This window comes from Eschrichtius robustus, chromosome 7, assembly GCF_028021215.1.
Source record: "Eschrichtius robustus isolate mEscRob2 chromosome 7, mEscRob2.pri, whole genome shotgun sequence".
NCBI lineage: Eukaryota > Metazoa > Chordata > Mammalia > Artiodactyla > Eschrichtiidae > Eschrichtius > Eschrichtius robustus.
Genome location: NC_090830.1, coordinates 9,349,060 through 9,475,838, shown reverse-complemented (window position 1 = coordinate 9,475,838; position 126,779 = coordinate 9,349,060). Strand labels below are relative to the sequence as shown.

General features: G+C 40.5%; 2 protein-coding genes across 6 annotated transcripts; one reads left to right on the top strand and one right to left on the bottom strand.

The window, feature by feature from the left end:
• The first annotated feature begins 13,059 nt into the window (after positions 1 to 13,059).
• LGALS8 (galectin 8) lies at positions 13,060 to 41,443 on the top strand. Of its 4 annotated transcripts, XM_068547553.1 has the most exons (11): positions 13,060 to 13,173; positions 15,714 to 15,860; positions 31,914 to 32,002; positions 32,919 to 33,129; positions 34,078 to 34,203; positions 34,798 to 34,854; positions 35,628 to 35,654; positions 35,776 to 35,898; positions 36,386 to 36,474; positions 37,213 to 37,378; positions 40,149 to 41,443. In XM_068547553.1, the coding sequence occupies exons 2-11, from the start codon at positions 15,819 to 15,821 to the stop codon at positions 40,296 to 40,298; spliced, it is 1,080 nt and encodes a 359-aa protein (XP_068403654.1). In that variant the 5' UTR covers positions 13,060 to 13,173; positions 15,714 to 15,818; the 3' UTR covers positions 40,299 to 41,443. The 4 variants fall into 4 exon arrangements, with proteins under 4 accessions (XP_068403654.1, XP_068403655.1, XP_068403656.1 ...); XM_068547554.1 differs by lacking the exon at positions 34,798 to 34,854; XM_068547555.1 differs by lacking the exon at positions 35,776 to 35,898.
• On the bottom strand, positions 34,917 to 90,734 carry HEATR1 (HEAT repeat containing 1). 2 transcript variants are annotated; one of them, XM_068547552.1, is made up of 46 exons: positions 90,652 to 90,734; positions 90,176 to 90,349; positions 89,389 to 89,605; positions 87,400 to 87,541; positions 85,775 to 85,876; positions 85,187 to 85,327; positions 84,197 to 84,408; positions 83,909 to 84,042; positions 82,633 to 82,735; positions 81,612 to 81,722; positions 81,080 to 81,197; positions 79,878 to 79,985; positions 77,094 to 77,189; positions 76,564 to 76,652; positions 75,270 to 75,481; positions 74,807 to 74,928; positions 74,032 to 74,223; positions 72,197 to 72,380; positions 71,910 to 72,046; positions 70,964 to 71,156; positions 65,983 to 66,152; positions 65,437 to 65,595; positions 63,863 to 64,105; positions 63,477 to 63,608; positions 62,170 to 62,273; positions 61,856 to 61,999; positions 60,870 to 60,988; positions 60,652 to 60,773; positions 58,988 to 59,116; positions 57,300 to 57,530; positions 56,400 to 56,526; positions 54,515 to 54,675; positions 51,926 to 51,972; positions 51,695 to 51,818; positions 50,953 to 51,093; positions 50,154 to 50,443; positions 49,302 to 49,452; positions 48,177 to 48,335; positions 47,881 to 48,015; positions 47,652 to 47,756; positions 47,397 to 47,565; positions 46,758 to 46,912; positions 46,056 to 46,214; positions 44,267 to 44,375; positions 43,181 to 43,306; positions 34,917 to 39,290 (listed from the first exon to the last, which is right to left on the bottom strand). In XM_068547552.1, exons 2-45 carry the CDS (start codon positions 90,315 to 90,317, stop codon positions 43,218 to 43,220), a joined length of 6,429 nt encoding a protein of 2,142 aa, XP_068403653.1. In that variant the 5' UTR covers positions 90,318 to 90,349; positions 90,652 to 90,734; the 3' UTR covers positions 34,917 to 39,290; positions 43,181 to 43,217. The 2 variants fall into 2 exon arrangements, with proteins under 2 accessions (XP_068403653.1, XP_068403652.1); XM_068547551.1 differs by lacking the exon at positions 34,917 to 39,290 and adding an exon at positions 40,138 to 40,771.
• Positions 90,735 to 126,779: the final 36,045 nt, after the last annotated feature.

The window sequence follows — 126,779 nt, the reverse complement described above, 5'->3', positions numbered from 1 at the left end:
GTTCTTTGTATATTTTGGTGTCTATTGAGGTCATTGACCCATTTTTAAATTGGGTAGTTTTTTGTTGTTGTTAAGCTTTAAGAGTTCTTTATATATTAATATTTTGGATAACAGTCTTTTATCAGAGGTATCTTTGCCAGCATTTTCTCCCAGTCTAGGGCTTATCCTCTCATTCTCTTGACATTGTCTTTTGCTAGCAGAAGTCTTTAATTTTATTGAGGTCCAGATTATCAATTATTTATTTCATGAATCGTGTCTTTGGTGTTGTGTCTAAAAAGGCATCACCATACCCAAGGTCATCTAGGTTTTCTCCAATATTATCTTCTAGGAGTTTTATATAAGTTTTGCATTTAACATTTAGGTCTAAGATCCATTTTGAGCTATTTTTTGTGAAGGGCCTAAGGTTTGTATTTAGATTCATTTTTTTACATGTGGATGTCCAATTGTTCCAGCACCATTTGCTGAAAACACTATCTTTACTCCACTTTTTTCCCTTTGCTCCTTTGTCAAAGACCAGTTGACTATATTTATATGGCTCTATTTCTGGGCTCTCTGTTCTGTTCCATTGATCTATTTGTCTATTCTTTCACCAATACCATGGTGTTCTTGATAACTGTAGCTTGAAGTCTTGAATTTGGGTAGTGTCAGTACTTCAATTTTGTTCTCTCCTTCAGTATTGTGTTGGCTATTCTGGGTCTTTGATCTCTCCATATAAACTTTAGAATCAGTTTGTCAATATCCATAAAATAGCTTGCTGGAATTTTGATTGGGATTGCATTGAATCTATAGATCAAATAGGGAAAAACTGACATCTTGATAATATTGTCTTCCTTTCCATAAACATGGAATATCTCTCCATTTATTTAGTTCTTTGATTTCGTTCACCAGAGTTTTGTAGTTTTCCTCACATATATTTTGTTAGATTTATACCTACGTATTTCATTTTCAGGAGTGCTAATATAAATGATATTGTGGTTTTAATTTCAAATTCCACGTGTTCATTGTTGGTATATTAGAAAGCAATAACTTTTGTACATTAACATTGTATCTTCAGCCTTGAAATAATCACTTATTAGTTCCAGGAAATTTTTTTGCCAGTTCTTTCAGATTTTCCACATAGATGATCATGTCATCTGTGAACAAAGACAGTTTTATGTCTTCCTTCCAAATCTGCATACCTTTTATTTATTTCCCTTTCTTTCCTCATTGCATAAGCAAGGACTTCCAGAACAATGTTAAAGGGAAGGTTACATAGTTTTTCAAAATTCCATTAGAGGTTATGTGAGCAGAAGTGTTTAAAGACCACTTACCTGAACTAGCGTATCGTCGAGCTAGGATTAAATTCCTTGTCTCTCTAAACGCCAAAGCTCAAGATCTTACACATAAAGATCTATATCATCTCCAGGTATCTCATGGTTTGCTGTTTCTCCTGCTTCTCCTACCTCCAAATAAACAAAAGTACTAACATGCCTCACCTCACACAACCCTAAGGTTTAACCAGTTGGCTGTTTAACCTGGAAACCATTTTTTTTTAATTTATTTATTTATTTATTTATTTTTGGCTGTGTTGGGTCTTCGTTTCTGTGCAAGGGCTTTCTCCAGTTGCGGCAAGCGGGGGCCACTCTTCATTGCGGTGCGCGGGCCTCTCACTATCATGGCCTCTCTTGTTGCCGAGCACAGGCTCTAGACGCGCAGGCTCAGTAGTTGTGGCTCACGGGCCCAGTTGCTCCGCGGCATGTGGGATCTTCCCAGACCAGGGCTCGAACCCGTGTCCCCTGCATTGGCAGGCGGATTCTCAACCACTGCACCACCAGGGAAGCCCAACCTGGAAACCATTTTTATTAAAACAAACCATTTTATTAAAATAAACAACTCTACCTATGGCTCAAATGCAAAAGACCGTAAAATTTACCCTCACTTTCCTAAAGTTCCTTGCACTTTAAAAGTGCAATATTATAGCTAAATTATAGAAGAAAAATGAATATAACTACTAAGGTGGGAGGAGATTTTGAGTGATTGTTGCCCATTCTGCATGGCCCGTAAGCCCAGCTAACTTGGGCAAGGCCATGGCTGGACAATGTGTCACCTTTGTACAAATTAGGAAAAGGTGGTCTACACCCTACCACTATTCCTTTGCACCTGAAGATGGAGCACTTCATCGGTTTAGTGAGTAAAGTAGAAACTGGGTTTCAGCTACCATGTCTTCCTTCAGCTAATTGCCCTTGTGCATTTTATAAACATATGCAATGACTCTGTGACTTTGCATTATGCTCCAGCCAGCCAAGAAAAGAATGTAGAAAAGCAGCTGCTGTTCTGGGTAATTACCTTGACTACTTCCCAGTTTGCTCCCAACCTTTGTGCATTCATTATTCCCACACTTCTGTTCCTGGATTGAAGCTTCCATATCTCCTCCTGGTCCCTATTTGAAATCCCCTAGATTTCCTTCCTGGCTTCTTGACTTTGACTTTCCATGTGTTTCCTGGTCCTGTTTACTCCTTTGGTTATTTTTTGTTCCTCTCTCATCTCAGATGAGAGGTTTCTCAGTACAGCTTCTCAGGCCTCACCTCCAACACCCCTTTCCCATCAGAGTAGCCTGGATCTTCTTCTATAGTAGAGTAGGGACAGAGAATTTGAATGAATTCTCAAAAAGTGCTTGGACTCATATCTAGCAAAATTACATAGCATTTAACCTTTGACATAAAAATGCCATTTCTAGGAATCCCACAGAGGCGGTGTGGCAAATATACAAGGACATGTACACAAAGTTATGTGCTGAAGCATTACTTACGATAGATAAACAATCCAAATGTCCACAGGTTAAGTAAACTATGGTATGTTGACACCATGGAGTAATATGAAGCTATAAAAAGAAATGAGGAATGTCTCTGTAGTATACTAGTGCAGAGAGATCTTCAAGCTATATGTGAAGTAAAAAGAGCCAAATGCAAAACTGTTGATGGAGTGCCACCTCTTGTCTAAGGTGAGAATATGAATAGAGAGAGAGGTAACCATCGACCTATGTTACCTGTAGAAAGAGGGAGGGAACAGGATGGAGAGGACAGGGGTGGAAGTTAGATTTCCTTGAATGTATCTTGTCTGTAAATTTGGCTTTGAAACCGTGTAATATATTTCACAAAATTATAAACCAAAATTAAACCAAAATGAAATAAATGAAAAGCAAGGCCCAAGAACTGAAAGCAAGATGAAACCAATGAGTCTAATGGTGTATTGAGATGGTGGCTTCCTCACAGAGATATATTGTTTCAAATTACTTTTTTAAAAAAATTGTGTTTAACACACAACATAAAATTTACCATCTTAACCACTGTTAAGTGTAAATTTCAGTAGTATTAAGTACATTCATACTGTTGTGCACCAAATCTCCAGAACTTTCAAAACTGAAACTCTCTACCCATTAAACAACTTCCCATTTCCTTTTCCCCCAGCCAATGGCAACTACCATTCTACTGTCTGTTTCTATGAATTTGATTACTTTAGATGCCTCATATAAGTAGAATCACACAGTATTTGTCTTTTTGTGGCTGGGTTATTTCACTTAGCATAATATCCTCAAGATTCATCCATGTTGTAGCATGTGACAGAATATCCTCCCTTTTTTAAGGCTGAATATATGACATTTGGTTTACCATTCATCTGTCAATGGGCATTTGGCTTGCTTCCACCTCTTGGCTATTGCGGATAATGCTGCTATGAACATGGGTATGAAAATATCTCTTTGAGATCCTGCTTTTAGTTCTTCTGGACATATACCCAGAAGTGGGATTGCTGGATCATAGGGTAATTCTATTTTTAAGTTTTTGAGGAACCTTCATACTGGTTTTCATAGCGGGTGCACAACTTTGTATTCCCAACAGTGCAAAAGAATTCCGATTTTCCACATCCTTGCCAACACTTATTATTTTTTGATAACAGCCATCCTAATGGGTGTGAGGCATATCTCGTGGTTTTGGTTTGCATTTCTCTAATTACTAGTGATGTTGAGCACCTTTTCTTATGCTTGTTGGTCACTTGTATATCATCTTTGGAGAAATGTCTATTAAAGTCCTATGCACATTTTTGAATTGGGTTATTTGTCTTTTTGCCGTTGAGTTGTAGGAGTTCTTTATATATTCTGGATATTAACCCCTTATCAGATATATAATTTACAAATATTTTCTCACGTTCCACAGGTTGCCTTTTCACTCTGTTGGTTGTGTCCTTTATGCACAGAATTTTTAGGTTTGATGTAGCCCTATTTGTCTATTTTTAAATTTATTATCGATGCCTTTGGTGTCATATTTAAGAAATCATTGCCAAAATCCAATGTTATGAGGTTTTCTGCCTATTTTCTTCCAGGAATTTTATAGTTTTAGGTTTTTGTTTAGTTCTTCAATCCATTTTGAGTTAATTTTTGTATATGGTATGTTAAGGATCCAAATTCATTCTTTTGCATGTGGACATCCAGTTTTCCCAGTATCATTTGTTGAAGAGACTGTTTTTCCCCCGTTGAGTGGTCTTGGCACCCTCGTTGAAGATCATTTGACCATATACACGAGGGTTCATTTCAAGGTTCTCTATTCCGTTATGTTGGTCTGTGTGTCTGTCTTTATGCCAGTACTACCCTGTTTTGCTTACTAACTTTGTAATATGTTTTGAAATTGGGAAGCGTGAGGCCTCCAACTTTTATGTTCTTCTTCAAGGCTGTTTTGGTTTTTCAGGTTCCCTTGAGATTTCATATAAATTTTTGGATTTTTTTTTTCTATTTCTGCAAAAATGCTGTTGGGATTTTGATAATGATTGCAGTGAATCTATAGATCACTTTGGGTAGTATTGTCAAATTACTTTAAAACACAAAAATTTGATTATATATATCTTATGAGATATAGCCTCAGGACAGAAAAAGATGGCAAATAAACCTTAGTTTGGTTATGTAATCATATTGTTATGATAATATTTATCTTTTTATCCTGAAACTATTATATATGACAGGATAAAACAAATAAGTAATTTTGTTAGAAACTAAGATTTTCATAAGAAAAATGAGGTATAAATATAAAATGAAAAAGGTAAATGAAAACATTGTAATCCTAAATTGAATGAAATAAGTATAAACTCAGATATTAAAAACAAAAAACAAAAATCAAAAAACTTTTTTCCTAGCTCTATCCACTGAGGAAGTCTAGTAACCAACCCAGTTGCCATGAACACCCCTTTCCAAAACTGTAGTCTCTGTATACCATTGCCCACTAAAACTTTCCTTGGAGAAACTGCTAAGTCCAAGTTTGGCAGGAAATGAAAATGATATCTTGGGATATTTTGTCATACCAGGGAGCAAGGAAACTAACTAAGATTACTATGTTGTGTCAAAAGAAGACAGATGCCAGCTCATAGGGGTCCCCTTTGGTTATAGATGGGATAATTTAAGTATCAGGAAAAAAAGAAACACATCAAATATATTAATATTCATGAATTCATAATGACATTTTAAAAAACCAACTCATTGGTTACCTTTTGTGGAGGCTAGGAAAGCAGCTTATTATTAAGAAAACTCCTAAGTAAAGGGAAGGAATCAAGCATTTGGCCTGCCTTTCTGGCATAAACTTCACCTTGGGGTCACCAAATAGGAAACAATATTTCCTTATAGAAGAACTCTAACTCATAAATGCAGGAGGAATGTTGGAATTGATGTATCACCACTTTCCAATTTCTAATGAAATAATGGCTCTAGGCAGTGAACATCAATAGCCAGCTGCTAAAACCATTTGATCAAAAACTGATGGGAATTTTGTAATAGATGGATGGATCAGGCTGAGAACAGCTGAAACCACTGACCAGTCTTGATATCATACAAAGAAAAACAACCAGTATTGGCGTAGTTGCAATGTCATCACCAGTGAGGTTTATGAGAGGAGTGATTATTGCTAATAGAAAAACAACCAGACTTTCAGTTTCTCCTGCTGACTTGCAGTTGGAAACACATACCACCTATGAAGCCTTCTGGCCAAAAAAACTGAACCTGGGTCTTATTAACCTTAAAGTCTAACAACCAGTTTTGAAGTTTTATAGATTAAATGAAGTCTGAGATTTGCTTCAAAGTGGGCCGGGGGAGGGGGACAGTCGGTGAGGAGTAGATGAACCAAGATAGGACATGTTGATAAGATATGTCCATGTTGGAGCTGGACCGTGAGTGGATGGGAATTCATCACACTATCTCTTATGTGTATGCTTTGAAATTTCCAAAATAAAAAAAATTTTAAGTATTTGGACTTAATAACATTTTTCTGTTTGGAAAAACCACCTGGATTTCTTACTTGCTTCAACCTGTCACGGAAATTCTTCCCTTGAGGTTTCGCTTGTCACTTTATTTTATAATGAGCTGTGTAAATACAAGCTGGAAGGAGATTAGCTATGTGCAAGACGGGTGGGTTAAATATTGAGAGAGCGAGGCTGAGGGAGGCCTTTTAATGGTTTTATGAGTTGCAGCAACTTTGCAGGAACAAAGATCACAATGAACATTGACAGTTACTGACAGCACTCTTTTGCACTTTTAAAATTCCATATATGTGATTACTGAATGTCTAACTCCCACTGGATTTAAGCTCCAGGAAAGCTATATTTTTTACCTACCGTGTCTCTAGAGCCTAACATGTTGCCCAATTTATATATATATATATATATATAAACTTTTAAAGGATTCTCTTTTGTTTTGACTTTTAGATAATTTCAGATATATTTTCATGTCAAATAACAATACAACATTTTCTAGTTAACATACCATAGTGTGCCAAGCCATCCAAGAAAAGTATTTTAAAAATCGGACAGCATCTCATTCTTTGAGCCACTGGGATAAATTAATCCACACTACTCTGAAGATTTCTCCCATCTCCAAGATTCTTTTATTTTATGACAGAGCCATAGTTCTAGAAGCTTGTTTCTCACACCTGAAAAGACTAGATTTGGGACATGATCCTGTAGAACATAAGAGGTAAGGCTGATCAGTCTGAACACAGGGTGTCTGGAGGTGAGAAAAGAGTTTGAGTCCTTATAGGTGGTACTAGTATTGGTGTGTGGGAGACATGAGTTCAAAGCATGACGATTCAAAGAGGAAATGAGTCCATTGAGAATGGGGAAGATAGAGGAGGAAGATGACGCCAACCATGAAAACTTCCCTGGGAAGCAGACATACGCATGAGAAATATGAGTGCTGTGATTTTGTAAAGAATGCACTCCTAAAGACTGCATAATTTAAAACCTGCATAGTTCAAGACTAATTTTTCCATGGGAATAAATGGAAAGCAGAGTATGTGTTCTCAGAGTTCATAAGTCTATAACTTTTGTGGCAAATTTTTACTTTAATATCGCTTTTATTTATCATTATTATTGCTAAAGGTTCTAGAGTTCTGGCTCCGAAGTTCTAGTGAAAAAAAATCAAAGTAATTATTTAAAGTTCTTTACAATGTTTTATCACATCTAACTTGTATTTCAAACTTATTGATTTGGGAGCATATTTTCCCATCAATGGCACCACCATTTAATGAATGTTTGGAAGGCCAACATTTAAAAAAATTACTATTATTATAATAACAAAAATAACACAGCAACACAATAATAAGCAAAATCACTACCAGAGGTGTTTCCTAGCTTGAAACAACATAGTTCACCTTGTTGACAAAATATGGCAGGTATTTGTTTAGTCAACTAATCCTGCCAAGTAGCAAGAGTATATACAGTTTCAATTCATAAGTCTAAAATCATGTGATTTTTTTTTTACTAGTTTTTTGAAAATTGGGGCAATATATATTACTTCACATTTTAATTTTTTTTAATTGAAGTATAGTTGATTTACAATGTTGTGTTAGTTTCAGATTTACATCAAAGTGATTTGTTGTTATATATATATATTCTTTTTCATATTCTTTTCCATTGTAGGTTATTACAGAATATTGAATATAGTTCCCTGTGCTATACAGTAGCTCCTTGTTGTATATCTATTTTATATAAAGTAGTGTGTGTATATTTAATATTTTTGTATCACACTATTTCTAAATTTGTACTTTGTGAATGTGGCTTCTTGGGTAAGGAAAGAGGACAATAAAGATAGATGGAAAAGAAGTTGATCCAACCAGAAATGATCCCTTCATCTCTGGAAGTCTAAGGCAGTTGTCTACAAATAATTTGTAACATCTAGTCTTGCACACATTTTAGTGAGTTATAAGCAATATTTTTTTAAATGAAAAATTAGAATGCTTCATGCATAACAAGAGTATCGTTTTGTGAAATTTTTTTTCCATGATTTTAAGTACATATGTAACAAGTCACAATGTAAATGTATTTATTTTTATTTTTATTTTTTCGGCTGCACCGCATGGCTTGTGGGATATTAGTTCCCTGACCAGGGATCAAACCTGGGCCCTCGCAGTGAAAGCACAGAGTCCTAACCACTGGGCTAAATTTAGGACTAAACCACTGGACTAAATACATTTAGGTTCCCTAAATGTATTTATTTCTTATTGTGGTTTACTTGATAAAAGTCTAAAAGGCACCACTGTAGTACCTTCTCTTTTAAAAAACAAACAAAAACAAAAACAAGACAATCAAAATATTCCCTTTACCCCACTGCTTCCTTAGCCTCTGCACTTCTTTGTTCACAGCGACACTTCTTGAGATACTTATAGTCATTAGTCCCACCACTTCTTTACCTCAGGTCTCAACCCACTTCAGAGTCAGTCCCCAGTGACCTCCATGTTGCTAAATCTATTGGTCACTTCTGTGTTCCTTGACCTCTTAACACCACAACTGGTTGTTCTACTCTCTTGAAACACTTCCTTTCTTTGGTTGCTAAGACACGTTTTCAGCAGGTCTCCATGGTCGCCTCTTCCCAGCCTCTTTTATTGTTTTTTTTTTTTAATCTCCCTAGGGCTCTGTCCTAGGTCAGCTTCTCCGTCTATCTACTCGCCCAGGTGACCTCATCAAATTCCATGACTTCATCTCATATAATTTCCCCCTCTTTTACTATGCTTAGCCGTGCTGGTGGCCTCTCTGTGCCTGAACACACTAAATGTCTTCTCAGGAGCCTTAGAGACTTTGCATTAGCTGTTCCTTCAGCTGAGAATGCTCTCCCCCAAGATCTTCATGTAGCTGCCTCCTTTCTTTTCTTTTCTTTTCTTTTTTTTAATTGAAGTATAGTTGATTTACATGTTGTGTTAGTTTCAGGTGTACAGCAAAGTGATTCATATATATATATACTTTTTCAGATTCTTTTCCATTATAGGTTATTATAAGATGTTGAATATAGTTCCCTGTGGTATACAGTAGGACCTTGTTGTTTATCTATTTTATATATAGTACTGTGTATCTGTTAATCCCAAACTCCTAATTTATCCCTCCCCCCTTTTCCCCTTTGGTAACCATAAATTTGTTTTCTATGTCTGTGAGTCTGTTTCTGTTTTGTAAATAAGTTCATTTGTATTATTTTTGTTAGATTCCACATAGAAGTGATATAGATATTTGTCTTTCTCTGACTTCACTTAGTATGATAATCTCTAGGTCCATCCATATTGCTGCAAATGGCATTTTTCATTCTTTTTTATGGCTGAGTAATCCATTGTATATATGTGCCACATCTTCTTTATCCATTCATCTGTCAGTGGACATTTAGGTTGTCTCCATGTCTTGGCTATTGTAAATAGTGCTGCTATGAACATTGGGGTGCATGTATCTTTTCAAATCAGTTTTTGTCTTTTCCGGATACATGCCCAGGAGTGGGATTGCTCGATCATATGGTAACTCTATTTTTAGTTTTTAAGAAACCTCCATACTGTTTTCCATAGTGGCTGCACCAATTCACATTGCCATCAACAGTGAAGGAGGGTTCCCTTTTCTCCACACCCTCTGCAGCATTTGTTACTTGTGGACTTTTTGATGATGGCCATTCTGACTGGTGTGAGGTGGTGCCTCGCTGTAGTTTTGATTTGCATTTCTCTAACAACTAGCGATGTTGAGCATCTTTTCATGTGCCTTTTGGCCATCTGTATGTCTTATTTAGAGAAATGTCTATTTTGGTCTTCTGCCCATTTTTTGATTGGGTTGTTGGGTTTTTTGTTTTTTTGTTTTTTTTGATATTGAGCTGTTTATATATTTCCGAAATTAAGCCCTTGTCGGTTGCATTGTTTGCAAATATTTCTCCCGCGCCATAAGCTGTCTTTTCCTTTTGGTTAGCTGCCTCCTTTCTTTCATTCACTAGCAACTTAAACTTTACCTTTTTGGAGAAGCTTTCCCAGGCATGCAACTAAAGTAGCCACCCAAGTGCTCCCAATTATACATCATCCTATCTTAATCTTCTCCGGAATGTATCACTGTCTGTGTCCCCCACTGGATTAAGCACCATTGAAACAAGAACAGTCAAAACTCCCTGTCCTCATGGAGTTTGTAGTCTGGTGGATGAAGTAATATAAAATAAAAAGGTAAATAATGTAGCATATTAGAATGTGGTAAGTGCTAGAGAAAAAACAAGAAAGAGTGATAGGGATTGTGTGTGTGTGTGTGTGTGTGTTTTGGGAGGGTGTTTGCAATTTTAAATACGGTGGTCAGGAAGGGCCTCACTAAGAATCGACATTACTCACTGTCATTACTCAACTTTAAGGAGGTAAAGGAAACATCACATGCAAAAGTTCTGAGCTGAGAGTGTGACAGGCAGGCGGTAAGAACACCACAAAGGCCAGTACGGTTGGTACAGAATAAGGGAGGAGGAACTTAGTAGGAAATGAAGTCAGAGCGTGTGGAGGTGGAGGCAGGTCATGAAGTGTAAGGACTTGGATCTTTACTCAAAGAAGGAGCAAAAGCTAGTGGAAGGTTTGAGCAAAGTAACATTGTTTAGGTTGTGTTTCCCCATGATCTCTCTGACTGTTGTGTTGAGAATAGACTGCAGGGGGAAGGGCAAAAGCAGGGAGATCAATGAAGAGGATACTGTAACAATCCAAGGAAGAGAAGTGGGACTTCCGTATATTTATATCACTTCTCTGCGTCTAGAGGGCCCTGTACGGCAAATACTACAAAGCCCTTTTTATACTTGTCACTGTGCCTTGTCATGGTGGACATCGAGTACATATTTGTTGATTCTAAAAGATAGAAAAAACATACGGAGCTCATTGAACAAAACCGGACCAACGAAGGGGGTTTTCTAAGATAAATTCTCTGGATTTGTGGATCTTTTAATGCAGAATTACTGCACCAATACAGGATTTCTGGCCCTTTTGCACAGTCCCATTTATACCTAAATTCTACTTACCAAAGAAGTGGAGCATTGATGTGTATTTATTTCAACTTACTTTGTAGGGGGGAGGTAACCAACCCAGGCAAAGTTGTGAAGACATTCAATTGCTCCTCACTTTATCAATAACCTATCATTTCAACCTAATATTTACAGAATGTCTACTTCATGCAAAGCATTACACTAGGCATTGGGGAATATTCAAGACAGTTTCCTCTCCTCAATTTAAATTCGAGTTGGATAGGTAAAACACAACACACAGAAAGATAAGTACAAATCCCAGGCAGTGTATGTTAAGGGTTAAATACAGCTGTCGAAGTTGTATCCTAAAGAGTGACGCAAACTTGGAAAATGAATAGGAGAGAAAAGTCATAGGGAATCAGAATGTGAGTTCGATGGTATTGGGTGTGTAATGAATTTCTCAATTTAAATAAAAAATAATAAAACCCAAAGCTACAGAGGAGAAAGCCCAGAGCAGGGACACCAAAACATGCCTTTCAAAGGAAACGTGGTTAAAAATCAAGTAGAGACAAGTAGGAAGATAAGAACTTTGTGATCCCTAACAGAAAACAAACTATACCAGCTGTTCAAGGTAGCTTACATAACTTTATTTGTATTTCTCGCTAACGTTTTTTTACAGCCAACAGGTCAAACTGGCAGTCATTATGGGCACTTGCCTGAAAAGTTGGTTATTTCTGAACATCTACCGTGCTCAGAATTGTGCTCTCTACTGCTGACATTTTCCCCGGGGTAATATGTAACTTAGAAAACAACAACACACAAAATTGGCAGATAAGCCGCAGTGTCTTAAGTCCAAGTTAGACTCACTGGACGGGGGCTCCGGGCTGGACTCAGTCCAGCTATACTGAACCCATTTCCCCCGTCATTTTTTTTAACTTTATTTATTTATTTATTTATTTTTGGCTGTGTTGGCTCCTCGTTTCTGTGCGAGGGCTTTCCCCAGTTGCAGAGAGCGGGGGCCACTCTTCATCGCAGTGCGCGGGCCTCTCACTGTCGCGGCCTCTCCCGTTGCGGAGCACAGGCTCCAGACGCGCAGGCTCAGTGGTTGTGGCTCACGGGCTTAGTTGCTCCGCGGCATGTGGGATCCTCCCACACCAGGGCTCGAACCCGGTTCCCCTGCATTGGCAGGCAGATTCTCAACCACTGCGCCACCAGGGAAGCCTCCCCCGTCATTTTATTTACACCCAAAGGTGTGGCAAAAAAACCCCACCGGGATGCCTCCAAGTCAGCTTCTCCTTTATTGCACTGTATGTACTGTTTGGACTCCGACCCAAGGCAGACAAGGAAGTAGACCTTGAGAAATACCTGGCACCGACCCCGTTGACCCGGGCGACCAGGGAAGGTCACAGACGGCCCCTCTGGCCGCGTGGGCCCCTCTGGCCGCGTGAGCCCCTCTCGGCCATCGCCGGGTCGAGGCGGGGCCTGTGCGACGTCCACACCGGCCCTGGAGGCCGGGCACACGCGGGCCGAGGGAGCAGAAGGTCTCTCCTCTCTTCCCCGTTTCCCGGCCCCCCAACCCCGGCGGCGGGGCAGAGGCGGCCAGATCCACCCGAGAATTTTGGAAGCACACACTCTGCCCCCTCCCTCTCTGCTCGTCTCGCAGCAAGCCGCTGGCGGTCCGAGTCCCCGAGGCCGTGCAGGGGGCCCAGCCGGGGAGGCGGCCAGCAGCTGACCCGCCACCAGCCCAGCGGAGCCGCGAGCGCGCCCCGCACGCCGACGCAAGGCCGACGGCGACGCCAGGGGCGCGCGAACCAGGAAATGGCGGCGGACTGACTCCTCTCGCTTCCCGTCGCCGCCCGCGCACGCCCGGCCGGGAATCCGCACAACGCGCCGCGGCCAGAGAACAGCCTCCTGCGCAGAGCGTCCGCGACGCCAGTCCCGGGGTGAGTCGGGGGGCGGTGACGGCGGTGGGCTCGCCGGCCGGGGAGGGGATGCGGTGTTTCTGGCCCCGTGTCAGAGTCAGACGGGCGGGACCGGCTCCGGTAGCCCCGTCGCGCGGGTTCTCACCGCGGAGGGTCGGGCCGGGCGGCGGGCAGTGACCCGCGCGCTGCGCCCCGGGGACGAGCGATGGTCGGGAGTCGCGGCCCTCGGGCAGCCGGCGCTGTCCCTGTGGGGAGCCCCGCTGTCGACCACCGCCTCGCCCGGGGCTGTCTTCGCACCTGCGACCTCCCCGCCCGGGACCGAGCGCCGCCTTCGCGCAGTGGAATCCGGGGACGTTTCTTTCCCGGGGTTTTAAATGACGGGTTCTTTAAATTTAATGACAGACCTCCGTGGCCCTCCCGGGCTCTGAACATACTCTTTTGAGATGCAGAGTCATTTCCTGCAGTGTGAAACGTTAGGAAACGTTTGTCCTCTGAATTGCAACAGCATCGTGATGGCTTCTTGGGAAGCGAAGAGTTAGTAACAGCGGGACCCGTGCCTGTGGATGTTTCTGGGAATGATTGGTTTCACGCGGGCCCGTGGCTTAAATTGGGTCACTGTCTACTAACGATGTAAATTATGAATGTGGCTATGGCATCTCTGTATCCTTTGTTTTTGCTCTTGTTGATGCTTCCTGAGTTTGATGGAGCAAGACAGTTCTGAGGTGTTGACTAACGTGTAAGTTAATAGATGGGGTTACATTTATAAACCAAGAGGGATGCAGGGTTTTTGTTTTTCCAGCTTTATTGGGGTATATGTGACAAATAGAAATTGTATACATTTAGCGCATAAAACTTGATGTTTTGATTACACCCACTTATTTTCTTAACAGATCTTAGATCAAAAATTAGGGGGACCAAAAAAAATTAGGGGGACCAGGCTGAGTACTCTGATTAGGGTGTCACAAGCTGAAGTTCAGGTGTTATCCAGTTTGGGCTCTATTCTCTGGGAAAGAATCAACTTACGGGATACTTTAGTTTGTTTTCTAGGTTTGTTTCCTTCTTGCAGTTTCCGTGTGTGCCCACCCGCACTCCATCGAAATGCCACCAAGAATGTGTTGAATCCTTCTCAGGCTTCAAATCTCTGATTTCTTCTGCTACCGCATCTCTCTGGCTTCTTTGTTTATTAAGGGCTCATGTAATTACACTGGGCCCACCAGTTAATCCAGGACAATCGCCCTATCTTGACATCAGCTGGTGTCAATTACACCTGCAAAATCCCTCTTGTGAGCCCATCTGACATTGTTCAAAATAGAGTAATGCCTGTCAAAGGCCACTATCAAGTCTCTTTCAGACACCCAAGGACTGAAAAATTACTGAAGACAAAAAGTTACAGATTCTCAGAAAAACCACATCCTATAGAAACACAGCAAGCCCCAACACAACTGTGGGCCAAAATAGATGTGAACCCACCCGCTCTTTCCTGCACTTTGCCCTTTGAAACCCGTTAAAAGACTCAGACCGCCACCCTTCAGGGCCGATGCCACTCTATGCGTCTGGCCCCTTTCCTCCCTTGGAAAGTGAATAAAAGCTTTCTTTTCTTCCCTTGTTAATACTTCTGTGAATTCTTTCACAACCTGCATCTGCTCACCTAACACCTCTTGCCGTAACTTAACCACTCAGTTTATGTTGCATCCAGGGTTGGAGATGCAGTTTTTTCTTAATAGAGAAAAAGTAATAGATGTGATCAGTGCGTATTGCCCTTTGGTATAATGACAGAATTGGAGGAAGTAAAATGGTAGGAAGCTTGAGTTTCGTTTCTCTTTTGGTTCTGCTTAGTCTTCAGGTCTTCCCTGGAGCTGTTATATGTAGTACTGATGGGTACTTTTACCTTTAAAGCTTTTATCTTTTATCTTTTTTTTAGCCACATGGAAATTAATATTTGAGGCATTGGATTTTTTTTTCCTTTTGACTTGTTTAATTTGGAAGAGGAAGAGCAATCCCTTCTACTAATAACAATAGATAAAACTTATAAAGCACATACTATTCCATTGCTTTATTAATTCATTTAATCCGCAGAACAAACCTGTGAGGTGAATACTATTATTCTCATTATACAGATGAGAAAAGTTAAATGAATATCTCAGATAGCTGTACAGGAGTATTTGCTATTATTTGGTTTAGTATTTTAATAGCAAGTTTTTGTTTTTGTTTTTTTTTTGGCTGCACTGCCTGGCTTGCGGGATCCCAGTACCCCGACCAGGGATTGAACACGGGCCACAGCAGTGAAAGCCACTAGGCCACCAGGGAACTCCCAGTAATAAGTATTTTTAATAAATTTTCCAAATTAGAAGTTTTCTACTGATGTAGTTTTAAAATCAATATTTCCTGTACTCATAATCCAAACTTATTTCGTAAAGTACATTAGATAAGAATTGGAGTCAGATCTTCGTAATAGCATCCTGTTATTTGGTAAATATCAGTAAAATAATTTATGTACTTAAAAATAGTTATGAAGAAAAATGGTGCTTATTTTTCTTTCCCTCTATTTTGATTTTACACAGGTCAAGTGCCTCAGTTTCAATCTGGGAATTCTTTAAATGAAACTTGTTTAAAATCTTAGATCATACCCAAAAGAGAGACCCCAGTCAACAATAAGGTGGAAAAGAATGATGTCCTTAAACAGTCTACAGAATGTCGTCTATAACCCGGTAAGTAATTTCTGTAAAATCACTTTTTGCCTGTGGCAGGGTTGAGAGCAAGTCCAACTGGATAGTAATTACCCACTGCTGTGGGGTAGGGGCAGAAGTAAAATTCAGTAAACATAAAGCACCTGCTATGTGGTGGGACTGCAGTGGGCCCTGACTGAAAACCAGATCCAGCCCTTGGAGCTCCACGGATGCTTAAGTTCCCTAGTCAGCCCTCCTCGGTACCCGAGGTTCTGCATCTGAGGATTCAGCCAACCACCCATCAGGTGGTGTGTGTTTATTGAAAACAATCCGAGTGTAAGTGGATTCAAACCTGCGCAGTTCAAACCTGTGTTGTTCAAGGGTCAACTGTATAAGGCGATGAGACGTGTTATGAACGGAGAACGTGGGAGGACAGTGGAGGGAAGGCTCAGACCATCGTAAGACATAATTTTCAGGGGAAAATGGATTTCTTTGTCTACACATTTTAATTTTCTTTTTTAATTAGACCTGTTCACGAGAAGTTAATTTCTCAGCTTTTCCCTCTGCCTTTCAAATCCTGCTTGGTAGTTGAGCAGGGGAATGTCAAAAGCCAGTGGTGAGATGGAGAATGAGAAAAACTAATGGTCATGTCCCAGCCTCAGGCTGGTCCAGGAACCCCTGAATGTAATTGCTGGAAATTTCAGTGTACGTCCTGGGAAGTAACGAACTTGTTCCAGTTTCATGTGGTGTGCGAATCTTTAGAAGTCTCTAGTTTCCATGTGTCTGAAGCTGAATCCTGAATTTACGTCTGAGATAGAGTTGCTGCCTTTTTTTGTTTTTGTTTTTGTTTTTTGTAAACACTTTATAGGAGATTCTTGGTAAGGCTTCAAGTAAGGCTTTAAACCAGTCCTATTAGTGTAAGTGGATTCAGTTTTTTGTTATTTACTTTGTAGCTGTAGCTCTTTTTTTTCCCCTGAGGTTTATTGTCATTGTGCAGGAATGAGGCTTAGAAGAAATAGCCTTCAATTGTAGTATGTTTAAAAAGGAAGACTTGCTGAATTTGAAGTCAGCTAGACATTTAAAATAATTTCGTGCATCTTAAGAGTTAAAAACATCTCAAAGTTGTAGACTGACTTTCTGCAGAGATTTAAAAAAAAAAAAAAAAAAAGGCTGCCTGCCAAGGGGGACTGAAGTAATGTTGGTGCAAGCCAGGAGGGATGGATGGTCGGGTTAATGCTCTTCGGCTCTGCCCTTCATCACAGAGATGTCTTATTTGAATGTTATTTAGAAAATAATTTTATAGCTTAAAATTCCTGCATGTCTTGGTATTAGAGTGTAATGATGATTCCTGTAATTTCTGGGGTTAGCACCCTCGACTACAGAGTTGAAACAAAAATCAGCTGACGTATCATTTCCTGAGGACGGGGGCCTGCAGAAGTAGTGCTGCTTTCCAGCAGAAGCTGCATTCAGGGCTCCTGGTGGCCTTGTGCTGTTCTGAGGATACCGTCATGATAACTTTCCAAAGTAAATATTTTGTTGCATTCTGGTTATTTTGTTAGTGATCAGTTCAACAACAGGGGAGTGTTGATTGAGTTTCTGCTATACTCTTTATTAAGCCTTGTGAAGACCCGGAACTGCCATCTTTCTGTTTTTATTTCTTAATGTTTCCAAAAGTTTGGTCCACATTTATTGCCTCCTATACCGTAAAATGTTAAATTTTAGTTCGTATAACCCTGAATGCTATTCATTAATATCAGTAAAAAACTTAGCTTTAGGGCACTTTTTTGAGAGCATGAAGTACTGAATGTGTCAATGATAAAGCTGAAGCCTCTTGCAAAATGATTTTTTAAATGAAATGCATAAAGTCTTTTTGAATAATATAGTATGCTCTATTTACTTGATTATGTGATGTCAGAAGTGTAACTATTAAAAAAAAAGTGTAACTATTGAAACAATATATTCCAAATACAAAAACAAACTGGATTACTTTGAGGATGTTGAATAGCATTCACAATGGCTTTGTTTTAGTTTGGTTTGGGGCAGTTGCCAACCAGGTGAAACAGTGTTATTAAAATTAATTCAATAAAAATGACTTAAAAATATATTTTAAAAATTGTGGTAGACAAATTCTGTCCACATTAACTGTTGGAAAAGATAAATTGTATAACTGGCCTGTGTAATTTTTTCCTACGTAGTATATTTCATTGACTAGTTCAGTTGATAGAATTCCAAGACTTAAAAAAGTCCGGCTCACTTTTCTATTCCTTTTTTTTTTTCTTTTAAATTAATTTATTTTATTTTTGGCTGCATTGGGTCTTTATTGCTGCACGCGGGCCTTCTCCGGTTGCAGCAAGCGGGGGCTACCCTTCGTTGCAGAGCATGGGCTTCTCATTGCGGTGGCTTCTCTTGTTGCGGAGCACGGGCTCTAGGTGCATGGGCTTCAGTAGCTGTGACGCGTGGGCTCAGTAGTTGTGGCGCACGGGCTTAGTTGCTCTGCGGCATGTGGGATCTTCCTGGACCAGGGCTCGAACCCGTGTCCCCTGCATTGGCAGGCAGATTCCTAACCACTGCGCCACCAGAGAAGCCCGGCTCACTTTTCTTTCCACTCAAATTGAGTGAATAATTTGGAAGACGGTATCTTCATACCAGAAATGCCCTCAGTGAAATCTCTTGTTTGGCAACTCAGTATCTGCTTAAATATTTTATTATTGTTGTTTATAGAGTTAAGACGTGATTAAGTGTTAGTTGAGAAGTTATTTAGAAATTAAACTGATTGGTTGTCACTCCTAGTTAACAAACCACTTATTAACATTAATCCCACCTGGCCCTGAAAAGCTCATCGGTTCCAATTTCCTTCAGATCCTTACTTCCACACTGATCCTTTTTTCCTTAGTATTCTAAGTACCTCCGTTTCTACCTTGCAATTTAATACAACACAAAACAATAAAATCTTTTCTTTTTAACCTCTGAAGGTCCTTCCCCCATCTTTGTTCCCTTGTTCTTCTTTTGCTGACTTCCCTTTTTTGTTTTTTTAATATTTATTTTATTTATTTATTTTTATTTTTGGCTGTGTCAGGTCTTAGTTGCAGCACACGGGATCTTTTGTTGCGGTACGCGGGCTTCTCTCTAGTTGTGACGTGTGGGTTTTCTCTCTCTAGTTGTGGGGCGCAGGCTCCAGAGCGCATGGGCCTTGTAGTTTGTGGCACTCGGGCTTAGTTGCCCCACGGCACGTGGGATCTTAGCTCCCCTACCAGGGATCAAACCCGCGTGCCCTGCCTCAGAAGCCGGATTCTTTACCACTGGACCACCAGGGAAGTCCCTGACCTCCATCTTGAGAGAGTCGATTTCTGCTGCCTTAATTTCCTCACCATGGCTCTGCCATCTGATTTTTTTTTTTTCTGAATCCTAATTCTTTTTTTTTTATTCTAATTTTATATTGGAGTATGGTTGATTTACAATGTTCTGTTAGTTTCAGGTATACAGCACAGTGAGTCAGTTATACATATACATATATCTATTCTTTTTCAGATTCTTTTCCCACATAGGTTATTACAGAAATTGAGTAGAGTTCCCTGTGCTCTATAGTAGGTCCTTGTTGATTATCTATTTTATATACAATAGTGTGTATCTATTAATCCCAAGCTCCTAATTTATCCCTCCCTGCCCTCTGATTTTTTTACTCTCTTAATTTCTTTATCAATCTTGTCTTCAGTGTCTGTCTTTATTTCTCTGATGTCTTTACTGACCACCTTTTGAATATGTATACAGTTTGCATACAGTCTGCGTACAGTTCTGCCCTTTCACCCAGGGTGAATCTCCAGCCCTTTTAGATGCCCTGCCAGCCCTTGAGGACTGTGAGTTCAAAATGAAACTCCCATCTTCTTTCCCAAACCAGCTTCCATTTTGTGGTTTTCCATTTCTCTCAGTGTCCTTCCACGCTGTCAAGCCCCTAACAGTTTGAAGATAATCTGTCTTTAAAATTTTAAATTCATTGATGTCATCAAACTCAGTGGCTTTTCCTTTTTTATTATTATTTTAAAAGTATAAAGAAAATACGTGTAAATCATTTTTAAAAATTCAAGCAGTATTTAAGGGTTTCATTAAAACATGAATTTTCCTTCTACCTGGTGCTCAGTTGCCCTCCCTAAAGGCAATCATTTCCTCCCAGATTTTTGTATATCCTTCCTGAGAATATGTGTGTTGTGTGCATGTGTTGTGTGTGTCACCTTTTGTACACCCTGTTTCTTTACATGCATATATCATACTGTATAAACTGCTATACCCTGCTTTTTTTCATTTAACACATTTTGCAGGTACCAGCATATTTAGAGTTTACTCACTTTTTTTTTTCATACACACACACTGTATTTTATTTTTACAAGAGATAAATAGACTGGCACCAAGCATTGTAAATGGATGACCACAACAAAAGCAACAATGATTGCAATTACCAAACACGAAACACACTCATACTATGTCATAATATTGACATTCAGTCCAGTAATCCTCCACTGTAACAGCTCCTTTACTTTGCAGTGAAAATTGATTTGTATATTTTTTGCCTCTGAGTCCTTGTGGGATTTTTTTTTTATTCGAACAGAAAGTCACAAAAATTATAATCATCCTCATCAGTTCACTCAGTCCCATGTAATTTTTTTTTTTCATCTTGATAGTTTGTTAGCACTTTTATGAGTTCATCAGTTTTCCATTAGAGTTCTGAAAATGCTTATTCATTCACTTCAGCAGTATAGTCAGTTACCAGAAACCTGTACTTGTCAGAGTCTTTTCCATGAATTCCTTGAAGATGAAACCCTTTCACAGGAACATATTTGCAAAAGCATCACAGTACACCCAGAACTGTCTGTAAATGACAAAAGACTTAAAAATGACCATGGTTAAAGATATGATGAAAGTTCATAATAATGCAATTGACAAGGAAATTTAGCTATTTCTGACATATACATTTTAAAGTAATAACTAGAATTATGACTTACAACATTATACCAGAACATATAAGATTTTTAGAAATTTCATGTAATGTCTGAAACATTTATATTAACATATTTCCATACAAATAACCCAAAGAAAGTTTAGTATTAGTTGTTTTGCTTGTTTGTTTTTTTATACTGCAGGTTCTTATTAGTCATCAATTTTATGCACATCAGTGTATACATGTCAATGCCAATCGCCCAATTCAGCACACCACCATCCCCACCCCACCGTGGTTTTCCTCCCTTGGTGTCCATACATTTGTTCTCTACATCTGTGTCTCAACTTCTGCCCTGCAAACCGGCTCATCCTTACCATTTTTCTAGGTTCCACATACATGCGTTAATATACGATATTTGTTTTTCTCCTTCTGACTTAACTTCACTCTGTATGACAGTCTCTAGATCCGTCCACGTCTCAACAAATGACTCAATTTCGTTCCTTCTTATGGCTGAGTAATATTCCATTGTATATATGTACCACAACTTCTTTATCCATTCGTCTGTCAATAGACACTTAGGTTGCTTCCATGTCCTGGCTATTGTAAATAGTGCTGCATTGAACATTGGGGTGCATGTGTCTTTTTGAATTATGGTTTTCTCTGGGTATATGCCCAGTAGTGGGATTGCTGGATCATATGGTAATTCTATTTTTAGTTTTTTAAGGAACCTCCATACTGTTCTCCATAGTGGCTGTATCAATTTACATTCCCACCAACAGTGCAAGAGGGTTCGCTTTTCTCCACACCCTCTCCAGCATTTGTTGTTTGTAGATTTTCTGATGATGCCCATTCTAACTGGTGTGAGGTGATACCTCATTATAGTTTTGATTTGCATTTCATAATAATTAGTGATGTTGAGCAGCTTTTCATGTGCTTCTTGACCATCTGTATGTCTTCTTTGGAGAAATGTCTATTTAGGTCTTCTGCCCATTTTTGGATTGGGTTGTTTGTTTTTTTAATATTGAGCTACATGAGCTGTTTATATATTTTGGAGATTAATCCTTTGTCCGTTGATTCGTTTGCAAATATTTTCTCCCATTCTGAGGGTTGTCTTTTCGTCTTGTTTATGGTTTCCTTTGCTGTGCAAAAGCTTTGAAGTTTCATTAGGTCCCATTTGTTTATTTTTGTTTTTATTTCCATTACTCTAGGAGGTGGATCAAAAAAGATCTTGCTATGATTTATGTCAAAGAGTGTTCTTCCTATATTTTCCTCTAAGAGTTTTATAGTGTCTGGTCTTACATTTAGGTCTCAAATCCATTTTGAGTTTATTTTTGTGTATGGTGTTAGGGAGTGTTCTAATTTCATTCTTTTACATGTAGCTGTCCAGTTTTCCCAGCACTACTTATTGAAGAGACTGTCTTTTCTCCATTGTATATCTTTGCCTCCTTTGTCATAGATTAGTTGACCATAGGTGCGTGGGTTTATCTCTGGGCTTTCTATCTTGTTCCATTGATCTATGTTTCTGTTTTTGTGCCAGTACCATATTGTCTTGATTACTGTGGCTTTGTAGTATAGTCTGAAGTCAGGGAGTCTGATTCCTCCAGTTCCATTTTTTTCCCTCAAGACTGCTTTTGCTATTCGGGGTCTTTTGTGTCTCCATAGAAATTTTAAGATGATTTGTTCTAGTTCTGTAAAAAATGCCATTGGTAATTTGATAGGGATTGCATTGAATCTGTAGATTGCTTTGGGAAGTAGAGTCTTTTTCACAATGTTGATTCTTCCAATCCAACATCATGGTATATCTCTCCATCTATTTGTGTCATCTTTAATTTCTTTCATCAGTGTCTTATAATTTTCTGCATACAGGTCTTTTGTCTCCTTAGGTAGGTTTATTCCTAGATATTTTATTCTTTTTGTTGCAATGGTAAATGGGAGTGTTTTCTTAATTTCACTTTCAGATTTTTCATCATTAGTGTATAGGAATGCCAGAAATTTCTGTGCATTAATTTTGTATCCTGCTACTTTACCAAATTCATTGATTAGCTCTAGTAGTTTTCTGGTAGCATCTTTAGGATTCTCGATGTATAGTATCATGTCGTCTGCAAACAGTGACAGCTTTACTTCTTCTTTTCCAATTTGGATTCCTTTTATTTCTTTTTCTTCTCTAATTGCTGTGGCTAAAACTTCCAAAACTATGTTGAATAATAGTGGTGAGAGTGGGCAACCTGATCTTAGTGGGAATGGTTTCAGTTTTTCATCATTGAGGACAATGTTGGCTGTGGGTTTGTCATATATGGCCTTTATTATGCTGAGGAAAGTTCCCTCTATGCCTACTTTCTGCAGGGTTTTTATCATAAATGGGTGTTGAATTTTGTCAAAAGCTTTCTCTGCATCTATTGAGATGATCATATGGTTTTTCTCCTTCAATTTGTTACTATGGTGTATCACATTGTTTGATTTGCGTATGTTGAAGAATCCTTGCATTCCTGGGATAAACCCCGCTTGATCATGGTGTATAATCCTTTTAATGTGCTGTTGGATTCTGTTTGCTAGTATTTTGTTGAGGATTTTTGCATCTATGTTCATCAGTGATATTGGTCTGTGGTTTTCTTTCTTTGTGACATCTTTGTCTGGTTTTGGTATCAGGGTGATGGTGGCCTTGTAGAATGAGTTTGGGAGTGTTCCTCCCTCTGCTATATTTTGGAAGAATTTGAGAAGGATAGGTGTTAGCTCTTCTCTAAATGTTTGATAGAATTCGACTGTGAAGCCATCTGGTCCTGGGCTTTTGTTTGTTGGAAGATATTTAATCACAGTTTCAATTTCAGTGCTTGTGATTGGTCTGTTCATATTTTCTGTTTCTTCCTGGTTCAGTCTTAGGAGGTTGTGCATTTCTAAGAATTTGTCCATTTCTTCCAGGTTGTCCATTTTATTGGCATAGAGTTGCTTGTAGTAATCTCTCATGATCCTTTGTATTTCTGCAGTGTCAGTTGTTATTTCTCCTTTTTCATTTCTAATTCTATTGATTTGAGTCTTCTCCCTTTTTTTCTTGACGAGTCTGGCTAATGGTTTATCAATTTTGTTTATCTTCTCAAAGAACCAGCTTTTAGTTTTATTGATCTTTGCTATCGTTTCCTTCATTTCTTTTTCATTTATTTCTGATCTGATCTTTATGATTTCTTTCCTTCTGCTAACTTTGGGGGTTTTTTGTTCTTCTTTCTCTAATTGCTTTAGGTGCAAGGTTAGGTTTTTTATTTGAGATGTTTCCTGTTTCTTAAGGTAGGATTGTATTGCTGTAAACTTCCCTCTTAGAACTGCTTTTGCGGCATCCCATAGGTTTTGGGTTGTCGTGTCTCCATTGTCATTTGTTTCCAGGTATTTTTTGATTTCCTGTTTGATTTCTTCAGTGATCACTTGTATTAAGTAGTGTATTGTTTAGCCTCCATGTGTTTGTATTTTTTACAGATCTTTTCCTGTAATTGATATTTAGTCTCATAGCGTTGTGGTCGGAAAAGATACTTGATACGATTTCAATTTTAATAAATTTACCAATGCTTGATTTGTGACCCAAGATATGATCTATCCTGGAGAATGTTCCATGAGCACTTGAGAAGAAAGTGTATTCTGTTGTTTTTGGATGGAATGTCCTATAAATATCAATTAAGTCCATCTTGTTTAATGTATCATTTAAAGCTTGTGTTTCCATATTTATTTTCATTTTGGATGATCTGTCCATTGGTGAAAGTGGGGTGTTAAAGTCCCCCACTATGATTGTGTTACTGTCGATTTCCCCTTTTATGGCCGTTAGTATTTGCCTTATGTATTGAGGTGCTCCTATGTTGGGTTCATAAATATTTACAATTGTTATATCTTCTTGGATCGATCCCTTGATCATTATGTAGTGTCCTTCTTTGTCTCTTGTAATAGTCTTTATTTTAAAGTCTGTTTTGTCTGATATGATAATTGCTACTCCAGCTTTTTGATTTCCATTTGCATGGAATATCTTTTTCCATCCCCTCACTTTCAGTCTGTATGTGTCCCTAGGTCTGAAGTGGGTCTCTTGCAGACAGCATATATACGGGTCTTGATTTTTTTATCCATTCAGTGAGTCTGTGTCTTTTCGTGGGAGTATTTAATCCATTTACATTTAAGGTAATTATCAATATGTATGTTCCTATGACCATTTTCTTAATTGTTTTGGGTTTGTTATCGTAGGTCTTTTCCTTCTCTTGTGTTTCCTGCCTAGAGAAGTTCCTTTAGCATTTGCTGTAGAGCTGGTTTGGTGGTGCTGAATTCTCTTAGCTTTTGCTTGTCTTAAAGCTTTTGATTTCTCCATTGAATCTGAATGAGATCCTTGCCGGGTAGAGTAATCTTGGTTGTAGGTTCTTCCCTTTCATCACTTTAAGTGTATCATGCTACTCCCTTCTGGCTTGTAGAGTTTCTGCTGAGAAATCGGCTGTTAACCTTAATGGGAATTCCCTTGTATGTTATTTGTCGTTTTTCCCGTGCTGCTTTCAGTAATTTTTCTTTGTCTTTAATTTTTGCCAATTTGATTACTGTGTGTCTCGGCGTGTTTCTCCTTGGGTTTTTCCTGTATGGGACTCGCTGCGCTTCCTGAACCTGGGTGGCTATTTCCTTTCCCATGTTAGGGAAGTTTTCGACTATAGTCTCTTCAAATATTTTCTCGGGTCCTTTCTCTCTCTCTCCTCCTTCTGGGACCCCTATAATGCGAATGTTGTTGCGTTTAATGTTGTCCCAGAGGTCTCTTAGGCTGTCTTCATTTCTTTTCATTCTTTTTTCTTTAGTCTGTTCCGCAGCAGTGAATTCCACTATTCTGTCTTCCAGGTCGCTTATCCATTCTTCTGCCTCAGTTATTCTGCTATTGATTCCTTCTAGTGTAGTTTTCATTTCAGTTATTGTATTGGTCATCTCTGTTTGTTTGTTCTTTAATTCTTCTAGGTCTTTGTTAATCATTTCTTGCATCTTCTCGATCTTTGCCTCCATTCTCTTTCCAAGGTCCTGGATCATCTTCACTATCATTATTCTGAATTCTTTTTCTGGAAGGTTGCCTATCTCCACTTCATTTAGTTGTTTTTCTGGGGTTTTATCTTGTTCCTTCATCTGGTATGTAGCCCTCTGTCTTTTCATCTTGTCTATCTTTCTGTGAATGTGGTTTTTGTTCCACAGGCTGCAGGATTGTAGTTCTTCTTGCTTCTGCTCTCTGCCCTGTGGTGGATGAGGCTATCTAAGAGGCTTGTGCAAGTTTCCTGATGGGAGGGACTGGTGGTGGGTAGAGCTGGCTGTTGCTCTGGTGGGCAGAGCTCAGTAAAACTTTAATCCACCCGACTGTTGATGGGTGGGGCTGGGTTCCTTCCTTGTTGGTTGTTTGGCCTGAGGCAACCCAACACTGGAGCCTACCTGGGCTCTTTGGTGGGGCTAATGAGAGACTCTGGGAGGGCTCACGCCAAGGAGTACTTCCCTGAACTTCTGCTGCCAGTGTCCTTGTCCTCACGGTGAGGCACAGCCACCGCCCGCCTCTGCAGGAGACCCTCCAACACTAGCAGGTAGGTCTGGTTCAGTCTCTCCTGGGGTCACTGCTCCTTCCCCTGGGTCCCGATGTGCACACTACTTTGTGTGTGCCCTCCAAGAGTGGAGTCTCTGTTTCCCCCAGTCCTGTCGAAGTCCTGCAATCAATTCCCACTAGGCTTCGAAGTCTGATTCTCTAGGGATTCCTCCTCCAGTTGCCGGACCCCCAGGTTGGGAAGCCTGACGTGGGGCTCAGAACCTTCACTCCAGTGGGTGGACTTCTGTGGTATAAGTGTTTGCCAGTCTGTGAGTCACCCACCCAGCAGTTATGGGATTTGATTTTACTGTGATTGCGCCCCTCCTACCATCTCATTGTGACTTCTCCTTTGTCTTTGGATGTGGGGTATCTTTTTTGGGGAGTTCCAATGTCTTCCTGTCGATGATTGTCCAGCAGCTAGTTGTGATTCTGGTATTTTCACAAGAGGGAGTAAGAGCACGTCCTTCTACTCCGCCATCTAGTTTCCTCCTGGAGTCCTTAATTCTTCTACTCACTTATTTTTAATGGCTGCATAATTTTTCCACTGTATGGATGTACTGTAACTTATTTAACCAGTCCCCTGTTAAAGAGCTGTTTCCTTTTATGATTGTATCCAGTGCTGTGCTGTACATCCTTTAGACGCATCTTTCTGCGCATGTGCTAGTGTTTTACAGGATAAATCTGTAGAAGTGGAATCACTGGATCAGAGGGTATGATATCCATTTTAGTATCATTTTGGGGGCAGCGGGGGGGATCTTCCTTATTTTTCCATGTTAAGGACATTGACAGTCCTCCCATTTTTGAAATCGACTTCCTTGATATGCGTGCCCTCTCTGATGGATCCTTCCCTTCTCTCTTCTTTCTCTTCTCACCCCCTGCATCGAGGTCTCCCACACACCCTCAGTTTTGATGATTCACCAGCATAGAGTCATACCCATGGCTGTGATATATCCCAGTGAAAGGATGTAAAGCAAAATCACAAAGGGAAAAGGCACATGGGGTGAAGTCCAGGGGGAACCAGTGCAGGATTTCAAGGGTATTATGCCAGTGGAGTCACACACGATGGACTTAAATCTCCCAGCAACTAGTTGTGACAGCACATGTGAAATGTTCTTTACCAGGGAAGCTCATTAGGGACTCACTGCCCAGGGTTTTTATCGAGGGCTTGGTGTGTAGATAGCGTCTGCCTAGCACGTACCCAAACTCCAGACTCTAAACAGGAAAGCAGGTTTTTAGCATAAACCATAGTGTTTGCACAAACAGTTTAGGTGGGTAACCCACCCTTCTCACCTAGGGTGGTGGGTGCTCTCTCCAAATCCAAGTTCCTAGACAGCAGCCACGGGCCAGCCTTGGACGGAGGCCTTTCAAAGATAGCAGCCAGGTCTTCTGTGTTAACTCTTTATGCACACCCCCTAATCTGGCAGCCTTTGAGGCTTTGCTCCTGACTTTTCCTCTCTCTGTTTATCTAGTAGCTCTCATTTTACTTAGTAATCATCTCTACTCTGACTTCTGAGTCTTGGCCATTCACTTAATGTTGGTCCTGAGTGTTCCACTTCTTTCAGTATGTTCCCTCTTAGATGTCCTGCCGACCCTTTACACTAAAAGTATTCCAAGCTAAACTCAGCATCTTCTCTCTGAAATCTTTCTTCCCCAGTGTTACCATTGTAGGTGGTGGCCCCAGATAGACAGTTTCCTTTGAAATAGCTCGTGTTTATCTCCTGCCTCCCCTTTCCCCTCAGTGTCTGCCACCATCAGCCTGGATTATGTCCTTATCTCCTTGTGCCAGGCTTACTGGAAGGAGTCAGTCTCACAGATAATCCCCTGCCCTCCAGTGAATTTTACCCCCACTGGATTGTTGTTCCCAAACCCCACTTTCCTTATGTCCTTCCAAAATCTGACCTTAACTCTGTCTGTCTTTAATTGCTCCCTTACTATTTACTGGCTCCCAGATACGTTTTGTCTTTTCCTGCCTCTCTGCTTTTGTAAACGGACATTTCTGCCTGAACTGGCTTCCTTCTCCTCTCTGCCTAACCATATTCTTCCCAGCTCAAATCATACCTCCTTCATAAACTTTGGCCACCTCATTTAGAATTCTTTATACATTTTTCTGAAGCATTTATTCAACACTTACTTACTGCCCCATTTTTATGGATGTTGAATTGGTCAGAGTTTGTGGTTGTAAACATGGAAGCCAACCCCTAATTTAAGCAGAAAAGGAATTTATTAAGTGATATCTATCAGCAGGCAGGACTGAAGAACCAGGCTTGTCAACTACAGCATCACAGACAACAGCCAAAATCAGGCTGCAGGGCTGTTCTCACTAAGAGACGTCTGTCACCACCACTGAACAAATGTGGTACTTCTTGCACTGGCAACACCACTGGTGCCACTGCTGCCTCTGACCCTAGATGTAGCTGCTGCCCCCTGGCCAGAGCGAATACTGCATGATTCTGGCTGCTGCTTGTCACAAGTTCTAACTCAGAGTCTGAGCTGGGGGTACTGATGGACAGATTTTCATCGTATGCTCTTGCCACAGTTCAGATGAGGTCTCATGTTTATAAGGTAGAGGATTTTCCAGCTGTGGAAGGAGATTCCAATTTGAACCGCTAAACAGTATCACATTGCCACTCTAATCATCTTTCCATAGGTATCTGACTTCTTCCCAACTGTATCAGTTCCTCCCGGATGGACGGGACTCATATTTCTTTCCAGCTGCAGGCTACCGTAACATGACCCTGGTGTAGAGCAGACATTTAATGAATGACAAAAAAAAGGCAAAGCAATATGAATCAGCTAGGATGTTTGGGCAGGTAACACCAAACCTAACTAGGGCTTAAGCTTATGGTATTGTCTCTAGTGTGTTCATATCTGTATTTTATTGTTTTACATCAATTATTTTTGAAACATCAAAGCCTCAAAGCTTGGAGTTGCCTAGAAAACCACCCTTCTCCCTTTCCTTAGGAGCAATGTTTGTGAGTAAGTGAGTGGGCTGTCGGGCATTTGTTTCCTTCACATGGTCCAAAAAAGTTGAGTATTGTTGATAGAAGTTAGGGTACTTTCCTAAGTAGACAGCGTTAATATGGACAACTGAAACAGCAATTGGCCCACGCTTGCAGTGCAGTTGTTTCTCAGACTGGAACAACTCATTAGCAGTTATAACAATCTGTTAGCAGTGATTGGAGTAGATGGTTGGTCTCAAAAAGCTCTTTCCACTTTGCTGTACAGCAGAGATGGGCACAGCATTGTAAATCAACTATACTTCAATTAAAAAAAAAAAACTCTCACCCTAAAATTAAATATATAATAAAAAAATCTGTGGTTATAAACATTATAAGTACTTATTATATAAATCTGGAAAATATACAACTATATGAAGAAGAAAATTAAAATGTCATCCCTCAAGAAAAGTGTTGTAACATTTTTGGCTTATTTCTTTACAGTGTTTTCTTTTTCCCTTTTAATGTTTATTATTAACTTGGTTAAGACCATACTGTATGGAGTTTTGTAGGCCACTTTCTCACCGATAATTATATCACTGACATTTTTGTGTTATTAAATAATCTGCATAAATACAAGTTGAACATAGAAAAAAATCTGAAGTTACAAAAACTGTTCTCATTTTATTAAGAGATTTACAGAATGGAACATGCAGGTATTTATTCTTGGGCTGTGGCCAAGAGGAGTAATTGCTTCCACATTCTCTGTACACAAAAACCATCCACTCTGATGTGCAGCTGTAGCCGTGCTCTATACATGTTATGTTTTTCGTTTTCTGGTCTGATAAGCTCTGTTCATCCCCCCCATGCTGCCCTCAGCAGCTGCTGTGACACCAGATGACAACTGGATTTGGTGATTTCTTGTCTTATTGCTTAAGGCAGCAACACTCCATTCAGCAGCCGCTTAGTTGCCGCTCCTCTGCACATGTGAGGCCTACATGTGAGGCCTGCCAGAGCCCAGTTTCCGGGCTGGTGAGAGCTCATTCATTCACCAAGTGATTATTGATCATCTCTTGACCTCTGTCCTGGGGGTGTAAAGGTGATGACCCAGTCCTGCCCCATGCAGCTCACAGTGTAGGCATATGTTTGCAAATGAACAGAGTACAGAGTGCCGTGATGACCTTCAGAGGGCGGCTAACTCAGTTGGCCCAGGGAGTCTGAGAAAGGCTCCACAGAGGAGATTTTGCTTGAGCTGAGATTTTCAGCCGATGAGCCACTGATTTACAACTACTTATATACGACCTCTCTTGTTTTCTTTCTTTCTTCTTGACAGTCAGAGCTACCTTGGATCAATTTTAGCATAGATGTAACCCGGGTGAGCTTGGTGTAAGGCATGCTGGTGTCTGGCCTGCTTGGTGCGGTCAGAGGCTCCCAGGGGGAAGAGGGAGGTGGTTGTGGTGCAGGAGATGCATCCACGTAGCCAGTGGCCCGGGAGGATGGCGGAGCACCTGGGGGAGGGGAGTGACAAGATCTGATCATGTCAGGCCCCAGACAGAGAGGCTGGCTTCCAGGTGAGAAGCGGGGAGGGGGAGACCCGAATCCTGTGTGGGACCACCAGTCGGGGCCCAGGCCTGCACCCTGGACCAGGCAGGGTATGGAGATGCTGTGTCTTGAGAGATCCAGAGGCGCCCACAGCGCATCCTTCAGACCATGCAGTTCTCTGGTTCCTGGCAGTGCCCTGTGGGGTGCAGCCTGGAAGCCCAGGGGGGAAGGCGAGGCACGCAATCCCAGTTGCGGCAGAGTGGCTGAATTTGGAGCGCCCTCTGCAGGCAGTGAGTGCTTGTCATTTTTCTCTGTCAGCACCGGCCTAGGGCCTGGCCTCTTCTGGATCCTGCTGTTGGGCTCAGTGGAACTTTAGGAAAGACCGAGGGGTGGGGCGTGGCATTTCACAGAACCCCCAGCCACATAAAAAGTACTGTGAATAATATGTCTTTTCCTAAAGAACTCGGAGTGGTGTGCGGGTGTTGCGAGTCTCCTAGCCATGTTGTTCCGGTGTAGCTGTTTGAATGGTGAGGAGGACCTGGAAAATGCTAGGGTCTGAGCAGACTTGTGTGCAGCCTTTTTTAATTTTTTAAATTAATTTTTATTGGAGTATAGTTGCTTTACAATGTTGTGTTAGTTTCTGCTGTACAGCAAAGTGAATCAGTTATACATACACATATATCCCCTCTTTTTTGGATTTTCTTCCCATTTAGGTCACCACAGAGCACTGAGTAGAATTCCGTGCTATACAGTAGGTTCTCATTAGTTATCTATTTTATACATAGTAGTGTATATGTGTCAATCCCCTTGTCCCAATTCATCCCACCCCTGCTTTCCCCCTGGTATCCATATGTCTGTTCTCTACGTCTGTGTCTCTATTTCTGCTTTGCAAATGAGTTCATCTGTATCGTTTTTCTAGATTCCACATATAAGCGATACTATACAACATTTGTTTTTCTCTTTCTGACTTACTTCACTCTGTATGACAGTCTCTAGGTCTAGCCACGTCTCTGCAAATGGCACAGTTTTGTTCCTTTTTATGGCTGAGTAATATTTATGTGCAGCCTTTAAGAATGTAATCTTTTGATTCTGTAAATGAACATTTGTTAAAATTATTTTTTTCCTAGATAATCCCCTATGTTGGGACCATTTCTGAGCAGTTGGAGCCCGGAACTTTGATTGTACTACGTGGGCATGTTCCTAGTGACTCAGACAGGTAAAGTCATTCTGTTAGATGAGAAAAGAACAAGAATAAACTCGTTGTGATTGTGGGACAACAAAAAATCATGAGGGAGAGACCATTTTGGATACTCGGAGGCCTGATTTTGCTTTTATAGCAGCCCTGGCCAAGGTGCTGAGGAAATTGGAATGAAAAACTGAAATACAGGTTATTTGGATTTTTTGTTGCTATAAGTCAGATTTTAGTATAAAGAATTAGAGATACGGTTAATGAAGGGAATTGTGGTCAGATGACAGGGACACAGTCTAGTTACAGTGTAACATTCCCACACCATCTCTTAAGACCTGTTCTGGGTGGTTTTATCTAATGCTTGCTTTGGGTAAAGTCTGGACGAGGCTGTATCAGCTAGAGTTGGGCTCGGCTCTGTGTGGTGGATGCCTGAACAACAGTGGTTTAAATAAGATGTGAACGTGACATCTAAAGGGGACAGTCCAGAGGGCTGAAGGCCGCACGCCAGCAAGCTGTTGGAGTGGGCCTCTTCACGCTCTCACCCTGCCATCGCAGGGTGAGGTCCTCTTTCTCATGGTTCCTGGAAGCTAGGACTCTGGTCCTCACGTTGTGTTTGGGTAGCTGCGTGGGACCATGTGCTATTTGGGGGGAAGGGGTGGGGGGTGGACAGAAGGCAGATGCCAACTGACTTTTGGGACCGTTTCCAGGAGTTTTCCTTGCACAGTTCACTTCTACCGCATCGGCAGAGCTTGGGGCACCTGGGCGAACCCACCTGCGGGGAGACTGCGCAATGTGGGTGCCTGTGGTGGACCGCCCCCAAAAGCATGCGAGTGAACAGAGGATCCGTCAGCTGTCACTCGGCCTGGGTTTCTGCGCTGCCAGGCCTGCGAGGCCGCCTTCCTTCCTGAGTCCTCACGCGGCCTGTGTTTCTTCCCCTCCTCAGGTTCCAGGTGGACTTACAGTGTGGCAGCAGCGTGAAACCTCGAGCGGACGTGGCCTTTCATTTCAACCCGCGGTTCAGAAGGGCCAACTGCATTGTTTGCAACACTCTGAAAAATGAGAAGTGGGGCTGGGAAGAGATCACCTATGACATGCCTTTCAAGAAAGAAAAGTCTTTTGAGATCGTGATCATGGTGCTGAAGGACAAATTCCAGGCAGGTTTTGGAGAACAGGGGTTAGATCCTCATTTGTGAGAATAAGCACGAGGGAAGCTTTTCACGAGTGAACTCACCCTTGCGTGTCCTAAATCCAGAAGAAGAGTTTACCTTTATCGTGTTCCTCCAGAGGAGGGCCCGGCGGGGACCTTGCTGTGAGGCGGGCACCTTGCTGTGAGGCGGGCACAGCCAGCGTCCCTGCCGGGGTCGCCGTGCCGGCGGAGGGCGAGGCCAGCGCAGCCGGCTTTCTGTTACATCGTTGCTCCTCGCGGGGCTGAGCTTCCTTCTGACCTGGCACAGCCTTACACTCAGGATGGGAAAGTAAACCCCGGGCAGCAGGACCCGCAGGGTTGGGGAGTCTGAACTGACAAGACAGTTGGGATCCTGGCGTAGGAGTTGGGGTTTGTAAAGTTGCGTCCTGCCGCGGCCTAGTCCTGTAGGATCTTGAGATTCTAGACCCAGAGGAGCTCGCAGCAACCCCGCTGCGTGTCGTCAGTTCTCCCTCGGGTGTGTGTGGTCCGGGGGGGCGCCTCCACCCGCTGGCCCGTGAGCCTGCGGGGGACTTGACGGCTCAGGTGGAGACTCCCCACCCGAGGTGCAGACCCCTCCGACCCTCAGAGCCCGCTCCCACCAGCGCTTCTCCCCTAACCTCCTCTCTCCCCTCATCCTTCCTCTGGCCGTTGGAGTACTTGTGTCTGTATCGTTCTTTTTAATGCTTGTCCGTGCTGTTGAGCTTTGGTTTTTTTCCTGTGTTTCTTTTGCCTGCCAATGGGATTTTCAGCTCCTTGAGATCAGAGACTGTACTGTGTTCGGTGCGTCTTCCCGACACTCCTACAAGTACTGACATCTGGCGGGAGAGGGAGGAGCCCCGTGCACTGGTACCCGCTAAAATGCATTTATTAACTGTTTTATTCGGGGTGGGGGGGCCTGTCTTCTGTGTTTGCCCAGGTGGCTGTCAATGGAAAACATACCCTGATCTACGCCCACAGGATCAGCCTAGAGAAGATCGACACCCTGGGCATTTATGGCAAAGTGATCATTCACTCCGTGGGTTTCAGCTTCAGCTCCAGCTCGGTCAGTGCCCTTCCACAGGGGGCGGCGGGGGGTCTTTGGTGATGTTTTCTTGAAAACTGTGTAAATATGTCCCTCGCTAGTGTGTTAATTTCTTGGAAGTAAATCTTTCAGACTAGTAGGATGCTAGTCATTGCCCAGGGCTTGTCTGTAGGATCTCAAACCTAGCATGGTCCCAACAAAAACCCAAAACAGTAACAACACAACAAACAGCCTTTACAGGTGGAGAGGGGCTGTTTCCTTGACACAGGAGCACAGTGGAGCAGTTCGCTAGGATCGTTTCTAGAAGTGGGACGTCAAAGGATACCTGCATTTTAAGTTAGGATTGAAATTACTAACCTGCCCTCCAAAGAGAGTAAAACAAAGTAGTCTCAAGATCTGTATTCATTTGCTCACGTTCTTCTTGACATTAGTTCTGATTTTAACATTTGCCAGCTTGAGAGAGGGGAGAAGGAAGCTAATGTTCATGCATTTTTGGATCATAATTTTCTATCATATTTTCATGTTTAATACCATTTATAATTTTTTTTGGTATGTCAAGCAGGTTATATTTAGAATTCTGATGGATGTTAAATATTAATCTGAACTTTTCTTCAGGATTTAAGAAGTAGCCAAGCATCTACTCTGGAATGGACAGAGATAAGTGAAGAAAATGTAAATATTAAATCTCTTAATGAACCACCAGTTTAAAAATGTTTTTTTAGTTGCCATGTAAATTAGGTGGCAGGCAGGCTGAGTTTTTAAAAAACTATGTTTTTAATATGAAAACTTACGTTTTTAGTAATTAATAGGCTGGAAGTAATCGTTTGAAAATTGAGGCATATACTTCAGGGTGCCAGGTGCTGTAAGTTTTGCTGTTTAGACTCTCAGTGGATCTGACCACTACCCACCAATCTTCTGTACAGAGAACTCTCTGAACTGCTGAATAGGGCTGTCAGGAGGTGTTTATAAATAGTGAGCAAAGCCAGTGCATCGGCGAACGAACTTCCACGTGTATCTTCTCCCCCCTGTGGAAACAACTGCGGTTCAGACATTTTTTGCTGTTATTAGTGTGGAGAAAGTGAGGCCTTACCGATCTCAGCACGTTCCTAGACAGACTAGAATCTCAGCATTTGGGGAGCACCCTGGGAAGAACAAGGAAAATGTGTTTGAAGCCCACATGTGGCGTTTGGGAAATGCTCAGCTTGTGGTGGAGGTTATAGGGTTCAGATGAACAGGACAATCAGTCTGTTCCCAGCCTGAGTGGCACTCTGCAGCTCCAAAGCACTCGGTCAGAAAGCACTGGCCACCTGCATGTCCCCCCGGAGTGGAGCAGGCACTGCCAGCCCAGGCTCTGGGTGGTACAGCCAGTAAGACCCAACTGCTCATGTTATAAAATGTATTTTTTCCCCGTCAGACGTCTGTATTTTTTCTTTCTCTTCCAATAGGTACAAAAGTCTGGCGTGTCACAGTTTGTAAGTATTTTTGCTATAACATGTGGAACCTTTTATAAGATCGCCCAGGAAATGAATAGTAGAAGCCTTGGAAGACAGCTTCGTTCATTCCATACCTTATTGCAGAACTGTTTCCCTACAGCCTAGTAATAGAGGAGACATTTCTAAAATCGTCCCCAGAACTGTCTACACCAAGAGCAAAGGTTCGCCGGCCAATCACACTTTGACTTGCGCCAAAATACTACCTACCGACTGTTTGTCAAAGGTTTGAAGAGCCAAAATTTTCTTAATTCTGTCTAACAAGTTAAGTGTTAGTTAGCTGGTATGTGTAACCTCTACCCTCAGTACAAGCCCAAAGCAGCCACTCTGCGTTTGCATTGGTGTCCTGGATGGCTGTCAGTCAACTGGACATCAGGTCCCTGAGCCATTAGTGTGTTTCTGTAACTCCCCCTACCTCAGCCGCTTCCCCTCCAGGCTGAAGGCAGCGCACGCTTCAGGCCAGCCGAGGTGACTTTCTCAGAGGGCATTTCACTCAGGCAGAGGATGTCAGGTCCCTCCCCACATCCATTCATTTCACTGTCTGAAACGTGGAGCGTTTGCTGTGAGCCAGGGACCCACCTGGGACCAAGGCAGACTTGGTCTGTCCCTTCATGGGGTTCACGGCCTTTAAACATTTCCCAGTGTCTTTCGGCAGTTTTCCCTCAAGATCCCTTTTTGCAGGCTTCCTGATGCTAACCGGGGTTTCTTTTCAGACTCTGCCGTTCGTGGCGAGGTTGAACTCCTCAATGGGCCCTGGACGGACTGTCGTCATAAAAGGAGAAGTAAATACAAACGCCAAAGGGTCAGTATCAGTAAGTGGCCGTAATAATGCAGCTGCTGCTGCGTGTGTCTCTTACAGCTGTAACCCTGTCAACAATCTCGTGAGGTGTAAGTCGGGCTAATGTCATAAGCTTCATTTGAAAAGTGAAACTGTTAAAGCCAGAGGAAGTTGGACTGCTGACAACTAGTAGTTGGCGGCACCTAGGCTTTCTGTGGCCAGGCAGGAGGGTGGCATTTTTGTCCACGAGGCCCACCCTTGTAGAACTGCAGGGCAGCTCTGCGAGAGCAGATCACTTTTATTAGGGCTCGTTCCTCTTGCCATGGGTCTTATAAGATTCCTGCTTTTAGAACCTTTTCCAGAGGTGTTCAGAGTTCTGAAAGCTTGAAATGAGAGCTATTTTCTAGCAAGTAGTATACCTTGAAGAAGAACAGTGCACTTGTAAATGCTGAAAGACTTCCTGCTTGGAAGGACCCTATTGCAGCAGACGTGATCCTTTGGGTCACTTGCTCTCACCCTTTAATTTCTTCCCATAGCCTTAAACGTGGATTTTAAAGTTCTTCATATTTTTATTTTGCAAATAACATACTTATACCAACGGTATGCTGACTCGGAATTTTAAATTTCACCTTCACCGGCATTCCTGGGTCCTTGTGTGTACATGTTTTGTGTAATCAGAGTTTAATTCTGATTGTTAAAATTGCAGAAACCAGACTCCTCTCTTCTACTTGGCTAATTAGTTGTTTTAAATTCTCTCAAAAGCTTTGCTGTTGATCTACTATCAGGAAAATCCAAGGATATTGCTCTCCACCTGAACCCACGCCTGAATGTTAAAGCATTTGTAAGAAATTCTTTTCTTCAGCAGTCCTGGGGAGAAGAAGAGAGAGATATTACCTGTTTCCCTTTTAGTCCTGGGATGTACTTTGAGGTGAGATAATTATCTTCTTTGAAAATGGGACAGGAAAAAGAATCCTGCAGGCAGGGGTAAGATGTAAGATAAATGGTCCATTTAAATTGAGTCCAACTTAATATGTGGAGATTGTGTGTGGTTTTTGTTTATTTGGAGATTGTATTTTGAATGCTGTCTTTTATAACGCAGATAATCAGCATAAACGGCCAAGCCAGTCGAGTGCCACGTTATTTGCATTGGAATTATCTGACATTTGTTTTCATAATGACAATTTCTGTGTAGCCCCATATTAGTTAATAGGAATTTTAACAGGAACCTTGTCTCAGGGCGGGAGTAGCACGTTTAATCCTAAGTGAACATGAGGACGTAGGAGCCACGAGACTGCCGGCACTATCCATCGTCCCAGTGACACACAGCTTAGGTGGCAGTACTCTCTTCCAGGCAGTCCTGTTTGTATATATTCAAAGAAAGACACATTTAGACCATCGGGACTTGAAGGCATGTAGTCCTGAGCCCCCAGAGATGTGAACATTCTAACACAGCCTCTCCCCAGATGTGCTTCTGGGTAGTCTCGCCACGTGGGTGCTGCGTGGTTGGCTGGGTGCCCTCACCAGCTTCCGTGACTCACTGCTCACGTGGTCATTTAGGGTCACAGATTTCGGTCATGCTTCTCCAACATTTTAAACTGTCACGTGCTCTGGACCGTCGGAGCTCACAAGACTTCTCAGAGTTGTTAAAAGCGTGAACGTCAGGCTGACCGGAAGGTGGTGATTTGGCGCTAATATTTATTCGTAAGTTCCCGTCTAATGCAGCGCCCTGGTGTGGGGAGTGACAGACAGGAGTGAGCTCATCACGGGTTCCCTGGGAGTGGTGGGTACTCGTTTGGAATTCAGAAGGAGGTGGGGGGGAAGGTAATCTGGGTTTTCCGGATTTCGGGGGTGGTACGGGCAAGTCGCTGGAGGTGGGAAGGGCGGCACAGGGCTTGTTGACTAGGCGGCCGTCAGGCTGTGAAGGGTGGCGTGGGTTCACTGGAGGCAGAGGTGGCCGCTCCAGCAGGAAGCTGATCCTTGTGCTTGGTGGCTGGAAACTCGTGACCTGGTTTTTGACCGATTTGAGCCCCAAGTTTGGGACTACTGTATTAAAACAAAAGAGGACAATACTACACCCTTTTAAATCATCTTTTCCTTTTGTTAGTTTTCTGCTTCAGGAAGAAGAGCAGCTGTCCTCACGTTGCATCATTATTGTCGGTTTTTTTGTAGTGATAGCTTTTTTCCAATAGCTTTAAACTCCTGCCTTTTTAATAGGCTTTCATCGAGATTCTCACATCTTTCCATTAAAGCCATTGTTTTGCTTTTAAACAGTATCTTCTGTTCCGTGGCATTTCAGATTCACCTATTAGTTCCAGCTGTAATCATTTTAAAAATGTCTTTCGGTTTTATAACTTCATCTGTGAGCTCTTTATCAAATTCATGTTCTTAGGAGCTGTTCAGGTGGTTGAGGGATCTTGGTGTTCCATGTTTGCATGTATGTACTTTTCTTTTCTCTTTGTTTTGCAACAGTGTGTCCACTAGGCTGCCTGCCATTTCTCTTCCATTTGTAACAGAACGTGCTGGCGCTGCACTTGCTCTGACTTAGTCTAGAGAACTCTTCTCCCACTGCCTCTGTCTAATGCCAGTTTGTGTTCCCTTCCGAGCACGAGGCTGTGTGTTTCGTGTTCTCTTGAGATTTTGTTAAATGTCCATCACCAAGGTCCCTTCCACCTGGTTGAAACTGGGATTTCCACCATCGTTGTGGGCATATAATCCCCAGTTACGGCTATTTTCCCCAGTTCTCTGTATAGCCCTGCCGCCTTCATCTGTGTCAGTTATTGCTGTTATCCATGGAACTTCCCCCTCTTCCTAATCTCCCCCAGCAGCCATTTCCACTAGTCCTAGCAAAAGAAAAAAGACACTCAGTTGGCTGCTTTGCAGATCCAGATTTTGTGCCTCAGTCTGGCCTCCGGGGAGAGCACAGTGTGGGTTCACCCAACTGGCCCGTGCAGTGTGGGTGGGAAACAAATGGTAGTCAGTGGCCAGACTGGCACGGGGAACGTGGTAGCAGAAGTAAGAGGTTTAGGTGTACGAGCGACTTAAAAGGATAGCAGTTAACTCTGAAGGGCTAACACCAGTGAGGACTCTTGAACTGTATCTCTGCCAAAACTCATAGGTTCACAGAACACTGAGCTTTGAAGAGCTTTGGAGAAACAGACAAGATGTGCTGAGCTGGGTGGGAATCGGTCACCAAGCAGCTGTGCAATCCCTAGCGAGTGCCCTAAACTTCTGAGATTTCACATTGTCTGAGTTGCCCAAGACCCTCGAGTTTGAGGCAGCGAAGTGAGGATCCAAGCCCCTTGGTTCCCAGCCTGTGACTGGGAACCAGCTCTTCTGTGAACGAGTGTCACAGTCAGCCATTTTCTCCTTCCCAAGTGTCGGCAAGGAGGGCGGCTTGCCGCTTACCCAGGAGCACGGGGCAGGAGAGGGCGCGTGCCGAGGACAGGAAGCCAGCAGGCCCTGGGGACAGTGTGAGGGTCCAGGCACGTGAGAGTCACTTCCTGGAGTGGGACAAGGCAGAAAGTGCCACTACAGATACACGTTAGTCAGATCCTGGAAACTGCAGCAGGGAGTCGGTGGCGGCAGGCTGGGAGAGGAAACCAAATGGTTTACTTTTTGACATGCTGTTCGTTCGTGTGCGGGGAAACAAACTCTTTAGCCCAGGGGCACCACTAATGTTGTGTATACTTTCCTTCCAGATGATAATTTATTGTGATGTTAGAGAATTCAAGGTTGCAGTAAATGGTGTACACAGCCTGGAGTACAGACACAGATTTAAAGACCTGAGTGATATCGACACGCTGGAAATCGATGGCGATATCCACTTACTGGAAGTAAGGAGCTGGTAGCTGACAGGTGTGCTACAAAAACTGAAATACAGATGACTTCTGTGTAACCCTGGCCTTGTTAAAATGCATCTTACTCTCATGATATGGTTTATATATATTGTTAAAGTGAGCTGAAGTCCTGCTGGGTGTCCTCAGTCCATGTCACGCAGTGAGGCTTTGTCAAGCAAAAAATGAGGACGTTTGAGGCAACAGCAGCTTATAGCCATTATTACAACAGGCCTTTCTGCTCGCTCTCCTGCACCCTGGCCGCCTCTTTCTTAAACCTGCTTCACACTCAGCAAGTGTTTACTAAGAGCCTGCTGTGACACAGTAGCCACCCTGCGTGGAGCGCTCGTCTCCTGCCGGCACGGTGCTGGGAGCTGGGAGGACACAGTGGGGCACGTACGTTCCCTGTTCTGTTCAGCTCAGAGCCTTCCGTGCTTTGCCACTGTGCCGTTGTTTCTCCTCCATGCACTATATAAACCCACCAGGCACTGCAAAGAAAGAATTATTCTATTAGATCACCTAAGGACACTAATCTCTATAGGCGACACCACTCTTCCTCCAGTGCTGCCCTTCACACCCAGTGTTTGATCGTATCCCGTAATTGAGAGGATTGATGTTGACCTACATCTGGCGATTTTCTTTAGCATAATATCTAGCTCTTCTAGCTGTAAGCATTACCAAATATCATTATGAGATCTGAACACAGCACAAGATAGAGGCAAAAAACAAAGCAAAATGAACAAAACCAAATGGTGCTGAAATAAACTTGATGTCAATCTATCTCCAGGCCACTGATCTTCTGTACCAGTATTATTTTAGAATATTGGAATTCAGGGTGAGTCAGAGGTCTCCTCTGCATATACTCTATAGAAAGTTTAAGGTAGACGAGAGATGGATTCAATTTGTAAAATGTTTGCGGGTAACAAAGCAATGCCGACATTAGACTTAATGGTTGATTACAGAACAGGCCCTATCAGAAAGTAAAATAGACCAGCAGAGACCAGTGGAGTAGAGAGAGGCGGTGTGTGTCTGTTGCTTGTCCGCACGCAGACCAGCACGGCCTCTCCTCCTCTAAGACGACCCCATCATCGTTAGTGACTGAGATCAAAACGCTGTTCTCCCTTCAGTGATTAAAATCAAACCTGTACCAGCAAGTTAAACTGTTGTTGCATTTCTGTAATTTTTTCTGTTATTCTTTGAAGCGAGTTGGCAGAAGTTCTTTGTAGAATTCTTACACGTCAGATCTTGTCACAGGGAATTTCAAAGCCTTGGGAGTGGGGAGGTAAAAAGCTAGATCAGTCAGATCATTTTATATTAAATCGCTGGGCTGAATTCTGCCAGGATTTGGGAATATTTTCATAACAGCTTTTGGTTAGGTATTATTTGTATCCCTGTAGTGGAAAGAATACTATTACCAGTCTTACTTTTAAAAAGTACTCAGTGTAGAAACTTCTAGCACCTAATTCTTTTCCACCTTTTCATATTAATTTATTATGCTCAGTCTTGCCAAGCTCAAACAAACAAACAAACAAAAAACACTGGTGGAGGAGAGGATGTTGGGAAAGCTATAGAAGGCAAGAAGGGTCTAGAATCCCCCAAGGTTTTTTTCCCCCTCCAGAAAAGAACATCAGAGGGCCTGGCAGATGGTGGTGGAAACTGTGGACCACTTAGGAAAAAAGAAAAGCCCACTTGCCTTGCTTCCTGTAAGTCTTATTAAACGTAGTTCATTTCCGTTTTATGTGGATGACACTAAGAAGTCAGACCATTTCTTTGATAGAATAAGTACAAAATCTTAAGATTGTTTTTGAAAAGACGCTATTAGCATTTATTAATGAATCATGTTGAGATGTTTCATAAAGAGAAATATGCATTCCTAGCAAGCTGTCTCCAAACTGCAAATCAGCCTTTTGCTTGTCACGATTCCACACTAAGTTTCTGTATTAAATTAGATCAAGGGCTTTCAGACTTGATTTGAACATCTATGGAACAGTGCTTAGATGCCTTAAATTTTAAAAAGGCATAAATAAATAAAATGCCTTAAACAAAATAAAGGCAGATTTGTTTACTTTTCTTTGCGCCCTCACTTTGCAGCTTCACCACGACATAGTACAGAGATTAGAGAACTTCAAAGCTTTGAAAAAAAATCTGTTGTTTACCTTACTCCTCATAAAAGTAATCCTTGGTTAACCACCAATAGAAATGTGAGCATTTCTAACCCTGAAGGGGCTCCTTCTTACCACCTGGTGTTTCCGGGCCCTCGTTATTTGTGGGAGCAGTCAGGTGTGGCTGTCTTATAAACAGCCTACTGCCTCCACCCCCTGCCCCGCAACAGACTGAAGGATAAAGGAGAGACGATCATAGTCGAGAGTAGAAAATGCATTCCAGAACGACTCCCCTCCACGAGCACGCGCAAAGATTAAGACTGACGTGTCATCTACCCAAAATGAAAAGTACAAGTCCAAATGGCTTTACAGTTCAAAGCATTCTTGCCGGGTGCTGAATAACTAACTCTCATTTTCTTGAAGTAAAGAGCTGCTTGCTTTGAGTGAAATCTCTGACACGGATACCACGTACAAAAGATAGTCCTTTACCAGGAAAGTCAAGGCTTTACCGTCTAAATGGGGGTTAGCTTTGGGTGCTAAAATTAATCATGTATGTAATGGTAATAACATCACTCAGAAAAGACCATAATCGATGGTCTTAATTAAACAGCAGTCTGTATAAAAATACCACGTATCGTTTACTCTTTTTGTATATTCTGTACAACTGGCAGGAGAGGGTTATGTGGTAGCACAAACCAGGTGGGAATTTTGTAAAGAAGTCCAAGTAGGTGTTACGGCACCAAAAGTAATATGGTCCTAAACACCCAAAATAAAAATATGAAAAATAAGTCTGACCTCTGAACAGAGCATGAAATAACCAGAAGCCCGGGTGTTAGAAGTAGCTCTGGAGCGGCTCTCCCAGGACGGTTTCCAGCTGCTGGACAGTCTTCTGGCACTGGCGCTCCACCTCTTCACACTCATCTAAAAACACAATGAAAATGAGTCCGTCTTCCTGCCTCAGTTCTCAGAGCCTGGTTCTTCACGTCTCGCATCCGCTGGCCGTCGGCCAGAAGAGAGGAATGAAGCGCAGTACTACGTGGAGGCAGAAGCCGTCCTGGGAACCCCTCCTCTGCCTTCCTCCTTCCTCCTTCCTCCTTCCTTCCCTTCTTTCGGTCTAGGACTTGGGAAGCAGAATAAGACAGACCCCAAGAGAGTGGTGCACAGATGAGAATTCCAGATGCCTAGCGAAGCCACTCTTTTTAGTAGTTCACACAGCCCCTCTCCGGGAGGGAGGAAACAAAGGTGCAGGCACCTGGTTTTGGATCAGCAGTGAATCGCTAACGTGAAGGCATCTGTCCGCTCGCCTCCATCACCCCGCTAATAAGCTGCGCTGTTATTTCTTGGGCTGCGTGGTGGCACACTGCTCGTCCTGCCGTTCGTCCAGAACTGCCCAAACCTGGACTTAAGCCCCAGTTCCACCTGTCACACATTTTTATCAGCTAGATTACTTAATCTCTTAAAGCCTCTAGTTTTCTCCTTTATAAAAGGGGGATAACGGCATCATCCACATAGAGCACGGAGTAAGTGCTGGTCGTTAACACGCAGCCACCCCACTGCAGCCTTAGTGGCACTGGATGTTTTGGTATAATAACCCTGTATCTGTGGACCAAAATATTCAGTTGTAGACATGCATGAGGTTAAAGAAAAACACTATCATAGACCGCACTGTCAGCAAAAAACACAAAAGATAGCGCGATTAGGCTATAAACAAATCTCAAACGACAGCGAGGCGGCCCCTGCACCCCACTCAAACCAGGCGCTCAGCCTCTGCACGGAGCGCTGGAGACACGAGCTCGGCACAGGCTATCCAAATGTGCATTCTCATCGGGCACGTTCCCACAGAAGTTCACTCTAATTATTTCTTAATAGTTTGGGAATTACCTTCCATCAATTCAGCTAAGAAAGGAATGGATTCTGGTAACAAGACGATATAATTCTCTCTTAGTTTTTCAGCCAGTGCCAGCACCGTAATCAGAGCAGCAAATCGAACCTGAAAGGGATAAAAAAAGGTGAAGAATAATTTAAAAAAAACAAAAAAACCTAGTATTCTTGTATTACTTTATGATCTAACTTGAGATGAGCTCCGAATTTTAAACTGTTACCTCGTGTGAGTTTATTTCACTTTCTGGCCAACTTTCATCTTGGAATACCAGTTTGTTTAACAATTCGGGATCCGCCTATAATATGCGCAACCTTATAAATCAGTGCTTTTCAATCTGTGTTCTAGTACTACAAGCCTTTCATGTGAATGTCTTTTTATAACATTTTTCTTAAAACAAACCAGTAAAAAATGCCACCTGCAAATTCAAGTATGTCATCAGATGTGACTGCACTGGAGCTGCCGGCTGGCCTGGCCGCTGGTGATGCTGACCTGGCAGGACCGCGTCCCCGGCCACTGCAGCAGGCAGGACTCCCGCCCTCAGGACCCTGAGTGGGGTCACCATGTGGTTGTGTGAGGGGCCAGGCGCCGGCTCTGGCCGCACCCTCACCCCAGCCTGACTAAAAAACACACTCATTGTGTCATAAATGTCCTAGTTTTGGAACTTAAAGATGGGAGTGTTGCTCACATGACTTGCCTATGACAAGGAATGCAACCAGTTGTTTGTTTTGTTAGTGATTCACTTTGAAACAAAAGCTATGTTAGTCTTCTTTCTGGTTTTGGGTTATTCTGGTAAAGAATATATGGATAGAGCAAAGTGAGTTGTTGAAAAAACGTTTGTTACTGCCTGTGTTCAATCAGGATTTTCTTGATATTGTACAATCAAAACAACATATTACAAAACAACAAATTTAATGCTGCAGCTTTGTAAGATCCTACAATTTAAAATTTGGGGGTTCCCATCCATACATCCGTGAAGAAGAATTAGCGTAAGAAGAAGAAAAATATATTTTGTTAATTACATTTTACTTCCAGGATCTTTCAAGCCAACCTAGAAAAAGAAAACCTTGGGCACTTCGATCCTTTCATGTGTAAAAAGGAAACTGAACTAGAAAAATTAAAGTAATAAAAACATTAATCTGAAAAAAAAAAAAGAATAAAATAAAATTTGGGGGTTCTTCGAAACAGCCTCATTGTTTTCATACTTCCTAATAAAGAAATGCTGTGAATTTCAACTAATAAATTTATTAACAAAATTCTGCTTCAGTCTGTTTCATCCACTGAGGTTCTAGTGTGATAATTAGCTTGAGGAATGGCAATTCATTGCTAGAACAGTTTGAAAACTTCCAAACTTCCGCTCATCCCCCCACCCCCACATTAATGGGCATCAACCGCTAGCCCTTACCGTGCGTTACTCCACCAAGTCCTAAGCCTGAGATTGATACACAACAGGGACAATACTCTGCTCTAACTCAAAGGAATGTTCTGTAGACAAAGCATGCTGTCTCTGGGAGCACACTGACATTTAAATGGTGCGTAAGAAACATGAGGAATTCAAGTCTTTTCAATATTTAAAAGTGTAAAGTATTTTAGTGCTCATGTCTAGCACACCATGGGGCTGGGGGAGGACTGCCATTATTTATAAATGGCCTGTAAGTGAAAACCAGGTTTCTCAGCTCAACCTTCGGGCTGACACAGCTGGACCCTGGTGCTAGAAGACATGCAGCAGTGCAGACCGGTGAGGCCCCAGGGAGAGCGCACAGCGTCCCCGCTGGCACTGCGGCTCCTAACCTTGGGTGAGGAGTCCCTCATCTTCAGCAGGATCTGGTAGTTGAGTGGTTTCCAAAGCGAGTCGTCTGCCATGGCCACCGAGAACTGTGCAAGGCATGGGATCAGGTGCTTTGTCACCCGTTCCTGGAACTTCTCTTCTCCTCCAAGCCTGTTTTCCAGCTGTTAACAGTGAGACAAGGACTGAGCAACGGGTCTCATTGCTGTTTGAGAAAATACTCAATGTATATAGTACTTTACTACCCTTCCTGATATCAGCAGGCTCAAAACCCAAGGTGCTGTTTATTCTCAAAAACCAGGTACTGTTTGCTCGAGAGAGAGAGAGAGCACAAATTTAACTACCTTCTAAGAACTCAAATGGAATCACCGCCCTTAGCAATATCCCTTTCCCCCTGCAGAACCTCTGAGAGGAGGGCAGCCAGATCCTGACACATTCTCAATGAACCCCGTTTTTAAGAATTAAAAACTAATACACCTTACATCATACCTCTTATTTGAAAAAATTTAAAGTAAAACTCGGTAAATGCCACTACAAAGATAAGTTATTAATACATCCGTGAAAAATGAGAAATCAAGTTTGAAATAAAAACTTCATGAAAAGGAAAAAAACACCAGCAAACTGTGGTTCTAGTCGATATAAACCCTGCAGGCATGTAACACTGATGGCTTCCTTGTCTTTTAGCAGAAGATGATTCCACTGGTTACCTGGTCCACCAGGGGCATCATCAAGGCTTCTGCTCTCTCTTTACTCAGAAAATGCTGGGTGTCAAAGAGGAAGATTTTATATAAACAGTTCAGAATAAACTGCAGTAGCAAGCAGCACTTTTCAGGGTCATTTTCAGAGTCAAAAAACGCTTCATCTGTAGATAGGGGAGAGAAAAAATGGAAACAAAAACAACAAAGAAGCTGAATTTCACAACTTAATCTCCAATGTTTAACTTCAAATCGCTATTAACAGAACTATAACCAGAAGGTTATTTCTAAAATGATCCAGAAATCACAGTCAGGACGAAGGCAGAGCACAAATTAAACAGACGGTCTCTCGGGGGGGTGATTTGTTCTTTCAGAGTTAAGATTCTTGGTTATTAAGATTGCTTAGTTTGGCAATTGGACTGCTTATTAGCATTAAAGAATAAACCAATCTTAATGTTTTAGAGTTACTTCCAATAACACAGGACTGCCCATTTATTCTTCCTCGCAAGTGAGTCAGTTAATTAATAACATGCTAAAACACTTCAGTGTCTGACAACTGACTATAAAGAATTCACCTTCCTTATACTTACTGTTATCTCACGTAAGGTTCACAGAGCAAGTGTGCCAACTGACCTGGAGTCAGCTACCTACCCGTTTTGGAGATGTTCACCTGGTTCAAGGTGTCAGCGAAAGGCTTCACTAAGTGGCCAGCAAACAGGGTAAAAAGCCCTTTCAGTTTTTCAGCAATGCAATCTGCCAAGTTGTAAAATGTCAACAGTCTGTCCTTTGGGGCGTCCTCTGTTTTAGCCCAATCAAACAGCTAAAAAGACAAAGTAGCATTAATTTCTTCTTCAGATCTTGTAACTGATACGTGAGTAAAAGGAGAAGTAGAGGAAAAGAGCTCACCTTGAAGAACAGGGGCCTGAATGTGACCTCAGAAAGTTTTACAACCATGGCCATGAGACAGTCAATGATGTAATTTTCCGTTTTTCCAATTTCCTCCAGATCATTCTGAAACCAGAAGAGCTGATTTATTAGCCAGAGTAGTGACATCTAGCTCTAACTTTGGCAAGTACAACAGGTCTGAGTTAGGTGAGAAGTTTAGGATGGGGGGTGGGGGGAGAAACACGCCTACCTCAGAGTGCTGGGCACGGAAGTCCAGGGCCTCCAGGAAGAACGTGGTGAGCTGGGGCTGGTCGGAGGCGACCTCCTCCTTCCTCATCACCCCAATGTGCTCGCGCAAGATGCTCATAAATGGGCCCATGAGATTCTGAAAACACAGTCAAGAGACACGCCAGTTGTTAATATTCCTCTAGTTCATTAATGCATTTATAATGGAACTAAACCACCATATTCTTCTTTAAGTGAAAATCTAAACATTTCAGTACCACATCTCCCTCCTCCAAAGTCTAATACCCAGTACAGTCTAACCTTCCAGTTCTTCTCAATCTGCTTGTATGTCTTGTTGATGGCTGGCAGTAAGACTCGGGGTGACAGCGTGGTAGCCAGGGTCTTTTTAAGGGACGTGAGATGGACATTAGCCTGGGAGGCAGGACCGATTTCACTAGTGATTTTCTCCAAGTGAATCACCTGTAGGGATGTAACAACAACGATCAAGGCCACCGCGGGTCCTCGCCGGGAGCACCTGTCTGCACACCTACAGGAAGTCCTGGTAAGGACGGAAAAGCCCGTCCAAACGCTGGTGCCTGGGAAAGCTCAGCGCACTTACCATCAACGCAGCATTCCTTTCAATGCCAACCCCGAATGTTAAAATAAAAGAAATAAAAATAAATATTTATTTGTAGTATTAAATAGATAAAAATGGACCGATGCCTCTTTCCAAGAGGGAGTCAGGGATGCAGGCAGATGGTGGAAGGCAGGACACAGAGCACTCAGAACGACGATCTTAGAGAACAGGAATCCGGGGACCATGAGGAGAGAGAGTCACGTTCTCCTTTGCTAAAGAATCTAGAAACCTCCTCAGATGCAGAGGTCCCTTTCTATAAGAAGTCTGCCTTCAAGGCCTGGCTGGAGAGTATGTGAATCGGTTAAGTCATCTGCGTCACGGCACTTAAGGCTCCCAACCTCATAAATGGCCAGTGATCAATGCAACAGCATAGGGTGGGGCGGGAGGCCACTCTCGGGCATTTGCATTCCGTTGGAAACGCCACTAGCCCGCCGTCTGGACTGCAACACAGGCATTCCGCTCTGACAGACGCCTTAGGGTTAAGAAACCTTCACGTGAGGAACTAAGTGGGCATGCCTGTTTCTACAAGAAGCTCTACCAGACCAAGGCCAAGGAGCTCATGGGGGGAAAAGCAATAAAATGCATCCTGCAAAGTCAAAAAAGAGAAGAGCCTCATGACGAAGTGACACCCATACCAACGTCAAGACTGAACAGGAGGGATGATGGCAGTGACAAAGGGACACATTCACTAAAAACAAGCACCTCTTTTCAGAAATAAGAATCTTCCTGCCAAACAAAAAACGTCAAGCACGAATAAAATGATCAGATCTGTAAGCTTTCCCTTTCCCCCCCTGTGGTCACCAGCTCACCTGCAACAAGACACCTTCCAGGTAGGGGCTGATGAAGTGCGGCAAGGTCTCAACCACCTTCTGCAGGGCCGCCAGGGCGCTGAGCAGGTAGACCTCGCCCGAGACCAGGTCGCAGGTGCTCCTTATGGCTGTCAGCAAGGGTGGCATCAGGCTGGAAAGAAAGGGCACAAGCTTCAGAGGAACTTTAAGCAGAAGTAGAGAACGGAGAACGGAGCAGAAGTCACTCTGAAAAAATCCAAATAACCATGCCCGTTACATCTCTGACGTCCCACAAAACGTCTACACGGTTTATGTGACCGAGAGCAAGAGCTCTCCCAGTGCCCGCAGTACTGACCCAGCATCACCTTAAATAATAACACCACCTTTCAGTTTAACACTTGCTGTGTGTCGGGCAAAAAAGCCCCACACGCACTGCCGCACGGGCATCCTGTGAGGTTGGTGCTGCCTCGGTTTGTAGACGGCAAAGCTCTGACAGGCTGCGTAACCCTGGCAAGCTGGCGAGGCTGCACGCTGGCAAACACCAGAGCCAACGAGAGAGCCAGGAGCGGCCACTTCTGGCGCGGCCAGCACCTGGCAACTGTGGCCCAACCGGCTGGGCCCCTCTACGAAGCAGTGTTGTCACCTACTGCTTCCTAGGAACGCTGGTCAAAGGGGAGCAAAAACTGGGGGACAATACACATCAGGTAAACGAGAATGTTATTATTTTCCAGTTTGAAGAAAAGGTCACTTCTCTAACAAATCTAATTTTATGAAACTTCTACTGACAGTCGGGAAAAAGTCACTAAGGTTTTATTTTCCAGCTGATACCAGAAACCTCGTGCGGTGGTCTTGTGTCAGGTCCCCTCGACATACCTGGGGAGCTGAGGGATGGCCAAGGCTTCCAGCGTGGAGACCACCTCGGCCACACACAGCAGGGCACCCCCCAGGACGTTCTTCTCCTCCTTTGTTCCCAGAGCAATCAGCCTCACGGCAGTGTTCAGCACAGGGACAAAAGGCTCTGGATTTTCTGCACCAAAATTCTTGCATAAAAGCTTCAAGGTGTATAAAGCTGTCTGTCTGTTTATTGGTTGTTCTTCTAATGTCTTTCTTTTATGCTTCACCATGGCCACAAGGACTGGGACCAGTTCCAGGAAATGGGAAACCTGAAAAAGAGCCAAACTTCCCAAATAATTAAAGCTACAAACAAAATGCTAGTCCTTTTCTCCATGTTTACTGCTTGAGACTGCCTAAATGGAGATCAGACCAAGACGTCCTACGCCACACGATTAAACACAAGCGACCTTTTCTCCATCTGCTTTATTTACCAATAAATGGACGCATGTGCTTGCGACCAATTCTGTATTTATATAAAGCACCCTACCCACGTGGAGTGAAAGAGGATTAGAATCGTGCTAAAGTTAAGGCAACATATGGTCCATATTAAGCAAGAATACTACTAGGCTGCAATTCCACTCTAAGAGCTCTTATAACACGTATATACGTGCTCCTATCAGAATTAGCATCACGTTTTAAACACACACGCATCACAGCATTGTATTTGGATAATAATATACCTATTTAAATTGTACCGCTGGAGAAACTTCAAGGAGTTAAATGCAGCTCTGATAAAGCAAAGAATGGGAAATGGGTCTGTAGCGCAGTCTTCACTTACAATTTTCTTCTTCCAGGAGGTTTTCTGCTGTAGTTTGTTGTTCAAAAGATCCAAAGCTTTCCGGCGAACAGACGGCAGTGGGTTCTCCAGCAGCCCTCTGATCACAGGGATGAAGGTTTCTGTGGGCAGCAAGCCATTGACCTACACAGCAGTTTTACATTTAACAAAAAAGGAAAATAAAAAATACAAAAGGGAAGATGACTCATTTAAGACAGACTTCCATTCGCTGCACACCTTCTAGGTGTGAGACATTTTTCTCTCACTATCTAGTTGTTACACTAACCCTTTAGGGAGGCATTACTAACCACATTGATCAAACAAACAACAACAACGACAAAAGGATGCTCACACTGTGAACTGCTCAGCGCCACGCAGCTAAGCGCCTCAGCTGGATCTGCAACAGCGGTCTTGGCCACTGATTTTACTGGTGAACTACAAGCTCCACTGAATAGCTATCTTTTATTCCACTTGAATAAAGCGAACATTATATAGCAGGACATGAATCAATATTTAAAGCATCATATTTATTGAGGCACATGTTCTCACAATTGGTAGGGAAACAACTGTTTTCCTGATAAAATGATCTCCAGTCATCAAGAGATTCTTTTCCAAGAAAAATCTGGGCTGCTTTCTCTTAAGCTATTGCTAAGTTTACTCTTAAAGTAAAACTTTCTGTTAAATAACTTTACGATGACATAGAACAGCAACAAAACACAGAAGACAGGGAGAAATAAACACCCACCTTGTCCAGCATGTCATAAGCTTTACTGAGGAGCGCTCGCCAAAACTTCCCAGTGAGCTTGTCTGCGTTTCTCTCCATGGACTGTGCTACAGCATTAATGTAGCCAAGAACCATTTCTAGCAACCTGAAACACAGGAGACGCATGAGAGAGTCTTGCGTACTCTTCTTCCAGCTTTTTGATTAAAAGTTTGAAATTATTTCCAAATACAAATTTTAAAAAAGGTAACATACCTCTGTTCAAGGCCTGTCAACACCTTAGGACCGCCACTTTCAACTACCTAATTTTTAAAGAAGGCGTCATTAGAACAGTATGACAGCCGATGATGAAAAATCATTTGAAGTGCAATGAAACATCGGAGACCGACCAACTCTCCCCCCCAGTGTTTTCTGACATTACAATTTAATCAGGTCCAGATCACCCCTGTCATACTGTGATAACTCCATTTCCCTTAATTTAATTAGTCTTTTCACTTATTTTCATTACATTCTATAGATATTCATACTATCTGTAAAGTACTACAAAGATTCAGAAAAATACAGCAAGCGATTAACACCTATTAGTTTTCTGAAATGCTAATCTTTTGTTAGCCCATATCTAATTTTAAGATGTTAAACTTAAGGATACAGCTGTAGTCCCCTCTGTATCGTTCCCTAATCCCAATCTCCTTCCACCCCAAGCCCCACAAACTTGAATCTGCGGCTGAATGTCATCAGAGTACGTATCAGCTGGCAACACGCTTTCTTGATTATATTAGATTTTTGAGATCTGTGGTGACTTACGTTGTTCTAGTTCATTCGTTTTAACTGCACACAGTATTCCTCTCCACGTACCACGACTTATTTATTCACTCACCTCTCTTGGTAGATACTTAGTTTTATGGCCCTTTTCTTCCCCCTTTAGTAACAGTGCTAAAAAAGAACCTTTCTCCTTGAGCATCCAGGCAAGTTTTTGTAGAGAAAGGGAACTGCTAGATGGCAGGCGTGAGCATCTTCACTTTGAATGGACACTGCCCCGCACTTTCTGAAGTGGCTGTACCGACTCCTGCTACCCATCACTATACACGAATGACCATGTCCCCCCAGCCTTGCCACTTCTTGTATTAACTTTAAACTTCCTGCCAGTTTGATAACATCATGGTGGTATCCTCTACAATCTGAATTTTCCTTCTTACTAGGGAGGTTGTTTCGTCACATTGGCCCTTTGTGATTCCTCTTCAGTGAATTCCTATTCTTTGCCAGTTGTTCTAACGGAAACGGATGCTTCTTGATTTATAAACAGCAATACCCTTCTTTTAGTCTGTGGCTTTCTTTTCATTTTGTTTATGGTGGCTTTTGGTTGAAGTTCTTAAGAAATTCTTTTCCACCCTCCAGTTACAACGATGTTTTTCCCTTGGTTTTCTTCTCAAAGTGCTAAGTACTTCTTTTCACACTGAAGTTTTTAAGCCACCTAAAACTGTCTTTTGTTTATATATGAGATCAGTCTTTCTTCCCCCCACTTGGAAAACAAACCGTGCCAGCTCTAGTTCTTGGACATTTTTCTCTCCCCACTGCCACGTGGTGCTACCAGCCATGGAGCACGTGTCTTACATCACGTGGGTGTGTCCGCCTGGTGTCCAGTCACACTGACCCACCCACGTGCTTGGGAAGCACCACCATCCTCAGCAAGCCTGCTTGACACAGAGCAGTGTCTACACTGATCACTCTCAAGTGAGCTTGCTGAGCCAACTACCAGTTCTACAAGCTCATCAATTCTCTTTTTTTCTGATTCTTACACTTCATTTCTTTTGCTGAGTAGGAATACTGACAGAGGGCACCTTTGTTCCAGACTTTAACAGGCACATGTTAATGTCTCATCATGAAGTGTGCTGTAAACCACAGGCTTCTGACGGATGTCTTTATCAGGCTGAGGAGTTCTGTCCATCTCACAATGGTGAGGATTATTTTTCTGAAATCACGAATAAGCACTGGATTCACTAAATTCTTTCTCTAAATATTTCAATGATCATAGGTTTCCCCCTGGATCTGTTCATGCGTTATAACAGAAACAGAATACAGATACTTGAATGCTCAGCCATTCTTATGTTCCTGGTCATGACCCTGGATCCTCCTTTGTTTCTTTATTTCTTCATTTTGTTTCTGTATTTCCTTCTTTCTCTCTAGTTTAAAGTTTAGCACACAAACAGAAAGGTGCACAAATCATGTGTGTAGAGCTCACCATATTTGGGTAAAGAAACAGCATGTTATCAGCACCTCAGAATCCCTCCCCTACTTGACCCTGCCCTTTCCTCCTTCCCAAAGATAGACACTGTCGTTACTTCTAAAACCACAGGTGTGTTTTGCCTGTTTCTGAACTTCATACAACCGGAATCACAGGATGCATTTCTTTGTGTCTGCCTTCTCTCCTTTGATATTATGCTGATGAGAGTCACCAGATGGCCATGTGTCCCTGAGGTTCACCCACATCCAGCTATGATGAGACGCTCTGTCCACTCCACTGATGATGGACACTTGGGTTGTGGCCAGTTCTGGGCACCATGAACAATGCTACCACGAAGATTCTTGTCGATGTCTTTTGGTGCACATGTTCACACACTTCTGCAGGTATATACCACTTGAGAACAGAACTGCTGAGCCACAGGGTTTATGTATATACAATCTTAGTAGATCGTGCCCAACAGGTGTTCATGTTGAGGTGAACAGCACTGTCTGTTTCTATTACAGGCATGCCTCACGTTTTCATGAGAGACTTGCCAAGCTGTTTTTCCTAGCCTAAAACACAGTTCCTTCAGAAAAAGCAAACACATTTAAAGAACATCTCACCTTTCTGATAAAATTATTGGAAGCCAGAAGCTGAGACATGAAGGACACTGACAAAAATTTAAAATGCCGCAGTTGCTTGCTGGTGTGAGCGTCTATGTTAAAAACCTGTAGCATTTCTTCTTGTGAGTCGCTCTTGTAAGATACTGATGTGGGAAGGGTTTCTGAAAAAGAGCAACAAAACCTCACTCATCTTCGACCTGATTCTTTGGTATTTAGATACAGACATAATGAGCAGGGTAAATGGATACAATTTTTAGAGAGAAATTTGTTACTCTGTTATACACATAATATACGATATGTATATTATTATACATATGCATGTGTATATATAATTTGTTATACCCAGTTTTTCCTCTTCTAAACCAGTGAAAGATAGGAGTATATTTACCAAGAAAGTACCCAAACAGCCCTGAGAATAGAGTATGTAAGACAAAACCAACCAAAAAACAAGGTAACTCAGACAAACAAACAGAAGACAAAGATACTGCAAAAGGAGTCTAAACTGGCTCCATGCCCCATTTCCGAAGCTGCAGAGACATTTACTTTGATGGCCCACAACAGACTAAAGGGGGGGTCATCCCTTGCCTTCAACATTTAACTCTAAAAGCTGCAGGTGTCTGTCCTAAAACTGTAGAATCCCACATTCAAATGTATCAAATACGAAAGGGGTTGGGGTGCCATGGCTGGGGGTCCGTGGTGGGCCCCTTAAAAACCACCGTCCTAGAGAGCGACTTGAATGAAGGCTTCGTCCTCCGCACGTCACCACACACAGCTCACTGGCGCCTCCCAGCTCTGTCCCTCCCAAACCCGGCCAAGCAGGGCAGGCAAGGTAAACAGCCGGTCACCCAGACAGCAGTCCCTGCGGAGTCTTCAGACCCTTCTTTCTAATGTACCTCACTGTTCTGCTCCAAAGGGCAGAGAACTAAGAACAGTCAACACGTCAGCCCTTTCTTTTTTTTTTTTTTAAAGAAATTCACGTTCTTTTATTTATTTATTTATTTATTTATGACTGTGTTGAGTCTTCGTTTCTGTGCGAGGGCTCTCTCCAGCTGCGGCAAGTGGGGACCACTCTTCATCGCGGTGCGCGGGCCTCTCACCATCGCGGCCTCTCTTGTTGCGGAGCACGGGCTCCAGACGCGCAGGCTCAGTAATTGTGGCTCACGGACCCAGTTGCTCCATGGCATGTGGGATCCTCCCAGACCAGGGCTCGAACCCGTGTCCCCTGCATTGGCAGGCAGATTCTCAACCACTGCGCCACCAGGGAAGCCCCGTCAGCCCTTTCTTAAGCCAACCTCATCGGTGCTGCAATGAGCGGAATTTTCTTCAAGACCCCTACGTGGTAAAATTTTCATATTTAGTTACCACTGCCGTGGTACCTGTTTTGTTTTTCTTCTTATAAAGGTCTTCACGGGAACTCCCTGGCGGGCCAGTGGTTAGGACTCTGCGCTTTCACTGCCGTGGCCCAGGTTCAATCCCTGGTTGGGGAACTAAGATCCCTCAAGCCGCATGGTGCAGACAGAAAAAAAAAAAAAAGGCTTCACATTTTAATGGGAAACTAAGATATAGCTAATAAGATGCTGCTAACTTGCTGTCACTTCACCATCAATTCATCCCAGACACTTGGAACACGCCACAGCCCACACATAAGCGCAGAGGCACAGAGGCCTGAAAGCCAACGTGTGAGGAACGGCAAGCAGAAATCCCACTCACTGTTTTCCATAAACATTTGAGAAGGTAACAACTGTATACTCGAATAAAAATTACTAACTTACTTAAAAAAATCCTTCTAAAGACGCACCATGGGTTCTGAAGGCAAGCTGCACTACCTCCTGCCTCTCTCAAGCTTCCAGATTAAACAGTAATTAACATCAGACTTAACGCCCACCTTCTTTTTCCTCTGGCAGCTTCATTAAGTACTCAAGGATATTCATCAAGCTTTGGATCTGATGCTGGACACTAAATTCACAACAGACTGAAATCCAAAATTCAGTGTCTGCCTCTAAAATAGCATCCTGTGTAGGGGAGAGAAATAGGTAATAAACTGTACCTCTCAAATTTATGTTACTTAGTAAGTACAAATAAGGGAAATGTTTTAAAAGTACTTCTTAGCACACAAAGCCACTCCATGCTGTTCCTTATGGTCACGTGTATGACCAGAGGAATCAGGTACTGAGCTTCTTACATAAAAAAGCCAATTTATGAGAATTATGAGGCATAATTCCAGGATACACTGCATTATGATATCTGGCAGAAATGAACATACTACTTTACTTGGAGTAGGTTCTAGATCTATTCCTGGATCCCACGTCTAAGAAGCCATTTAAAAACAGCCCTGGACGTGTAACTTCTGCCCTCATCTCTCTTCAAAACAGGGCTCTTCAAAACTGTCACCTGCATCTCACTGACTTCAGTGACACCGGCCTTCCTCCCCTGCCCCCTAAAATGCCTTCAAAACCATGTTCAAGAGACACAGTTTAATTCCTGTACAGCTGTACTCTTTGGGGCTTAATTAAAATACACCCACCCAGCACGGCACCAGCCTAGTTTCTTAGAAAAGTCAAGTCACCCTCAGGAGAAGCCCTGTTGCTCCCGAGGGTATTCCGTGCCTCGGGCTCTGGAGGCAGTTTCAGAGAATGCTAGAAACACCTTTAAAAGCCCTTCTGAGCACACACTGTTAAGTAACGCACACTAACCATTACCAGCCCCATGTTTCAAGTGGAAAGTGACACAAAATCTGTGTGAAACACCACCCGTTTTTTCTTGTCACCGCGCCCTACGCTCTGACCTTTTCTCCAAAGGCAGCCACCAGCGCGGTTTTAGTGACATACTGTTCAAAGAGCAGGAGGAGGAGAACCCAGAGGAATCTCTCTGCGCCCAGTGTGTCCACAAGCTGGACGAGGACAGGCAGGCGCCTGTGCTCGGGCACGTGGGGCAGCGCGTCCACGAACACGTTAATGATCTTGACCACGATGTCCTCCACGCTCCTCGTGACTTCTGCAGAGGTGCCACCGTCAGACTGCAGGGCAGCAAGCAGCAACAGTGAGTAGAAGCAAATAACCCTCCGCGAGACAAGCTATAAGTAGACACGGAAAGGCCTGCAGATGTGCCCCCAAAAAGTTGTCAAAGGAGTTCTAATAATCAGAGACCAATCGGTAAGTATTCAAGGAGTACACAGATTACGTCCTCGGCACTCTGTGGCCCCGAGGGGACTGCAAAGTGCAAGGCGTGAGCACGTCCCCAAAGGAGATGTATCATCTCCACGAGACACGATACACCTGTGAAAAGGAAACAGGCGGCACTAGATGGCAGATGCCAAGGACGGGCCCTGATAGCAAGGCTGCTCTCGGGCCGTCCTGCAAAAACCAAGCAGGATTTGAGTTGTGCCTCGAGAAGAACGGTTTAATCTGAAAAGCAGAGCACGGTAAGGCCATCAGCTCCCTGCTGCTTCCAGAATAAAGTTCAAACCATCTGGTACAGGTGCTCAGAAGATAACAGCCTAGCGGATGAAAGGATGAAGGAACAGACACCTGCACGAGTGGCTAACCCGGTACCCCTACTTCCACCCGCTTCGGCTCTCCACATCCCTCACACACACTGCGCACACCATCCCCAGGCCAGGACTGCCTGCTGTTTCAGGGAGCAAATCCTATCTCCTCTTCAGACCCATTCAAAGTCCACTTCTTAATCAAGTCTGTGTGATCATCCTGGCCCGCATGGACCTTCCCCTATTCTGAACTCTTCAGCGTGTATCAAATTCCACTGGCATATACCATATTAATGCGTATCGTTATTTTCCTTTTTATATACGTCTCCTGTCGTGGCTAACTTGCTGGACAGAGAATACCAACCTTATACCAAGATTAAAAGGAGGAGGTGCTGGGTATGGTCATCGCTGAAATGGTCAATAGCATGAGGAAAGACAGTGACAACAGTGGGGGTAAACAGAAAACGCAAGTGGACAGCCATGCCCATTCACGTTCAAGGCTACTTTTTAGTTTCGAAGTCTTCACTCCTTGCTGAGACTAGTCTGGCAGAGACCAGGTCTCACTCATCTCTTTGCGTACTGAGCTCTCAAGGGAATGCTTGGTAAATGCTTGCTGAATTGTATGTTAACACATTTGCTCTAAAACTTCCTATTTCATCGACCTACACAGGGGTCTTATCAAACTGACGCGATGTCCTGAGATACACGGTAAATGTAAATTCACTTTGTCAGAGGAATGTTAAGGCACTTATATAGTTATACCCTGGCAGTACAGCAGAACCAGCTTGGCATGTTTATAGGTATTTCTGGAAAAGACATTATTTCCAAGATTACTCCTTAACTTCACCACTCAAATTTAAGGGGCACAAATACCTGAGCATTTCAGAAAGGCTTTTCATGTCATGTATTTACCACTTCTTGAATTTCATGCTATGTAAAATCTTAAAAATCAGAAAAATAACACCAATGATGGTGGAAAGACAGCTTACCTGCATAAGTGCTGGAATTACCATTTTCACTGTCTTGTTAATAACTTGAAAACTGTAAGTATCATCTAGACGCATCACATTGGCTCCCATAAATGTAAAAATAGACATGATATTGTGTAGAACTTTATCCTGAAAGAAAACACATTTTTCAATATTTTCCATTTTAAGCACATCAAGTATCAAGATTCATTAAACTCAGCAATAAAAAGAAATAACTCAAATTAAAAATAGGCAAAGGATTTGCAAAGACATTTCTCCACAAATAAACAAATGGTCAATAAGCACATGAAAAGATGATCAACATCAGTTATTAAGAAAATGCAAAATCCAAATTGGAAGACACCACTTCATACCCACTAGGATGACTATAATAAAAAAGACAATAACAGCTGTGAGGGAGTGGGGACATAGAACCCTCAGACACTGCTTGGTGGGTACAAAATGGTACAGACGCTCAAATAGTCTGACAGTTTCTCAGAAAGTTAAGTTGGCATATGACCCAGTAATTCCACTCCTATTGAAAACACTGAAAACATGTTCACACAAAATCTCCTATACGAGTGTTCACAGCGGCATAATTGTTAACAGCCAAAAAGTGGAAACAACTTAAATGTCCATCAACTAATGATAAACAAAATGTGGTATACACGTACAATGGTATATTATCCAGCCATAAAAAGAATACTGATTCAAGCTTCAAAATGGATGAACCTTGGAAACGTTACATGAAGTGCAAAACATGCTACGTATTATATGATTCCATTTACAGGAAACGTCTAGGATAGAGAAGGTAGATCAGGGGTGCTGGTGGTAAAGGAAACGGGCAGTGAATGCTAATGCATACGGGGTTTCTTTCTGGGGTTGATGAAAAAGTTTAGGAAGTACATAATGGTGATGATTGCACAATTCTGTGAATAAACTAAAACCACTGAATTGTATACTTTAAATGGGTGGCACTTAACTATATATTCATATGGCATATGAACTATATTTCAATAAAAACAAAAGAAAAATATCAATGATTCTTAATTTTTTCTGGATTATCAACCCCTTTGAGAGCTACTGACTCTACACCAAGGGGGAAAAAAACCCATACACATTAAATCTTGCATATGATTTTAGTAGATTAAGAGACCCGCCAAAGGTCATGCAGAACCAACTCCAGGTTAAGTACATCTGACCTAAATCCCCTACATGAAAATAATTTCAATCTCTTCAAAAATTTTTAAACAACGTATTTCTATAAGGAACACGATTTCTTTAACTGAGGTACTTTATAATCAAATTAATTTTAAGTCACTGGTTGAAAGCTGTGTGAGGATTACCTGAGGATTCACGGGATTTTTTCCAAATAACACTAATACCACCACTTACTGGATAGCTACATTGCACCAAGCACTGTGCTAAGTGCTAACAATAAATTATCCAATCCCATTCTCACAACAATCCTACGAAGAAGGTTACTATTATTCTCCACTTCACAAAAAGGGGAACCAAAGCTTAGCAAGATCAACCAGCTTACTGTCTCAGCTATTGAAGAAGCAGGGCCAAGAGTCCCATCAGCGCTGTAATATCCAAAATGTCCACTGAATTCACAACAGTGCAGGCCTACGCATTTCCACGGAAAAAAATACCTGCGTAAGTCTTAAATCATTAACACTTACAGGAAATATTCCAGCAACAGTACCCAAAAGTAAAAGGGCATGGTGATGGGTCTGAGGCATCTCAGAAACGCGGATGCACTGAACTATCAATTCCACGTTGAACTTCTCCTCATCGAGAACATCTACAGGGCAAGAAATAAAAAATCTCTAAGTGGTAGGTACATTCATACTCAGCGTAGATAATCCTTCCCCACCTTTCCTTCCAACAAAGTACACACCTTTTGGTATTTTGCCGCCATCTGGAGAGAGTTTTTGGCAGATGTTAAGCAAACAACTTAGAATTAACTGTTTGGTGTATTCCATACTTCCCTGCTCTGGTGGCAAAGGCTCTAAACACCTTCAGGATGCCCGGAACAGAAATGATGGGAAATGAAAGAGTTGTACAATTTCAGTGCTGCATTAATGACCACTGTCCAGAACACATATTAAATAAACATTTAATTTAAAACATTAACATTAAACATTTAATGTTAATAAAACATTAACATTAAACATCAAGTCTAGAGCCTGCGCTCTAAAGCCCATGAGCCACAACTACTGAGTCCGCGTGCCACAACTACTGAAGCTCACGTGCCTAGAGCCCCTGCTTGCCACATCTACAGAAAGCCTGTGAGCAGCAACAAAGACCAAACCAAAAATAAATAAATAAACTTATTAAAAAAACCCAAAAACATCAAGTCTATAAACATGATGTAAGATTTCTAACTCTGATTCTTCTAGTGCAGGCAGGCGCTTACGTCACATTACCTCTCCTCTCTATTGCACCTTCCGTCAACCTATTTTAAATCTCCTTAGAGGACAACCTTGAGAATTACTTTCTTTTTTGGACGAGAGCACACATCTGCGATGCAATGCATACACTACAGCTATCTAATAACGCACACCTAAAAAATATAGCGGGTGTCACACTGTATCCTTAAATACAAGTAATGATGCCCCCGGGGACATGGTGTTGAAAGTGAGGAAGGAAAGTAGGCTGGAGAAAGCGCTCATTTATTATGTAATACAGGATGAAGGTTAGTTTCGGGCCCTGGCAACCGGTTCCTATAACCATTCTTTAAATCTTTCAACTATAGTATTCAACTTGCTCTATTTTACAGACGAGCTAAGCAAGAAGAGAATGTGAAAAGAGAATGTTAAATAAAATAAGATGGGCAAGAATTAGAATCTCATTCTCTCACAGATCAAAGGCAAGTGTCATTACCTTGAGAGCAGGTTAAAAAGTGTCGGTATCAATATCTGAGGACTTTTGAGTTTCTTTTTGTGCTGCAGTAATTCTAGGATGAGGGTTGTTCTTTGCCAGTAAGAACCTCCAACTTCCTGAACAGATTCTAGATCTTGTGATTTTCTGGGAAACAGACAAGACAAAAAGTTAGAAGAGCAAACATTATCAACGCTAATAAGTAAAAATTACTGTATCCGATTATGCCCAATTGATGGGTATCAAAAAATCACAATGGTTCCAAAACATCCAAGGCCTGGGGGACAACAGTGTTCTCATGCATTCATAGCTCTTACTTCTGCTGCATTTTCTGCCTCCTTGTTTGCTGAATTGTGCCTAAGGACTTAGTTTTATCTGGTGGCTCCAGTTCTATTCTGACTTGTTCAGCATTAACAGAAATCTGGAATATGAAGGAAGAATGGGTGATGACAGGATTCCATGGGTGAAAATTAGAGCAGTTTACGTTGATTCAAACAGATACAATGAACATGTTTCTGTCCACTCTGTCCCCCTACAACCCTATAGCCCAGCCCAACCCCCAAAGGCAAATATCATTGACAATTTCTTATGTATTCTTGGGAAATTTTCCATATACCGACAGCTCTATAAATATTAAACACAGACAGACAGACAGACACACACACACACGCACAGAGGAGCATATTATATATACACACTGCTCTGTGCCTTAATTTGTTCCACTTAACTCATCTTAGAAATCTAAGTAATTATGTTAAAATTCTGAAAACTGCAGAATCTGGATACTAAGACTTTACCACACTATTATCTATTTTTGTGAAAGTATTTTCCTAAAAAAGCACAACAAAGCAAAACACTGAGTAACTAGGTGGTTATTCTGATCTACAGCTAGGTTTCAATATACATATAAACCAATGAGCAGATTCTCAATTCCATTCTGTATGTCATTAAACAACTATTTAAATCAAGCAGAATAATCCACGACCCAGCTGAACATGGAGCCACCATTCATTCCTGTTCTTGCATAAGAGGAAGATTCTCCCTAATATGAATAAGATCCAAACTAACATACACCCTACGTGTTCAAAACTATAATTATTTCATACAATAAAAATAATGATGAAGACTTATAACGTTGATATTGCACTTCTCTATGACCTCCTTTTCCATGATTCTGGTTAATGGGAACATCTGACTTCCTAAAAGCATTATAAAATGGAGGAAGCTTAGGGCTTCCCTGGTGGCACAGTGGTTGAGAATCTGCCTGCCAATGCAGGGGACATGGGTTCCAGCCCTGGTCTGGGAGGATCCCACATGCCGCGGAGCAACTGGGCCCGTGAGCCACAACTACTGAGCCTGCGCGTCTGGAGCCTGTGCTCCGCAACAAGAGAGGCTGCGACAGTGAGAGGCCCGCGCATCGCGATGAAGAGTGGTCCCCGCTTGCTGCAACTGGGGAAAGCCCTTGCACAGAAACGAAGACCCAACACAGCCAAAAATAAATAAATAAATAAATAATAAAATCCTACACCAAATGTATAAAAAAAAAATAGAGGAAGCTTAAACATGGTGTTACTTGCAAGAGAGTAAACATCAATAAACAAATGGCAGGAAGTTTGCAACTTACCCCTTTAAAAACACTGCTAACAGTCTGAGCACAATGTGAGTTTTTACAGTTCACCAATAAATCAAACAATGTGCACAAAAGCTTCTGCTGAACCTTTTCATCTGAAATAGCTGCAAAAAATGGCTTCGTAATCTAGAGGCAGAAAAAAGGCAATTGAGATAAATGAACAAACTTGAATTCCAAACATGATCTATCATTCTCTTTTACAATGTGAAACTGGTCTCCATTTTGTCAGTTTAAATGACTCATGAACATCATTCAGTTTTGCAAAATGGGTCAAATATATCATATTCCTTTAAGATATGCCCAGTCTATTTTCTTGAAGTAAAACATTACAGATTTTTGAAAGCCTGAACATGCTTCAGTTTCTGAAAGAAATCACTAACCTTTTCGAGGGCTGTAATCTGAACGGTTGGCATTCCTGTGCAAAGTTCCTTTGTTGTGTGCACAGCTTTTATAAATATATCTAGACTCTTCGGGTCCTTATGTAAAAGGGAAGCTGAATGTTCATTATATTTTCCCAGAATGAGATGCAGAGCAATGAGCTCATCTTTCAGGACAACTGTGGGCTCCTTCTGCATCTTTTCTAACAGTTGCTCAATCATAGGCAGCAGCTGAGAAAGCACCATCTAAAGTTTGGAAAATTTATTAGTAAATAGTTATCTATATGGATATAAGTTTCTGCTTGCTGTACAAAGATATCCAAAGATATGCTGCAAGACTGCAAGCTTAGCCTGGAGGAAAAAAAACAATAAAATAATGACCTCTTAAGACACAGGGATAGCTATTAATCCAACTAAGGCACCCAGGTCCCCTCTGACAGTTCAGTCTATAACAGTCAAAAGATCCAAACCCTTTAGAGATGACAGGAAAAATAATCTGTGAGCATCCTAACACCTTCTGAAAACAGGAAATACAAACTAAAGTTTTGGACTATAAAAATAAATTTTAGTTTTTCTACACTACATTTCCAATGCTGTGTAATTAATATTAATTAAAATTATGTATCTGAAGTCTTTAATAACTCAACCAGGAGTCAGCAAATTATGGCTTGCAGGCCAAGTCCAGAGGACCATCTGTTTTTGTCAATTTTGTTTACTGAAACACAGGCATGCTCATTTGTTTACATACTGTCTGAGGCTGCTTTCGCAACACGATGGCAGAGCTAAGTGGCTGCAACACAATCTGTATGGCCCACAGAGCCTAAAATATTTACTACTTGGTTTTTTACAGACCAAGACTGTCAATTCCTTGTTTATACCAGGGACGACACAGAGCTGATAAAGGCCATCTGTTTGCTGACAACAAGACAATATAATCAAATGGCTTTTACTCCATTTGATCCCTCTTTTAGTTCTGCAAGTTGCAGTCAGTCCAAGAACGGTAAGGTCCACGGGCATTTCTGGAACACGAGGATGAGGAGCAGTTTTTCTGTACCAGCACAAACCACCACACAAACATGTGATTCACAACCTCTTTCTTTTGAATCACAGGCTTCCTTGACAACATAATGAAAGCTTTGGATTCTCCCCACAGAAAAATGTACAGCCACATACATTTTAAAAATGAGTAAATGATTTTGGAATGTGCACAGACTTTTATGTTCAAATATATTATTTTGTGGAGGATTTTCACCTGAAGAACAAACAAAAACTAACAGTTTTTCAGCAGTGCATCGTCAGTGTTTTTCCCTGTGTAACTGTAAAATTCATTTAAAATCACATCAATGATGAGACAGGGATAACACACAATTTTTAAATGGAAAGAAACTCACTAATATTTGCTTTTTGTATCCTGTATCTCTTTTCTCCACCTCAACTCTTCCCCCTCCCAAATTAATAAAATGTTCACATCTGAGTGTATATATGCAACTCTCACAAAGTCTTACGCACACGTGAGCAGTTACAATAATCTTTAGTAACATCACGTGGATTGGACAGCCCACTTAAATTGCACATACCTCACTGTTGACCTCCTGAAGTACTTTCATCAAATCTTTTGCAATATAAGATGGGCAACTATATACACAATAAAGTAGGTTTTTCAAAGTTTCAGACAACTTCTGATGAGATTTCAGCTTCTTTTCTCTCTGTAGTTCCTCAAATAAAGTAGCCAAATCCTGGGATACAAAAAAAAAAAAAAACCGGATTGGAAAAAAAAAAGTTACATGTACTACTTATGGAAGATTCTTTCCCAAATGATGCGACACTGCTCATGATTTTCAATACCCTTAATAGGAAAGGGTATCACTACCCATCAGGTAGCTTACTATCAAAAACTAAACATTGGCCTTTTAGCCCTTAAAAAGATAGCAGAAATGAAACATGGCATTGCTATCTTTTTAAAATGGGGGAAGAAAGATGTGCAGACATTGACATATCAATTTCTAAATTCAATGACGTCGTCAATAAAAATCCCTGCAAAGCAGAATGTCAAGAAAGGAGAAAAAGGTTCATGTGTCCACACGGGCATACACACTCTCAATCTTCCTTGCTACTGAGTTTACCTGAGCAACATAGGTGGCATCTGAGGTGATCTCCTCTGCTTTAGGAACCACATGATCTATGACCAGATGAAACTGGGATGCCACTCCGCTGAGGGCCTGGAGACAATGAATGGCAGCCCTACGTACTTCTTTTATGGGGCTTCCCAGATTAATGAGTAGAGATGTCACCACTAAAACCAAAGGGAAAAAAATTTAAGTAACGATTCAAAACATTGAAACAGGGCTTCCCTGGTGGCGCAGTGGTTGAGAATCTGCCTGCCAATGCAGGGGACACGGGTTCGAGCCCTGGTCTGGGAAGATCCCACATGCCGCGGAGCAACTAAGCCCGTGAGCCACAACTACTGAGCCTGTGCGTCTGTAGCTTGTGCTCCGCAACAAGAGAGGCCGCGACAGTGAGAGGCCCGCGCACCGCGATGAAGAGTGGCCCCCGCTTGCCGCAACTAGAGAAAGCCCTCACACAGAAACGAAGACCCAACACAGCCAAAAATAAATATAAATAAATAATAATTATAAAAAAAATTATTAAAAAACCCAAAAAAACCCCACTGAAGGAGTATAAAACTTCAGTAGTACCAAAGGGTGCATGATGCAAGTTTTCCTCTCAACTCAAACTCCCTCTCTGAAGACCAGTCACTGTTTAATTATTTGTTTTCTATGCTAGAGAAGTGTTAGACATTTTCGGTTATATTCTTTTGAAAACACACAAATGAGACCATAGCATACATATCCTGTTCTGCACCAACTGCTATCACATCTCAATGTATATTGGAAGGGTTTTCCATTTAAGTACATACGTATCTACATTAAATATCCTTTTAAAACTGTATACAAATGCTCCATTGTATTTTACTTTACTGGTTACTGTATTTTACCTTACTGGTGAAAGTTTAGATTGTTTCTAGTCTTTTGGCATTAAAACTGCTGCAACAAACACCCCGTACATACATCCTTGCACAAGAGTGCAGAGGAAATAACCCATTTGTGCATGATACTTTGCAGATATTTTGTCCTGAATAGATGTTTGTTTTCACTTTCTTTTTGATGTGGAAATTTTATAGCTTTATAGAAGAATTTTTCTTCTAGTTTTACATGTTGCTTTGAAAGGTGCTCCCCACTCTAAAAGAGTTTTAAAAGTATCTACCTCTAGTGCTCCACATTTTCTTCTAACACTAAAGCTAAGTTTTTTTTAATGTGAAATCTTTAGTTCAGGTGAAATTTTTGTCTAATAAGGTTAGAGTCAAGCTTCTTTAATGTTTCCAAATGGCTAGCAGATGTCCTGTTTAACAGTCAACCTAAGAACCCCACAGATCTGGGATGTCAGCTTTGTCATTCATACATCTCATTAGTATCTGAAACGTATCTATTTTTGCCTACTATGCTTCTAGAACCATGTTCAATAAAATGATGAATTTTAACAGGAATGCTTTTGTTTCGCCAATTACGTGGCAAAAATACTAGCTTTTGATTTGGGAAGTATTTTCATCATGTTACTCCTACTCTGCTGTCACTTAATTAGGAGTAATTACTGATTTTTATCTCATGCCTTTTCAGATCTTTGGACATGATTATATGGGTTTTCTCTAGCCAATTATATAATAGAATATCTTGTTTTGAACCAACTTTGTATTTTTGGAATGAACTCTGGGGAAATGTTTACTTTCTAAAATAATGTTGCTGGACCCAGCAAGTATTTTATTTAGAATTTTTGCGTCATTATTAAATACAGCCATCGTCTTTTATCTGTAAGGATGTTGTGCTGGTTTTAGACAAAGAATCTGGTAGCTTTCCTTGGTTCTATGCCCTGCCCAGTTCAATAACATTGAAATAACCGGCTTCAAGGACCTGGTAGAAATCAAGTGAATCAGGGTTTTTTGAAGAAAAGTCTCCAGGATAAAGAGACATCTAAATTCCTTTTATGGTAATTAGTTATTTAAGCTTCATTCCATACTATCTACTGGGGCAAATTTTGGTGATTTTTATCTTGCTAGAAATGATCCATTCTACATATACTACTTCTGGAATGCTAAGAAAGAGTGTGACAAGCTTTCATACTCTTCCAAGAAGGTCATATGAAAGCTGGAAATCCTTCCTGGTCTCCATGACATTAATTTATAAAGTAAAGCCAAAAATGAACAGCTGAGAAGTTGAATTCATACAAAGGGCAGCATCAGGCCATGATATCTGTTTGCTAAAATTCCCAGTAGAGTGGGGCAGAGCTTTCAGAAAAAGCCAAATTCAAAAACAAAGTACTAACTACTATGGTTGCTATGTTCAAGTAAGTTACTGGAACCCAAGGTGGGTTAAACTACATTATTTAAGCAATCAGCTGTTAAGTATGTCCTTCCACTTAAAAATCTATGTGACTTCATTCTCCCAACTAATTTTTTTCAGATTTGAAATAGCATATTTTACATAAAAGCTGAAAAAAATACTTGAGTTTTGCTTTTAAACATGTAAATAAACTTACTATATTGATAAGGCATAACAAACCAACAGCAGCCTCCAGCTTACAAACATTAAACTCTTATTCATCTAGCAAAGATTTGCTCTATGCAAGCCTGAGCTGGAATACATATTTGCACAGAAAGTAAAGAAACTGGTTAGATTCCCAAGCCACTGACAAAAAGTTAACTCATACAATTATATTAATATTGCAAACCCTTTTTCTTTTGCACAGCATAATATTTTCTTGTAAATATATGAAAACAAATAACAGCCAACACTTCCTAGACTCCTAAGGGAAAAGGTATGGCTGGAAGCTCACTGTGGATTCACAGTGGAGTGCTCTGAGGACCGGTGCAATGAGGAAGCGGCCCTCTACTTGAGGCCCTGGGGGACTCTAGTGGTCCTTGAGCTTGCATGAAGAACAGAGTGCATCTCTCCTGTTTTCAGTGGAGTAACTGTGACATATCTAGGCAGCATAAATGCAAAAGTACTTCAGGAAGTGGGGAGGTGACAGAAGGCAAGAGAGCAGGGGTAGGAAGGGAGCCCGTCTTGCAGCAATACCAGAGGAAAAGTTAGGTCCTTTGGTCATGCTGTTTACAAAGAGGCATATAATCCTCAGAAGCCACTGCCTTTGATGCCAAAGGATAGCACATTTCATACCTAATTAGAAAATCTAACTACTTGTGACTTTGTTTTTTTGAAAACTCATAAGTTTAACAGTAGATAACTATTTTAATAAACTATGGTATCTCCACACAGAATATTCTGCAGACATTTAAAATATATATATAATTCTGTATTTATTAATATAGAAAGATGTTTACAATGTATTCATTCAAAAAGTTTAAATGCCCAGAACATATACCCTGAGAAAACCATAATTCAAAAAGAGTCATGTACCATAATGTTCACTGCAGCAATAGTTACAATATCCAGGACATGGAAGCAACCTAAGTGTCCATCAGCAGATGAATGGATAAAGAAGATGTGGCACATATACATAATGGCATACTCAGCCATAAGAAGAAACAAAATTGAGTTATTTGTAGTGAGGTGGACGGACCTAAAGTCTGTCATACAGAGTGAAGTAAGTCAGAAAGAGAAAAACAAATACTGTAGGCTAACACATATATATGGAATCTAAAAAACAAAAAGAGAAGGTTCTGATGAACCTAAGGGCAGGACAGGAATAAAGACACAGACGTAGAGAATGGAGTTGAGGACATGGGGAGGGGGAAGGGTAAGCTGGGACAAAGTGAGAGAGTAGCAGTGACATATATACACTACCAAATGTAAAATAGCTAGTGGGAAGCAACCGCATAGCACAGGGAGATCAGCTCGGTACTTCGCGACCACCTAGAGGGGTGGGATAGGGAGGGTGGGAGGGAGACGCAAGAGGGAGGGGATATGGGGATATATGTATACATATAGCTGATTCACTTTGTTATACAGCAGAAACCAACACAACACTGTAAAGCAATTATAGTCCAATAAAGATGTTAAAAAAAAAAAAGTCCAGGAAATTCATATCCGAAAAACCTGAATAAACCTTCTTTAAAGTAAATCCACCTAAAAAAGGGACTGCAATATTTCAGTAAGTAGTGGAGAAAAAATTACATTCATGGGATTTTATTGTGTAAGTAAAACTTAAAATTGTATACCTATCTCACATATAACAAAATTTTGGTTACAACTGTAATTATGTGCTCTTTCAAGGAGCCAATAAAAGATAAATATTGAGAAATTGTTCTGGGGAAAATGTATGGTCATTCACTTTGCTTTCACAGAACATTTATAACAAGTGATTTGGGAATAAAAAACTTAATCAAGAGCATGTTCAAATTCTCCACAGGCCACTGTCATTCCTCTGGTACTTAAATGATTCCGTCATCCTCATCAACTTGCTCATCTTCAATCACTACAGGGTCTAATTCTGACAGATCCTCTCATTTGTCAATAGCTTTGCAAGTCAATCCACTTCTCAACAGCATGTTTATCAACTTTGTGAAATTCTGCATCTTTTGCAAAACTTACAACTTACTTTATAAAAACAGAAGTTTTATTTTTGGGTGTTTCATTAGTGAGCGCCCAACCTGAAAATTACTTTATACCTGATAAAAGAGATAAATCCAGGAGGGTTGCCTGAATGGAGACCAATTTTATAATTAATCAGTTGAATGCTGAATTGTATTATGATGGTTTGGCTTCCCTAGACAGCCCAGTTACTATTCAAAAAATGAACAGATGGATATTAAAAACCCATGATTAACCACCTGCCATTTTTATTATCTGTTTTGGTGAGATTTTGCCATTAACGTTTAGAACTTAAAGCAATACTTAGGAGTAACCAAAAAGTCTACAAATACACAAAAATATATACGCACACAAATACATACATACACAGACAGAAAGAGTGTGCACCCACACTAATAAAAAAATAAAAAGAAATTCTCCAAACTACAATCTTCACACAGTACACGCGGAGAAAGCATTACCATCTGGTCACGACGGAGCAGAACGACGCTACTTGTAGTACCTGGAGAAGACGCGGATGCCAGCTGATGTCTACACTGAGCCTTCTGAGAAGAGAGCGTTGCACAGCCCACATAAAGAGCTTGAGTCTGCAGCACGGTTGTCACCCTGCAGTTAAGTGGATTTGAAAGGCTAGAACCATAGGTCCATAAAACAGAAAAGAACTTGAATAACTGGAAAACATCTTCTAGATGTACCTAAGTTAAAAACAAAACACAGTGAAGTTTAATTTAATTTTTACTCACATAAGCTGGTTCCAAATCCTCTTCCCACTAGTGTACAATTACAGAAAACAATTTATTGCAACGTTTTGCTTTGTCTAGTCACTTAAAATTATTCTCTGCTTGGTACTTTAACCGACTGGGAAGGGTGTGAAGGAATTCAGACGACTCACTATAATTTTGCACTTGAACACATTTAACAACAATGGAAAGGATGAGGTCACCAAGCAGAAAACCAAGACAAAAGTGATGTCGGGAAGCCTCACTTAAGAAAGTACTGTGAGGGTGGAGTGAGTAGTGTCAACTATGTCAAATGCTGTCGAGAGGGCAAGTAGGACAAAAGCAAAGAACTGACCACTGGGCCTGGCAGCACGGAGGTCACGGTGCCGTGATGAAGTCTCTTCACTGAGCGACTGCATATCCTAAATCACCTCTCTGAACTGCAGTTTCTCGCTGGTAATGACAGTAGTCAACCGAACATATCTGGCCATTGTGATTATTAAACACCTGAGCAGGCCTAACACGTGAGGAGGCCGGCAGCAATGTCAGTCTCCGTCCAACCTACCGACTGGTGTCACGAATCAGCACTGCTTTACAGGGTCTGCATCCATCACCACACGCTCCTCACTGTCTAAAAGTCTTTCATGTTCATTAAAAACTGTCATAACTCAAAGAATCTACAACATCTTCTTCCAGGGGAGAGTCTGCCTGAAAAAGGTGAGCTGGTACCTTCATGAAAAGTTTCATCAGAACCCGAAAATGGACGGTGTCAGCACCACTGAGAACCATCTCGAAGAGCCCAATGAGCAAGCACAAGTAGTCTCTGCTGTCTTCGTTCAGCTGTTCAGGATTCCACCAGGTATTGTCTACGGGCATGTGAAGAGAAGGAGAAACGGTGCATAAACTTATGCGAATACAACGCTGGGAACTTCTCATTCAAGACATAGAACAAGTTGTGGAATCAATAACTCAGTTTTCCACAGTATCACATTCAAAAGATTCACAGCTTGTCCTACCTTTAGGAAAAGATTTAGGAGCCTTTAGTGCATGAATAAAATTTTTCAGTGAAAACACGAGTAAAACTGAGTCCTCCACAGCAGTCCTCTGGGCGGTCTTGAGCTCTTCTACATAATGTGCCCACAGCTCCAATGGTATCCCTCTGTCCATCATCAGCTCAAAATTCCATTCCGAGGGGATCTCCTGAAATGTCAAAGGAAGCAAAAACAGCACAAGTTTAACGGGGTTCTGAACGTGGGTTATACAGATGGACTGCAATGGCTATATGACTGGTAATTTGCAAAATTCTGTCTATATGTGTATTTGGGTGGGGAGAGGAATAATAGTTTTAATCAGATTTTTAAAGAGATCTAACCATCACTATTCACAAGACACAAATAAGTTCATCATGGCTTCATTTTATCTATGTTTTCTTAAAACACCGTCCCTAAAAACAAATGTTATTCATATAATTTATCCTTGTCAAATAAAGGGTAGGCACGTTTCTAAACAGAAAAATAAGGTACTGGATTTCCAAGAGATCCTTAAAGGGACTTTTCTCGTTTCATACTTTTACTGCTTATCTGAAGAAGGTACATGGTCAAATCCCCAAACTTGCAGATGATTCTAAACAAGAAGCAAAACGTTAAGGTGCTTAGATATTACACTACAAGTGCCAAAAGGAAGCATGAGAAATGGCGCAGGAAAACAACAAACGAGACTCCATATAGGTGAGCGCAGAATAATAACTTGGTAGTAAAATAACCCAAAGCCAGACTTTTAAGATAATGTCTCTGGTGAGGGATTTCACTGGCTCAAAGTGCTGCTACCGCCGAAAAGATGCTCGGGTCTCTCAGAAAGGGCATCAAATATAAAACCACCTGTTATCTACGTATGTATAAAACACTCGATTTGTCCACACTTTACCACTGAGAACAAATACAGTCCAGGTCACCACACTTTCAAAAAAATAAAGAAAGAAGTTAAGAAGGGCTCATCTGGGTATGTGGGTGTGTATGTATGTATTTATTTGCCACGCTACGTGGCTTGCAGGATCTTAGTTCCCTGACCAGGGATCAAACCTGGGCCCTGGCAGTAAAAGAGTGCCGAGTCCTAACCACTGGAATGCCAGGGAATTCCCTGGGTTACTTTTTAAAATATGAAGATTCAGTCTCTTAAAGTTTACATAAATTTAGCTATAATGGCTATGACCAGAACTTATAAAATCCTGAGGGTATAAGTGAACGTCAAAAAGATGGGATTTGTTGAGCAACTCCTACAACAAGGAACCCTCTGAAGTCTGGAGAACAAATAAAAACAAGATGCTATTAAGTACAAGACACTATTCTATGGCAGATATTAAAAGAAATAATCTATAACCCCAAGGTGTGGTGTTTGGTAAAAATATCAACAACTGAAACATGTTCCTTAGTAAGACTGTCAAAGATAATAGTACGCTGGCAAAATCCAAATTAAAATAATACAAAAGATCTATTCCAGTAAACAACAGAATGAAACAATACTTTATTCAAGCACTAATATATCTGGTGAATTCCTCACCACTAGACGTAGTTAAGTATAGCTTGGATAATTACCCAATAAAGATGATACAGGGGAGAGTCAACTATCAGACACAAACACCACAAACGTGAAATTCCATGATTCAATTAAATTTCTTGCAAAAGGAAGACAGCGCCTAATCCACTATCTACTGCTACCCAAGGCTGCCTCACATTTCACCCCTAGAATCCAAAGACTCAGCATCTCAGCCCCCGATTTTCAGTTCTGCTGTGATTAACAGGCCAGGCAGTCACTTTTCTAACATTCAACTTTCCAGAGAGTTTGCACTCCTTACCACTGTAGTAATGACACTTTCGAGCTTCTTTATTTTTTTCTGCAACAAACTGAAGACTCTTGTCGCAAATGGAAAATGAGTTTCTTTTAAAGATGAACAGCAGGAGACAAGTACAGCCAAGATCACGTGAAAAGTCACTTTCTGCTTCAGGCTAAAGGACTCCTTTTCTCCAACACTTATTAAATCCTCCACCTTGAAAAATAGACAGACTCCGTGAATGGTAGCTCTTGGTTTGCATAAAAACAATTTTCTCTACCTCTGCCTATCTAGGTATCATGTATTTCATATTTAGAGTGAGATGATAAATATAAAACCTTAAAAAAGTAGTAAGCATTGATTTCTGGGTAACTATAAAAATAAATAATTTCAGAAATTATAACGAACACAACTGCACTTGCCAACTGGACGTTTTTATGCCTTTAAAAGATTTACTAAGGCAAAAGAAAATTTCTCCTCTTTTAGATTATATTTTGCTATTTAAACAAAAAATATGACTTTAATATTTTAAATGAGAGGAGAAAAGGTTTAAAAGTAGACATTATATTCCTACTGGTCCAATATAAAACCAGGATGAAATAAATTACATAAAATGTTAAGGATTTCAAACAATCTGCAAAATATACTAAACACTATGTTTTTAAAACAAAACAAAGTACTCAAGAATGGAAAAGTTATTTTAAAAAAAGAAGAGGAAGAATCTAGTAAAGCAAACACTGAGAATCCAATAAGATTATGAGAAGGAAACCCAGGGGGTTGACTTCGACAACATACCTACCATCTTTAACATTGAAGAGGGATCCCCTGAATTTATATTATCAGCCAGCAACTCAATCATCTTCTGACTTGCTACACCAATTAGTTCTCCTGACTTTGTGCTTTTAATCACATTTTCAAGAGCTGTTTAAAAAAAAAATAATAATTGAACACCAGAGGGCCCTTATGTTACTAACACTCACCTAAATATCATGTCAAGTAAAGAATTTAGGCAAAAGTTTTACAATTTTCCTACGAAGGTTTGCTTTTTATTTTTCTTTTCATAAAATAACGAATTCTTCAGTGGGTCAGTGTTCTTTTCACTGTATACTTTCCATATTAGCAAAAATTTTTTAAAATCTTGCTGGCATGTAACACAATGAACAATTTCAAATAACAATCACTGCCAATTTTTAATTACGGTTATCTTCTTTTTTTAAAGTGTCACCTGTTCACTTTTTCTAAAAAACAACTGAATTTCTTACCTTCTTTCCAGCCTCTTAATAAAGGATGCAGAGAGCAAATTCCTGATTTTGATAAATATATAGCCATTTTCACCTCAGCAGATTCCATATCATCACTGTTGATGACCATAAATGGCAGCAGGTGCACCACCACCTGATTCGACAACTGATCATTCTCACTCAGTATCTCTGCTTTAATTAGTATGTCTGCTGCTATCTCAAGCACACTGTACCTAAAAGATACATAAACACATTTGGTTGAGACACATGAGAGACTTCAGTTCAGCAAAAAATCATTGTTACATTTTTCCAGCTCAACTGACACCATCCTGGTCTCTTTACCAAACACATTATTGAGAAACATCAAGATATCACTTAAAATCCATGCTAACAAAGGAGTTATTTGGGACATTAATTTTAAACCAACTCTGTCAAATCTTTCTTTTTAAGAAATCATTAGGTTAACTGTAACATAAAACATATCACACTATACATCTCAACTCCACTAGAAATCAGAGATTCACTCATCAGTTCAAAAAATATTATCTGAACACATACTATACGCTAAGAACTAAACAGGACACAAAAACCTGTAAGACATGCTCTCATCCTCTAAGGAGCTTAGTCACTTTTCCATGCAAAAAGCTTAGGTGCCAAAAGTGAAATAACGAAAGCTCATCAAAACATTACAGAAGGTATCATGTGCCTCTGAGCTTATTTTTTATTTAATATATTTGTAATTGTTTTAATTATAAAGTGTAATATATTATCCTTGTAAAGTAGAAATACATTATATAAAGCAAAAAATTAAAGCTCCTTCCCATCCTACTTCCCAGATCTCAGTATTATATCATACACTATACGCTTCTTTTTCCATTTTATTAAGAAAAATTTCAAACATAGAGAATACTACAACAAATCCATACAAACCCAAATAAAAGTGAACTTGATATAAGAATTTCAGGCACTTCCCTGGTGGCGCAGTGGTTAAGAATCCGCCTGCCAATACAGGGGACACGGGTTCAATCCCTGGTCCGGGAAGAGTCCACATGCCTCGAAGCAACTAAGCCCGTGCGCCACAGCTACTGAGCCTGCGCTCTAGAGTCCTCGAGCCACAACTACTGAGTCCGTGCGCCTACACCCCGTGCTCCGCGACAAAACAAGCCACCGCAATGAGAAGCCCGCTCGCCGCAACTAGAGAAAGCCTGCGCCCATCAAAGAAGACCCAACGCAGGCAAATATAAATAAATAAATAAATAAATTTATTAAAAAGAAAAGAATTTCATTAATTTATTTAGGAGATACAAATACATACCATCCCCTTTTTTTTGAAAGTTCTGCTCTTTGAAAGAGATTCAGGAGATTTGAAACTGTCACTTCTGAACTAAACTGTTGTTTGAAAATCTAGAGAGAAAAAAATACCCGTAAGTAAATTTTTGCTTGCTTCAAATATGGTGTTTGTTAAACGAACTTTAAAAAATTATGAATTATAAAGAATTTATCTCCCAAGAATTCCAGTATAATTTAAAAGTTCTATGAGACCAATTTCTTAAAAGTGCCATTCAGGATCCAATTTCCCAGGATCCCTACGTATTTACTACTGATAAAAATTCACAAAGCACTTTTCCTTTTTAAAAGAACTTCCAAATATATAAAGTTGTATAATCTAATTACTCCCATGTGCTTTCCCCAACCAGGCTTAAGTCTATGCTCTCAACAGAACAAATTTCCAGTGAAAGCATAATTTCCAAATATGTTGCTGCCTAGAGCAGAGATTCATGTGAGAAGGGTAAGTAAATATTTACAAACAAAACATGCACGTCAATGAACAACAAATTCACTCACCTCAAATGCACTTATAGCTGACAAGACAACATCTATGCTGTCATCACCTAATCGGGTTAAAATAGCTTCTTTAATGAAAGACTCATCGATACTCTCCTGAGCAATAGAAAAAAAAATATTAATTTAGTTGTTGCTAAAACCTCTGAAGACTTTACATTAGAAAGGAAGTATGGTTTTGTGAAAAGCACTCCAGAATTCCAGTTAAGGAACACAGGTTCTGCTGCCCCGGATGCGAATTAAAAACTAAGCACACTTGCGTTGAACTAGGCAAACTCTAGAAGTCCTTTTTAGATGAATAATTGTTTGGTACAAACTCTTTCCAGTTTCCACTGAAAATATAATAAGATGTGCACTTAAAATACAATTTTTGCATTAAAGAGTTCATCTTGTTAAAATGAGAACCTAGATTTTGGGAGAGCACAAACTAAAGAACCAGAATGTCTAAGTTTAAATCCCAGTTCCACCACTTACTGGCTGTGCGACCTTGAGCAAGTTACTTAACCTTCCTAGGTCTCATTAGTCTCATCTATAAAATAGGGCTAATAATAATACCTACCTCAAAGGGTTGTTACAGGATCAAATAATACATATCAATACTTAAAACAGTGCTTTAGACATAGTAAGCAGTGTTAAAAGTTAGCTTTTAATTTTCAAGGTTTTTACAAGGATGATGACACGTGCTGATGACTGCAGTCTGCCCCAAAAAGTTCATGTTTTTCTTTTAAGTAACAAAAGAAAATAAAGCATAAAATCATTCACAGTAACAGAAAAATAAGACTGCTAACCAAACTGAATATATCTCTACCTGTAGGTGGTGAAAAGAAAAAAAAAACAAGTAAATAATCCCACAGAAAATAATGTAGGTCAGAAGGTTGGGAGACAAAAAGTAAAATCCCTAAAATTCACAAAACTGAAGTCAAAGTTTAATGCCAAATGCCAAAATTTTCTCAAAAGCTAATAAGTAGCCAAATAGCTCAATCTGGAATTCGAGAACAGAACAGAACCTATGTCCAGACATTAACAGAGAAGGGAAAAGGAAATCAAAGCATGCAAAGACAGACATTAACTGCAATTACAATACTAAAGCCTGTAAGTTGAATGTATACACTGCCCTTCACTGAAAAAACTAACAAATCCAGAGGAGGACAGGGTAGGACGGGATTAAGAGTAAAAGCAGGAAGGATAAGAATGGCTTCAAGAATATTAGGAGATTGTAAAGCAATTATACTCCAATAAGACGTTAAAAAATAATAATAAATAAAAAATAAAAAATAAAAAAATTAAAAACTAAAAAAAAAAAAAAAAAAAAAAAAAGAATATTAGGAGATTCCAGGAATCCCGCTTTTTATTCTAGGCACTGAAATCTTCCTATTACAACAAAGAACAATATTCACTGAGTTTAATTATCCAACAAATCAATGAGACAAACTTACCAGCAATTTATGAAAGAAACATAATTTGTACCAGATCAGAAATGAATCAAGCCAAGCAATATTTTTCAAATTTGAATACATCTACCATTTTAAAAATTAAGTATAACTCTTTAAAAATATAAGAGAACAAAAATATTTTTAAATATTTTTAAAATTACAAATTGAAAAGTAAAAAAACTAAAAACAGTAAAATTCAAAATTAAATAAACTTAACGTGGTAATTATGATTAGCTGAAATTAAATTCTACTTGTAATACGAATCTGGTTTTAATGGCCATGACACAAGTTTAGAGTTCAGTGTGTTTATACTACTATGTGCTATGGAGAAACTAAACTCTGCTAGCATTTTTCTCTAGTCTAGAAATTTTCCAAATATGCAAATGGTAGTACATGAGATGATTTTAGATATTACACAGATGAACAATCTTATTTCAAACTGTATTAACTACAGTAAAATGTACATACAATTAGCACTTCAAACGCATGATTTAAAAGCTATGTGAAATAGATGAAGAGGATAATGCAGTATAAACTACTAGGTATAAATTAAGTTACAAGGATATAATGCATAGCACGGGGAATATAGTCAATATTTTGTATTTACTTTGTATGAAGTATAATCTATAAAAATACTGAATTACTATGTTGTACACTTGAAATATAATATTGTAAATCAACCATAACTCAATTTAAAAAAAAGAAAGCTATGTGAAAAAATGAGTCCATTTAAAAGAAACTAAAGAAAAATTAAAAAAAAAATTAACATCAGTGGTCAGCTAATACAGCAAAAAATTTGCTTGAATGACTAAAGTTTGGAAAATACTGCTCTATTTGAATCACTGCAAAGTCTTTGTAAAATATCATTTTGTTATAAAGGCTTTATTTACAAATTAAGTCAGCTTCTGTACTTACTACCAGAAGCCACCAAAATTTTAAAGACAAATGCAACTTGCAGGTACCGAAATCATGAACAGGGCTCCAAAAGCTATCATTCTGATGTCCCCAGATACGCTCATGTTAAACTTAAGACTCAAATTCAAATTTCAAAACTAAAAAATTCTCAGATAATTTATGCTCCTCTGTAAATTAATCTATAAATCCCAGGTTGAAAAACTCTTAACTAAAGCCAACCTAATCATCTGCAACGTGGAAACATATACAGGTTAAAATGGTGGCTTCTGGCATGTATGGTCCTAAATCTTTGTCCAATGAATGCCCATATTCTTTATTAGGCTTATCTCTATAATTAAACAATATTGATTCTAGGTGGTAACTTCAATTTCTTATTCTAGAATTACACTGCTCATCATAAGGATAAAAACATCACAAATGAAGGCTACCTGACACAAACCTTTGATGTTGTCATGACATTTTTCAGATGATTAATGGCCAGAAGTCTCACAGGAGCAAGTGGGTGATTCAGACTGAGCATCAAGGAGGTATCAGAATCTGCTAAAAACTACAGGATTCAGCACAATTACCACATGATCTCGCCATTCAATCTGAGCAGCACATGATCAAGAAGAACCAGAGAAAACCACCCCGAGCTGCCCAACTTATTCAATAACCACCATCTAATTTCAGAAACCAAAAAGTAAACCAAACTGAAAGTAAAAAGTAAAGCAAAATCTTTGTCTCCAGAACATAGTATGAGTAACAGCAGATAAAAAAAATTTGTTTTGTGAATGTTGTGATTTCATGTATACTTGTGCCTACATCTAGGTTTAAATTAGTGAAGTAATTCTATGAAGTAATTTTGTATTCTTTATGTATATCTGATTCCAAGGTGAAAAGCACCTACGATAAATCACTGTATTAGCGCCTAAATGAAAATATAAATCAAAAAAATTGATCACTGAAGAGAATGCAATTCATCTAAATGATGTAACAGTGACACTCAAATTAGTGACAACTTTATTTATGTATTGATAATTAGACTACGAAGGAAGTCTATCAACATATGATTTTGGAAATGAAATACCATTAAAGACGAAAGTCTAATTATGGAGGAGAAAAACCCAAACAATCATATTTCTCATCCTAACATTTATTTTCAAGGCTAATTATAAGAACTACTTAAATGTCTAACTTCTAGTATAAAGACTTAGGGCGAATCACCAGAAAATTTCTGAAGTTCTAACATAATCATGAAACAAAATCCACTTCCCTTTTCCTAATCAATGACTTAAATAGCCACACGTGGCTGGTGGGTACTGCACTGGAAAGGGTAGAGGAGAAAGATAAGGAACACCAGAAACCTAAGTTAGGCCATCTTTTGGTGATTGCTAATGAGCATCATATGCAAAATTTCCAAACAACGCTTTTCCAGAAATAAGTATCAGGTTCACAGTTATCTAAAAATTACTGTACCCTTCTCCAATTATTTAATTCCTGCCTCAGAGTCTTACTTCAGCTAACTAGGCAAACGGTATAAAATCTTCTCTCTCTATGAAACTTCCCAAACAGAAGTGAAGTAGCAAATTTCCTTCCGGAGCTCTTCAACTAACCACACAAATACCCGTAAGTGTCATAATTCCCCTGAAAAAAAGTTACCTGATACTTTCCACCACTTGCAGAGAGAGAGATAAATTGGTGAAAAAGCTCCTGTTTTTTTAGGTCTGTAATTTCCTTTAGGCGTTCCTCTAATACGGCATCTAATGTTTTGGGATATCTGGGATGAAATTAAAGAGTTAGTTCATTACTCTTAACAAAGTTATTAACCACACACACCATATATGTATAAAAGAAAAAATATAATTTTTTAAATTACTGAGATTGAGACTTAAATTTTTGACAAATGGAATACGTAAAACCAAATGATATTGATCAAGTTTGTTACTACGACTCTTTCAACAACAAAAAGTCTATATAAAAAAAATTATACTCTCCACAGTCCCCACACAACCCCTATTTTCCCTTATATTTCAAATATATTTGAATCCTTTAATTGTCCCTTCCTCAAAGGTAGAAAAGAAGAACATTATCTTTACAATTCATTCACTATATTAAGTTGCAATTTGTGAATCATCTCTTTATAAAACAAGAGGTACACATTAAGAAGGGCACAAACACACACACAACTCACCTGTTTTCTACAAGTCTGATAAGTGGAAGAAACTGCTCATTAAGCAAAGATACTTTATTAGAATCGATTTCTTCCTGTGAGCTATATGAAATATACTCCTCAAAAAGAAGGCTGCAGAATAAAACAAATACCGCAGACATGAGAGTTACTATTTATTGAATCCTACTACATTCTAGGTGCTTTAGAAATATTCTCTGTCAGACCTCTACAAGATAGAAATTAGACTCATTTTACAGATACAAAAACTCAGACTAAGAAGTCTTATAATTTGCCTGAGGTCAAACAAGAACAGCAACAAGAGGCAATACTCAGTGAGCCCTATTGAGCCATATAAAGTAGAGCAGGTTTTCCACCCTTGTCTGACTCCAGAGCCAAGCTCTCAACAGTACTTTGCATATTTAACCTCACTGAATTCACAAGCCAACTATGGGAGCAAGGGACACAAATGACACGCCCACCAGATAGGTACCTGCCCAACGATACACAACGGCAAACCGAGATCCACGCAGCCTGACCGTCAGAACTTATTATTCTACTAGCCGGAGGTGATAAGATTTAAACCTACATCCGACCACCATGACTACATTCTTTTCACTGCATCGAGTTGCCCTTCAAATAAGAAAAGAAGACGGGAGGCTGAACTATCTTTACTTCATGCCAACCCTCAGGATTAAGTTTCTAGTTGATATTTACTGATTACCAACTGTGATGTATTGTTTCAGGCATTCTGGTCCACTTAGTACTAGAAAATTTTAAACAACCACAAATTACATGTAGTATAACCCAAATTTCGTTTCACTGTTAACTTTCCATGACCACATATAAGCACTAAAGACAAACAAGAGAAATTACATTTTCTGTTGCCACAATTATTGGACTAAGTACTTATAATTAGATGAAATGGCATGGACAAAGCAAGAAATACATTATAAAGGGATACTGGAAAACTGTTAGCCAACCCTGAAAAGTATACTAAGCCACAAAAATACAAATCAAAAGCATGTCAAAAGTAACAGCTTACCTAGCCAACAAATGGTCTAAGTTGTTCTTCAAGGATATATTTGTAAGTATGGCTTCTAAGAGTCTCCTATAGATTTGACCATCCATCTCTTCAGTTTCTTCTCCTTAGCATATATAACAAATTAAAATTGATTGGGGAAAACGTTTCCCGCATGTGTATGCTATTAAGTTTTTTTACAGCAGAAAATCTTTCTACAAGAATAACTTTAAAACACGTACATAACGACATCCAGCTTTTTACCTATTTTCAAAAGTGTACTTCACCTGTTTAGTCATTTATATCTTTTCAAACCACCTTTGTATACATTACCCTCATTTATCCTTTACCTGATATTCCCTATATTTTTTAAAAACAAGTACTATCATGCCTCTCTCACAAATGAAACGGAAGTCCAAAGAATATAGTCTTTCCCCAGGCCACATTACAAGCGGTGAAGTTGGGACCTGAATCTACATCTCAATAAACTATCCTGAATACAGGCTAAACTTCATCTCAAAGCCTCCTTACCGAACCAAGAGCTGTCATCTTCCATTCCACATTTATGAATGAACGTTAGCCCTGGCTTCATTACTCATCACCATCAGAACAGGAAAAGTACACTTTCATTCGTGCTAGTCATGTTTCTGAAACTCACGTTTAAACTGAGATGGAGTTAAGCAAATCTTATTTTCCAATAAATGGACATAACTTTAGAAATGACTTTCTTAGTATGTCTTTCTTAGTCCAGTAGCAACAGGACCAAGTATTTCTTCCTTGTCTTTCTATATTTATTGAAGGGTGAAAAATGTATAATGCAAATAATCACCTTCTAATTAACTTTTGGACTTTTTTTAAATTTGGATTTTCATGCATGAGATTTTCTTGGTCTTATATTTCCAGTGACTCAAGGGAGAAAAACTGTTTTGGCAACTGGATATTTATTGTAAATGAATCACTAAAGTTCATTAAATATCTAAATGAGAAGGGAAAGTTTTACTGAGTAATGTGTTTTAATTGTTTCAAAATAATTCCAGTCTTTTTCATGTAGAGACTGTGTGAGAACACATATTTTAAAAAAAAAAACAACACTGAGCATATTACTCATTTAACAAGGATTTCCTTTAAACATGCTCCCCACCTCCAATGTTTCTCTATTCAGAAAAATAGATACATTACACAAAAACAATTAGCAGAAACTCTAAATATCTTCAAGATGTTAACAAGGATGTGGTTCCTATTTTAAGAGAATCACAGCTGAGAAAGGAAGTTTCTGGACACAACATGTAAAACCACATACCTGTAACATGATTAACAATGGAGACAACCAGATGGGGAAGCATGTAACGGAGAAGAGGACTGATGTCGTATGTTTCAGAAATCCCGTGAAGTAGTGTAACAAGATCAGGAACAGTACATAAGTGAGGAAACGGCCTTTGAAGAAGCAAGACATAAGATGTTGACTTCACAAGTTAGACAACGAATGGCAATTTTTAAAAATAGTGTAAAATTTATCTTAGGAAAAAAACTATTCAAAATAACTTCATTCACTTGTAATTATTATCATTGCCAATTCAATTATACGTACTTTTTCCCCAGGCTCTCTGGCTTCTGTCTCTGCAGGAGCACTGTCAAGCAACCCAATCCATCCTTGATCAGAGAGGGAATTCTGGTCAGTGTTTTGATGATCTGTGAAGCCAAGGAATTGACGAAGGTATCTTCCATGGTCACTTTCACCGAAATCTGACATATTATCATGTACGTTGCAGCTCTGTAATCTGGTAAAGATGATTTCAATCCCTAAATATATTTTTAAATATAAGGAAAAAAAAGAAACTGTGTTATTTTATCCTACTTAAAATGTTACTTTACTTTGACAAACTGGAAATGTCATAAATGAGAGATTAATACAACCTAACACACACTGAGAGTCAACACTCCTCGGAAGTGAAAACATCAAGATGTTGGCCCCTTTTCCTGAGGGGACATGGAAATGAGACAAGTCTCTTGAATGACAGAAGGGATCTCAGAAGGTCTCCCAACTCAAACCTCCACTACACATCCTAACAGGAGCCAAGGAGTCTTCTTTTATATGAAAACATCCACCTGTGTAAGGGAGACTTCAGTCAGGAATAAAACAGTGCCTGATTAAAGACAATAATTTTGGGACACTGGTGGGAAGCAAAGCAGTTCCTCCACTGGGAATCTGGGACGGTGGGAGGCAATGAGGCACTTGGGGAGAAGAAACACTGAGAAGCAGAAGTCAGTGCAAAAGGAATGGTAAGAGAGCCTCTGCCCTGAAGAGATTTTCTAATCCGTTCTCTTTCCACTGAGGTAACATGAATCTGGGAGAAGATGGCAGGGCCAAACAGCGAACATTCATCCCTAAGGAGCCCTAGCTAAGATCCCACTCTGGTAAGTTTTTAAGAAGTCATATTTTTTACCTATAAATTAAATCTCATTAACCACCTGAAATAAATTATCAATGTAAAAACATTGATGTCTAAGTGAAATTTTCAAAAGCAAGAAAATTCCTTCAGGTACAAAATAATCTACTTTACACATGAGCGGGGCCAACCTTTTGAACATACGGGAACAGCTTGGCGACTATATTGTCAGATAAGTCCTCAGCGGTCACCAGAGCAGACACGATGGTAGAAGCATAGAAAGTTAAGAGCACCCTCATCTGAGCTGAGCTCCCAGGATACTCAGCAAAAACCTGGAAAAAAAACCCACAAACCACACACAGTTTTAAGAGTGAAAGGCCAATCAGATGAAAGTATAAAAATATTTACAGCTCTCCTCAACTACTTCAGGCTGACACTTTAATTTTACCATATGTAACATTACATAAACACATCTAATAGTTCAATTAAATATGACAAGAATGAACAACCTTCCTGACATTTTTAGATTGTGTCTTTGTTTAAACAGTCACTGTAAATAGGATCTGGCAAGGAAGAGAATAATTTATTTTTGTAGAAAAACAGCTTTGGTGATGAAAGACTGATCAAGCTGCTCATGTGCCAAAACAGCAGTTCCTTTAAAAAAAGGGCACTTCTTCAAAGTCCCACTGTTATTAGAGAAGGCCTTCATTTGTTTTCTCGATGAAGAGGAAGCAACCTTCTAATGGAATTATACATTCATGAAACAGTTTACTACTCACCTTCACAGATTTTGTCACCAGACTACAAATGAAATCCATGAATCCAAGATCTTTGTAGCAGTGGGTAACCAACGTTCCTTTAGCTAAGGGCACTCCAGACTGCTATTATAGACAGAAAGAACCAGCTATTACTTAGGACATTCATCAACTCATCATTATTTTTAAAGTACCTTCCAAAGTAACAGCTTCAAACTGCTGCAGTTCATAAGTACGAAATATAGTCTTTCCTCATCGCTGTTGGTAAAAGATGAAATTAACACATAAAATTGTGCAAACTTTAGAAATTCAAGAGAAGGCCAAGCAATGAGTGTGGAGGTACTCAGTGAAAAACGCTCACTTATCACGTGTTGCATTTTGATATGTATTTATCTAAATCTGGATTCTCTAGATTCTTAGTAACTCTACTGGTTAAATTTGGTTTTTGAGCCAATGTGATATGGTTCCGTCACTACTTCACAGTAACACTAGTAATAGAAACAGAGAGGAACACGGTCAGCTTATACTGCTCTTCCCACTGCCTAGCACTGTGCATGGCATGTATTAGTGCTCAATAAATTTTGAATAAATCAATGAAAAAATAATTTGAAGTGAACTTTAATAGGTAAGGGGGGTTTGGATACCTGAAAAAAGTGTGCCTAGAGAACAGCAGGGTCTGTGTGTAGACTAGGGGAAAAATAATTTTGATGTTATTAGCAGAGTGAACGTCAAGTAGTTGGATTAAGAAGCTTTATTTTAGGTTGGCCTTCTCTTCTTGAACATTCTTTAAGTTCAAGTGCTTTACATGCAAACACTTAAAATTTTCTTCTAATTAAAAATTCCCATTCCCTTTCTTTTTACTAATTCTGACCATGGACCTCCTGTCATCACCCATCAAGTTAACTCATTCCACAGGCCCAGCCTGTTAACCTACTTTCATCCCCATTTGCCCTCCTGCTGGCCTGAATTGCCGTGTTCAACATTCAGTAAAATTCTTGCTAACAACATACATCTACTTTCCTCTACTATAGATGCAAACAAAGTGATAATGGCAAGTCAGTTGTTTTACTGCAAAATCATGCTATCTGATCTCAGCCAGAGCTTTCCTGTAAGACAACCATCCTATTATTCATCTGTAAATTAATTTTCTAGCATCTTCTTCACAACTTTAATAATTTCCGGAAGTCCTTCAAGTATCCTTATCCTTTTAATTTTTGTAAGTATTTTATGCATTTCTTCACCTCTAACTTGTTTTAAGCTTCTCAGTTCCAAAATTTAAAATGCCAGACAGCATGGTATAGTGGAAAGACAAGCTTTACAATCAGATCTGGATGCAAACCCCAACTCTGCCACTTTAGAGTTACATGAACTTTGGCAAGTAACTTAATTCTCTGAACCTGTCCTCATCTGTAAAAATAGAATTTTGTGAGAATCCAAGATAATAAAATACAAATTGCCTATCCTGATATCAGGTACTAAATGAAAGCCAGCTATTATTCATAACAGTTTCAACTGGAAGTTAGGAAATAAAAGTGATGGAGGTAATACTTGGTCTACTCTCAGGAGCACCAAAGACTTAATTTTTTCCAAATTATACCTTTAATGAAGGTTTGCAATGATTATAGATACATGTCATTCAACAAGCATACCTTAATTGGCAATAACCAGAACCACTTGTGCTTTGAATTATTAATTTTTAGAAGCTGTATAACCCGCACAAATATTCTTGTCTCGTGGTATGGGAGAACACAGGCAATGAGGCTATCCTGATTATAAAGATGGATATGGAACCTGGGGAAAAAAAAGCAAACAATTCTAACTGACACAAAACTTACAAGCGTGTATTTCCTTATGTGTCCAAACGGTGTAACAATGAGCTAAACCCACTTAAAGCAACCATACAACTATAAGCAAGGTATAGCGCACTTAAAGCATAGGCATGAAAGTACTCAACAGGGTTTGCCAATTCTCATGCAGTAGCATTTTAAAATATTCACTATCAAAATTGACATCCATTCACTTTCTCTCAACTTTTTTTACAATCCATTATTACATTAACATGACTTTGGGATCAATGCAGTCAAACCAACAGAAAACCAAACTGGTCAAGTAGGCAGCAACACTCAGCTTCTCTCCATGCTCCAAAGTTCACCTTCCACAGCTCAGTTTCCTCACCTCACCTAACTATCATAATCCTAAAACCAGAAGACTAATTATAAAGAAAATCATATTACTTTCTTTGAATAAAAAAAAAGATCAAATTATAACCATATTTAATTTGTCTATGAACTTTACAAAACTTGGTATTGGTCATGCCACCCTAATAACATAAGACAGATTTATTAATTCTGTCAGATCCATTACATCCTGTCTAGCCTTTAAGATCTAGCTCAAATGCATTCTTTTTCAAGATGCTTTTCTTAATTCTCCCAGCCAAGTGATCCCTCTTACATCTGTCTTAACTCTCCTATCCTTTCACCTGTACCTTTCTTACAGCACCACGCCCCTTGCCTTTTATTAGTTCTATAATATGGCTTTAATACTAGCCAAGACATCACTTTCTCCATGAAGCTTTCCTCAACTACTTCAGGCAGCACCACATGCCCCAAACTTTGTATACACCCTTATTGTGGCATTTCTTTCAAAACAGTAAGAAAGGGCAGCCTATTCATCCTTGTATTGAACTTAATGTTTGCTAAATAAATAAGTTACATGAATAAATAAATGCAAAACCAAACGAAAAAAGTACTCCTTACAGTAACGATCTATTTGGGGTAAATTAAATGCTAGAAGACAGAGGGAAATAGTACAGGTTTGATTTTTTTTTGACTGATGAATCTAATGATACGATAATGAGAAGACCCAGGTTACACTTATGTTTTCTCAATGATTCACTGGCTTCCCTTACCCCCATGCCTCTAATTAATGAAGTGGAAGCCTTTCTACTTTTAAAACATACCTAGGAGAAAAAATTAAAATGTGTCAACTATGATGTAATACCAGTGTAATGCAAATAAATGAGAAAATAAACTGAATAAACCTACTGAGACAATTTCCAAAGTAGAGTAAAGATCAGACCTTGGAAACAAAATTTGCATCTCTGCTTACCAGTCATGTGACTCAGCCAACTTAACTCTTCTACACCTGTCTTCTCAACTGTAAAATGGGGATAAGAGAAGCATCTCCCCACAGGAATGTCGTGAGTGCTGAGATAATGCGTGCAAAGTGCTTACCACAAGGCCTGGTGTATAAATGTTCAATACACATTAGCTATTATTGTTTTTCTTAAGTTATGGTATTTTAGAGAATACTCTTACTCTGTTCCCAAACCATTCTTTTTGTTATTTTGGCAAGAAGTTTAATAACACCCTTTGCCCCAAATATGCAGTAACAATTTGTAACGGCAAACTGACACGAGCCCCTCAGAACTAATGAGGCTAGACTATTCACTCAAGATCTTCAGTAGCTCTACTTCTCAGTATCAACAGAAATGAGTTCAACAGTAGAAGGGCATGCTTACCTCACCCAATACAAATCGTGTTAATCTCTTAATACACCTGATTTTTCAATTTTAAACTTTAAATGTAAAAAGATCAATGTTATTAGCCCATAATTATTTCCGTAATTCCATTTGCTACCTGTGGATCAACCACTCCAGACACTTCTGTGCCGGCTTCAGCAGGAAGTAAGGAGACAGGTGGATAAGAAATAATGAAATGTTTTCATCCAGCTGTTTGTTCACTGCTTTGGTCTGAACGCTCCGCTCCAAGGTTTTTGCTAGCTGGCTGAACAACGGTGCTTCAAAACGCTCAAAGGAAGGATCGATACCAAGCAGCTCTTCCAGGCCAGTGCATCCTAGGAAAAGGCCACTTTATTTAACAATTCTTTGCGAGCAAACTCATCTCACCCCTCTTTTACAGTGTTACTTTTGCCTAAAACTCTCTGAATTCTTTTAGCATATATAATCTGTAATACAGTCACAAACATAGACTTCTAGTTTCCAACACAGAGAATAAATCTCATCTCACCAACTAGGAGAACAGAAATACCTTTTGGCAGGGGGCCTTTTTTCTTTTTTCAATACAATACAATTTCAATACAATAATTAGGCCAGTCCTAGGAAGGCTCCTCCCCTACCCTCCAGCCACAGCCTCTCGCCCCTTTTGACTGTTCCTCCTCTCTACAGCTTAGATGACCCCCCAACCTTGTTTATCACCTGTGACATTCAGATGCCGCTGCCTATATACATTTCACGCATCTAGCGCATGGCTTTTTGTTATTCTCTTTCCCTTAACAACGTAAGTCAGGTTAGCAAGTTAGAAACCGCTAAGGAAGAGAGCGGGTCAGAAAAGAAAACAAGAAAATACACCAACATCCAGGAAACACACGCTTCCCAGAGCTTTCCTAAGTTAAAGGGTAGCTCACCAATGGCAAAGGCGGTGTCCCTGTCGATGGTGGCCGCTTCCTTGGGGTCAAACAACAAAGAGGCAACTTCATCTCTAGATAAGAGGCTGGGATCACTTTGAGGGAGGGCGAGTCGTTGGAGCTGCTGGGCTAAGGACGTCATCTTTCAGGCCAGCGGATTTCTAAACACACAGGCTAAGAAACATAACCCCGTGAGAAGCCTCTACAAAATTAAGAAGGTGGCTTAACGGTAAGCAGCAAATGCCTCACGTACAAGCAACTTTCCTCCGTACTCAACGCGGCCGCGGACACATCACCTGCTGCCCGGGGACTCGCGGACGCCGGAGGTGCAAACACTAAAGCAACAGCGTTAACAGTTAATTACAGCCCCGGGGGCCGCGCCGAACGTTTCTCAGCCCCGACTCCGCGGAGACTCGAAAACCAGCGGACACCTTACGCTCCCCTGTATACCAACCCGACCCACAGCTCCCGCTCACCCGGAGCTCCACTTCAGTCAGGACTCAAAAGCCAGCGAATCTTCACAGCAGCTCCCACGTGGTACCAATAAGTCCAGCTCTCGCCCGGAAATGTGGAGCACTCCTCGCGCGAACTTCCGGTCTCAGGCACTACGGCAAGTGAAGAGGTACAAGCTTGCCCGAATGAGAAAAGGCGACTCCGCCCCCAGACGGCAAAGCCCTGCCCCTCCGCCGCGCCGGACTTCAGGCTCAGAATCTGCGGTCCGCTAGCTGGGAGCTAGTGGTCTGTTTTTGGCTTGTGGCTGGAAGTTTCAGTTTCTGGGCGGGCCTTTTGTGAGCTTTAAGGTTCTGTAGCCGGAATCATTCATTCAACATATACGTATCCAGCTTTTACTAGGTACCGGCAGCACCGCGCAGTGGTTAAAACTGTGAGCTGCGAAGTCACAGCCCGGGTTCGTATACCCGCGCTAACGCCTTTGGGCGGTGTGAGCTACACCGAATTCTCATCTCTCTGTTTCTTACCTCCTCTATAAAACGAAAAGAAGCTGAGAATTTCAGGCGATGAGCTACTGATCGCGGTGCGAGCCGCTCCGCAAATTCTGGACACAACCGTCCTGGGGCTTGGGGGCCATCCCTTCCTCCGCTTTGCATTCTTGGAGGCCACGCATTGCTTTTTGTTTGTTCGTTGGTTGGTTTAAACTAACCCTGGTGAGAAGTAATTTACAAACGAAATCACACACTTCAGTTAAGCAATTCGATGAGTTTTAACAAAAGAATAAGCAGGTAACACTATCTCCCCATTCAAGACGTAGAAAGTTTCCATCGCCCCTAAAAAGTTCCCTCTTGCCCCTTTGCTGTGCTGCCCACCCCGCTGCCGGCCTCAAGTAACCATTGGTCTTCTTGGTGTCACTATAGATTGGTGTTGCTGACGAGTGTCCCATATGGATATACCACAATCTATTCCCAAAGCAGCGGTATGTGCCCAAATGGAGTGAACTGGCCTCTGCAAGAAGCTGCACCGGACACAGGAGTGAAATTGGATATCCTACCTATCTTTTTTGGATGCATTCGTTTCTCTTAGGATGTGGAGCTCTTCGATGCCAGGGTGTCAGTCTTCTTCCTTGGAGACTGGTGGAAACAGAGTTACAGTTTGGGGGGCTCACTTCTATACTCCATGCCGATCTCTCCCTTTTGTGAACACAATCTTCTGTTGTGCTTTGCTTTAACAGCATTTAAAACAACCAAAAAAATCTTTTCAGTTATTTCTACAGAGAGTTAATGATCTCCTTTTGCATGGGGTGTTGATTGCCTTGTAGTGTGGTTTTTCAAGTTCTGGTGGTATCTCTTTCATCCTTAACAACAGATCTCTCAAAGGAATTTTTTTTTTCTTTACCAAAGTAGTCAGTTTGGGGAGAAGTGAAAGTAGTGAGAAATGAAAATCAGGCCTATTTTTATCCACAAAGACATATTTGTTTTTTTGCCTAAAAAAAAAAAAATCTTCATATATTTAAAAGCTTCATCAAAGTGAAAATAAATGGAAAGTTACCGCAAGTATTTGGTTCAACCATTTTTATGTCAGTTCCAATGGTGTATGGTACCGTCTGAATTTTACTTTAGAAGCAAACTAGCAGGGCTTCCCCGGTGGCGCAGTGCTTAAGAAGCCGCCTGCCAATGCAGGGGACACGGGACCGAGCCCTGGTCGGGGAAGATCCCGCGTGCCACGGAGCAACTAAGCCCGTGCGTCACAACTACTGAGCCTGCGCTCTAGAGCCCGCGAGCCACAACTACTGAGCCCGCGTTCCACAACTACTGAACCTAGAGCCCGTGCTCTGCAACAAGAGAAGCCACCGCAATGAGAAGCCCGCGCACCGTAACAAAGAGTAGCCCCCTCTCGCCGCAACTAGAGAAAGCCCACGCACAGCAACGAAGACCCAACACAGCCAAAAATAAATAAATACATTTTTAAAAAAAGAAGTAAACTAGCAAAGTAAAAAGAACAAGTCAGAGATCCATAAATGTAATATTCGTTTCAAAAAGCTTTTGCCGTGATCTTGAGTTACATCTTCTTCTCCAGAATTTCTCTAGAATTCTCATCTAATTTCTCCAGAATTTAAAAAGAATTCTTTTGATATATTCCTGATTGTTTTCTGATTATCACCTCCTCAGTTTTTGTGATTATAAGCCTGTCTCCTGGTTTGATTATTCAGCCGAGGACCAGAGCAAGTGTCCTTTCTCAGTTATTTGAATTTAAAATATTGGTTATAGATCATCTGTAGCTCTGCAATTCCTCCTATCTTATAATCCTCTTAATGCCTTGTGCCATTTTACATTCATTAAATCCAAAATTTTAGCCATAGCGATACATATTTCTTGATGCCAGTGTAAACATTGTTTTCAGAGACGGTATTTTAACCATGCATTCTTACATCTTATGGGGGATATCATATGGCAGAGTGATGATTCTACTCTGTATTCAATCACTGTTCATAGCAAGGACTCTACCCCAAGAAAGCAAATTCATAAGTGATTTGAATGAATGAATTCTTTTTAAAAGGATTTTTATAAAGGACTTTAAAAAAGCCCTTCCTCACCCCACTCCCCTTTAATCCAGAGCACGGATACTTTGATTCATTCCATGTGTACTTATACCAGGCTAGGCATATGGTCGTGAACAAGACAGGTAAGTTCTCTACTCTTGTGGAGCTTACATCCCACCAGGAAGAGACAGATAAAAGGCAAACAGATAAATCAGAAAACCATCAGGCAATGTAATAAGGGGTCTGATGACAATAATACAAAGCCATATGATAGGGGTCACAGAGGGAGGGCATCATTAGTCTGAGTGGTTGGAGAAGGACCCTCTGAGGAGGGAACATTTATGCTAAGACCCGAGTGACAAGTCTTGATAAAGTGGAGATATCTCAGCTAGGGTTGATCTTGACATTTACTCCAATCACAAGGGAGCTAATTTCTGCCCATCAAATACACCAAGCTTGCATTTTCCTCATGTCACTTACGGTTACCTGAAATGATCTGATTTGTTTGCATACCTATTTATTTCTTGTATTCCCTCACTAGAATACTGTCTCCATATAGGCTGGCATGGAGCCTGCCCCTATGATATTGGAGCCAGGGCAAGGATACAGAGGGACACACACCTGTCAGTCTAAATACTTAAGAGTTATAAATCAACCTAACACACTGTTACCTCGGATATGTTATAACCTCCAATTTTGACAAGTAAACCATTATAATGATAAAATGAAAATGTTTTCATACGGCTGAAAGACAGCAAAATACAAAAGATGACAGCATTTAATTACCATTATAACTGTCTGGGTACAGTATTGATTGGCTGATGATTGTGGATGAGTAATAAAGATATGTAGAGCTAATACATATCCTATATATTTAGCCCATAAAATTTTGCCTTCATTTCAGCAAAATTACCAATTATGTTGTTTAATCCAGACTAGCACTGTTTGTGTTCTATTGGCAAAAATGATCAAAGAGATTAAAAAATAAAATTTAATTACATTCAAAGTGTACAAAATTTGAATATATTTTCATAAAATATAAATTAGGTAAAAATCAATACATTTATTTTCCACTTGTTTTCAAGAGAATTATATTCAAGAAGGCAAAAGTACAGATTATAATGACAACATTTTAAATAAAATTAAATTAAGTTAAAGGTTTTTAAAATTTTTTGGGAAAATTTTATAACCTTATTTCAATAAAATATTTTCATAAAAAATTATTCACAAGTTTATTGATCCATGTCCTTCTAGTTGCCAGTGTAAAGAATCAGTATCACCCTTCATTCATGTTATATCTATATTTACCTTTTTTTTTTTTTTTTACCTATTTTTAAATGTAAGAGTCGTATGAATTGTTTAATGTGGTTAAAGGATCCTCAGCTACCACATCCAATTTTTGAGAATATGTAGTACAGTAATTCATGAGTACCTCCAGAACCATAAATTGGAAAACAAAAGGAAACAAGAAATTACATGTTTGGAACTACTTAGAAATAATACTTTACTATGCAAAAATCTAATGTGTACATGCAGTCTGAAAGGAAGATTGTGACAAGTTCATCAATTTATCCTTTCTCTTATCTAAGCACTTCCAGATTCAAATCTTCCCCCTGCTCTGAAGCAGTGTCCAGAAACAGTACAATCCACAAACCAGAACATTCAAACAGGCTTTTTTCTTTTATTTGAGGACACAGGGCAAGAGACCTGTTTCCCTGAAATTTAAATACAAAAATCAGAGACTGGAGATTCAGAGTTATAGGATGTGCAGTCCTAAGTGGCAGTTTTTGAGGGACAGGCTTCCACATTAAAAAAAAAAAAATTTATTATGTATTTGTGATATCCATGTGCAGACCTTATGCTGGTCCAAGGATGGTGTTGAAGACAGGGCTTTCTCAAGTTTATGGCTGAATCCCTGCTACACAGTAAAGTGCATGGCATACGGTTGACAATAAATATTTATGAGCTGAACAAATGAATGAATGAATGTAAATGTGTGTAAGCTCTATCTGTATCTCCTTCCTGTTCAAGAAATATGTATCAGAATGCAAGTAAGAGTAGCATTGTTACAGGAATAACTTAGAATTATTCTAACTATAATAAAACTAAATCATTCAGAAAATTCAAAATTGTATTTTTAGCAGATTATTTGCATCATATATTACAACTGATGGCATACTATCTCCTTGAAAATGTATCTATTAATGACAAACCAAGTAAGATGTACCTAATTAGCACTGTAAATGCAGCATGTGAAATCTACATTTTACTCAAGTGCCAACAAATACATGACTAGTTCAATGACTGAGAAGTTAAGAATTTGTTTCTTCATGTTATGTCCCAAACAAAGTAATCTACATTATTATGAGGTTGAGCACTGTGGTCTTGCCACCCAAAATTGCAATGATTTTTCTGGTTATTTTGAAAGCCATTGGTAGGGAGCTGGGAGTTGAAAGAAATGGTTTGGAAATCAACCAGAGTAACTGGTATATCTTCAGGAACCAGCAGATGGCACCAGAGCATTTTCCTGACCCCGGAGTGCAGTCAGCTATACCTCCAGGTACCTTCTGTGGAGCAGTAGTTTTCAAACTTTTTAAATTTGAAAGTTATGTACAATCAAATAAAAATTGGTTCATTAACTCTTCCATATATTATAACATGTAATAAAAATAATGTTTTTCAACGTTATTTTAGAGAACCACGGGACTTTAAAATGTTTATATTGTCTTAGCTAATGAGAAGCATTCAAAGTCATCTGTTTGCTAAGTACATTAAACGGTAGGTGTGGGTAGCCTGAATCCACCCCCCGCCCCTGCCCCAGCCCCATCCTAACTTAAATTCCATTGAATATTTGCCACTGGAAAGATTTTTTTTGTTGGTTAGGGTAATGGTGAAGTAGAGAACCAAGAAAGCCAGCAAAGTGGAATTAATAGGGTTATCAGAAAATCCAGGAAACTTTGGGTGGTGCTGGTGGGGGAAGGACTTGGCTCTATGTGAGCTGGATTTGAAGAAGAATGTGGGGCAGAGAGAGGAGTTTTGGGGATAAATTGAAGAGCAGTTCCCTGTGTGAGATGATATTAGATAGACAAGAAGTAAATAGAAAAAATAAAAATCTTTTGCTTTGTGTTACATTTGGATTCTTCCTTGGGTATTTTTAAAAGGATTCTATGAAGATTTCAATTTATTTTCAGTTCAATTTGGGATCCAGACTAATATTTCTTGTAATGTAACTCTATGTTGTAGCTAGTTTCACGACCGATTTTATGGAATTATTTAAGTATTGTAAATAAAGTGACAAAAATACCATTATTTCATAGTGACATGATTATATACCTAGAAAAGTCAAGGGTTCAGTTCTAAAAACAACTGGATATAGTATGGAATATGGGAAGCCAGATCAGTGCAAGTATATACACACAGACACACAGGCACACATGTGGCGTCAAGAACATTTTATCTGTAATTGTAGAAAAACAAATTGACAAAATAAAGGTCAATTTCCAATGGCAAACACACACACAGAAGTACCTGAGAGAAAACTTATATTCACAAGATCTTTGTGAAGAAACTATAAAAACCTTTAGAAAATTAAAATGAAAGATTTGAATGAGTGGTGAAGATTGATAGCTATAAGACATTACATAAAAAAAAAAAAAAAAAGATTGATAGCTATATTATGCTCCTGGATAGGAAGACAAATATTATATAAAATTTCTGTGGGCCATCCTCAAGTTAATTTCCATATTTAATTCAGTCTTAAGAAAAATCCCAGAATGGTTTTATAAATTTGATAAAATGCCTCTTAAACGGATATAAAAGAATAACAGAATAAAATTTAAAATTCTCAGAGGAACATTTAATGGAAAAGTATAATAGGGAAGATTAGCATTATCACATATTAAAAATATATGACAAAGCACCTGCCAGTAAAAGAGCATACCTCTGGGGCAAAATTAGACAAATAGATCCCCAGTACCCAAGAGCTGATCCAGAAATAAACCCCAATTTAAGTGAGTGTTTAAAATAGTGCAATGTAAATATCAACAACAATCAGGGAAGAAAATTTTCACTAATTAATGTTGGGGTAAATAATTTGGATGGAGTAAAAAACAAAAATCAAAATAGATATGCACTTCAACCCATATGCAAGAAGGGATTCCAGATACCTAAAGAAATTATAGTTCTGAACTGAATGGAGTAACAGGTACCATTTTTACACTCTCACTGGAAACAACCAAAACGAGGACAAAATATATGAAACAATGGTTTTCAAGGCACTGTACATCAGGCAACTAAGCTGCCAGTGATCCTAGAAAGACATGACATAAACAAAGTGAGCCCCATGGTTGCCCCAGTTTACTGCCTTGGGAGAGTCTTCTGGCTGCAGCCCAAGAAGAGGAAACCCAGGCAGAACACAACGGACCCTCTGAGTTGAAGAAATGGAGCTAAGAGTCCAGGGAGGACAAGGTGGCTGGAGTTTGTGGGTCACAGTATGAAGAAGAAAGAACCTCAGAGAAGGCTCTGAAGATATGCAGAGGGTCCGCCTCAGGTAATGGTCAGCACTTGCTTGTGAGGAAGCTATCTCAAGCTGAGGAAAGAGTCATCTGAAAGGATCAGAGGGAACAATATCTGTATTCACCAGGAATGAAATTCTATCCAATCATGAGGCTTTCATCTCACTCATGTCACCAACAAGATGAAAGTCTCATGACTGGGTAGAATTCATGGAAAGATCTTGGCCTCAGAAGTGGGGAATAATTGCCCCTGACTGACCACTGCTCCAATCCCACCTAACATCTCAACAGCAAGACATGGAAGATGAAACTCTTTCCAAGTAACCTAACCGCATTCCAGAGCAAAACTCAAGCATGTCTAAAGGAAAACAAAAATAGCCAGCACCCAACAAGGTAAATTTCACAATGTCTGACATGCAATAAAAAAAAATTATGAGGCATGCAAAAAAAGGAAGAAAACACAACATGCAGTGAGGAGAAACATCAATTGAAACAGACACAGAACTAACACAGGTGTTAGAATTAGCAGACAAGGACAATAAACAATTGTTATAACTATATTCTGTAAGTTCAATAAGTTAAAAGAGACATGGGATATTAGAAAGAAAAAAAAAGACCTACATTGAACTACTCGAGAAGGAAACTACAACGTGTGAGATGAAAAATACACTGCATGGGTATAATGGCAAAGTAGATATCACAGAAGAAAAGATTAGTGAACTTGAAAGCATAGCAATAAAAACTATTCAAATGAAACACCCAGGGAAAAGAAAATTTTTTTTAAAAATGAACAAAGCATCAGTAAACTATGGGACAACTTCAATTGGACAATGTGTTTGTAATTGGAGTCCCCAAAGGAAGGGAGCAGGCAGAAAAAATATTTGAAGAGATAATGGCTGGACATTTTCCAAATTGATGAACAATGATGAATCCATAGATCCAGGAAGCTCAATAAACACCCATACAAGAAACAAGAAGCAAACGACACCAAGTCTCATCATAATCAAATGCCAAAAATTTATATAAAAACTTAAATATTAGAAAACCCAGAAAATAATGGAATTGCATATTTATCAATTTGGGGGATGTCATAAGAGAGGACTTCCTAGAAGTTTCAGAAAACAATTATTGAGGAAAAGGTCAGCAGGTATAACTACATATAAATGACAAATTTAAGTACTTCTGCTTTTTAAAATAACATGTAAACAAGCTAAACAACTTTTAAAAGACAATCAACAGAGTGAGAAAACAGCAAATATAGAAGATAAAAGGATATTATATATGTATATATGTATGCATATGACACATAGTTCATAATAATAATGAGAAAAACACTAAGATTTCAATAGACAAACAGCCAAAAATCATAAACAAATGATTCACACACACAAAATCCAATTATTAAATTTACAGGAAAATGTTGAACTCTGTTAGAAAGCAAACAATGTAGATTAGAATAATGCACCAAATATCTACTAAATCAGCAAACTTTTTTTACAAAGTAATATTGTTTATTCCTGGAAAAAGCAGATTTTTAATTTATATTTTCATGCATTACCAGTGATACTATAAAGTGGTGTCACCCTTTCAGAAGCAATTTGGAAATATGCATCAGGAATTCAAAATATGTTTGGACCCATTAACTTCCTAATTCCATATCTGGAAGTCTGTAACAGTCCAACATTCCACAGCTGTAAACAGACTGTTGTCACTTTATTGTGTGGAATGGTAGATTTTAAAAAGCATAATTATATATAATTAAATATACAGTTAATATAAGTATAAAATTTAAATTATAAACTTAAAACTATAATTTGATAGTTTTAAACAAAAATAATCAAAGATCAATTAAAAATGAAAAATATAATCAAAGGTCTTTTTCTAATTTATGCATACAAACCATTTTTACATGTCATTTTCCATTTTAAGTCAGCCTCTAATATTTGAACCTTAATTAATATAGTTAACATTTTTCTTCATAAATAACTCCATATAATTGATTAGAGAATATCTATTAACAAGTATTTAAATAAAAATGGACATTTTGTGATATGCTATTTTTTTCCAGTTTGATTGAGAAATAATTGACCTACCACCACACTAGGTTCAGCTAAAATCCATCTTCTCGTGTAGATAGATACAGTAAAAGGAAAAGAAAGAAAAGAGGAAAACTTTTTCTTATGATGAGAACTCAGGATTTATTCTCTTAACAATTTTCCTATATATCATATAGCAGTGCTAACTATAGTCACCATGTTGTACATTACAACCTTAGTACTTATTTATTTTATAATCGGAAGTTTACACCTTATGCTATTCTTTTTTAAAGGCTTTTCTTTAGCCTGGGAACAAACAGCATACTTTGAAAAAGACATTCCATTCTGGGAATCAGGTTTCTATTACAGAAGAAGTAATGAAATGAACTAACTCCATTTAATATACTTATAAAGACACTGAGAAATTTTTCAGTATGTGTCTCAGAGGACCTTTCTGTAAAAGTCATTATACTCATAAAAATTTTAAGCTATCAGCATAATTGCAGACGTTAAGGAATTGAAGGCCTTAGATTAAAGGGTGAGGTATTTATGTATAGGCAGTTATTATTTTGGACTGTCAGATAGGTAGAGGGGGAATCCATTCCATTAAATCTCCAAAATTGGTCACGTCAAAATTCTTTGAACATTTTAAAGGTTGGGGATGGTGGTATACCTTTTAAAAATTAATTGGATGAACACTAACAAAGCAAATTGTATTTTACTTCGCACATGTGGTTAGTCTTGTGTTTTCATTGAATGTGCTTTCAAACAGCTCAAAAGATCACAGAACCTTTAGGGAACCATGGCTATTGTACAAGAAGTACATCAAAGAAGATTGTAAAAATAACAGAATGAAATCTTTCTCATACCTCCTTCTCCCAATAATAAGGAGCCGGGGATCACTGTGCCACAGACGTGATTCGTTCGGAGTTTGCATGATTTATAAGTGTAGTTTATATGACAATGCTTTCTTGGAACTTATTCCATGATCGCCAATAAAATGAGTCTCCAAATACACTCAGATTTGCCACTATGTCATTCAATTCAAGTCAATTCAATGAACACTAATTACGTCTGTACAGTATGCCCGGCACTTTGATAAATGCTGGAAAGATGACCGACACACAGAGCCTATATTTACCCAGAAAGAGGCGTTAGCAGAGTCTAGTACAGAAAGCAGCCATTGAAAGTAACCTCTGCCATCTGTTTAACAGGCATGAGACCAGACATTGAGGGCACAAAAGGGGTCAGCTTTCCCTGGGGAGTTCAACTTCCCAGAGAAGGTGACATTTGAGCTGCATCTTGAAACGTTGAATAGAAACAAACAAGGGGATGACATGCCGGGGGACAAGTCATTCTGGGTAGTGGGTCCACCTGTGAAAATGCATGGAGATACAGAATAGAGAGTTCGGAGAACTGCCAGGCTGACACGCCCAGAACGTGGGGTATGCTAGAAGGAAAAAGGCGAGGAAGGAAGTGGGATCGGGAGACCAAGATCAGATACGGAAGATGCTCTAAGCCAAATCTTCTATAAGGCAGGGACGTTGTAGGTTGGGTCAAAGGAGCGAAGGCTGGTGGCAGAGAGGCCAGTAGGAGGTGATTACAATAGTTCAGTCCTGGGGTTATGTTAACATTTTAATAAATTTCTCTACAGGGACTTCCCTGGTGGTCCAGTGGTTAAGAATCACCTTCCAATGCAGGGGACTGAAGTTCGATCCCTGGTCCGGGAACTCGGATCCCACATGCTGCGGGGCAACTAAACCCGCACACAGCAACTACTGAGCCCGTGGGCCACAGCTAGAGAGCCCAGGTGCCGCAACTACAGAGCCCACGCGCCCTGGAGCCTGTGCAACACAACTAAGACCCAACTCAGCCAAAAATAAATAAATAAATAAAATATTTTTTAAAAAATTCCCTACAGGTGCCATTTAGAAATTATTTCCTCCATTTTTATAGTATGATTGATTGAAAATTTGAAAGGTAAAAGTTTTAAAACTGCACAAGGATTTTATGAAATAAAAAGAGCTACCAGAAAGGAAAGCATTAAACAAAAACCAATGGTAATTAAGACGTAAGCTTTTACCGACTTTCGGAGCTGGAGGGAAACTCAGGAGTACCTTAAATCTAGGAGACAGCTTCCAAACTGCTACTTAAGAGACGCCATAACTCTTAATACAGCAATTGAGTGCCAAAGCCAGAAGGGCACATCAATCAAACTAACCTTCCCCTGGGTAGATTTTCCATTGCTCTGTCATAATCTTTTTTTCCCCCTAGGGCTAACTGAAAGTTTTATTAGCATTAGCCTAATATCTACATATCTAAAGTTTAGCCAGAAAGAAGACATTAACAGAGATAGTTTCATCAGTAGAATTATTACCAATAGTTACAGAGTCCCTGTCAAATGCTAGATCTTAAGTACCGAGCTTTTGTCCTTGGTTTATTTATAACATACAGTATTGAAAGAAGGATTATATATTTTTAGCCTTTTTGTTACTTTTTTTTTTGGTACTGTTTCCTCCTTTTTAGTTAAAATTGCTGAAAATAGCAACAATTGTCTTCGTTCACTTCAGATGAGATTGTCAGGTCCCATATCTCTAAATAGATGTCCAACCTCCTCTGGAACCCTCAGCAAAAACTCTCAGGACTGTGCATTATAGTTTTGCAGATGGGTCAGGAAGGGCCCGGAAAAGTCCATCATGATGGCAGACATTTATGTCTTTAGAGAAAGCAATTGTTTTCCACATAATTCCACATGTAACATTTTAGAACCCAGATGTCCTTAGAGATCATGCAATCCAACTCTTCCTTTCCTAGACTAAGAAAGTTTCAATAAGGTTCCATTTTCACTGATCAGACTGGCAGAATATAAGAAGATATGTGGGGCTTCCCTGGTGGCACAGTGGTTGAGAATCTGCCTGCTAATGCAGGGGACACGGGTTCGAGCCCTGGTCCGGGAGGATCCCGCGTGCCACGGAGCAACTGGGCCCGTGAGCCACAACTACTGAGCCTGCGCGTCTGGAGCCCGTGCTCCGCAACGAGAGAGGCCGCGACGGTGAGAGGCCCGCGCACCGCGACGAAGAGGGGCCCCCGCTCGCCGCAACTGGAGAAAGCCCTCGCACAGAAACGAAGACCCAACACAGCCATAAATAAATAAATAAAAATTAAAAAAAAAAAAAGCAGTTATTTAAAAAAAAAGAAAAGATACGTGATATTTAATGTTGGTTTAAAGTGTGCAGAGGGAGCAGTCTCATGCTTGATTAGGGGAAACATCAAATGGTATGATTTTGGAGTGCAGTTTCTCACCACCTACACAAACTTAAAATATATATACCTTTTGGCTCAGTTTTAAAAAGCTATCCTTAAGGAACCTAATACATACACATGAGAATATCTGTTCCAATGTGCGAATGTTTCATGATTTTTTACTTTTTATTTTTATTTTTTTACTTTTTGGCCACGCCACTAGGCACACAAGATCCTAGTTCCCCAACCAGGGATCAAACCCACACCCCCTGCAGTGGAAGCATGGAGCCTGAACTGCTGGACCGCCAGGGAAGTCCCTGTTTCATGACTTTTAGATGGTGAAAAATTGGGGTCAAAGTAAATGTCCATCAGTAATGGAAACTGTTTCACCAATTAGGGTATCTCTGTACCACGAAATGTAAGACTGCAGTTGGAATGTCCACGATACAGTGGACAAAGTGGAAAAAGTAAATTATATGGATATAGAGAGTTTGATCCTATTTTTATTTTTAAACTACGTTTAACTGCTTATAGAGAAATGTATAGAGTGATGTACACCAAATTTTAAACGGTGGTTATACCATGGAGTAGACTCAGAGAGTGAGGCAAAGTACATTTTTACTTTACATACTTAAATGTTGCTTAAAAATTTTACAATAAGCGTGCATTATTTTTGTCTCTCCTTTTTCTTTTTTTGGAAGAAAAATCTGAGCCTCAGATAAGTGAAGTAACTTGTTCAAATCACTCAAATGGTTAGTGAAAATGACAGGACGAGAACCCAGGTTTTCTAATCCAAATCAAGACGCTTTTTCTCCTACAGCAAGGCCTTGAGAGACTTTACCTAAACATCTAGCTTCCCGCAGATCTAGTCAGATCTCATATTTCTTAAGAAAGTAGGTAAAATGTGTGGTTTCCTGCTTTTATCAAGGCAAATAAATTTTTGGGTCTCTTAAACAACAATATATCCTTCTCAAAAATTTTTTCTCTACGTACTATTGTAATCATCATGGAAATATTCATTGATGGTTACCATATTTTACTTAGATGACCAGTTCTGATCATTTCCCTAACCACTAGCTCACAAAGACAGGATCGAAATTAACCTGGATATTATTTCATAGTTGAACAGAAGACCCAGACTTCCCAACAGAGCTCAAAAGTCTATTCTCAAACTACAGAGGTATTTGCTATCATGCTTCCTCATCTGTCCTTAGAATATCTTCTGCAGTCTTACTATTGTTGTTATTTTTAGCTGCATTTTGGTATTCATGATGGATGGCACCATTAAGTAAAATAAAATATATGAAATCTTTGTTTAAAATCTACAGCAATAGTAGCTTTTTCTGTATGTTTAAGTTACTTTTACTGATTAAAAATTTCCCAGTGTGGAGTTAGAATTTTCAAACTTTAGGAATGGCCATAATTATTGGGCTGATCTTTTTCCCAATTAATAGATGAAGAGAAACATCTGAAAGTAATTCAAGGGTAATTACCTGTTTAATTGAATATTTAACTATGTTGGAAAATGTCTCTATGCTAAATAAAAAAAGATACCAAAAGTGTGTATCACAAATTATCCCTACTCAGTAAACATGTATTTTTATATGCAATCATACATGCATAAAATAAGATCTTGAAAGAAATGTATGCCAATATTAGCATTAACTCAGATGATGAAACTCTGTTTTCTGTTTTCTTCTCTGTGTTCCTTGCAGTTTCTGGTTTTGTTGAAAGAATGTTTACTTTTGACATCAGAAAAAAATGTTTGAAGACCTGGAAGCCAATTTAACTTAAAACAATACTTCCTGAATGTCATTTCTTTTTTAAAAAAATTAATTTATTTTATTTTATTTATTTTTGGCTGCGTTGGGTCTTCGTTGCTGCACGCGGGTTTTCTCCAGTTGCGGCGAGCAGGGGCTACTCTTCATTGCGGTGCGTGGGCTTCTCATTGCGGTGGCTTCTCTCGTTGCGGAGCATGGGCTCTAGGCGCACGGGCTTCAGTAGTTGTGGCACATGGGCTCAGTAGTTGTGGCTCACGGGCTCAAGAATGCAGGCTCAGTAGTTGCAGCGCACGGGCTTAGTTGCTCCGCGGCATGTGGGATCTTCCCGGACCAGGGCTCGAACCCGTGTCCCCTGCATTGGCAGGTGGATTCTTAACCACTGCGCCACCAGGGAAGTCGCCTGAATGTCATTTCTGAGAACAATAGTCAACTTTAGGCACTCCTGGAAGGGCATGACATAACCTCATATTAATTTGTTAATATGAGGCGAGGTCTAATTGAAGTTTGACCTTTTTAAAGAAAAAGTGGACTTCAATAGAGAGAGAGAAAAGGAGACTAAAAGACAAGAAAAGAGAGAAAAGAGGTAAGTAGACTGTTGATTTGCCTGGGTGGAGCTCAGATTTCAAACATAGGACATACAAAGCCGGGGGGCTTCCAAGCAGGGACTTGTGGAAGATGGTAGAGAAAGAAGGTGTGTTATAGAGTGAAAGGGAAAGGGAAAAAAATTCTGGCCACAGGAAAGCATCAGCTGTAACTGGGTTTTCCTTTCCTCACCCCACCCTTCAGCCAGGCCTTACACAGTGTCTAGTACATGGCAGGGTCTTTTTTTTTTTTTTTTTAGGGATGATAAATGAGGAAAGTGCAGCAGCTGTTTGAACCTAGATGAGATTGAGGTAGTAGCTACAATTATAGGGGAAAAGCCAAGATGGAACACACCAGCAAACTCTTGCTGGGATCATGATGTTGGTAGACAGCTCTGTTACTCAGCCAAGGCTGAATAGTCTGTAACTGAAAGCCCCGTCTAGGGTCCTGACAAAATGATTAGGCAGAGTAGACTAAAAAGGGGAAACTGAGCTAATCATCACAAAATATGAGGATTATAGAAGGAAAAAGAAAAGACCAATGATCTAATTAGTTATTTGTTGTTTTATTTTCCTAGGAATCAAGAAAACGTTGAGTAGCATGGATGGACCTAGAGATTATCATACTAAGTGAAGTAAGTCAGAAAGAGGAAGACAAATACCATGTGATATCACTTATATGTGGAATCTAAAATAGGACACAAACGAACTTATCTACGGAACGGAAACAGACTCACAGACATAGAGAACAGACTTGCGGTTGCCAACGACGGGGAGAGAGAAGGATTGGGAGTTTGGGATTAGCAGATGCAAACTATTATATATAGGATGGATAAACAACAAGGTCCTACTGTATAGCACAAAGAACTATATTCAATATCCTGGGGTAAACCATAATGGAAAAGAATATATATATGTATAACAATCACTTTGCTGTACAGCAGAAATTAACACAACATTGTAAATCATCTATACTTCAATAAAATTTAAAAATTTTTTTCATACATTAAAAAAAGAAAGAAAACATTGAGTAGGAGGTAAAAAGGTCTTAGTCATACTAAAGACAGATTGATCAATGATATTAATAGCTATTATTTGATGGACCACTGACTTTCAAAGTAAAAATATTAATATCTATCATTTAATAGGCCATTGACTTTTCCATCTTGTAAAAAATTTTTAGCCTCTTTCCATGCTTCGATATTCCACTCTGTAAAATAGGACCCAAGTTATACTTGCCCTTATTCCTTAAAAATAGTGTAAGCATTAACATGCAGTGCTGAAATAACAACTTATAAACATATCGTGATACGTTACCATCTAGTACTCTTGAGGAAAAATTCTCTAGCCCACTCACTCCTGGTGAATAACAGTTTGTTTTGGGTGAAGTTAAAAAATAACAAGGAATTATTTATAGTAAGTTCCCAATATTACAAGGGTTATTTACCTGGTTCCTTATTTTTCCTCCTCATTCATCCTAAGGTTCAAAATCAATTGTATACTCATTACCAACTCCTAGAGTGGTGGTCCGAAATAGGAAATGTAATGACAATTCCTTCCATTTTTCTTCTTCTTAGTACTCATTTCAGAAGTCATATCGAGGAAGACGGTTGAAACTATAGATTAAAACAAGAAAAACTAGATTATCTGTGAATGTCACTTGTCTAAACTATCCTTAACCAGGAACCACGCCATCTGCTACCTTTGTCTCCTATAATAGTTGATTGCATTGGGGAAGGTGGAGTGGAGTTGGTTCCTTAGAAGAAGTGGAGTTCAAGTTTTGGAGATTTTTTGTTTGTTTGTAACACTGCATATAGATTAGTATTGCTGCATATCTCCACAGAATATCTTGACATTGGTTTTAAATCTTCTGAAACCCATATGTTTGTCAAAAAACATTTATTAAGAGCTTAATATGTCCAAGGGAGTTTTGCTAGGGGGCTAGAAATACAGAGATACATAACACAGTCTTCAGTCTCAAATAGATCACACTCTCAAATAAAAATGAGCAAAAACTTCTAAGGCTTGGACTTTCAATACAAAAGTAATACATTTCACTGTATTTTTTTGATATAGCTAAGTCAAAAGAAGAACTATAAAATCACCTATTATCCTTATCACCTAGAGATAACCACTTTTAACATTTATAGACACATACATGCATATTATTTAAAAGGAATCATGTTTGAAATATCTACTGTTTTTTCAAACTGTTCCCCCCTCTCCAGGAACATTTTTCCATGGTAAAATCTCTGTTAATAGCTACATAGTTTGAGTGTACTGTAATCTGTGGGTGTCAAATTTATTTAAATATTTTCCAAACACTTAAGCTGTGGAAAATATTCCACGTTACTAAAAAAATGTATTTAAGAGAGGATTCTGGATATGTGCCACCTGAGTGAGGCTCACTTGTAACTTTACTTTCTGTGCCTCACCTGGACCAGGTAGCTGTAGCAGCAGCTAGGAGAAGCAGACCCTTTGCCATGTGTGAGGGCGAGCTGCTCTCCAGGTACCAGGGAAGAGCATGGAGGCTAAAATATCAGGAAACTCTTACGTGAAGACCATAAAGGAGAGGCTCCTGGGTAGAACATATACTGCTAAAATCTATGCTCCTTCCTATGGTAGGTTGACTTTGAATGCATGAGTGTGTCTGGTCTTCCTGGCCCCAAGAGGCAGACACATCCTAAAGTGGTCCCCACAGCCCCTGTACTTGTCTTCATGCCTTTATATAACACTCTCCTTTTGAGTGAAGATGGGACCTATGACTTGCTTCTAACCAATAGAATATGGCAAAGGTGACAAGATATGTGTGATTACATTGCATACAATTGTGACATTAATCTTGCCAGGAGACTCTCCTCCTTGTTGGCTTTGAGAAAACAAGGAACTGTTGGGAAGACCCACCTGACAAGGAACTTAGGGCAGCCTCCAGCTGACAGCCAGAGAGAAATGGAGGCCCTCAGTCCAATAGCCCACAAAGAAATGAATGCTGCCGACAACCACATGAGCTTGGACGTGGGTCCTTCCCTTGAGCCTTAGATGAGCCCAAAGCCCCTGCTGATACTTTAATTGCAGGTTTGTGAGATGCTGAAGCAGATGACCCAGCCTGGCTGTGCCTGGACTTCTGACCCACAGAAAGTGTGAGATAATAAATGTGTTGTTTTAAACCACTGTTTGCAGTAATATTGGTACCTAGCGATGACTACTGATACACAGTTCAATAATGTCCTGAGTCATCACTGATCTTGAGGCTAGGAAATAAGAAGAAACTGAGAACAGAAAGATTTTGTCTGTGATCCTCAATGGGACTGTCCACTTACCTTGTTCTATATTGTCAAGCCATAGGAGGAGAGACAGCTTCAGCTTTTATTACACAAAGGGAGCTGTCAACTTAGGCAATCTAATATCAGACCAGAGCCCCATAAGCCAACAAAGAAAAATACATCTTATTTCAGAAGAATTGCCAAAAAGAGGAGTTTAAGTCAGAACTAACAAAACACATGTTGCTGAAGATGACAGCCAACATCTTGAATTTAAAAAAAGTAATAAAAGAAGTCTCACTTCCAGTACTGGTATAGTACCTAAGATGGACGAATTTTTTTGCTGATAAAAATCATTACATCTTCATGAAATATTTTTTAAAAACCCAATAATTTAAGGGACTAGAGAATGACCCATAGCAGGCAGACACTGCAGAGAAGTTGATCCTTGAATAATGAGCCGTGTACCAGTAAGATCTCTTAATGTGACCTCAGCCCATTTTCTTATTTATTAATTCTCTGCAAGAAGCCAGCCAGGCACTGCTGAACCTCTGTGTCTGGAGTTTGTTAATCCTGCCCTATGTCCTGGCCTTTCCTTGAATCTTCTTGTCTCTGTGGACTCAGGATCTCAGTGTTCCTCACTTACCCCCAGCCAAACCCTTGATCCAGTAGTGCAACCTCTAGCCCTTCCCTTTCCGTGGCTCATTTTTCCTTTTTTTCTCAGGGCTGCAGCATGCTTTTCCTAACGACTCCCAAATTACAACCATCCTTCTTAACTACACACGAGGTGAACTTGGCCTCTGAACATCACCATACCAAATTGGTGTAGTCTTATTCGTATTGTAAGTCAATGACCTATAAGGCCCTACCTATCCCTTACATTTCTTTGGCTTCTTCTCCTATTTCTCTCTTCTTTTCTCTCTCAATTTCAGCCACATTTGCCTCTTTGATGCTTGCTGCTTTTCCAATGAAAGAGACACACTTCCACCTCAGGGCATCTGCACTTGCTGTTTCCTTTGCCTTAAGTGTTCTTCCCCCAGATATCTCCATGGCTCTTCCCTTTTTTTTCAGGTCTTTGCTCAAATATCACTCTTTTGGTGAGCCCTTACCTGGAAATTCCATCTAAAACTATCAACCCAACTCCTCTGTCATGACACGCCTACCTCCCCTTAGTACTTATTACCTAACATGCTAAATGTTTTACTTATTTAGCTTGTTTGCTATCTGTCGCTCCATCTAAAATATGTGTCGTGTATGCATGGATTGGTGTCTGGTTTTTTTTTTTCTTTTGTTAATTCTGTAGAGTTTGGAACAGTGACTGACACATGTCAATCATTACTTGTTGAATTTCTCAACTTGGCTTAAAAGTTTCATTTTCTCATAGCGTAACTTCTCCCATAGATTGGTAGGCTGGTACTAAGTTGCAGAGGTGTCTTGATGATCCACAATTATGGTTTTAATATTTCAGTTCCTTTTGGCTAGAAGTATTGATACTTGATCCTAAGTGACTAAGGCAGAAGGAAATAGAATATCTAGGGCTTCCCCAATGGACAAAGTCATGGGTTCCAAAGTTCATTTATAAGTCAATTGTTTGGACATCCTGAACTTATTTTCAGAACACGATTGGACACAGCTAGTTAACTGCAGGGAGTCTGAGCAGACTGGAAAATACCAGAACTTGGAACCAGATCTGCCCACTGGGATGGGGCAGGCCCCGAAACGGCAGGAACAGGTGCACTGCACTCAAAGGGTGTTCAATGCAGCCAGCAGGAGACATTGTCCTGAAGGCAATGGCACAGGCAGCAGTTAGGTTAGAGAGAACCCAGAGAAATGGGGGGACCCCACTGGGAAGCCGAGTTTAGCAATTGGCCATCTAGGAGTAGCGATACTTACAAGACAAGTTTATCTAAAATCACCACTAAGATAGTGCAAAGGAAGGCCAAAGATTAGAGAGAAAACATTTGCCATATGTGTATCTGACAAACGGCTCATATGCAGAATATTTAGGGAATGGCTTCAAATCAAAAAGAAAAGATAGACAACCCAATAGAAAAATGGGCAGAAGTCTTTAACAGTCATTTCAAAAAAGACAGTCTCTAAATGTGTAATAAATATATGGATATGTTCTGAGCATCGATTATAAACAGTCAAACTAAAGCCACGGTGAGATATTACTACACATCCACCAGAATGGCTAACACTGGGAAGACTGGAAATAGAATGGTATTGGAATAAAAACAGATACATAGATCATGGTATTGGAATAAAAACAGATCAGTGGAACAGAATTGATAACCCAGAAATAAATCTACACATGTATTATCAATTAATTTATGACAAAAGAGACACGAACATACAATAGGGAAGGGGCAGTCTCTTCAATAAGTGGTCTTGGGAAAACTGTACAGCTACACACAGAAGAATAAAACTGGACCACTCTCTTACATCACACACAAAAAGTAACTCAAAATGGTTTAAAGACTTGGACATAAGGTCTGAAACTATAAAATTCCTAGAAGAAAACATAGTCAGTAAGATCCTTGACATCAGCCTTGGCAATGATTTTTTGGATTTGACACCAAAAGCAAAGGTGACAAAAGCAAAAATAAATAAGTGGGACTATATCAAACTAAAAAATTTCTGCACAGCAAAGGAATCCATCAACAAAATGAAAAAGCAGCCTACCAAATGGGAGAAAATATTTGCAAAGTATATATCTGATAAGGGGTTAACATCCAAAGTAGATAAAGAACTCACACAGCTCAGTAGTAAAAAAAAACCAGTCCAACTTAAAAATGGGCAGAGGATCTAAATAGATATTTTCCCAAAGAAGACATACAAATGGCCAACAGGTATATGAAAATGTGCTCAGAGTCAGAAAGAGAAAGACAAATAACATATGATATCACTTACATGTGGAACATAAAATATGACACAAATGAACCTATCTATGAAACAGAAACAGAATCACGAACATAGAGCATAGACTGGTGATTGCCAAGGGGGAGAGGGTGGGGGAGGAAATAATTGGGAGTTTGGGGTTAGCAGATGCTAACTGGTATATATATATAGAATGGATAAACAACAGGCCCTACTGTACAGCACAGGGACCTATATTCAATATCCTGTGATAAACCATAATGGAAAAGAATATGAAAAAGAATGTATGTATATGCATAACTGAGTCACTGTGCTGTACAGCAGTAATTAACACAACATCGTGATTCAACTCTACTTTAATAAAAAATAAATTTAAAAAAAGAAAAAAAAAGAAAGAAAAGGTGCTCAGCATCACTAAGCATCAGGAAAATGAAAATCAAAACCACAATGAGCTATCACATTACACCAGTTAGAATGGCTATTATAAAAAAGACAGGAAATAACAAGTGTTGGCAAGGACGTGGAGAAAATGGAACCCTTGTGCACTGTCAATGGGAATGTAAATTGGTGCAGCCACTATGGAAAACAGTATAGACGTTCCTCAAAAAATTAGAAATAGAACTACCAAATGATCCAGCAAATCCGCTTCTGGGTATTTATCCAAAGAAAACAAAAACCTTAACTTGAAAAGTTAAGGTTGCACCCCAATGTTCATTGCAGCATGATTTACACCAGCCAAGATAAGGAAACAACCTAAAAGTCCATTAATGGATAAATGGATAAAGAAAAATGTGCTATATATTATAGTGTAATGTATATTTTATATATTTATATTTTATTACTCATAAAAATATTATGCAATATGACTCAGCCATAAAAAGAGAAGGAATTCTTGCCAATTGCAACAGCATGGATGAATTCTGAGGGCATTATGCTAAGTGAAGTAAGTCAGACAGAGAAGACAAATACTATATGATCTTGCTTATATGTGGAATCTAATAACAAACAAACAACTGAACTCATAGATAGATTGGTGGTTGCCAGAGATGGGGGTGGGAAGGTGGGAGGATGGGAGAAATGGGTGAAGGGAGTCAAGAGGTACAAACTTCCAGTTATAAAATAAGTAAGCCCTGGGGATGCAATGTACAGCATGGTGTCTATAGTTAATAAGGGAATTGGCTAGTCTCTGCTCCAGCATGTTAGGGCTGGGAAGCCTGGAAGCCAGGGGGGACTTGCTGTTGCCTTAACTCACACCCTGGTGGTTGATGCTGGTTGGCAGCTGGGACCTCAGTGGGGCTGGACCCCATACCTGGGGAGATCTCTCCATGTGGTCCCTCTGCCAGGGCTGGTCTGGGCTTCCTCACAACATGGCTAAGGATCCCAAGAGAACCAGGCAGAAGCTGTATCACATTTTTCCTTGTGGTAAAAAACATATTAACATAAAATTGACTATCTTAACCATTTAAAAAAAAAAGAGAGAGAGAACCACTTCCCTGGTGGTCCAGTGGTTAAGACTCTGAGCTTCCACGGCAGGGGGTGTGGGTTCGATTCCTGGTTGGGGAACTAAGATCCCATATGCCACACAGCATGGCCAAAAACCCAACCAAACAAACAAACAAAAAACACCTGTCCTCTTTTCAAGCAAAAGTTAGAGGAGATATTTCTCGATTTGTTGGGTTGGAAAATAAAACTATTTCTTATTTTCAGCATCTCCAGCCCCTTTGAATATTGGCAGATGTGGAGGAAATGACATTCTGGGACTTCCCGTCTCAGCACTTAAAAAGGCATTGTGGCCTCTGCTTTCACCCTCTTGGGATCCAGTTGCCTAAAAAGGAGTTCAAGATAGACCACTAAATGATGAGAAACCACATGGAGAGCAAAAGGCCCAGCCAGTCCCCAGCCATCCAGCTTCATTGGCTGCAGTGTGCGGTCCCTAACACACAATTAAGGAAGACTTCTTTGTGGTTCCAGCCCCAGGGGAGCCCCCAGCTGAGCACAGCTGCATGCGGGACCTCAGCCAATACCTCATGGAACAGAGCCAAGTCAACCCCACGGAGCCCTGCCTAGGTTGCAAAGCCAGGAGCAAATAAATGGTGGTGTTTGCTTCAAGACACTAAGGGTTCAGGTGGTTTTTGTGCAGAAAGAGATGGCTGAAATACCTAGCCCTAGGCAGCACACAGATGGTATGACATTTTCATACTCCTTACCCCAGTGCACAAGGTCCTAAAAGATCTGTTCCTCTGCCTGCTGTTCTTACTTCCTCTGGTATTACTCCCTGTGCTAGTTAACCGGGGCTGCTATAACAAAATGCCACAGACTGGGAAGCGTAAACAACAGAAATTAATTTTCTCACAGTTGCAGAGGCTGGAAGGTCAAGGTCAAGGTTCAGTTTCCGATGAGGATGCTTCCTGGCTTGCAGACGGCCACCTTCTCGCTGTGTCCTCACATGACAGAGAGATAAAACACATGAGCTCTCTGCTGTCTCTTCTTATGAGGGCACTGATGCCATCACGAGGGCCCCACCCTCATGACCTCATCTAACCCTAATTACCTCCCAAAGACTCCACCTCCAGATACCATCATAAAGAGAGTTAGGGCCTCAACATAAGAATCTTGGGAGAATGTAACTCAGTCCACGGCACTCCCTCTCACTTTTCTCCAACAACACTAAGTTTTCAGTTTCTCAGACATGACACACTCATTCCTACCTTGGGCTGTGTAACTGTTTTTGCCTGTCTGAAATGTTGTGCCACCCAGACCTTCACCGTTTCCTTCTTATCATTCATCTCAGAGAAAATGTCACTAATATTTCCTCAGCATGGCCTTCCCAGACCACCCAGTTGTAAAGTATGCCTCCTGGCCACTCCACCACATCACCCTGTAGTGTTTCATTCACAGAACTGAAGTCTCTCTGAAATGATTCTATTTGTTTGTTTACTTGTTTCTTTGCCCATCTCCCCCCATGTGATGACCACGACGATGGGCAGCTTACCTGTCACTTTTATGGCTGTTTCTCTGATGTCTGGAATAGTTCCCAGCATGTGGTAGGTGTAAATTTTAGTCTAATGAATAATCTACAATACACCTACACTGTCGAACTTTTTTTTTTTTTAAGATTTATTATTTATTTATTTTATTTATTTTTGGCTGCATCGGGTCTTAGTTGTGGCACACGGGATCTTTGTTGAGGTATGTTGGATCTCTCGTTGCGGCGTGTGGGCTTCTCTCTAGTTGTGGCGTGCAGGTTTTCTCTCTCTAGTTGTGGCACGTAGGCTCCAGGGTGCGTGGGCTCTGTAGTTTGCAGCACGCAGGCTCTCTAGTTGAGGCACACAAGCTCAGTAGTTGTGGTGCGCAAGCTCAGTGTGTGGCGCATGGGCTTAGTTGCCCCATGGCAGATGGGATCTTAGTTCCCTGACCAGGGATCAAACCCGCATCCCCTGCATTGTTAAGGCACATTCTTTACCACTGGACCACTAGGGAAATCCCTGTCGAACTATCAATAAGTGTATAATATATTTGACTGTTCATCAAACACACATTATCACACAATAGTTCATTGGGAGTTGAAGATGGATCAGATATGTTCCTTGACCTTCCAAACACTCCCCCTGGTTGCATAGGGTGTCTGGAGAAGGGCAGAACATAAACAAAAATTTTAATATAATGTGATAAACACTCTAATAGAAGTGTACACAAGAAGGGTGGAAATTCAGGTTAGGGAGCAATGAATTCTGTCTGGAGAAGCAGGTCATGGAGAACAACAGACAGGACATTTTAGTTGCTCCTTGAAGAACAAGTAGCAAATGGTAAGGAGGTGAAGGGCAACATTCCATGCAAAAGAAAGAGTGTGAATGAAAATACAAGTGATACCACTTGGCTTGATGCCAGGAGGGTGCAGGAAGGAGGGAGGGCATCAGTTATGGCTGGAGCGAGGAGCAGAACTAGGTTATAAAAGGTCCGTGGATCATAATGAAATCTGTACTTTGTCCTGCAGGCATTGGGGAAATGAGAGCAAACCCCACTTTGACAGAGACCTAATTCTGAATGTCAGGAACTTACGTCTCCTCCGCTGCAGTCCTAGAAATGGATTAAGAACCTCCCAGGTGTACACCACTAGCAAGGATCTCATGGCCCAGGGCAGAAGTTACTGAGCCTCGGAGGCTGGGAAGAAGTGGGGAACAAGGATTGGGGACCCTAAGGAGGAAGGGACTATGGCAGGAGATGTGGGAGCAGAGAAAGGCTGGGAGCAGACTGGACAAGGGTGGTGGGCAGAGGGCCCTGTGGGTGCTGAGTAATGGTGTGGTCCAGGGGGTCAGGGGCCGTGAGGGATAGCACTGTGCCCCAACCTCCTGGGGTCAATCTTTTCCCATCTTCCTCTCATTCTCCTCACCATGGACATGTGGCAGGCATGAGGTGGTGGGGAGGAGAGGGAGGTGCAGTGGCAGGACGTGGGTGAGAGCCTTTCCTTTCCACATTCAATACCAGGGACTAGTGTTGGGAAGAGAGGAACAGACGGAGTGGGGTGAGGAGGAGGAGGTGGAGAGGGAATCTCTCCCCCCCTTTCCTCCACCAAAGGTCCTATTTTCTATTTTTATCTATCTATCTATCATCTATCTATCTATCTATCTATCTATCTATCTATCTATCTATCTATCTATCTATCTATTTTTGGCTGTGTTGGGTCTTTGTTGCTGCGTGTGGTCTTTTCTCTAGTTGCAGCGAGCGGGGGCTACTCTTTGTTGCGGTGCGCGGGCTTCTCATTGCGGTGGCTTCTCTTGTTGCGGAGCACGGGCTCTAGGCGCGTGGGCTTCAGTAGTTGTGGCTCGCAGGCTCTAGAGCGCAGGCTCAGTAGTTGTGGCACACGGGCTTAGCTGCTCCGCGGCATATGGGATCTTCCCAGACCAGGGCTCGAACCAGTGTCCCCTGCATTGGCAGGCGGATTCTTAACCACTGCGTCACCAGGCAAGTCCGGTCCTATTTCCAACAGATACTCACAGTAGAACCAGGAGAGGAGTTGGGGGCGGGGTTGTCACGTGGGAGACATGGCTAACCTCAGACATGGTGTGATGCAGCGATGATTCTGCAATGGCAAAGGAACTGGGCAAAGAGAGGCAAAGCGTGTGTGTGTGCACGCGCATGCACGCACACCTCCAGAGTTATGAAGTGAGGGAGAGGGAATCTCTGGAATCACCCAGTTTGGGGGGGGGGCGGTGGAAGGGAAAGGGGCAGGTACAAGGGGCAGCATAGATTAATGTCATGCCATCAGGGACTGGCAGCCCAGGGCCGGAGCCACCTAGCAGATGGGAAGGCACATGACCTGGCTCCGTGGTTCTACTGCAGTGGCTTCTGAGGTTCTTGCCAAGAACTTCTTGATGGACTCCCACAGGACTGGTATTGGCCTTCAGTGGAAAGAATTGCTCCCCTATGGCAGGACCAAGAGGGTGTAAATTAGAGAAAAGTATGCTAGTCATTTGCTGGTCAGATTGCTTTTTTTTTTTAATTAAGAAGCTTAGAAGACATATTACAAATTTGCTTTTAAGCCTTTTCACCAAACTCCTAGACTAGTTCCACTTCTATGCACTGTTTTCCTAAAACAGCACAAAAGTCGCGAAAGTTGCCTTCTCCACCAAGACCTCATTCCATTACTATTAGAAGTTAACTGTTTAAACTTAAATTTTAATGGAGTCAGTTTAATTATTGAAACCTCATAAATGAACGGTATTTAGATAAAAATAATACGTATATATATTTTAAAGTCAAAGTATAAGAACTATGTGGTTATACAATACCAGTACTTTTTCATAGAATTGAAACATTAAAGCTGAATATATACATATATATATATTCATATATATATATATATGATATGAATCACTGAATCACTTTGCTGTACACCTGAAACTAACATAACATTGTAAATTAACTATACTTCAATTTAAAAAATGGTTAAAAAAAGACAGATGAAGAGAAAAAAACCTCAAAAATAAAAGATATCATCCATTCAATTATATAAGGAATATACATAAGCTTATAAATAGGGTTTATTAATTTTTTGAGCATTATATTTCACGGTTTGTTTTGTTATACTAGCAACTAATATCTATTAAAAAGAAGGTTCTGGAATCTTGCCCTGGCTTCCAGAATTCTTGGGGAAAATTTTTCTAGAAGCGTTATTTCTGTGCACCCTCCATTAAAATAGCCCTGCTCACATGTATATGATTCATTCGTTTGTGTACAACCTACTTGATGGAAGGTGCTGTGGCCACTACTCTGAGATGTCAGATATATAAGTATATACTTATATGTGTACATGCAGAATAACACTTTATGCATATGTCCTCTCCTGCTGGCTTGTGATCCTCTTTAGGGCAGGTTCCATGTCTGTTTTACCTTTGTATATTTGTCTGATTTTTAGGACAGTGCCTTGACCATAGTTAGGACTAATTAGGTGTTTGTTGCCTGCTGTGTGGTCTGCTGGACAAAAATGGTAAAGATGACCACAGAAAAGATGGGTTTGGACAAGTGTGGCTAAAACATACCCTTTAAGTGAGTAAACTCTATCCTCTTCCAGAGTGCATTTCCAACATCAAATGGTGATGAACTAAAGCTTTATTTTATTTTCTCCTTAACGAGTAGGTTCGTTAGACAGGACACTTGAAGCAGGGAATAACAGGCGACGTCATTACATTCTCTGTCCATGATGGCGTCATACGCACTGGGCTCCAGTCCATTCAGCTTGTATAGCACTGGCTGTGAACATCCTCTGAGGTTAGGATACCGTTCAGGAGTCCCGCGTCATCACTTTCCATTCCTTCCAGCGCCTGGAGTCCCATTTTAGCTGCAGGGATCACGCGGTGTGTCTATCACGTCACTTGTGGAGATACCAGGACTGTTTTGCGTCTACTGTCCAGTGCCCCCACTCCAACACCCCGTGTCATGTACCGTGTGTGTGATTTAGAAGAAGGGCATCTGAGCTGAAGGCTTTGCCTGCAGCAAACTTTTCAAAAAGAAAGTGTGAGACATAGAGAACAAACTTATGGTTATCAAAGGGGTAGGGGGGGAGGGATAAATTAGGAGAGTGGGATTAGCAGATATACACTACTAAGTATAAAACAGATAAACAACAAGGTCCTACTGTATAGCACAGGGAACTATATTCAATATCTTGTAATAAACTATAATGGAAGTATATAGTTATAAGATATATATATAACTGAATCACTTGTGCTGTACACCTGAAACTAACACAACATTGTAAATCAACTATACTTCAATAAAAAAAATAAATACAAAAAGAAAGTGTGAGCAAGGCAATTTCTCAGTGTTCAGCAACAAATTCAGTCCAAATACCTAGGTAGCTGTAACCCACATCACCTTTTCCCTACAATAAGAGACAGTAGGATAAAAAGTCCCCCTCTGAGTAGCCAGGGCTCCAACTGTCCTTCAAATCCTCCTGCAATTCCATCAAGATTACCATCCCATGGGTAGCGGCAGGGATTTTTAGTAACCTATTTTTCCACCCGGGAATATCTCTTTAGGACAATCACTTTCATTTCATTGCTATTCAGTTCCAGACGCAGAAACGTAAAGAGGGAAATCCAGAAATAAAATCGGAGGGACAAAGAAAGCAAGCGATGTAACAAAATACTTTCTGAGAGTTACATGGACTTTGTGGAATTTCCTTTCTTAATAATCCTCAGGATCATCGAAAATAGGTCCCGGCTGCCCTTTTGGGTCCTGCAAAGTTCTCGGTCTTGCACCCCTCCTAACTTGAACACCACGCTGGGCAGGTGGGAGCTCTCAGGGCAGGGGTCCCTTACAGAGCAGCTGCACAGAAGCTTCAGGAGCTCAGGGCTGCCAGCACTCCCTTAGCTGGTTGCCAGGTTTCCAGAGTGTTAGAATAGTAAACAGTTGTTTCTCAGAAACAGAGATGGGGTTATCCACAGCCTCACATGCTAAATTTAAATTTAATGAAGCTCTTTCCTAACAACCCGTATCAGTGATTTTCAACCGGGCTGGTGGTGAGACAAGATCCATCTCCAGGGGGGTTGGGGGAAGGAACCAGCACGTGTACTTTGAGAAAGTTCCCCAGGTGACTCTGTATCCCACCTGCAAACCCCAATGCCTCTTCAGAAAACCACTGGCACAGATCTTGGATGCTGGTGGAGGGCCTCTCTAGCTTTTTCTGCAATTTGCCCACAATGCTCCTGACATTTTGGAGTTCACTTCTGAAGCACTTAGGGAAGATGACCTAAGCCTCCCTCCCCCAGTGCTGCCCTGTGAACTTTCTCACACTTAGGAGAGCATAGCTAAGGAGGCTGAATAGCATACAGAGAATGAGGTGGGTATAATTCAATATTGACAACAGTTGACTGAATGTCTTAGGTTTGTTCCTTGGAGCTGCCGAAGATTTCAAATGTAAATTTGGATGTCATCAATCACGTCTTCCATAATCCCTGCAGAACAGGGATGGTTGCACAGCCTGGAGCAAAGGGCTGACGGTGGAGGCAGATGCGTCCTTCTACTGTCCCATCTCAGACACATCTTCCTGCTCCATATCCTTCTCTCATGCCACGAGCTTGGGAGGGAAGCTTCCTTCTTGCAGAGATGCCTGGGAAGAAGGAAAGCACAGGCAACATTTATTTGACCCGTGACTGAATAGACCCTATGACTTTCTGAATCCAAATGCATATTAGGGAAACCAAAATGAGTCTGTATTTACAAAACTGCCGGTCGTTTTCTGTTTGGTAAGCCGTGAAGAGCTGCACATAATCGTGGGGAAGACTGTTCCTTGGTTCTGAAGCTAACACTTGAATTGACCATTTAGTTATGCAAATAAAAGGCAAAGCCCCAAATTGGAAAATGAGACCATGGCAGACACCCCTCAATGGCTAACACAGGGCTTCCCAACTAAAGACCACATCTATGCTGCACTGGTTCTCAAAGTGGTCCTGGGACCCTTTCAGGGGGTCTGTGAAGCTGGAACTATTTCTTCCAACACGAGGACAGTACTTGCCTTTGCCACTCCCATGCTTTCACGAGCGTACAGTCACATTTCCCTGACGTTATATGACATGTGATAATGAAACATTGCAGGAGCCGATAGGAGAATCCAGCTGTCTTCTATTAAGATACATAATAAAGAGATATGCAAAAAAGGCAAAACAATGCTACTGTACCTACCCATTTTTTTTTTTTTTTTTTTTGTAAAATAGAGTTATGGGGCTTCCCTGGTGGCACAGTGGTTAAGAATCCCCCTGCCAGTGCAGGGGACACGGGTTCAAGCCCTGGCTTGTGAAGATACGACATGCCACGGAGCAACTAAGCCCATGCGCCACAACTACTGAGCCTGCGCTCTAGAGCCTGCGAGCCACAACTACTGAGCTTGTGTGCCACAACTACTGAAGCCTGCGCGCCTAGAGCCCACGCTCCACAACAAGAAAAGCCACTGCAATGAGAAGCCCACGCACCACAACGAAGAGTAGCCCCAGCTCGCCACAACTAGAGAAAACCCGTGCACAGCAACAAAGACCCAACACAGCCAAAAATAAAAATAAATTAATTAATTAAAAGAAAAAAATCATTAAAAAAAAAAGTTATGTTTCATAAAAATATATTCTTTGTGTGAAACCTATATTATGGGTTTGTTATTGTTATTCTAAAATGAATTAAGAAATATTCTTAAAATTTGATTTTTCTTTTTAAAATTATTATTGTGATAAAATATACATCACAATTTAACATTTTAACTGTTTTAAGTGTGCAAGTTCAGTGGCATTAAGTACAGTCATATTATTGTACAACCATCACCACCACTATCCATATTCAGAACTTTTTCATCATCCCAAAATAAACTCTGTCCCCATGAAACAATAACTTGCCAATGTCCCTTTCTCCCGGTCCCTGGTAACCACTATTCAACTTTGTTTCCATGAATGTGACTATACCAGGTACCTCATGTAAGTGGAATCATACAGTATTTGTCGTTTTCTGTCTGGCTTCCATCACTTAACATTTTCAGGATTCATCTGTGTTGCATCAGAATTTCATTCCTTTTTAAGGCTGAATAATATTCCAGTGTAAGTACATACCACAGAATTTCTCATTTTTTATATCTGCTATGGTAAATATTGAGAGATATAAGCCACATAAATAAAAGCTCTTTATGGTTCCACTATAGAAAGTGGGGAAAACAAACAAACAGGAAACAGATATTTGCTTTCCTGGCTTACCTTGCATCCAGCATCCTTGCATCCAGTGGCCATGCGTCTGAGTTCTCACCAGTGAGACCTAAAAGTAGGTGAGAGTTGTTTCTGAGAAAGCTTCTGCTTCCTCCCAAAAGGTCCAGGTAGGAGACAAGGACATGCTGACATGACCCTGTCCTCTCCCTCTTGCCTGGAATGCCTGGGCTGAGGCAGCTGTATTGCAACTGTGAGGGGCCACACACATGGCCTTTTGGATGACAGCATGGGAAAACTGGCCTAGATGGCATCCCTGTGGAGTCTCCTCATTCTTTTTGTCACCTCAGAAAAAGAAACACTATTTGTTTAAGTTTTAGTATGACTTCCTGTTCTTAGCATCCAAAGCATGGCTAATGGATACAGTTACCTAAAAGCTCAAAATGTCCTGTGGCAGGCAGTGCTGCGAATTTTGGTTGCCTTGAGGAAAATGTTTTATTCATTTTTCCCCCTTACATATACTTAGAGATTATTCCGTGCCTAAAACATAAAACCACACACAAAAAGAAAAACGTGTACTCTGGCAGGAGCGTGTGTGTGTGTTGAGAGCTGCTGACAGATCAGTGGCTGGGCAGAAGGTGGGAGAGCTGTCCCCGCATCTCTGGCAAGAGCAGAGCTGCTGGGGCTCCAGAGACAGAGTGTGGGGAGAGCCAGGGAAAGGGCGTGAGAGCCATCCTCCCCTTTGCTCGCACCTGCCAAACCCCAGCACCCTGCAATGGTGCCCTTCCTGTGAAGTGCTACCCAGAGACCCAAACTGCCAAGACCAGTGTCTCCCTGGATGAGCTTTGGCTGCTTTGCTGGGACCCAGGACTCTGGTTCCACAAGCAGAGCCCTTCGTCTCTGATTATGGCTTCTCTCATTGGGTGTTCATCTCAGCTCTCAACTCTTCTCAGCATATGGCATTCAGGGTCCTTCTACCTTCACGCTCTCCTCCATCTTCCATCAATCTCGGTGAAAGCCTCTTGCTCGTGGTGCTAGGGACCTAACAGCCCCCATAGGACCTCCGGGGCCCGGTCCCCCTGTAAAGGGGAGGAGCAGGGAATACGGCCACTTCAAAGACCAGAGGCAATCATCCTGAAAAACGATGTGTGAAAATAATGCCGGAAATAGAGGCACCTAGTCACATGTTATTATCACTCTTGTCCCACGTTGTGATCTTTGGCGGGTATCTTAGCAGCACGGGACGGCTGGTGAGCCAGCATCCCCTTTCCGGTTCCACTCACATTCTGCATGCTGAACACTTCCTTTTGTGCCTTATATTTTCTTAAGGCGCCTTGATGTTTGCTTCTATGTTGTTTCACTGCTATAAAAAATGTAGGGGTTTTAAAAAGTATAAATAACAATTGTAAGATATGAAATCTAATAAACGAATAAAAGTGTCTTCAACAAAAAATTTCTCAGCTTTTAATAATCACTTTCTTATGGCCAATGTACCTGATTTAGCTGCCTCATGGTGTGTTTATTTTTTGTAAATATCTTCTCTCCCCAACTAAATTTTAGCCTTGTACGGAAGAGAATACACTGTGTCCTCTTTGCAAATCCCAACATGTAACACAATCCCTGCATGCAAGGAACGCTCCATCAGTAGGGTACTTGTCCCTACCATAACCATTAACAGCCTCCCCTTTCACTTTCAGATGTATCCCAGTTTGGACAACAAATATTCTGGTCACTCTATGAATAAGTGATTGTGGATGGTGAACATGGTGCAGAAGCATCCTTCATGCTGCATTTTATCTGGCTTCTTTTTCCACTCTCCTTTCCTTTCTCCATGTCACAGCCAGATTTCTGATGTTTGTTTTTGAAAACAAAACAAAAGCATTCATTAGCGGTTCTTTCACATAGAAATACAGAATTGTAATTCTCCTTTCAAGTCCAGCAGTATGTTAGGATGAGAGAATCATCTCCTGAAAAGCTGTATGCAAAATATGGTTGTTCTCCTTTCAGCTTAGCTGATGGGGAGACAAGGGCAGAAGCAGGATGGCACAGAGGCAACCCGGAACAAACTTGATATTCTTCAAGTAGCCTGAGCTAACCCTTTGAGCCTGAATGTAAGCAGAGTGTAAAATCAGCAGGTGACACAATAAGACAGCAATTAATTCTCTGATATTTTAAAACATCATTATAATGACTGGCACAAGGAAGATGTGTTTTCGGATGTCAATTATCATTGGTATCAAAGGGATTAAGAAATTAAAATTATATTTAGTCCCTAAGCAGTCAGTTAAGATGTGATCCACCCAAGCAATGTGATTTGAGGATTTAGAGTCTGGTTTCAATTCCTCTGAAAATAGCAGACATTGCTGTGATCTGACTTTAGCATGGCCCTTTTGACAATAAGCACAATTTGTGAGAAATCTCTATTTGGCAGTGGTGGAGGCCATTTTATCTTCCATGTGCAGAGGGCTGCCTTTGAGTTGGGTACCTGTGTGAGTCTAAGAACCCTTCATGTGAGAACTGCACTCAGTTCAGACTTGGAGGAGACAAAACTGTTACAGGATGGGAGGATTCAGAATTGACTCTTGTGGCCAGATTTCCCCTCCTGGAGTATGTATATTTTTGGTACAGGCAATGTTATGGTAGTGTTCAGTATGCTTAGATACATTTTGAAAAGCACAAAGTTTCAGAGGTGAGTGGTATGTTCAATTAACCCTGTGCTCCAGAATAAAAGCCAACTCTTTGCTGGAACCTAAATAATATCTTGTTGGTTTGGAAGATAAATCTTACCCCAGGTACCAGCATGCTGATATAAATGTTAATCCTCTTGTGACTCGGTTTGATTGAATTTTGATTCTGGCTTCTATTTTTGGTCACCTTCTTCTGGAAAATGTCTTATGTGCCCCACAAACATCATGTAAGACCCACATTCTGAGGTGGATCTCAACCTATGCTCCTGCAAAAACTCTGTTGCTCCAATGCTGAACTCAAGTGTCCTGCTGGTAAATTCAAAGAATGGTAACTGTTTCTTAACTTTCAGAAAACGATAATTTAATGGATAGGATTTTCTCAACTTCAAATTATTTTTTTCCCCTACTTTTCTTCACACTTAAGAACTTGGGTTGACCAAAGACAAAATGAATACAAATATAGCAAATAAATAAAAACTCACGCATTTCCTGTTTTCCTTTTTTAAGTTCATATTGATTGTTGCAACTGTATATGCATCTACTAAATAGAGTTATCCTTTCTTTTAGTCAAATTATCTTGGTTTTGGTGAACGATTTGAATATATCAGTACGTATCAGAGCCTAGCACAGTGCAGACACTCAATAAATGTTTGTTGAATGTCTGATTATGGGATGAATACATCATGGTCTTCCCGGAAAGCACCATGGGATTCTGCAAAGAGTCTCCTGTCTCCTGAAGAAGTTGGTGAAATCACCCACCAACCGAAGGCAAGACACTGTTCTAGGCCCCTGGAGAGACAAAGAAGAGCTAGATAGTTTCCACCCTTTGGAGAATTGTTAATCTTTGGCAAAGTTTGATTGGTAAAATATGGCAAGAACACAGATTACTGTACTACCATATAAAGAAAGATGGGTGTCTTGGGTGGACCTAGAGATTATCATACTAAATGAAGTAAGTCGAAAAGAGAAAGACAAATACCATATGATATCACTTATATGTGGAATCTAAAATATGGCACAAATGAATTTATCTACGAAACAGAAACACACTCAGGGACATAGAGAACAGATTTGTAGTTGCCAAGGGGGGAGGGGCCGGGGAGGAAACCATTGGGAGTTTGGGATTAGCAGATGCAAACTATTGTATATAGGAAGGATAAATAACAAGGTCCTACTGTATAGCATGGAGAACCATGTTCAATATCCTGTGATAAAACATAATGGAAAAGAATATGAAAAAAAAAGATTTGTTTATAAACCATAAAATTGAATCTAAAAGAGATATTTAAATGTTCCTATGCACTTGTCTGGACTATGAAAATTCCTTAACTGTGGAAAATTATTATAATATTTCTCCTTCAAAAGGAAAAAAAAAAGAAAGATGGGTGTCAGAAGAGAGGTATTTTTCAATGGCAGAGTGAATAATTATATCTGATTGGAGATGATCAGAATAGATTTCACAGTGGTTCTAGTACTTAATCTGCACCCTGAAGGACAAACTGGATGTTGTTGAGTGAACTTAAGATGTGTAGAATGAAATGCAGGGGCAAAAGCAAAAAGTGAGGAAGCATCAAGGGCAGATCCAGCAAACCTTGAGTTCTATTTGGTGTGTGTGAATTAGAGTGAATTGGGACCCTTCTGTGTGGAAAGTCCTACAGGCCTGGGTAGGGGTTATGGTTAATTAGGAAAGCAATGGAAACCACAGGAAGGTTTTGAATGGGGAAGGTGATGTGACCAGAGCTGCTCTTTGGGAAGGTCAGTATGTATGGAATGGATTTGCTCCCCCCCAGGAAGCAGGTATGATCGTACAACCATCCAGCGAAGAAATGATGATTAACAGCAATGCTATGTTCTTTTGAGTTCTTATCACACAGCCATACCAAGGTCAATAGGCAATAAGTATTAATTCTTGACAATGATCTGTACTATTACCCGCAAGGAGATAATAGCTAACAGACCTGTCTAACAGCCCCACGACTTTGGATCCTTAGAAATGGCCTTTGTTTAAAGTCTGGGTAAGTTGTGCTGGCCCAACTGCAAGGAGCGCCACGCACTTCAGGGCACCACAAATTTATATGGTGATGACGACAAGAAGCTGTAAAATGTCCTTAAGAAGGGGATCCCTTTTCTAAATTGCACAAAGTCTCCTGTATGCAAAAAGTGGGGTGGCGGGTACATGATCCTTCAGAGGAAAAGACGCTTAAATTTCTTGGTATTTTTAGAGGGGCTGCTCCACGTTTGATGAAAGCTAACTAGTGCCTTTCATTTCTAGTTTGCTAACATTCTATCATCCCAGAAACCCTTTACTAACCCTGGTAACTCAAAACACCGGCTGAATCACTCCATTCTTAGTGAGCGTGTCCTGTCCTCTTCCTACCACCTTGAGACCAAGAATCTTTCTCAGTCAGTCCAAGAAAATCTTAATTTAGGCAATGACTCTTCCAATCTCCCA

Bases quoted from the DNA above. Each gene is read 5' to 3' on its own strand.
- LGALS8 (XM_068547553.1), top strand. From the start codon at position 15,819: ATGATGTCCTTAAACAGTCTACAGAATGTCGTCTATAACCCG. The intron at 34,204-34,797 runs GTCAGTGCCCTT...ACTTTTCTTCAG, and splicing joins TCAGCTTCAGCTCCAGCTCG to GATTTAAGAAGTAGCCAAGC. The intron at 34,855-35,627 runs GTAAATATTAAA...CTCTTCCAATAG, and splicing joins CAGAGATAAGTGAAGAAAAT to GTACAAAAGTCTGGCGTGTC.
- HEATR1 (XM_068547552.1), bottom strand. From the start codon at position 90,317: ATGACGTCCTTAGCCCAGCAGCTCCAACGACTCGCCCTCCCTCAAAGT. The intron at 84,043-84,196 runs GTACGTATAATT...GCTTCTTCAAAG, and splicing joins CCAGAGAGCCTGGGGAAAAA to GCCGTTTCCTCACTTATGTA. The intron at 75,482-76,563 runs GTATGTATTTGT...TGTATCTTTTAG, and splicing joins CTTTCAAAAAAAAGGGGATG to GTACAGTGTGCTTGAGATAG.